The sequence below is a fragment of the Nycticebus coucang genome, chromosome X (genome assembly GCF_027406575.1).
Source record: "Nycticebus coucang isolate mNycCou1 chromosome X, mNycCou1.pri, whole genome shotgun sequence".
In the NCBI taxonomy this organism is placed as follows: Eukaryota; Metazoa; Chordata; class Mammalia; order Primates; family Lorisidae; genus Nycticebus; species Nycticebus coucang.
The window spans coordinates 99,050,397-99,194,575 of record NC_069804.1 but is presented as its reverse complement, the minus strand read 5'-3'; the positions used below and the strand labels follow the sequence as shown (position 1 = coordinate 99,194,575).

The 144,179-nt window shown below is 36.2% G+C and overlaps 1 non-coding gene across 1 annotated transcript; it reads right to left on the bottom strand.

Annotated features, from left to right (window-relative positions):
* Positions 1-79,015: 79,015 nt before the first annotated feature.
* On the bottom strand, positions 79,016-79,118 carry LOC128578790 (U6 spliceosomal RNA). Its single transcript, XR_008377908.1, has one exon. It is a non-coding gene; the product is annotated as a U6 spliceosomal RNA (small nuclear RNA).
* Between the last annotated feature and the right edge of the window lie 65,061 nt (positions 79,119-144,179).

The following is a 144,179-nucleotide window of genomic DNA, read 5'->3' as shown; positions in this document are numbered from 1 at the left end:
AGAGATTATCTCTTTATACTACAAAAAACTCTATGCCCCCAAATTTGACAATGTGAAGGAAATAGATCAATATTTGGAATCATGCCCTATCCCTAGACTTAGCCAGGAAGAAATAGATGTCCTGAACAGACCAATTTCAATCACTGAGATCAAAGAGACAATAAAAAATTGCCCTGGTCTATCTAGATGGCTTCACAGCAGAATTCTATCAAACTGTCAAAGAAGAGCTTCTATCCATGCTGCAGAAATCATTCCAAAAAATTGAGAAGGAAGGAATCTTCCCCAACATGATTTATGAAGCAAACATCACCCTGATACCAACACCAGGAAAAAATACAACTAAAGTCTAATTACAGTTCAATTTCACTAATAAATATAAATGCAAAAATTCTCAAAATATCCTAGCCAATAGATTATAGCTTATCATTAAAAAAGTCATGCATCATGATCCAAGAACCTGAGTTACCTATTAATTCTAGTTAAGAAAAATAGTAGGTGACTCATATTTACCCTTTTTTTAGTTTTCCCTATTTAGTCACTTAACTTTATATAACATATTTCAGTTTAACCAAAACATATTCAGAACATATTAAAGGCTAAAGTGATAGACATGAGGAGCAACTATTATTCCATACAGATGTAAAGAAGAACTTGTCACAGAATCCAAAACTATGTGGTATGGTGCACATGTTCTAAAACCATCTAGTAACAAGTATATATCCTATTGGGTCTTATAAATTCAATACAACAGGAATGAGAACCTAACATGTTTTTAGTTTAATAATGTTTTTAAATCCAAAAAAGAAATCTTTGCACAGCAATGTGCTTCTGATTAATAGGTTTAACCAAACACTGTAATCATTATATTAGCACCTACATTTTTGCAACACATGGATTTTTCACAAGTAAGGATTTGGTCATGGATATTTCAGTCCCTAGGTTCAAAAGAACTTAAAAGTGAGAGACATTAATCATTATTGGATGGGTAACTTTGTTTAGTTTTAACATTCCTGGATATCAACCAAATATCCCAATAAGCATTCATAAACATATGGACTATTACTTCTCTATCACAGTAGTTTCCATTAATTGATTTTATTTTTATTGTGGTAAAGATCCACTTATTTTTCACAGACTGTCAGAGCAGTAACAAATTATAGAAAATCATGTGCAGTTTTGAGATTTTGTGATATAGGCCATTCTCGCTGGGGTTAGATGATGTTTCAGGGTGGTTTTAATTTGCATTTTTCTAATAATTAGGGATGATGAGCATTTTTTCATGTGTTTGCCATCCATTTGTCTGCCTTCTTTAGAGAAAGTTCTGTTCATCTCTCTTTCCCATTGATGTATGGGATTTTTTTTTTTTTCTTGTGGATTAATTGAAGTTCTGTATAGATCCTAGTTACTAAGCTTTTGTCTGATTCAAAATATGCAAATATCCTTTCCCATTGGGTAGGTTGTCTATTTGCTTTGGTTGCTGTCTCCTTGGCTGTACAGAAGTTTTTTAATTTAATTAGATCCTATTTATTTATTTTTTCTGTTGTTTCTATTGCCAGGACAATCTTCATAAAGGCTTTCCCCAGGCTGATATTATCCAGTGTTTTTCCTATTCTTTCTTTGAGGTTTTTGCACAGATGTGGAGAGAAAGTAACACTTTTACACTGCTGCTGGGACTACAAACTAATAGAACCTTTTTGGAAGGAAGTATGGAGAAACTTCAAAGATCTCAACCTAAACCTTCTATTTGATCCTGCAATCCCATTATCGGGCATCAATCCAAAAGGAAAAACAAACAAACAAACAAACAAAAAAATATTTTATTATAAAGATACTTGTACTAGGCTGTTTATTGCAGCCCAATTTACAATCGCTAAAATGTGGAAACAATCTAAATGCCCTTCAACCCAGGAATGGATTGGCAAGCTGTGTTATATGTATACAATGGAATATTACTCAGTCATTAAAAAATTGGAGATTTTGCAGTATTTGTACTAACCTGGATGGAAGTGGCACACATTATCCTTAGTGAAGCATCACAGGAATGGAGAAGTATGAATCCTATGTATTCAACTTTGATATGAGGACAATTAATGACATGGTGAGACATGGGAAAAGGGGAGAGAAGACAGAGAAGGAGGGAGGGGGTGAGGGTAAGTAAAAGAAAAAAAAAGAAAAGAAAACAGTGACTAATTCTCACATAAATTTGATTTGATTTTGACTAAAGTACATTACTTAAACATTAATTTTTACTTCAACTTGTTAATATGTTGTATAGGATACAGGATATTGCATCCTCATTTATAAGTGAAGTATGCTTGTAATTTCCCCTTTATAATAACATATTTTTTCTAATTTTAATATCAGGTGTATCCAGATTAAGTAGAATAATTTTGAAGTATTTCTTCTCTTTCTATTGTCTATAATATTTGGCATGATATTTTTTTTGAAAATATTTTTTATTTTTCTTTATAATTATTAGTTGTCTATTTTTTGAGACTTTGGAAAAAATAATAAGAAAAAGTTAATTGATGACTTCATACTAAACCTCAAAATCAAAGCATTCTGTACTAGACATACTCTTATTTGACAATGTGTTACTTTCTTTGCATTACTATATGATTATTGCTTAATACTTCGTTGCATCAATCATCTGATTTCTTTTCTGAATGTATTAATCTTTGTTCGTTCTTTACAAGATTTTTGTTTCTAGTCCTTATCTTAAACATTGTTATTGTTGTTAAATTTAAAGCCTTTTTAATTTTGTGAAAGCAAAAAGTAGAAACCTAATAAACACATATATATGTAAAATTAAAACAAATAAAATAAAATTATAGGAAATCATGACATTGAAAGTTATAATATAAATCAAATATTTATCTAATTTGGAGTTTGTAATTTTGAGACTAAGTGAATACTACTGTACAAAAAAATAAAAAATAAATGAATAACTCATACTGTGTTCCAACTGAAGCACAGCTATCAGTCCAGCAATTTAATTTCCAGATAGGCAGCCACAATTTGGATATTCACCAGAAAATATGACTACTGAATGTGTCAGCAGAAAAGACAAAGGTACATGTTGTCATTTTTCATATTTGACAATGGCTCTGTTTATTGGGCTACTTCTTATACATGCTAATGTGGGTAAAAAGATAGATTTGAAACTTATAATGTTTCTCACAAACATAAAATATGTATGCTTATGTCATAGATATTCTCTTAGCATGATACTTGTAGCCTCTGTCTGCAGGCTTTTTCACATTTAATATTCAATTTGTTTGTGATCTTCCTGGCATTTTATTTCAAATAGCAAGCCCATTGAAGACTGCTGAATATCCAAATGTGATGAATGCTCCTTATTTCCTTCAAATATACAAATAAGTCACTTAGGAGACATTTATGACTCTCTGAAAATAAGCAGATAACAACTAACCATTAGCAGAAAAATTATGAATTTCTATAATGACTAGACAAAAATTAAATAATATTATGTTCAAGCAAAGCTGTTTTAAGATGCACTGAATTTATTATAGCTAAACATATTCCTGAAACTCTTTTTAGGATTAGAAAACTAAATTATTCTATATCACAATTTTTCATTCATTCACCCTTTTAATTAAATTAGTCACAATTATTTTTATTTATTTTTATTTTATTTTTAGAAGCAAGAGTTTTACTTCATTACCCTTGGTAGAGTGCTATGGCATCACAGATCACAGCAACCTCCAGCTGTGAGGGCTTAGGTGATTCTCTTGCCTCAGCCTCCTGAGTAGCTGGGACTACAGGCGCCCAGAACAATGCTGGTTATTTTTTGTTGCAGTTTGGCTGGGGCCAGGTTTGAATATATGGGGTTGGTGCCCCACTCACTGAGCTACAGGTGCCGCCCAGTCCCACAATGATTTTTAAACCTCCAAAATCAAATTGAAGATGGAGAAACTCTTTTTCAAATAGTTCAACTGTAATATGACATCTTCGTGTCATGGCTACATGACTTTAAGTAACATTTCTAAAATAATAATAGCAAAATAGCTGGGCATTATTGAATATTGATTATGCCAGACAACATACTATGTTATTTATATGCATAATCTTTTTTTTACTCTTACAATAAATTTATGAGGCTGACACTTATTAACTTCATTTTACAGAAGAGGAAATTTAGGCAGAGAAAGAAGTAACATGTTCAGGATTGTGTAGTTAGTTGTATAGTATCCTTTTGTGTCTTACATTCAAATGCATTTACTTAATTCTCAAAATAATAGTCTTTGATCCTTTTTCTATTTACTTAAAAGGATTAAATATGGAGTCAGAAGAATTATATTTTATTTTGATTCTATGGCTATTTAACTGTGTCCTCTTAAGCCAATCATTTAACATATCTAGATCTCAGTTTCTTCATCAGCAAAAAATGTTAAGATAAATACTTCATTCATTCTTCATCAAAGTATTTAATGTGGTAACATTCACCAATGTTCTTTAAAGTTGATAGAGTGCTATGCATACTTAAGAGAATAATTATAATTAATAGCAACAAAGTAAACAGTTTTAAGTTATTATAAAATGAAAATGAGAAGGTGACACTCTCAAGGTGTTCTTTCTGGAATTATCTTGAAAATGAGATGCATCTGCATTGAAGAGCTATATCTTTATTCTGAAAAGTATCTCATTAGCCTTTCCCTTTTGCGCTCATTATGCATATACTCTCAGAGATGTGCCCAAACTCTTGCGATGGTAAATTCCTTTATCTCACCACACCTTGGAAGATTTCCACCTTGTGATTATTTCTTCAGTCTGAGGAGTTTAAAGTCTCTTGTTGTATTCCGTCTTTCACATGCAGAGACTTACAAATATCTGATAACTCCTTACTTATTGGGACACTCTGTGCTATGGAATGAATGTGTCCTTTAAAAGGAATGTGATGAAAACTTAATTTCCAATGCAGCATTGTTCAGAGCTGAGGTCAAAAAGTAATGATGGTTGTCCCCTCATGAATGAATTAATGTTAATTTAAAAAAGCCTTGAGGCTACAAGTTTACCATCTTGCCCATTCTTCCTGTCTAGTCTTCTGCCACTTGATGATGCATTAAGAAGGCCTTCACAGATGTCATCCTCTTGATCTTGATCTTCCTAGCCACCAAAACTGTAATCTAAAATATTTATTTTCTATATAAATTACCCAGCCTGTGATAGTCTGACACAGCAGCAAAAGCTGAGAAATCTAGAAAATTATTACCAAGAAGGGCAGTGTAGGCATCTTTGGAACTGGATTGTTGATGGAAGCTGGAAGAATTTAAAGGAGCAGGCTAGAAAAAGCCTAGACTTCCATTAATAGAATGTTAAAGAAAATCATAGTAAAGCCTCAGAAAAAGAAGAAATGCAGAGAAAGTCTGAAACTTGTTGAAAATCACTTAACTGGTTATGATCAAGTTGTCGATAGAAATATGGATAGTAAAAACTATTCTGGTTAGGTCCCAGATGAGAATGGCTTTTAGAAATTGTAATAAAGCCAATAGTGCATAATACAAGGGTAAATTTTAGATCTACTAGTATAGAGTATAAATGTCTTAACACAATAACTAATTGACAACATGAGGCATATATTAACCAGTGTGATGTAAGCATTCCTAATTCTATATGTAATCAGCACATTGTACCCCATAAATACATTAATGTATACATGATCTATGTGTTTATGATTTAATAAACAAAAGGAAAAAATAAATATGATATAACGAGCATCTAAAAAAACAAATAAATTTTTTATCCAGTGTGAATCTATGTTTGTTAAAGGTGACAGGTGTGCATCCAGTTTCAGTCTTCCATAGGTCGCCAGCCAGTTCACGCAGCACTATTTGTTAAATAGGGAGTCTTTTTCACACTGAATCTTTTTGATAGGTTTATCAAAGATCAAATGACAATAAGTAGCTGGGTTCATCTCTTGGCTCTCTATTCTGTTCCATACATCTACCTCTATGTATTTGTGCTAGTACCATGTGGTTTTGATCACTATAGATTAAAATATAGTCTGAGGTCTGGTAGCATGATTACTTCTGATTTATTTTTATTTCTGAGTAATGTCTTGGGTAATTGAGGTTTTTTTTTCTGATTCTGTATAAAAGGAAGTATTATTTTTTGAGGTCTTTAAAGTATGAAAATGATGTTTAAACTAAAATAGTAAATTGCTCTGGGTATTATGGACTTTTTGACAATGATGATTCTTCCCAGCCATGAGCATAGTATGTTTTTACATGTATTAACATCCTCAGCTATTTCTTTTCTCAGGGTTTTGTGGTTTACTTTATAAAGGTCTTTCACATCCTTTGTTAGATAAACACTCAAATATTTCTTCTTCTTTGGCATTACTGTAAAAAGAATACAGTTCCTGGGCGGTGCCTGTGCCTCAAAGTGGTAGGGTGCTGGCCCCATATGCTGGAGGTGGTGGGTTCAAGCTTGGCCCTGGCCAAAATCTACAAAAAAAAAAAAAAAAGAATACAGTTCCTGACATTTTTTCAGCTTGACTATTGTTGGTATATATAAAGGTGAATTATTTGTGAGTATTGATTTTGTAACCTGAGATGCTACTGTATGCCTTGATCACTTCTAAGAGTTTTGTAGTTGAGTCCCTCAGGGTTTCCAAATGTACAATCATATCAGCAGTGAAGAGTGTTTGATCTCCTCTGACCCTATTTGGATACCCTTTAGTGCTTTCTCTTGCCTGATTGTGATGGCTAAAACGTTCATTAAAATGTTAAAAAGCAGTGGAGACAATGGGAAACCTTGCCTGGTTCCTGATCTCAGTGGAAATGTTTTCAATTTTACTCCATTCAATATGATATTGGCTGTGGGTTTGCTGTAGATAGCCTCTATCAGTTTAAGAAATGTTCCTTCTAAACCTGTTTTCTTAAGTGTTCTGATCATAAAAGATACTTTTTCTGCATCAATTGAGAGAATTATATGGTCTTTATTTTTTAATTTTTTGATTTTTGATTTTATATATTATATTTATATGTTTATGTATAATGAATCATCCTTGAGACACTGGGATAAAACCAACTTGGTCGTGTTGTATGATTTGTTTAATGTGTTGATGGATTCTGTTTGCTAGGATATTATTGAATATTTTTGCAGTGATCCTATGTCACTTTGGGCAAGAGATTTGAATAGAAGGAGACAGGCACATGGCCTGCAGATGCATGAAAAAATGGTCATCATCCTTAATCATCAGAGAAATGCAAATCAAAATCACTTTGAGACATTATCTAACTCCAGTAAGAGTAGCTCACATGACAAAATCCCAAAGCCAGAGATCTTGACGTGGATATGGAGAAAATGGAACACTTATTCACTGCTGGTAGGAATGCAAACTAATATGTTCCTTTTGGAAAAAAGTTTGCAGAACTTTAGGGATCTAAAAATAGACCTGCCATTTAATCCTGCAATTCCTCTACTAGGTATATATCTAGATGAACAAAAATCACTTTATAACAAAGAAATTTGCACCAGAATGTTTATTGCAGTCCAATTCATAATTTCTAATTCATGGAAGAAATCCAAGTGCCCATCGACCCATGAATGGATTAATAAATTGTGATATATGTATAACATGGAATATTATGCCACCTTAAAAAGATGGAAACTTTCCCTCTTTTATGTTTACATGGATGGAGCTGGAACATATTCTTCTTAGCAAAGTATCTTAGGAATGGAAGAAAAAGTACCCCATGTACTCAGCTCTACTATGAAACCAATATATAAGCACCCACACTTCCATATGAAAACTGTAACCCAAATACAACTCAGAATGAAGGGGAAAGACAAGGGAGAATATTGGAGAGGGGGAGGATGGGTGTAGGGAGCGAATTGTTTGGACCACACCTATGGTGCATTTTACAAAGGTAAACATCAAATCTACTAAGTGTAGAGTATAAATGTCTTCGCACAATTATTAAAAAAGTGAGGTGAAGGCTATGTTAACCAGTTTGATGTAAGCATTTTAAATTGTGTATAAAATCAGCACATTATTCCCCATAAATGCATTAATACACACAGTTATACTTTAATAAAAAAATAAATAAAAATAAATATGGATACAAATAGGATAATTTAAAAACCTTAAAAAAAACAAAAAATAATAAAAATCTCTATAAAAATATAAAAGGTAAAAACTGAAGCAGACAGCAAAGTGGACACACTAAGAGAAAACTGCTATGGGATGTCTAACAGTGTAGACAGTGTAGAATTATAATGATTAAAATATATATATATATATAATCATAAAGCCAAAAACACGCAAGCATTGAAAAAGAAAAAAACAGTCTAATAATGAATATCCATAAAATAAAATAAATAATTAAAAATAGAAAGCATTGAGGAGGGCCAAGATGGCCAACTGGAGCCAGCTTTCAACAGAAGCTCCTGTCCAGAGGGAAGTATAATGACCCCAAAGTACCCAGTAAAGCTGAAGATTGGGAGCCAAGCTGAGAAAGAAGAGTGATAACTGCACGTCACCTCTGGTGAGGAAAGCTGCGACTTCAAGAAAGCAAATTTCAGGAGAGAGTCGCTGGAAGTGGGGACTACTTTGCCAGAGGGACCCTACTGTGACCCTGAGCACTCTCTTGCCAGGCATGAAAGTTGAACTAATGTTTTCCCTGCCATTTTAAACTTCCAGTCCACTCTTCCCCCCTTGCCTGATGGTCCAGAAGCCTTACCCCTGCAGAGACATAAATGTCTGTGATTCATTGCCAGGACTGGGTACTGCAAGGCCCCTGGTAGAAAAGTTGCACTGTAACAGTAAGCCTTGCAGGAGTGAAAATAGACAAAGGAAGGGAGGCTGTCGGGCTTGGCTCTGCAAAAGTGCAAATCAGCTGCAGGAGGAGGCTTGCAAGCCCCACGCTCTGCCCCACTGGAGCTGTGGTACACCCCGCCCTGCCAGAGTCATTGTGCCTGCTCAACCAGAGCCCCTGTGCCCCACACCCATCCCTGAGGGAGCAGACGTGCACACCGTGCCCAACACTGCTGATCCTGCCAGAGTCTAATTTTGGAGAGACACCTCCCCAACTCTGAGGACTGCCAGAGGAAGCCAGACCTCATCGCATAGGGATACCAGTACTGCAGAGTGGCTGGGACAAAGGCACGGTGGCTGAGGAAGAAATATATTTGCTGACTTGTTATCCTCAGGTTCTGACTGAGCTCAGGAGAAACATTTCCCAGTTGCCATTGAGTACAAGAGGGAGGCAGGCTTCAGCTTACCCAGCTGACTGGTGGCAGAGGGTGGTGGCGGGGTCAAGGGAGCATTGATTTTCCTTTGAATCTGGCAGGCGCAAAGCCCTAGCACATTTGCTTATTGTAGGGAACAGGACCACAGTCCTGTGGGGTTGCCAGTGACTAGGTGTTAAAGAGGTGCAAGTTGGACCAGCCGCCCTGGTCCATCTCTGCTACTGGGCAGGCCTTTCTGACTCCACAGAGCACCAGAGGTAGCCACACTTGAGCAGCCAGTAGACCTCTGCTATCTAGTTGCTGGAGGCCTTTTGAACTCTCCCACTAGAGAGTTGGTACTGACTGGGATAATTAGTTTGGAACTCCTGACCTGGGCCAATCTCCTGAGGACCCTCCAAGGTGGTACCCTGGTTGTGTGGTAAAAATAGAAAGCATTTTGGTAAAATTATGGGACCACATGAATTAGAATTTTAAGTCCTTCTTACAAAGTGCAGCCATACAAAGGAAGAAGGATACTTTTGACTCTGGAAAAAAAAGATGAATGTAGTTTACTGTATGATTTAGCTCCAGTTGGATACAGTTTGACCAGTAGGGCTTGACTTCAAACTGTTGGGTCTCCAGTGTCTTTCTGTTTGATTGACATGGCAGACGTTAATAATAATAAAAAAAGACACAATATCCCTTTCAAATAATGCACCAACTCCTCATCTATTTGATGTCATCTTATTATATTCAACACAAGTTTTAAAATTCAGAAATAGGGGTGGCGCCTGTGGCTCAACGAGTAGGGCGCCGGCACCATGTGCCGAAGGTGGTGGGTTCAAACCCAGCCCCTGCCAAACTGCAACAAAAAAATAGCCAGGCGTTGTGGCGGGCGCCTGTAGTCCCAGCTGCTCAGGAGGCTGAGGCAAGAGACTCACATAAGCCCAAGAATTAGAGGTTGCTGTGAGCCGTGTGACGCCACGGCACTCTACCCGAGGGCGGTACAGTGAGACTCTGTCTCTACCAAAAAAAAAAAAAAAAATTCAGAAATAATTTTTCATCTTTCTAGTCTGTAAACAGAAACAATTCTCACAACCAACCTTTCATCCTAACTAGACAAACACAAGAAGGAAGTTAACTTCATCTTTCCTTTCCTGTAACTCCGTGCAACTGTAGGCATACCACAAAGCAGCTTGCACTTGAAGCACTTTCCTAGCCACCAACTTATATTTCTACTTGTATTGTAGCTCCTTCAACATAAGACATTGCAAGGATAACTAACAGAGGTTTCTAATTAATACATTAAAATAGAAAGTAATCAGGCTGTAGGGAATTTGTGAGCAGAAAAATCAATGTTCCAGAGCACTTTAGTAGTCTTAAGTTATCAGGCCATTTTTCTGGGTAGCAGATCATGTGTATTATTTCCTGAGAATCTGAGTGCCTTTTTCAAGTAATCAATTCAATGGAGATGTCATCCTAGAAGTACTTGTTTTGCATACATTTGACAAGCCATGAAAGTCACAAGAGATATAATTGGCTTTAACTGGCATACTTGATGCTGTCATTATGAAATCAGAACCATGAAATGGCATAAAATTAGTGACACTAAAGAACTTGGATGAGTAGAAAGTTTGATTGGTGCTTAATAATTATTGGTTATGACTCAGCACACATAGCACAGTGGTTACAGTGTCAGCCACATACACCTAAGCTGGTGGGTTCAAACCTGGCCTGGGCCAACTAAACAACAATAATATCTGCAACAGAATAGCCATGCGTTGTCCAGGAAACTGTAGTTCCAGCTACTTGGGAGGCTTAAGTACAAGAGTTTGAGGTTGCTGTGAGCTATGACACCACAGACTCTACCAAGGATGACATAGTGAAACTCTGTCTCAAAATAATCATAATAAAAATAAATATTAGTTATGTAATTTTGTAAAAAGAACTTGATAGTTTTAGTAAATTAACAAAAATGGCCAACTATTCAGTATTTTATTTTTAAATAGAATAACAGTAGTTACATATATTTAATATTCTGCTATAACAATTCAGAATTTATGCCAAAATTGATTCTAATTTAAAATTATAATCACTTTCACAGATAGTGCATTCCAGAGGAAAGAGCATGCACAAAGTTATGAAAACATGAGAAACCATGAAAAAGCATGCGGAGTCTGCAGAAAGAAAGTAGTTTCATGACTTTATACAGTGCATGGTATTTGAGGAAAAAGTAGTGGGAGATTACAATACAAAGCTGTGATAAGGAAGAAAAAATTTTCCTTTCCCATTTCCACTCACATATGAACCTAGACAAGGATACCCATTATAACCACTGCTATTCAACATAGTATTGGAAGTTCTAGCCCTCGCAATCAGGCAAGTGACAGAGATCAAGGGTATTCAAACAGTGACAGAAGAAGTAAAACTCTCTCTCATTTTTCACACTTGTTATGATCTTATACATGGAAAACTCCAGGGACTCAACTACAAAGCTACTAGAAGTGATCAAGGAATATAGCAGTGTCTCGGGATACAAAATAAGTATTTTAAAATCAGTAGTCTTTATATATACCAACAAATAGTCAAACTGAAAATATAGTCAAGAACTCTATTTCTTTTACAGTAGTGCCAAAGAAGATGAAATAACTGGGAATATAACTAATAGAGGATGTGAAAGATCTCTATAAAGAGAACTATGAAACCCTGAGAAAAGAAATATTTTAACATGTCAACAAATGGAAAAACATACCATGCTCATGGCTAGGAAGAATCAATATCATTAAAATGTCCATAGTACCCAGAGAAATCTACATGAAATCCCCATTAAAGCACCAATGTCATACTTTAAGAACTTGAAAAAATCTTTGTTTTATATAAAATCAGAAAAAAACCCTGAATTGCTAATACGATACTTAGAAATAAGAACAAATCTAGAGGCATCACACTACCAGACTTCAGATCAAAACAGCATAGTACTGTGATAAAAATAGAGTTGTAAATCTATGGGACAGAATATAGAACATAGAGATGGACCAAGCCACATACCATCAATTGATCTTCGACAAGTTTAACAAAAACGTTCACTGGGGGGAAAGAATCCCTATTTAACAAATGGTGCTGAGAAAACTGGCTAGTGACCTGTAGAAGACCGAAACTGGAGCTAAACTTATCACCAATAACAAAAATTGATTCTCATTGGATAACATATTTAAATTTCAGACATGAAACTAAAAAAATACTAGAAGAGAGTGCAGGGAAAACACTTGAAGATATTGGCATGGGAAAATATTTTATGAGGAAGATCCTCATGGCAATTGCAGAAACACTAAATAATAAATAAATGAGATTTGATGAAGCTTCTTCACAGCTCAGGGCTCTACAACTAAAGCAAACAGATGACTTTGGAATGGGAGAAGATTTTTGCATGGCATGATTCTGACAAACATGTGATAAATAAAATCTACAGAGAACTCAAATTAATGAAAAAGAAAAGAACATTTCTTTGTGGGTAAGAGACTTGAACAGAAACTTCTCAAAAGATGACAGGTAAATGGTCAACAAACACATGAAAAAAATGCTCATTGTCTTTAATTATCAGAGAAATGCAAATCAAAACTACTTTGGGTATCACCTAACTCCAGTGAGATTAGCCCACATCACAAAGTCCCTAAACTACATATGTTAGTTTGGGTGTGGAGAGAAGGAAACACATCCTCACTGCTGGTGGGACTTCAAACTAATACAGTCTTTTTGGAAAAAAGTATGGAGAATTCTCAAGGAACTAAATGTTGGACTTCCATTTGATCCCAAAATTTTATTACTAGATATCTACCCAGAAGAACAAAAATCATTTTACAACAAAGACACTGGAACCAGAATGTTTATTGCAGTCCAATTTGTAATTGCCAAGTCATGGAAGCAGCCCAAATAGTCATCAACCTATGAATGGATTAAAAAATTGTGGTATATGTATACCATAGAATACATTCAGCCATAAAAAGATGAAGACTTTGCATCTTTTATGTTCACCTGAATGGACTTGGAACACATTATTCTTACTAAAGTATCTCAAGAATGGAATAAAAAGTATCCAATTTACTCAATGCTATTATGAAACCAATATTTAAACACTTACACATTCATAGGAATGATAAAACACAAATATAGTCTAACGGGGGAAAGAGAAAGGAGGGAGAGAGGAGGGGATGGGGGAAGTTGATTGTTGGAAGGAGGTAGGGCATTTTGTTGGGATCTCACTTAATGTGCACAATGCAAGGGTACACTTCAAAATAACTAAGAGTAAATTATAAATATCTTACCCCCCAAAATGAGTAAGTGAGATGGTGGTTATGTTAATCAGTTTGATTTAAGCATTCTGCATTGTATATCAAATCATCATATTGTACCCCATACATGTATATAGTCATAATTTAATTAAAAATAAAATTTAAAAAAATTCCATTTCCATGTTCAGAATTTGGGCTTTATTTTACTGCCAATTAAATGGCACAGAAGAGTTTTATATACGGGACTGATAATAAGAAAAGTATGTTTCTGGAAGACCAAAATAGTGTTAGAGGAGATTCAATCTGTTGACTACATGCAGGATTAATATTAATGCATTGAACTGTTTATATTTTAACAAGAACACTATTCAGGCTGTATGTTTTATCTTCAGCTTATTTTATGATTATTTTGAAATTCTCATATTAGAAGAAGCTATCTGAAAATTTCAGGTTTTTATCAATTACTAACATAAAATTAAATATAGAATAAATTAGGACAATGCAAGTTACATGTATTAAAGGATTGTCCTTTCCTCGTCAAATGAACAAAACTAAGAAGTAAGCACATGTATGATTTTACTTAGAATTTCTCAAGAAATATACAAGAGGAAAAGAGTATGTTACTTTACGTAATTGTTTTAAATAATGTTGTTCTTTATAAATGCACAATGTAAGAAATTTCATCTGAAAGTAGATCTTTCTATATATATATATATTTTATCTAGTACAAAACCCAAAAACAATATGTGGGAAATTGGGATCATAAACTTCAACAGAAGTCATCTTCAGCAAGAAACAGACTTAACACGAATATTCTTAAAGTTATTTAAATCACTCCCTATAACTTTGTCTCAATACGTACCTCTAACAGAACTTGAATCAGACTATGATTGGAATGAACAAAAATTTAAACCAGAAAAATCAATATCCTTCTTTCTTTCAGCCTATACAAATTTTCAACTCTTACTGCTATTTCCTCCTCCCATCTTTGAGATATTTATTTCATATTCTTTAAACTAGTCTTTAATCATTCAATACATGTCATTAATGGGCTAATATAGTTAGACCATATTTCCTTTTAAGTTTTATGAATCTTTTCTAATGGGTGCTATTCATTTTTAGCTTGCTTCATATGCAAGCTTTTACATGTTGTTAGTCACCTTCGTTATCTTTCACCAAACAGTCGATAGATATTCTGGTCCTAAAAAAAAAAAAAATAATAAAGTCTATAGATACTGAACATCAGCCTGGGCCTTATTTTTTTTCAAGTACTAGGGATAGTAGTTAGACTCTGAATGTGAAAAGATTCACTTTTATAAATCACCTATTATTCATTAAAATACACACAAAATGTTTGACTTCAAATTTCAATTTTACTTTTATAGTGTGATGAAATACCATACACATTTAACAATTCTGGGATAATGTTATTTCCAATTTACTTAATCAATTATCTAATTACTTTAATTAAGTTTTGAATTAAATTCAAACTTTTACAATTAGGTGTAATATCTTGAGAATTTTTCCTGTGAAACTAAACACGGATCATTTATTCCTTGTGGCTAAAGAAATCTAACCCAAAGTTATGCTCTTTTCACAAACCTCTTCTGATGACTGTACATAAGGATAATCATTTTTCCTCAGTTAGCCTTGTAGAAAGTTGCTTCCACCCAAGAAATATCTTTTTTTAGCTTTCAAGTGTGATACTAATCAAAAATCCAATTGTTGGAACATAATATGAGTTCATTCAAAATAAATGAAATGTGTACATATATACATATATATATATATATATCCACAAAAAACGGGCACTAAGAAAGTTAGGGAGATGGACATCTTCATTATCTTAACTGTGGTGATCGTTTCAGGGTATGCAAAAACACCAAAAATTACCAAGTCATATTTTATGAACAGTTTATTTCATGCTAATTATACCTCAAAAAATCTTTCCAAATGGAATGCATTTTTTAACAAGGGCCTTCTTGGGCCAGGCACAGTAGCTCATGACTATATTCCTATCACTCTGGCAGGCTAAGGTGGGTGGATTGCCTGAACTCATAGGTTCGAGAACAGCCTGAGCCAGAGTGAGACTTTGTCTCTAATAATAGCCTGGCATTGTGGTGGGTGACTGTAGTCTCAGCTACTACAGAGGCTGAGGCAAGAGAATTTCTTAAGCCCAAGAGTTTGAGGTTGCTGTGAGCTGTGATGCCATGGAACTCTACCTACGGTGACAAAGTGAGAATCTATTTCAAAAGGAAGGAAGGAAGGAAGGAAGGAAGGAAGGAAGGAAGGAAGGAAGGAAGGAAGGAAGGAAGGAAGGAAGGAAGGAAAGGAAGGAAGGAAGGAAGGAAGGAAAGGAAGGAAGGAAGAAAGATAGAAAGAAAGAAAGAAAGAAAGAGAAAAGAAAAAAGGAGAAAACAAGGGCCTCCCTCAGCCTTTCTAAAATAAATACAGGTAGACATACATCTATCAAGGAATTATTAACAATTGCCCCTTTTCACCCAATGTTGGTGCTACACGATAAGCTCTCCCTCCTTTCTTACTCTGACTTAAATTTAATATACATTGTGATACAGTATGGACCATTTGGATACTCTTATTACAGCTGTTTAAGTAACTTGATGTAACTTCACACAGAATGCACAGGAAAAAGTGTAATTTTTATGATTAAAAGTTAAGTTCTTATTCTTTCTTTGAGTATTTTTATTGTTTCATGCCCTAAATTTAAGTCTTTATCCATCTTGAATCAATTTTTGTGAATGGAGAAAGGTGCGGGTCCAATTTCAATCTTTTACATGTGATATCTAATTCTTCCAGCATCATTTATTGAATATGGAATCTTTCCCCCAGTGGATGTTCTTGTTTGGTTTATTAAAGATTAGGTGGTTGTAAGTTGTTGGTTTCATTTCCTGGTTTTCTATTTGATTCAAAATGTCTATGTCTCTATATTTGCACCAGTACCATGCTGTCTTGACTACTATGGCCTTGTAGTACAGCCTAAAATCTGGTATGGTGATACCCATGGCTTTGTTTTTATTACTAAGAACTGCCTTAGCTATACTTTTTTTTTTTTTCTGGTTCCATACAAAAGACAGAATCATTTTTTCCAAGTCTTGAAAATAGGATATTGGTATTTTAATAGGGATGGCATTGAATCGGTAGATTGCTCTGGGAAGTATAGATATTTTAACGATGCTGATTCTTCCCAACCATGAGCATGGTATGTTCTTCCATTTGTTAAAGTCCTATGCTATTTCCTTTCTTAGGGTTTTGTAATTTTATTTATAGAGTTCCTTTACTTCTTCTTTTAGGTATATTCCTAAGTATTTCATTTTCTATGGGGCTATGGTGAAGGGAATTGAGTCCTTAATTAATCTCTCATCTTGGCTGTTGTTGGCATGTACAAAGGCAACTGACTTGTGGACATTGATTTTATAACCTGAGACATTACTGTATTTTTTGATGACTTCCAAGAGTCTTGTGGTTGAATCTTTAGGGTTCTCTAAGTATAAATCATGTCATCAGCAAAGAGGGAGTGTTAGACCTCCTCTGCTCCCATTTTATTTTCTTGTCTTGTCTAATTGTATTGCCTAGAAATTCCAGCACTATGTGGAATAGTAATAGTGGCAGAAAACAACCTTGTCTGGTTCCAGTTCTAAGAGGAAAAGCTTTCAGTTTTACTCCATTCAGTAAAATATTAGCTGTGGGTTTGTCATAGATAGCTTGGATCAGTTTAAGAAATGTTCCACCTATGCCTATACTCCTCAGTGTTCTAATTAGAAAAGGATGCTGGATTTTATTGAATGCTTTTTCTGCATCTATTGAGAGGATCATATAGTCTTTGATTTTGCTTCTGTTGATATGGTGAATAATGTTTATGGACTTGCATATCTTAAAGCAGCCTTGCATCCCTGGGATAAAACCTACTTAATCATGATGTATGACTTTTTTGATGATAAGCTGTAATCTATTGCCTAAGATTTATTGAGAATTTTTGCATCTATATTCATAAGTGAAATTGGACTGAAATTGTCCTTTATAGTTGGGTCTTTTCCTGGTTTTGTTATCAGGGTGATGTTTGCTTCAAAGAAGGTGTTGGGGAAGATTCCTTCCTCATCAATTTTTTGAAATAATTTCTACAGTATAAGAATAAGCTCTTCTTTGAAAATTTGATAGAATTCTGGTGTGAAGCCATCTGGACCAGGGCATTTTGTTGTTGTTGTTGGGAGATTTTTTATTTTTTATTTTATCTCAGTGCTTGAAATTGGTCTGTTCAGATCTATTTCATCTGGGCTAAGTCTAGGGAGAGGTGTGATTCCAAATATTGATCCATTTCCTTCACATTTTCAAATTTCTGGGCATAAAGTTTCTGGTAGTATTCAGAGATAATCTCTTATATCTCTGTGACATCAGTTGTTATTTTCCGTTTATAATTTCTGGTTGAGGTTACTAGAGATTTTACTTTTATATTTCTAGTTAGTCTGGTGAAGGGCTTATCTATTTTTTTTAAAAGAACATTCCTTGTTTCATTAATTTTCTGAATAATTATTTTGTTTTCAGTTTCATTAATCTCTAATTTGATTTTGGATATTCTTTTCTTCTGCTGGGTTTAGACTTAGATTGTTCTTCTTTTTCCTATTTGATAGTATGGGTTGTGAGTTTGTTGATGCACTCTCTTTCTGTTTTTCAAATATAGGCTTGTAAAGCAATAGATTTTCCTCTCAGGACTGCTTTTGCTATATCCCATAGGTTTTGGTAGCTTGTGTCATCATTGTTGTTATAGTCAAGGAACTTAATGATTTCCTTTTTTATTTATTCCAGGACCCAACTGTCATTTAGCATAAGGTGGTTTAACGTCCATGCCTTTGTGTGAGGTTGAGCATTATTGTTGGAGTTGAGTTCCACTTTTAGTGCCTTGTGGTCTGAGAAGATGCAAGGTAAAATTTCAATTCTTTTGATTCTATTGATTTTTTTTTGTGTGTCCTAGGATATGATGAATTTTGGAGAATGTTTCATGGGATGATGAGAAGAATGTATATTGCCAAAAAAAAGTCAGGCATTGTGGTGGGTGCCTGTAGTCCCAGCTACTCAGGAGGCTGAACCAAGAGAGTCACCTAAGCCCAATGAGTTGGAGGTTGCTGTGAGCTGTGACACGACATCACTCTAATGAGGGTTAATAAGTGAGACTCTGTCTCCCAAAAAAAAAAAAAAAAGAGAGAAGAATGTATATTCTTTATCTTTGGATGGAGTGTTCTATATAAGTCTATCAAGCACAGTTGTTCTAGGGTCTCATTTATTTAAATCTCTACTATCTTTGTTTAATTTCTGTTTAGAGTATCTGAAATCACTGGAAGATATAGGGCTGGGGATAGACTTTATGAAGACTGCCATGGCAATACCTACAACAGCAATAATAAACAAATGGGATTTAATTAAACTGTAAAGCTTCTGTACAGCCAAGGATACAACAACCAAAGCAAATAGACAACTTACCCAATGGGAAATGATGTTTGCATATTCTGAATCAGACAAAAGCTTAATAACTAGTATCTATACAGAACTTCAAGTAATCCACAAGAAAAAAAAAATCCCATACATGAACGGGGAAGACAGATGAACAAAACCTTCTCTAAAGAAAACAGATGAATGGTTAGCAAACACATGAGAAAATGCTCATCATCCGTAACTATTAGAGAAATGCAAATTAAAACCACCCTGAGATATCATCTAACCCCAGTGAGAATGGCCCATATCACAAAATCTTAAAACTGCAGATGCTGGCACAGATGTGGAGAGAAAGGAACACTTTTTCACTGCTGGTGGGATTGCAAACTAATCCAACCTTTTTGGAAGGAATTATGGAGAATCCCCAAAGAATTCAATCTAGACCTCCCATTTGATCCTCCAATCCCATTACTGGGCATCTATCCAGAAGGGGAAAAAAAAAAAAAAACTTTTATTATTAGACTATATATTGTAGCTCAATTTACAATTGCTAAAATGTGGAAACAGCCTAAATCCCCTTCAACCCAGGAATGGATTGGCAAGCTTTGGTATATATATATACCATGGAATACTATTCAGCCATTAAAAAAAAAATGGACATTTTGCAGCATTTTTATTAACCTGGATGGAGATAGAGCACATTATTCTTAGTGAAGCATCACAGGAATGGAGAAGTATGAATCCTATATATTCAACTTTGATATGAGGTCAATTAATGACAATTACTGACACGGTGGGGCATGGGAGAACAGGAGACCGACAGAGAAGAAGGGAGGGGGTGAAGGAAAAGAAAATAAGAAAAAAAAAAGAGAAAAGAAAATAGTGACTAATTCTCACATAAATTGGATTTAATTTTGACCAAAATGCATTACTTAAACATTAATTTGAAATTCAACTTGTTAATATGTTGTTTAGGATATTGCATCCTCATTTATAAGTAAAAAATGTTTGTAATTTTTCCTTTATAATACTATATTTTTTTCAATTTTAATATCAGGTGTATCCAGATTAAGTAGAAGGATTTTTTTTTTATTAAATCATAGCTGTGTACATTGATATGATCATGGGGCATCATTCACTAGCTTCACAGACCATTTACCAAGTGTCACGTGTACCCTTGTAAGATGCACTGCTGGTGTAATCCCAGAAGGATTCTGAAGTATTTCTTCTTTTTCTATTGTCTATAAGATTTGGCATGATCTTTTTTTTGAAATTATCTTTCATTTTTATTTATAAATGTTAGTTGTCTACTTTTTGAGACTTTGGGAAAAAATAATAAGTTAACTGATGACTCCGTACTGAACCTTAAGAGTCAAAGCATTCTATAATAGACATACTCTTATTTGACAATGTTAATGTTACTTTCTTTGCATTATTATTTTTGTTATTGCACAATATTTCATTGCAGCAATCATCTGATTTCTTTCGTGAATGTATTTGTCTTCGTTCTTTCTTTACGAGGTTTTTGTTTCTAGTCCTTATCTTAAACATTGTTATTGTTATTAAATGTTGAGCCTTTTTAATTTTGTGCAGGCAAAAAGTGGAAACCAAATAAACACATGTGTATTTAAAGAAAATAAATAAATAAATAATAGTAAAGTTATTCTTTGTTGTTCCTTGGATAATACAAGTAACACTATGGAAGAAGAAAACATCATTAATCCTGTCTATTCATAGAAAACAGAAAACTAAGTCAGAGTTTAACTGCCCCTTTTTATGTTGTAATTTAAAGTCAGGAAATTATAATCTTTATTTCTGGTCTTCATGCAAAAAATATGATTTGCTAACCCAGACTGCTCTTATAGAACCATTTAAAAATCACTGTTCCTTAGAACTTTCAGATATATATTTAAAAGATTAAAAAAGAGAACTCTGAGAGAAAAAATATGTTTTAATAAAATTTTTAAGCTCTGTGTTTTGTCATTGTTTACAATGACTCGGGCATATGTACAAATTTGTAATAAAAATATACCATTTTGAGGGCGGCGCCTGTGGCTCAGTTGGTAGGGCACCGGCCCCATATGCCGAGGGTGGCGGGTTCAAACCCGGCCCCGGCCAAACTGCAACCAAAAAATAGCCGGGCGTTGTGGCGGGCGCCTGTAGTCCCAGCTACTCGGGAGGCTGAGGCAAGAGAATCGCTTAAGTCCAGGAGTTGGAGGTTGCTGTTAGCTGCATGAGGCCACAGCACTCTACCGAGGGCCATAAAGTGAGACTCTGTCTCTAAAAAAATAATAATAATTATATATATATATATACCATTTTGAGAATTCTTGGGATTTTGCCTACATTGTATATACGCTGAAAATGAGTTCGAAACATGATACAAAGTTTACACATTGAAAGCAAAGGAGGAAAGAAATCACTCAAGATATTTTTATCATTACCATCATAGTAAACAATCCCTATCCCCCCAGATTGGTTGATTATAAAGGCAAGATATTTTATGGATTGTTGATTTTTAAAGGTGGGGGCAGAACAGTATTACGGAAGGGTCTTTATCTGACATAAGCAATGATGTAACTTGGTTCTTTGTATCCTCAATGAATCCCCAACAACTAAAAAAAAAGAAAATGCAGCTTGTGAAACCTAGATTCAGGTAATATAAAGAATGAAATTTTAGTTATAACACCCCTTCTCCTGAAACAGAACTCTCTCCTTTCAACCCCTGATGCCAACTTAAGTTCTCATCTGACTCATCTTACACCTGCTCTAGACAAAAATTGTTGAATGACTTAAAAAAAAAATACTCTTTCAACTTCCCTTTGGCATATCCACTGCTAGAGTCCACATGGACCTAGAATTTCCTTCCATATGCCCTTTGCTGATCTGGGTTCTGATCAAGTTAATGCTAATAGCAGAAGCAATAGAAGTCCAAGGCACTAAAATATGCAGCAAGCAACACTGGGAGAACAGAAGTATTCAAGTACAGTAATTTATACAATTTTACATTTACATTTATTTATCTAATACAATGAAAATACAAAGGAAAAAATTAAAGAGTCTCAATAAGTAAAGGACAGAGCTAGCTTTTTTTTTGGAACTTTTTAACGTTTCATATTTTACTCTTAAAACACAAAATATGAGATGAGCATATTAGGAGTTTATTTGCCTTTATATGAAGGCAAATGCAGCCAATCTTCATCATTTTTGGATATCTAGGGTAAGACTGAATAGAATTTGGGAATACTTTGACTCACAGATGAATTTTATTTCAGTGTTATAATGTTTTCTTATATAGCTTGGTGTAGAGTAGATGGTCAATAAATATATGATAAATAAAAGAATGACCATGTATCTATCTATATCTATTTAATACTTTACCCATCTATGGTTTCAGAGATATTATATATAAATAAGTATCTGACAATATTGTCAAGATTAGATCCTAAGGGACCAATCTTAGTTAATAAAGACCAATAACCAGTAATTAGTATGTTGATTACATCTAAAACACATCTTGGTAAAGTAATCTTAGGCAACTGAATACCATCTCTGAATATTTTAATGACCCTGCATCCATGCATACATTCATACATATACACACATACATAAAATACACATGTATTATTTTGCATTTTATTTACTAAATAAGATATTCTTAGTAATACCAGAGATTTCAGCATAACCCCTGTCTGAATTACAAGAATATCTGAACTAGTCAAGTTTGAATAAATTAGGTTTCATTGTGTAGGGAAAATATAACCAAGAGTAAAATAAACGTCTTTGTAATTAAAACAAAAATACAAATTACAAAAGGAAATAAAATTAGATAAATATGGAAAGAAAATATTTTACCTTTCTATTATGCAAATAAAATATATCATACCTAATATTATACTATATCTTTAAAGTTTTACATGACAAGCTACATAAATTGAAGGTCTTTAACTAAATAAATTTAAGAATCATGCCTTAATCATTGCTAACTCTTTTCACTGGTATTTTTTGCTTGCAACTGAGGAAGAAACTGAACAATTTAATGGCCAAAATAATAAACAAAATTATCACAATATCTAAAAAGAGACATGAGCATGTTAGAACCAGGACTCATACCACAATTTCTCTAATCTGCTTACACAGGCTTCCTCACCTCCCCAGACTGAGTAGGTCAATCCCATCCCATACCAGGAGGAGGTGCACCCACCCTGAGTATCCAACAGGATGCCCAAGTAAGCTCAATGTCTCACCACTTCAAGGCATGCCTGCCTCTGATGGAATCACCAGGCAAACAGTACCAGAGTAAGCTGGCCAGTCAGAGTCACAGTCTGAGCACACCTCAGTCCACTTCAGGACACAGTCAGGAAAGGCCTGGCTCCCAGACTCTATGGAATTATTCTTTCTGCTACCTTTAGACCTAATTTTCACATTTTAAATAAAAAAAAAAAAAACTAATAGATATAGAACAAATTCCACAGCTTAGGCAAACTTAGCCAGATTCAAATATGCTTTGTCATACATATGACATTGAAATAGTACGTAGCAGCAGACTCTTCAATAATTTGTCAGTTGTATCTAAAATTATGCATGATATACCACATCACCTGTTTAAAAAAAATACGTTGAGACAAAAGAACTTGAAGCAGACCTGTAGCTGGTGAGAGAAACAACAGAGCCACAACTCTGAGGTTGCCACAGAGTTTGGGAGTCAGATGTCGCCTGTCTAGAACCGTCACAACCTGAGGTGTGCTCAGACAGTGACACTGGCTGGCCAGCTTACTTTGGTGACATTTGCCTTTTGACTCCATCAGAGTCAGCCATGCCCTGAATTGGTGGGACACTGAGCCTGCTTGAGCAACCTTAGGATGACTCAGAATGGGTGCACCTCTCCCTGGAACATGATGGGATTGACCTTCTCAGTCTGGGGAGGTGAGGAAGCCTATGTGAGCAGATCTGTGGGAGAGAGTGGAAAGTGTGGTGTGGGTCCTGGCTTCAGCAGGCTTATGTGGAGCCCTTTCCCCCATGGGAGGGCTGCAGTCTTGGCTCATCCTGGAATCCTCATTGGTACTTTCCAAATCCTAGTTCAGTCACAAGGACACTTGGCCGGCCTGGAACTCAGGCTAAGAGCAGTCATGAGGTAGGGGCGACTGTGGAGCAGGAGATGATGAATGAGGCCCACTGAATGATTATACGTGTAGTCTATGAACTTCAAAAGGAACCAATTCTGTAAATAGACCCTCTGGCTGGGTGAGGCCACTTCAGCCTCTTTAGCAGGGCTCCACCCAGAAACTGGAAGCAGACATTTAATGCCCACCAAAACAGCTAATTTGTCAGTGTTTCTGGAGCCAGAAGGCAAGCATGCCCAGCCCAGCCCTGGCCAGCTGTAGTCTCCCACATTCCTCAGCTGGAGCAGAGATTAAGAAAATTTCAGGGCCCCACCCACCCCACCAGATGTAGCATTCAAGTTCTCCTGAGGGACTAGAGTCAGGCCAGGAACCAGAAATAGCACTGCAGCTTGTTCCTTTCCATAGCCACTACCTACTGACAGAAAAGCTCATACAACTTATGCATGAACTGTCTTGCCCCTTCAACCACTTTGGTGGTCATAGAGTCAAGAACCCCCCTGGAAGCTACAGTTCTCTCATGAAAGTTGGGACACTCAAATCCTCTATCAGGTGACCATAGTCTACCAGGGACAAAAAGTAACATCTCAGCAACAGGCTCACTCACACAAAATTCAAGAAATGACAGGGAGAACAACATAGCCCCTCAAAATGTCTTCCAACTGAAGCAAACAAGGTATTGCTGATTCACACTCACAAGTACAGCCACCATCACTGATAGGCCATTTCAAACTTGAAACCTAGGAGAAAAGAAGATCAAAGGGAAGAAGGAAGGACACAAGTATTGGAAGGTAATAAAGAGTAAGAAGTCACACCAACAAAAATTCAATGCCAATATAAATAATCAAAACAAATTAACTCCCCCAAAGGATAACAATGTAGCTACCCCAGAATATCCAAAGTATAAAGAAATTATAGAAATGACAGAAATGGATTTCAAAGTATGAATGGCAAAAGAAATGAAGGGAATTGATGGAAAAGTGGAAAACCAACAAAAGGAAAACCAAAAATTGACACAAGAACTTAACAAAAAAAAAAAAAAAAGACAAATTCTCCAAGGATCTGTACAAAATTAGAAAGGTTACAATTGAGATTAATGAAATGAAGAAGTGATTCAAGGAGTTTCAAAATATATTAGAAAATTTCAACAACAGATTAAACCATAGTGAAGAAAGAATCTCAGAGCTTGAAAATAAGACTTTTGAACTTACCCAGTCATTTAAAGAGTCAGGGGAAAAGAGAATAAAAGCAGAAAAAAATAACTTAGAGAATTGTGGGATCACATAAAGCATACAAATATAGGGATTATAGGTATGCTTGATGAGGAAGGATAGAATCCTAATGCCATGGAAGCTTTAATTAATGATATCATAACTGAAAACAAGGATTCAGACATTCATGTACTAGATGGATATTGTACCTCAGGTTAAATCGGTTTAAACAGAGCTCCAAAATACATAACAATTAACCTGGTCAATACTTGAAAATCCAGAAGAGAGTGGGCTCCCAACTTCAATCTTCCCAAAGAAAACAACTGTCAGCCTAGGATTCTGTATTTTACAAAATTAAGTCTCATATTTGATGGATAAATCAAATCTTTTACTGACAAGCACACACTGAGGAAATTTGGTACTACATGACCAGCTCTGCAGGAAGTACTCAGCTACAAAAGACAAACACAATGGACCACTACCAAAGTAAAGACACCAAAAAACTAAAGTAAAAAGTTTAGATTCAACAATGGCCCAAGTTATAAAATAAGGCAAGAAAACTTCAATAAAACAAATCAAACAGAAATTTGTCCTATGAATAAATTTTCTAAATGAATATGAATGAATGGCTCAAATTTCCCACAGAAGAAGCATACATCGGCTGTCTGACAGGTCAAAAAGTACAAGCTAACTTGTTCTCAGGAAATGCATCTATCCTTCAAGGAAAAAATAACAGAGTGAAGGGTTGAAAAACAATATTTCATTCAAATGGAAATCAAAATCACAACTGGCAGGTACAATTGGATTTAAAGCAACAAAAGTAAAGAAAGACAAAGATGAACACTATATACTGGTCAAGGGAACAAAACAACAAGAAGACATTTCAGTCTTACATTATTTATGCACCCTACTTGATCCAAACAGTTTGATAGCTCACAACACCATAAAAACCAGGGACTTCAACACCCCATTGACAGAACTGGACAGATACTCCATGTAGAAACTAAAAGACAACAACAATAATGACAACAAAATAATGATGTACTTAAACATGAATCTAGAACAAATGGGCTTAACAGACATAAAAAGAACTTTTTTCTCCACGACTACTGAGTATGCATTCATCTCACACGCTCATGGATCATTCTCCAAAATTAATCATATTCTAGGACAAAAATCAAATTTCAACAAATTTAAAAGAATAGAACTCAACTCCAGCAGAAATCTTTATCCCCACATTAAGTCAGGAAAACTAAACACCTTTTGCTGAATGACAGCTGGGTTGTAGATGAGATAGTGAAGCAAATCACAAGCTTCATTGAACAAAGGAACAATAAAGTCACAAACTATCAAACTTGTGAGACACTGCAAAAGCAGACCAAAGAGGAAAAAACATAATGAATTTGATGCCCATGTTCATGAAACAGAAATAGAAAAAATTAGCAATCTAATGAGAGATATCAAGTAACTGGGACAGAGAGAGAAATGGAATTCCAACCTAGCAGAACAAAAAATAAATAAATAAATAAATAAATAACCAAAATTAGATCAGAATAAATGAAATCAAGAACAAGATAATTATTCAGAACATTAATGAAACAAAAAGTTGCTTCTTAAAAATGATAAATAAAATGGATAAATCCTTAGCCAGATTAACTAGAAACAGAAAACCAAGAGCTCTAATGAACTCAATTAGAAACAAAAATGGGATATTAACAACAGATACCACAGAGATACAAAGACGTTCACTGAATACTATAAAAAACTCTATGCCAAGAAATTTTAAAACACTGAGGATATGAATCAATTCCTGGAATTATACCACCTCCCTACACTCAACCAATAAGAAATGAAATTCTTGAATATACACTTATTAAGCACTGATAATTGCAATAACAATAAACATGCTTCCAACAACAACAACACTCACAAAAAAAATAAATAAAACAAACAAACAAAAAATAAACCTCCTGGACCAGTTTCACACCAGAATTCTATAAACTCTTCAATGAAGAGCTCATGCCTATGTTACATAACCTAGTGCAAAGAATTTAGAAGAATGGAACCCTCCCCAACTCCTTCTATGAAGCAAATATCTCCCTTATGCCAAAACCAGGTAAGGTCACATAAAAAAAAAATATATATATATATATGAAATAAAAATATTACCTGAATTTTTGTTTGTTAATTCATCACAATCAAGTGAGCTTCATCCCTGCAAGGCTGGATCAACATAGATAAATCCATGAAGGTAATTAACCACATAAACAGGAGTATAACCAAAGACCACATGATCCTCTCAACACATGCAGAAAAAACATTTGGCAAAATTCAGCATTATTTTTTTTCTATACACAATTTTTTTTTTGGGGGGGGACAGAGTCTCAAGCTATTGCCCTGGCATCACAGCTCACAGCAACCTCAAACTCTTGGTCTTAAGTGACTCCCTTGCTTCAGCCTCCCAAGTGGATGGGACTACAGCCACCCACCACAATGCCTGGCTATTTATTTTTTATTAAATCATATCTGTGTACATTAATGAAATCATGGGGTACAATATGCTGACTTTATATACAATTTGAAATGTTTTTATAAAACTGGTTAACAGCCTTCACGGCATTTTCTTAGTTATGGTGTTAAGTCATTTATATTCTACACCTAATAAATTTCACACATACCCTTGTAAGATGCACCTTAGATGTGGTCCCAACAATTACTATCCCTCCACTCATCCTTCCCTTTCCCCTTCTTCTTGGGCTATAATTGGGTTATAGCTTTCAAAAGAAAGCTATAAATTGGTTTCATAGTAAGACTGAGTACATTGGATACATTTTATTTCATTCTTGAGATACTTTGCTAAGAAGAATATGTTCCAGGTCCATCCATGTAAACATGTAAGAAGTAAAGTCTCCATCTTTCTTTAAAGCTGCATTCTTATTTCATAAAATCACTTAAGAAATTGGCATAGATGGGACAATTTTTAAACTAATAGAAGCCATCTATGACAAACCCATAGCCAATATCATATTGAATGGAGAAAAGCTGAAATCATTTCTGCTTAGAACTGGAACTAGACAAGTATGCCTACTATAACCATTATTATTCAACATAGTTCTGGAAATCCTAGCCAATGCAATCAAGCAAGAGAATAGCATCAAGGGTACCCAATTTGGGGACAGTGGAGGTCAAAATATCACACTTTGCTGATGATATGATCTTATACTTAGAAAATCCCAATGGATAAATCACAAGACTCCTGGACATCATTAATAAATACATCAACATCTCAGGATATAAGATCAGTATTCACAAATCAGTAAGCTTCCTATATTCCAATATCATGCAAGCTCAAAATCAAATCAAAGTTATAATGCCCTTCACAGTAGCATCAAAGAAATTGTAAAAACTCAAAATATACTTAATGAAGGATGTGAAGAATCTTTACAAAAAGAACTATGAAAAACTGAGAAAATAAATAACAATATATTAACATGTGGAAGAACATACCATACTCATTTCTGGGAAGAATTAACTTTGTTGAAATGTGTGTACTATCCAAAGTAATCCACAGATGTAATGCAATCCACATTAATATTCCAACATCATACTTTGAAGATCTTGATAAAACAGTTCTGGATTTCTAAAAAAAAAAATGGGCAAATCTGGTTGCATCATGTTACCAGACCTCACATTATTTTACAACACTACAGTGATCAAAACAGCATGATCCTGGCACAAAAATTCAGATAAAGATCTGTGCAATGAAATAGAGAACCTAGAAATGAACCCAGTTCCAAATCACCATCTGATCTTTGATAAAGCAAACAAAAGCATACATTGGAGAAAATAATCACTATTTAATAAATGTTGCTGGTAGAAATGGTTAGCCATGCAGAAAAGACTGAAACTGGAGCCACACCTTTCACTACATATGAAAATTAACTCACAAGAGATAAAAGATTTAAATCTAACACAAAACTATAAAAACTCTAGAAGAAAGTATGGGAAAAACGATTAATGATATTGGCCATGGGAAAGACTAAGAAGAAGACCCACACACAATCACAGCAAAAGTAAAAGAAAAGTAAATGGGACCTGATACAGTTAAAATGTTTCTGAACAGCTAAAGACATGATCAACAAAGCAAAGAGACAACTTATAGAGTGGGAGAAGATATTATCAGGCTATGAATGTGATGAGGACTAACAACCAGGATCTACAAAGTACTCAATCAAATCAACCAAAAAGAACAAACAACCCTAATAAAAACTTGACAGGAGACATGAACAAAAACTTTCCTAATGCAGACAGATGAATGGCCAACAAACATATGAAGCAATGCTCATTTTTAAATCACTTTGAGTTGTATGAACATTTTAACAATGCTGATTCTTCCCATCTTCCCTGGGATGACCATGGTATGTTCTTCCATTTGTTAATATCTTTTGCTATTTCATTCCTCAGGATTTCATAGTTCTCTTTATAGAGATCCTTCATGTCCTTTGTTAGGTATATTCCTGATATTTAATTTTCTTTGAAGTGAAGGGTATTGTGTCTTATTTTGATTTTCACATTGCCTATTGATTTATATTTTGACATCCTCTGCTCCCACTTGAATACCCTTGATATCATTAACTTTCCTGATTGCATTGGCTAGAACTTCTATGCTATATAAAATAATAAAGGTATTATACCAGTGATGATAGTGGATATAATTGTCTGGTTCCAGTTCTAATTGGAAATGCTTTCAATTTTAATTCATTCAATAAGATGTAGGCTAGGGATTTGTTACGAATGACCTCTATTAGTTTACAAAATTACCATCAAAGCACTTAATGTCATACTTTGTAGAACTTGAAAAAAATCATACTTCATTTTATACAGAACCAGAAAAGAAAATCTAAATAGCAAATGCAATTTTAAGAAATATAAACAAATATGGATTCACCACATTACCAGACTTTAGGTTTTACTACAAGTCTACAGTGATCAGAACAGCATGGAACTGGCACAGAAATAGTGATAAAGATTTATGAAATAGAACAGAGAACCTGTAGATAAACTCAGCCTAGCACCATCTAATCTTTAATAAACCAAACAAAAGCATACACTGGGTAAAAGAATCCATATTTAATAAATTGTGCTGGAAAAACTGGTTAGCCACATGTAGAGTAAAAGTGGACTCAACCTCTCACCACTTGTAAAAATTGACTCTTGCTGTATAAAATATTTAAATGTAAGACAGGAAACAATACAAATCCTAGAGTAATTGTGGGAAAACCTAGAGTGATTTTGTGAAAAACTCATTACACAATCAGCTTTGAACAACATAATATGAAGAAGACCTCACTCACAATTGCAGCAAGACCAAAAATAAATAAATGGAACATGATCGAGTTTTCTGCACAGCTAAGGGTATAACAATGAAAACAAAAAGAAAATTTTCAAAAAGGGAGAAGATATTTGCATGCTATGAATCTGAAAAAGGGCTGATAATTATAATCTACAAACACCTGAAAATAATCAACAAGAAAATAACAAACAACCCCATTTATAAGTGGGCACTAAACTTAAACAGAAACTTCTCTGAAGATAGATGAATGGTCAAAAAATGCATGAAAAAATGTACATTATCTCTAATCATAAGAGTAATGCAAATCACAATCACTTTAATAGACCACCTAACACCAGTAAGAATAGATCACCACATCACAAAATCCCAAGGTGAAAATGCTGGCATGGATGTGAGAAGGGAACACTTTTGCACACTGGTAGAATTCAAAACAAAAGTCTCTATGGAAAGAAGTATGAAGAATCTCAAAGAGCTAAAAGTCAATCTTCCATTCCCATTACAAGGTATCTATCCACAAGAAAATAAAATCATTTTACCACAAGGACATATGCCCTAGAATGTTCATTGAAACTCAATGCTAAGACATGGAAGCAGTCCTGAAGGGTTCATGTGGAAAGACTTAAGGGATGAGTCATATCTTGATGTGCTTGTATTGCTACTAATGATTTTATAAGCTTAAAACTAATATTCAATTATTAATTGTTAGTATATTAGAAATATTATTAGGAATATGGAACAAAGTCTAGACAAAGGGAGACAGTTGTGGGAGTTTTGATTCAGGCTGATTTTCCGGGCTCTGAGCACAAAGTGCGAGATCCTGTCATTTTAATATTTCTGTAGCCTAGCATGTTGTATATTTCCCCTCCTCTTGTAGCTGCAGTACAGCAGGTGGCTAGAGGCTTTGAAGATGTTTTATGCCAGGGCAAGGCTGTGTCCTCTGAGGGAGTGGTTTTGGGGAGTTAAGAATATGAATTCTTTAAACTTTGTCCAACTCAGGAAGACTTGCTCCAGACCAGATAAGAAGAAGGATCTCCTTTCTTCTGCCACCTTGATTGGGTCAGAGAAGTCTATCAGTTTGGACACAAGGCTGTCAGCATATTAAAACATCACATCTATGGTGTGTGACTGTGGGTCAGCTAAGATTGGGTCCTTCAGTTGGCCTCTGATTGGCATCTTTATAAAGACTTTGTTTACCTTAAAACCATTATACTTTGAAGTAGTAAAAAGTAATAAATGAATTATTGCAATTAACATAATAAACTGTAGAGTTAGTCTAGTTAGTAGGAATGTAAGCACAGCAAGAACCTTGGCAGGATTGTTTTGTAGAGGAATGGACACCATGCTTGCAAAGAACAGTTACTGATTCTTATCACATTAAAAGGAAATTCTGAGAACAGAACAGTCTCCTGGCAAGCCAAGAGACGTTTTGTGACTTAGGGGCAATCCCCCAAGTAACTCAGTGTTCCAGAATGAGATAAGATCAGTCACTCCTTAGTAAGCATGTATTAAACATTGATGGTTGGTACTTCTTTGTGGGGGTTGTGGGGAAAGAACACGTGAAGAAAGAGCACATGGCAATCCTTATGCATGCAGCCCTCATATGTAATTACCTTAACTCTCTACACCTATTGTGTACAATGTTAATACATAGCCATTGCAGAGGGGGCTCAAGACTACCCTGTACTTAAGGTTAGCCCACCTCCCACAAGCTTGTAGTTCTAATCTGTGTCATGCCTGGCTCCTTTGTGTGGCAACCAGGACCAGGGCCATAGGGGTTGCTACACCTGGCACAGATGGCAGGATACTGCAGGTTACAACATGACACCAGTGATGTGGACAAAGGACACTTGGAAGTAAGTGAAGCCTTCAGTAGAAAGTGGGAGGAAGTCCCAAAGGGAAACTCCATTCAGAGAAAGCTGTACCTTTGGTCATACTAGAAACAAAGGAACTCCACTCAGAATAAGTAGAGCCTTTTGTAAATAATAGGCAAAAATATTTAGAGGAAATAATGGGTAACTTCTTGTTTGGGTAATCATGAGAATTAGAAACTGAGGAAGGAGGTGATGTTCAAGCAGAATTTAAAAGTGAGGAGTATATGGGGCTGCCAGTGCCTGTGGCTCAAAGGAGAATGGCACCAACCCCATATATCAGAGATGGTGGGTTCAAATCCAGACCCAGCAAAAAAAAAAAAAAAAAAAAGCTGCAATAAAAGAGAGTGAGGAGAATAGTGAGGTTCAGTGGGAACCTGGACCTGAGAATTTGGAACCAGGAGTACATGAAGGTTTTTTCTGGCCCTTTCTCAAGGAAGGAAGTATGTGATGCAGACATGAATAAGCAAGAAAAATACCCCAATGACCATTATGGCAGCTCAGATTAAACAGTTGGAAGACCAGTTGAATAGTCTCACAGTTAAAAATGCTAACATAGCCCTGGACACAAGAGTTTGTCCTGGCATGCACGGGGGCACATTCCTGGCTCCACGAGCACCCTCAGTGAGGTCCATCTGTTCGACCGACTGTCAGCTGTTCTCCCCTCTCCAGCTGGCAGGCAGCAAGAAGCATGGGTGGGGAATGGCAGTGGTGGTGGAGTGCAAACTGAACTGGGCTCAGGACCTGCCTCCTCCTCGTGCCCCTGCTGAGACCAGGGTCTCCGGCAAGCAGGAGTGTCTACTGAGTAGCTGGGCCCACAGTGGAGTGTCTACCGGGTAGCTGGGCCCACAGTTGCCCCTCATTCTGGAGATGGTGTGGTCACGGATGCAGTGGGCCATCCAGGCCAGTCCAGGAGTGCCAACTTCCATGTGCCCGACCCTGCTCTCCAAAGGAAAAATAAATAAATAAATAAATAAATAAAAATATAGTTAAAAATCTTAATATAGATCACTCAACATTGCCCTCAATGCCTTCCTATGTAGATGATCCACCTGTGACTTCTATTATGAAGGCTTTATTAGAAGGTAAAAAAAATGCTGACTTTATTTTTGAAGATACTATAGGGCTTTTCCCAGTCCCAGTTACTAATATCCCTCCTAGTCTGGAATACCCTCTGAAAAACTGGTGACTTTACTTTTGAAGATACTATAGGGGTTTTCCTAGTCCCAGTTAACTAATATCCCTCCTAGTCCAGAGTACCCTTAAGGGGGCCCACAGGCAAAGAATACGGGTCTAAAAACCTATCTACTCACCAGCAACTTAAGCTCATCCAATCCCTTTTACACACCACCCCAGGTAGTGCCACTTTAGATTTACTAGCATGTAATAATGTTCTTTTCCTTTCCAACATGGGAGTAAAGAAATTAAAAACAGGAATATGTGGTCCTACTCCCCCAGATACTATTGGAAAAAGTAGTTTAACATCTTATGGAGTGTTTGTCCACACAAGTGTTATTGTATGGCTTTAAATCTGTGACTTCTTAGGGGATATACAGATCATGACTTTGGTAAACCAACCAACTCAAATTTTAGCCATACAAAAGGTTGCTCAATTGGTACTCCTGCCTTACATTAAATTACAAAGTACTGTTAAAAAACGCACTGGTGGGAGTGGTGCCTGTGGTTCAGTCAGTGGGGTGCTGGTCCCATTTACTGAGAGTGGTGGGTTCGGACCTGGACCCGCCCATAATGCAACAAATAAATAGCTGGGCATTGTGGCAGGCGCCTTTAGTCCCAGCTACTTGAGAGGCTGAGGCAATTATCTTGCCTGGGTCCAAGAGTTGGAGGTTGCTATGAGCTGTGTAATGACACAGCACTCTACCGAGAGTGATAAAGTAAGACTTTTTCTCTATAAGAAAAAAAAATGCACAGGTGGTCTCCACAGTACAAACAATATTTTTTTGGCAAACATCTATTGATAAGTATAGGCTTCAATTAACATTCACTATGAAGGATAAGACCTTTACTTGCCTGTTAGATATTGGTGCAGATGTTTCCGTCACGGCTTTAAATCTGTGGCCCAAGGAGTGGCCGAAACAGTCAATATTACTTTTATAGGCATAGGAACTTTAAATTCAGTCTTTCAAAGTACTTTACCTTTACCTTGTTTGGGACCAGATAATCAAAATGCTCAAATTCAACTATACATAGCTGATATAGCTATCATCTTGTGAGGTCAAGATTTACTTCAGTAATGGAAAACTGTAGTAACTATACCTTCTTATAATAAGTCCTTTCAAATGTCAAATTTAGCATAGAGGCCACTGCTCCAAAATATGCTCTCAGACTATCTTGGAAGAGCAATAATTAAGTGTGGGTGGATCAATGGCCATTAACTAAAGAAAAACTGGATGCCTTACCATTTTTAATTCAGAAACAGTTAGAGCAAGAACATATTGAGCCCTCGTCTAGCCATTAGAATTCTCCTGTCTTTGTTGTAAAAAGGAAATCAGACAAATGGAGAATTCTCACTGATCTTTGCAAAGTTAATGAAACTATTGTTCCCATGGGTCACCTAGGACAAAGACTTCCTTTACCCTCCATGATTCTTTCCAATTGGTATTTATATGTCATTGACTTAAACAATTGTTTTTTCGGTATATACTTGCATCCTGAAGACTGACCACGTTTTGCCTTTTCTTTATCTTCCTATAATCAACAAAGACCTTAGGAATACCAATCTATGCTTTATATAACTTTATGCAACTTTAGGAATACCAATCTATGCTTTATATAATCTTTTTAAAATCCTAGAAGGACCTTCAGACTTAAATATTCCTTATTCACTTAATCCTGAGGCAAAGAAGGAACTGCAACTAATTGAAAAAGAGTTTGCCTCAAAAGAATTAGATTGGGTGGTACCTGTGGCTAAAGGAGTAGGGCGCTGGCCTCATGTACCAGAGGTGGCAGGTTCAAACCTGGCCCAAGCCAAAAAAACTGCAAAATAATAATAATAATAATTAGATCAAGTTGACATTAGATTACCAATTCGACTGATAATTATAGCCACTTCTCACTCTCCAACAGGAGTTATTTATCAAGAGAACACCCTTTTAGAGTGGCTCTTCCTTCCTAATAAAACTGCTCAAAAATTACAACAATATTTAGACAAAATTGGTGAACTAATTGTTAAAGGCAGAAACAGAATTCACCAACCTATAGGTTATGACCCTTCTTCTATCATTGTTCCTTTTATGAAAAAGCAAATTCAACTCAATTTTCAATCATCTTTGCATTGGCAAATTGCTCTTGCATCTTCAGTAGGCTTAATTACCAATGAATATCCTCATGATAAAAGATTTCAATTTCTAAAACTTACTTCCTGGATCCTTCCCCATATCGTCAGAGACTCACCAATTACAGATGCTATCTCTTTTTACACAGATGCCACCAAGCATGACAAGGCTGAACACACTGATGTTAATAACTCCAAAGTTGTTCAAAGTCCTTATAATTCTGTCTGAAAGAATTGTCCTATGAATGTTGTAATGGACTCTCAATATACATGCTTTGCTGTTAACCACCTAGAAACAACAACTATTACTTTTACTGATGAAATTTCTTCTCTTTTTTCATCTATCCAGAGACTCCTTAGACACCATATTCATCCTATATACATTACTAATATTAGAGCATACACAATTGTACCTGGTCCTATGATTTCACTAAATTCACAAATAGATCAGTCCCTATTGGTACTGTTTACTGTTTACATCTACTTTTCATTCCTATACACATGCTAATGAAAAGATGCTTCATGAGAAATTTCATCTTACAAAAACTCAGTCACAACAAATTCTTTTTAGTTGCCTTTCTTGCTCAAAAATACATGTTCCTTCCTTTCATGAAGGTACCGACTCTAGAGGAGAAATGGCAAACCAAATATGGCAAATGGATGTGCCTATCATCCCATCCTTTGGTAAATTAAAATATGTTCATCATTCCATAGATACTTTTCTCATTTTTCTTGGGCAATGGCCTTGCTTGGAGAAAGGGCTCACCAAATCATTTAAAATTTATTAGAATGTTTCAATGTCATGGGACTTCCTAAGTCTATTAAAACTGACAATGCACCTTCTTCTTCTGCTCAAAAATTAAGTACTTTTCTATCTTTTTTGAATATTCAACTGTCTCATGGTATTCCCTATAATTCTCAAGGCCAGGCCATTATTGAATGACACTACAAAACATTAAAAGATATGTTATTGAAACAGAAAGGAAGAGATGGTATACTCCTTTTGAATAACAGCCCTAGATATATTCTTACTAGAGCTCCGTTCGCTCTTAATTTTTTGAATATCAACAATGATGGAAACACAGCTGCTGAACATCACTGTACATATCTTACCCATTCACCACCTTCTCAAATACAGCAACCTATATTCTATAAGAAATGATATGTCTGAATGGGAACCTAGTTATGTGTTACATTGGGGTTGAGGCTTTGCTCATATCATTACGGAACAGCAAGAAAAATAGTGGTTACCCGCCCGCCGGATTAAGCTTCTATATTAGCAAAAGACCTCACCAGCATTTTGATGAATCTGCCCTCACTGATCTCTTCAATAACATGACCATGAAGCAGATGAACAGACGTCGTCCTCTCCCAAGAACCACTAACTCCACTTTTCTTTCTTGGGGTCACATCAAAAAGCTGTCATCAGCAGCTGAAGATTTAATGAAACATTGAAGTAAACCTCTAACAGCAGACTTCTTGTTCCTGGCAATGATTGCCCTAGTGTCGACAAAGGTAAATGCTGTGGCAAAGAATTTCACTTATTGAGCCTATATACCTAATCCTCCCCTTAAAAGTACACTATCTTAAATTAACCCTACCATTTCTATTTAAGTCCTGGAAGTTGTTACCTTCACCCCATTCCCACTGCATGATTTTGTCTCATATACAATAGTATTAAGAACAAAAACCATGCTGCTCCTCCAGACTTCAACTCGGAAAGGGCATGATACTACCCTTCCCCAGCCTAACATGCAATCCTTACGCATGCAGCTCTCAAATGTAATTACCTTAACTCTCCACATCTGTTGTGTATGTCATACCATAAGTCTCCACACCTGTTGTGTGCAACCTTAATAAATAGCCATTGTGGAGGACGCTCAGGGCTACCTTGCACTTAAGGTTAGCTCTCCTCCCACAAGCTTGTACTTCTAATCCGTGTCATGCCTGGATTCTTCGTGCATCAACCGAGACCAGGGCCATAGAGGTCATGACATTGTTTGCCTTGCTCTCATGAGATTTATGACTGTAATGCTAATACATAAAATAAATACAGAGATAGCCTGATACTCAGGGTGGCATACTGGAAGCCTCATGAAAAAATATGTGCTGCCTCTCGAGCCTTGCTACTCTTAAAACTATGTCTGTGTCTATTAGTTCTCTATATTCATATTCTATAACACCTACTAATAATTTTTTGGTCTCCTTGCACTACTAGTCCACAAGCAAGTAAACCAACTGTGTGTTGTGGCTGGTCCACTGCACAGCCCATGTGCATACCAACTCGGGAATGGCTTAATTAAAAGTGGTGTATGTATAGCCCGAAACACTATTTAGTCATAAAAAGATAGATACTTTAATTCTTTTATATTTACTTGGATGTAATTGAAACATATTATTCTTAGTAAAATATCACAAGAATGAAAAGCCAGTATCCCATGTACTCAATACTAATAAGAAACTAATAGGAAAACATCTGCACATTCACAGAAGTGGAAAAAACAATTATATTCTAAAGGGGGGAGAAAGGGAAGGAAGAAAAATGAAAATGCTAAGAGGGTGGGGGATTGGTAAGCTCTATCTAGTGTGCTCAATCTAAAGGTGTACAGCACACCTCCTGGGTGAAGGGCTTAACCAAAATTTGGACTTTACCTTAGAAACAAAAAAAATGTAACCTAATCATTTGGATCTTCATATTAATCTGAAAATTTTAAAAAATGTTAATTATTTCTAATTATCATAAAAATGGAAATAAAAACCACCTTGAGATATCGCCTAACCCCAGTGAGAATGACCCACACCCCACAGTCCCAAAGCAACAGATGCTGGTGTGGTGCTGAGTAAAGAGAACACTGATGCCATGTTGGTTGGACTGCAAATTATCATTTATGGAAATAAGTATGGAGATTCCACAAAGAACTAAAAGTTGATGTTCCATTTGATCTTGTAATCCCATTACTACATATCCACCCAGGAAAAAAAAAAAAAAAGATTATTTTACCATGAGGGCATTTGCAGTCCAATGTGTATAGTCTGCCAATTTACCACTGCAATGATGTGGAAACAATTCAAGTGCCATTCAACATATGAAGGAATCAATAAATGTGGTATATGTTTGCCATGGAATAATATTCATCTATAAAAATGATGGCAATTTTATATTATTTGTAACATTCTGAATGGATTTGTAGAACACTCTTCTAAGTAAAATATCACAGGAATGAAAGAACTAACATCACACATGCTCAATATTAAGCTGGAAACTAATAGATTAACAACTACATTCTTATTTGAGAGAAAAACCCAATTAAATTCAAGAAGGGGGAAGAGGGAGAGGGTTTGGTAAATTCCCACCCAAAGGGTATATGTGCATGGGTACATGGCATACCTTCTGGATGAAGGAAACAACAGCTTGAACTTTACCTTGCAAATGCAATGTAACCTAATCATGGGTATCCTCATGGTAATCTGAATATTTTTAAATAAAAATGGGAAGGAAAGAGAAAGATGGCCAACTAGAAACATCTTCTTACCAATTATTTGTGGTGAGACAAGGGAAAATTTTCTTTAGCCACCTCTAGCTGATGGAATGTACCCAGAAACATCACTCTGGGGGGGTTACAGTGAATCAGGGGGAGACTTCAGGAGCCAACAAGGAGGTATGGAGCTGAAGAAAACTAACACAGAAGGCAGGTGCTCTGTACAGGAAGAGGCAAGCCAGTCATCTGCCTCTTCCACAGAGGACTGGTGATGGGAAAGGGCAGTCAGGAAGGAAGTCTTTTGATTTACTTGCTGGAGTGTCAAGTAAACTCAAATAGCATCCAGCAGCCATGTTTAATAGGAGATGGGGTGGTTCTCCCATCAGCTGGCTGCTGGTGGGGTCCTGCCATTGTGTGAAGGCCATGTGAATGGGAGGAACAGTCCACAGGATCCTAGTGAACAGCACCACTGGAACACCTACTGAGCTTGAACAGTAATCTTGGGGTGAGCAGAGACATCCCTGTATCTCCCAGGAGGGCCACATTGTTGACAGGAGTACTGTTTTACAGGCGTCCTGAGAACTGTGGTGAGAGCTTTGGGATCCCAGTCCCACAGGGATTTCTTGCTAACAAAGTGAACAGGCCTGGATTGAGGCCAAAGAAGACAGAAAGACAAGACCTCATCTCCTTTGCAACTAAAGAGAGGCTTCCAAAGCCATCACATACAGCAAAGGTTCTCAACCTGTGGGTTGTGAACCCTTTGAGGGTCAAATGACCCTTTCATATGGGCTGCCTAAATGAATCCTGCATATCAGATATTTATATTACAATTCATAACAGTAGCAAAATTACAGTTATGAGCTAGCAATGAAATAATTTTATGGTTGGGGGTCACCACAACATGAGGAACTGTATTAAAGGGTTGTGGCATTACAAAGGTTGGGAATCACTGATATACAGTAAATTCAGCCTGTGTGTTCTCCATCTTCTAACACCGCAGAGCTACCTGGTGTCCAGGCAATATATACAGTGTGGCCATAAAGTTTGTGTGAAATTTAAATAGTAACTAATAAATAGTAATTAGATGGATTTGGAGAACACTCTCATAAGTAGTTACTATATAAATTACACACAAATTTTACAGCCACCCTGAAAACACACACACACACACACACATTGTTTTATGGTTTTTGCTTATTTTTAAAATATTTTCCTTAGATTTTTTTTTCTTTTGTTATATTTCCTCCTTGTTGTGGTTGGTGATTTTTGTTTAGTTTGTTTTTGTTGATCATATTCTTATTTTTTCATTTCTTTTACTTTTTTCGATAGCAAAGGCTCCTCCATTTTTGTTCCAGTATTTCCACCCCTTTTATTCTTTCTTTCCTTTTTATTTCTCTCATTTTTCTCTCTTTTGGTAGTGACTTTTTAACTATTCTTATCTTTCCCATGTATCTTTCTCATACAACAGCTAAGTGATTGTTCCTTAATTCTTATTTTTCCTCTCTATTTTATATAATTGTATTTTTATTTTTTTTTTCTTTTGTGAAGGCTTGGGGGTGATAGCATTTGTCTGCCTGAGGGGTCAGAACATTGGCCGAGCTCAAGGAGATCACGAGCTCATGGTTTATGTTGTCCTCCTAGCTTTGGCCTTTGGAAAGAAGGTTTGGGTAGGTCCACACTGTGACATACTGTTGTTGTTGTTTTTTTTTTTTTTTCTTCTATATTTGGTAGGAATGGGAATCTTGCTTTTTTCCAGGCTGCTAAGGAGCATCTGAACTCAAGGGACACAGCCCCGTCTGGTTCCCCAAAGTCCTATAGCTGTGCATGTGGTTAAAACACCCTGCTGAATGGTACTGATTCTCCTGTCACATTTTTTTCTGTCTTATTGTCCATTATATCTCATTTTATTTTTTATTTACCTATTTCTTATTAAGTCATTTCTACATAGATCATAAATATATTTATGTCATTATGGGATTCGATCTGTTGATTGTTTATACAAATTGGAGTGCTTACATCCTACTAATCAACAAAGCTTTCACCTCATTTACACAATTATAGTATTAAGACATTTGTGTTCTACAACAGATAGAACCAACTTGCACTTGCATTGTGCTCCACAGGTGTGGTCCTCCTACTAATCCTCCCTCTATCAACCCACACCCCTCCCCTTCCTTTCCTTCTCTCCTTTATCCTAGGCTATAGTTGTGTTATATTTTTCATATCCAAGTGTGAGTGATTATAAATTGGTTTCACAGTAGTACTGAGTATATTGGATAATGTTTTTCCATTCCTGAGATACTTTACTAAGAAGAATATTTTCCAGCTCCATCCATGTAAACATAAAAGAGGTAAAGTCTCCATTATTTAATGCTGCATAGTATTCCATGACATATATATAGCACAATGTATTAATCCATTCATGGGTCAATGGGCACTTGGCCTTCTTCCATGACTTGGCAATTATGAATTGAGCTGCAATTGAACAATCCGGTGCAAATATTTTCATTTCCAAATGATTTTTGGTCCTTCGGATACACACCTAGAAGAGGAATTGCAGTATCAAACGGCAGGTCTACATTTAAATCCCTGAGTGTTCTCCAAACTTCCTTCCAAATGGAACGTACTAGATTGCATTCCCACCAGCAGTGTAAAGTGTTCCTTTTCTCCACATCCACGCCAACATCTGTAGTTTTGGGATTTTGTGATGTGGGCTACTCTTACTGGAGTTAGATGGTATCTCAGAGTAGTTTTGGTTTGCATTTCTCTAATGATTAAAGATGATGAGCATTTTTTCATGTCTGTAGACCATGTGCCTGTCTTCTTCAGAGAAGTTTCTGTTCAGGTCTCTTGCCCACAATGAAATGAGATCACTTATTTTTTTCTTAGTAATAAGTTTGAGTTCTCTGTGGGTTCTGGTTATTAGTCCTTTGTTGGAAATATAACTTGGAAAAATCCTTTCCAATTCTGAGGGCTGTCTATTTGCTTTACTTAGTGTGTTATTGGCAAGGCAGAAGCTTTTTAATTTGATCAGATCCCAGTAATGTATTTTTGATGTTTCTTCAATTGCCCAGGGTGTCCTCTTCATAAAGTATTCTCCCAGGCCAATTTTTTCAAACACTTCTCCTCCACCCTCTCTAAGAATTTTTATAGTTTCATGTCTTAAGACCTTTAATCACTGAGAGTCAATTTTTGTTAGAGGAGAAAGGTGTGGGTCCAGTTTCACTCTTTTACAGGTTGGCAGCCAATTCATCCAGCACCATTTATTGAATAGGGAATCTTTCCCCCAATTTATATTTTTAATAGGCTTATCAAAAATCAAAAGACGATAAGTGTCTGGGTGCACCTTTTTTTCTTCAATTCTGTTCCATACATCTACCTCTCTATTTTTGTGCCAATACCATGCTGTTTTAATCACTATTGATTTATAGTATAGTCTGAAGTCTGGAAGCATGATTCCTCATGATTTACTTTTATTTCTGAGTAATGTATTGGCTATTCAAGGTTTTTTTAAGGTCTTTAAAGTATGACAAAGGTGCTTTCATAGGGATCACATTAAATCTGTAGATTGCTTTAGGTAGTGTAGGCATTTTAACAATGTTGATTCTTCTCAGCTATGACCATGGTATATTTTTCCATTTGTTAACATCTTCAGCTATTTCTTCTCTTATAGATTCATAGTTTTCTTTACGGAGATCTTTCATGTCCTTAGTTAGGTACACTCCCAGATATTTCATCTTCTTTGTCACTATTGTAAAGGGAATAGAGTCCTTGATTGTTTTTTTCCCTTGACTATTGTTGGTATATATAAAGGCTACAGATTTATGAGTGATAATTTTGTATCCGGACATGTTACTGTATTCCTTGATCACTGCTAGGAGTTTTGTAGTTGATTCCCTGGGGTTTTCCAGATATGTAATCATATCATCTGCAAAGAGTGACAGTTTGATCTCCTCTGGTTCTATTTGGATCCCCTTGATTGCCTTCTCTTGTCATATTGTGGTGGCTAAGACTTCCATTACAATGTTAAAAAGCAGTGGAGACAGTGGGCATCCTTTCCTGGTTCCTGATCTGAGTGGAAATAATTTCAATTTTACTCCATTCAATAGGATATTGGCTGTGGTTTTGCTGTAGATTGCCTCTATCATTTTAAGAAATGTTCCTTCTATACCTATTTTCTTAAGCGTTCTGATCAAGAAAGGATGGTGGATATTATCAAAAGCTTTTTCTCCATCAATTGAGAGAATCATATGGTCTTTTTAAAAATTTGTTTATGTGATTTATTATATTTATGGATTTATGTATATTGAACCATCCTTGGAACCCTGGGATGAAATCCACCTGGTCATGATGTATAATTTGTTTGATGTGCTGTTGGATTCTGTTTGCTAGAATCTTGTTGAGTATTTTTTCATCAATATTCATTAGAAATATTGGTCTATAATTTTTTTTCTTATTGGGTCTTTTCCTGGTTTTGGTATCAGGGTGATATTTGCTTCATAGAATGTGTTAGGACATATTCCTTCTTTTCCTATGTTTTGGAAAAGGTTGAGTGATATAGGTACTAGTTCCTCTTTAAGGTTTGGGAGAATTCTGTTGTGAAGCCATCTGGTCCTTGGCTTTTATCTTTGGAGAGATTTCTTATAGTTAATGCTATTTCAGAACTTGTTATAAGCTTGTTCAACATTTCCAACTCTTTCTTGCTATGTCTAAGAGGGTGGCATGTTTCGAAGTATTGATCTATTTCCTTAAGATTTTCATACTTCTGAGAATGGAGTTTTATGTAGTATTTATTAAGAATCTGTTGAATTTCTGAGCAGTCTGTTGTTATTTGGCCTTTATCACTTCTGATTGATGAAATTGTATTCTTCTACTTCTGGTTAGGTTAGGCAATGGTTTATCTAATTTATTGACCTTTCAAAATAACCAAATCTTTGATTGGTTGATCTGTTGTATAATTCTTTTGTTTTCAAATTCATTTAGTTCTGCTCTAATTTTAGTTATTTCTTTTCTTCTGCTGAGTTTAGGAATGCTCTTCCTTTTTTGGTTGCTTGAAATGTCCCTTTAAGTTGTTGACTTTCTCTCTTTCTGTTCTCTTCAGGAAGGCTTGCAATGCTATAATTTTTCCTCCTAGGACTGCCTTTGCAGTATCCCAGAGCTTCTGATAGTTTGTGTCTTCATTGCAGTTTTGTTCCCACAATTTGGTAATTTCCTTTTTGATCTCGTCTATGACCCAGCTATCTTTCAGCAGAAGGCTAGATGGTTTCTATGTCTTTGTCTGTGTATGCAGATTCCTGTTGTTACTGAGTTCACATATTATTCCGTGATGGTCCTAGAAAACAAAAGGAATGATTTCTATTCTTTTAAATGTGCTGAGGTTAGACTTGTGACCTAAGATGTGATCAGTTTTGGAGGATGATCTATGGTTTGATGAGAAGAATGTGTATTCAGTTTTTTTAGGATGAAATGTTCTGTTGATGTGTGTTAGAAGCAAATCTTGAATGGTTAAGTTTAATTCTAAAATTTATTTGCTTAGCTTCTTTTTGGAGGATCTATCCAACCCTGACAAAGGAGTATTAAAGTCTCCAAAACTTATGGTGCTGGAGGAAATCAAGTTGCTCGTATCAATTAGAGTTTCTCTTATAAATTGAGGTGCATTCTGGTTGGGTGCATAAATTTTGATAATTGAAATCTCATTATGTTCCGTGTTGTCCTTAACAAATAATAATTGACCATCATTATCTTCCTTATTTTATTGGTTTAAAGCCTATTGTATCTGCAAATAAAATTGAAACACCTGCTTTTTTCTGATTTCCATTTGCCTGAATCATAGATGACCATCCCTTTACCCCAAACCTATGTTTATCCTTTAAGGTAAGGTGAGATTCTTGAATGCATCAGATGTCTGGCCTGAGTTTTTGTATCCAGTCAGACAACCTGTGTCTCTTTAGAGGGCAATTTAAGCCATTCATATTAATTGAGAGTATTGATAAGCCAGATAGAGTTTTGGGTATTGAGGTTTTTGAAAGTCCAGTGGACATTTTTAATCCTTTCACCACTATGGAAGTTGAAATTTGATCAAAAGTTTCTGAGTGAGTTTACTTTGGTGGTGGAGGATTATGTTGTTCATTATGGGGGGTAGGTCTAAGAATATCCTGGAGACTTGGTTTAGTTATGGCAAATGTATTCATCATGTGCATGTCATGAAAGTATTTAATTTCTACATCATAGATGAAACTAAGCTTAGCTAGATACAGGATTCTGGGTTGTAAGTTATTTTGTTTAAGGAGATTAAAGGTCAATGACCACTTCTTCTAGTTTGAAAGTGTTTCAGCACAGAGATCTGCAGTCATTCTAATGTTCTTCCCATTGTAGGTTATGGTTCTCTTATGTCTTACAGCTTGCAGAATCTTCTCCTTCATATTAACTTTGGTGAAATTTATTATAATGTGTCTATGAGAATTTCTATTTGGGTTGAGCTGTATCGGTGTTCTGAACCTGTCTGCTATCTGAATTTCAGAATCTCTTGGCATGTCTGGAAAATTCTCTTTGATTATTTCATGAAGTAAAGCATCTGTATCCTTTGCAGCAACCTCATCACCTTCAGGTATTCCTATAAGGTGAACATTAGATCTCTTTAAATTATCCCAGAGCTCTCTGAAAGAATGATCCATTTTTGTTTTCCACTTTTGTATATCTTTGAGCATTTGGGAGAGTTCAAAAGCTTTCTCTTCAAAGTCAGAGATCCCTTCTTCTGCCTGCTCCATTCTGTTACTCAGGGATTCTACTGTATTTTTCAGATCTTTGAGGGCTGAAAATTCTTGCTTGCATGTGTCAAAATCTTTGGTCATTTTTGTCTTTGAATTCTTTGAATTCTTGAGACATCTTTTGAATTACTGCTTTAAAATATAATTCCATCTCTTCCTCCATTCTGTTGATCTTACTTGCTATCGAAATTCTGAACTAGATTTCCGACGTTTCATCCATTTGTTTATAAGTGGAATCTTGTTGTGTATCTGCTTTATTATTCCTTGGGAGAGTTGATCTCCTCTGATTATTCATGTTGGCAGAGTTTTTCCTCTGATTCCCCCTCATGATTGTTTTTCACTGCTGGCTAGATGGGCAGGTAAGGTGAAATTGAATTGGGAGTTCCTAGAGTTGTGGTTAACCAGCCCTTTGTTATGGATCTGGGACTGATTACTGCAGCTTTTTTCCCTTTAGCTTTGCAAAGGATCCCTATAGTATTACAGTCTGAGGCTGAGGAAACCTGCTTGGTGTGGTGGGGTAAGGTGGCTCTTTCTTGTATTTAGCTGATTTTTGTCCAATCCTAATGGATCAGTGACTCTGGTGAAGTCTTAGCTGTGGAGAAACACAAGCAACTAAGACACCCCACCCCCCCATGAATAAAAACTGGAGGAGGAAAAACAACCCTTCCCGTTACTATACAACCAGGGTACCACCAAAGAGTGTCCTCTGTTGATTCGTCCAGGTTAGGGGTCCCAAACCAATTGACCAAGTCAGTATGAACTCTCAAGTGGGAGAGTTCGAAAAGTCTCTAGCAACTAGATGGCAGAGGTCTACTGGCTGTTCAGATTTGGCTCACTCAGGTGCTCTATGGAGTCAGAAAGGTGCTCCCAGTAGCAGAGTTGGACCAGGGGGCTGAGTCTCTTTCTCCACTTTTCTCCTCTTTCACACTCAGTCACTGGTGACCACACAGGGCTGCAGTCCTGCTCCTTCCAATAAGTGGATGTGCAGGGCTTAGCACCTGTCAGAGTCAAAGGAAGGTCAATTCCCTGGTGGCCTGGCCACTACCCTCTGCTACCAGCCAGCTGAAGGAGCTGAGGCCTTCCTGCTTTGGGTACTCAATAGCCACTGGTGAGTGTTCCACTTGGACTCAGTCTAATCCTGAGGATAACAAGTCAGAAAATGTTTTTCTCCCTCAGACACTGCACCTTTGTCCCTGACACTCTGCAGCACCAGTATCCCTATAGAGTGTGTTCTTGTTTCCTCTGGCAGTCCTCAGAGTTGGAGAGGTGTCTCTCCATGATTAGACCCCAGTGGGATCACTCTATAGTTGCTGAATCTTTGTGGGAAGTGACCCTGCACAACTCCTCTGTCAGGGAGTTCTTGTTGTAGGATCTGCTCTGGGAGCGTGGGGCACATGGATCCAGCAGCAGGGTAGCAGATTCTGCACATGATTCTGGCAGTGCCTGGCACCCAGTGACTTTGGCAAGGAGAGTGCTGGGCTTACAGTTCTGGCTGGGCAGAGGTGTGGCACAGAGGAAGAGCGGGTGCAGTGGGCAATGCATGGGATGCGCAGCTCAGGCTGGGCAGGGTGTGGGTGCTTATTCTGGCAGATGGGGAGGGGGTGGCACTTCTATTGAGCCTCTTCACACAGTCTATGAAGGGGTTAGGCTTTAGGTTCATCAGATGAGAGAGGAAGGGTCATCTGAAAGTTCAGAATGGCAGGGAAAACATTAGTTCAATTTTTCTGACTGGCAAGAGAGTTTTCAGAGCCACAACAGGGTCCCTCTGGGAAAGTAGTCCCCACATCCTACAGCTCTAGCCTGTGGGGTGAGACAAGAGGTCATCAGTTCACTGGTGGCCTGTAGAAAACCTATAGGTGAAAACGAAGAGAAAAAGGAAAAAAAAAAGAAAAAAACAGCTTTTGGGGAGTAGCGTATGAGCACTTTTCCTTTCAGATGAATTTTGTATGTGAAGTTTGCTTTCTTGGAGTTGCAGCTTGCCTCGGCAGAGGTGATCTGCATTTACCACTCTTCTCTTTTGGCTCAGCTCCCAGTCTTCAGTTTAACTGGGTACTTTCTAGACGTTATTCTTCCCTCTTCGACAGGAGCTTCTGTCAGAGGCTGCCTCCAGAAGGCCATCTTGCCCCTTCCTATATGTATATCTCATTTTATTCAATTATTTTCTTCTAATCCCCTTATTTTTCTTTTTCTTCCTCTTTACATTTTTATTTTCTTTCTCCCTTCTCTCTCTTTACTCATATATTTCTTTTAGCCTTACACCAAAAGGCCAGTTGAAAACCTAAGCTCTGAGAGAAGCTAATTTAAGGTAAATAAGGTAGTAGGAAGGAAAAAGAAGGAGAAGAAAGTGAATAACAAGAAAACACATGAGGGTTAACCAACAGAAAAATTCTGGTAACACAAAACCCCAGAACAGAGCAAACTCCCCAAGGGATCATGAGGTAGCTACTGCAGAGGATTCTATCTATAAAAAATAAATGGAAAATATATCAAAGGGATTTAAAATATGGATGGAAGAACAATAAAGGGAATTGATGAGAACCAGAAAAAGTGCAAAAGATATGAAGAATACAGAAAGCATAAAGATTTAAAGTAGTCAATCATAGAATTGACTCTAACCAACAATAGGCTATATTACAAATTCACAGTAATAAAAGCAACATGGTATTGACACAAAAATAGAGAAACATCTGGAACCAAATATAAGACCAAGAGATAAAAACAGTCTTTTATAACCATCTGATCATTCATAAGCCAAATAAAAGCATATACTATAGAAAAGAACCCCTATTCAATAAATGGTGCTGGAAGAACGGGATAACCGCATATAAAAGATTAATATTGAACCCTCATATTTCACCACTTACAAAAATTGACTCAAGATGGATAAATATCTAATTCTAAAACATGGAAGGATACAAATCCTAGAAGAAATTATGGGAACAACTTTTGAGTATATCAGCCTAAGGAAAGATATTATGAAGATGATTTCAGAGGCAATTGCATCAACTATAAAGTTAAAGAAATGACACTTAATTAAACTGAAAAACTTCTGCACATCTAAGAACACAACAATTAAAGCAAATAGACAACCTTCAGAATGGGAAAAGACATTTGCTTGTTATGAATATGTCAAAGGCTTGATAACTAGGATCTATACGAAACTCAAATTAATCAACAACAACCAAAAAATGCAGGCAATCACATCTATCAATGAGCAAGAAAAGAACATTTATGAGGGAGGAGACAAGATGGCTGACTGAAGCCAGCTTTCCACAGAGTCTCCCATCCAGAAGGAGAGTTAAAGGACAAAAATTCAGCAAGTACCCTGGTAGATTTGAGCTACACTAAGAGAGAAGGTTGTAGAACGCACATTAACCCCACTGAGGCGAGCTGTGAACACAAGGATACAAACAAAAGGTACAAAATCCATCACCAAGTGCACGGGAGTCCCCTCCCCTATGAGAACGGCGCAGAGGGCCCCACAAACAATCAGGCAGAGTTCAAAGGTCCTCCTACTACACTCCATGGGAGAGACCCTCTAAAAACTGGACCTACCTCTCCTACTAGGGTGCCACAGCGTCCTCCTGCCAGGCATAAAACTGTATAAACTGTACATAGTCTCTACCTGGAATTCTGAGCTCCCAGCGCTCCCCTTCACTCATTGAGGTCTGGAGGCCAGAAGGGAGCTACACTGGAGCAGCGGTTGCCTGAGCCATAAAACAGCAGCCCTCTTTTGCTAGCAAAACGGCTCACTACCGAATATTCTGAAGCCACACCCCCTGTCTCCCTGGGCAACCAGAGACTCTGCGTTTGCCTGAGGCAACTCCAACTTGTAAACCAGGGAAACTCCCAGGGTGGGGCTGACCCAGAGGTCCGCTTTACTAAACCTAAGCTGCACCTGGCCCTCAGGGGATCGTCAGCCTATAGACAATACAAGAGCAAAGACAAGCTGATTTGGAACTCAATTCAGCTTCTCTTCTGCAGGGGAACCACAGAGTTGTTCTGTTCTGTTCTGTCAGTAACATTAATCAGGGGCAAGACTGAACCTGAGTGAAAACCCCCAACCTTCATCAAGTGACTGAGGTTGTCAGTCCTCACCTCCTCCTGCTGGAGAGAGGCAGAGTGCAGCAGCCTGGCAAACTTCCTGGTGATTCAGGCAGGTGCAAACTCTTCGCATACCCATTCACTACAGGCAACTGGGTCAATCAAGTGCAGGGCTATCAGTGACTGGGTATGACAGTGGTGCTAGGTGGGGAAGTAGGCGGCAACCTTCCCAGACTGATGTATTGGCCGGGTGGCTCCTCCTGACTCCATGCAGAACTGGAGCAAGCCACACCAGAGTAGTCACCAGACCCCTGTGATCCAGTTCCCAGAGACATATTAAACTTTTGCACCCGACACAGCTGCAGACTGAGACAATTGATTTAGACCTTTTGAACTGAACCAAACGCCTGAGGATAAATCAGGTGGTGCCCTGGGTGCACGGTGATAGGAAGGTTTGATTTTTCTTTTCCACTTGTTTGCCGGTGGTGGACGGGGTGACTTAATTGCTGATATTCCTCCACAGCTGAGACTTCAATCCAAAGTATCTGTTTCACTAGGGTGGAACAGAAACCAGCTGAAAACAAGATAGAACCACTTAGCCCCACCACACCAGACAGGGCCCCAGTTTCTCAGGCCATAACACTGTACAGGCCCTCGACAAAGCCCCAGGGGAAAAAAATCAAAGGGAGTAAAACAAACATGAGGTGGAATCAGCAGAAAATCTCTGGTAACATGAATAAACAAAATAGATCAACCCCCCCCCCCCAAGGGAAGAATTGGCAGATGTAATTGAAGATCCCATTCATAAACAACTGGCTAAGATGTCAGAAATCAAATTCAGAATTTAGATTGCAGACAAGATTAACAAAGTGGAATTAGGAATTCCTGGAGAAATTCAAAAGTTGTCTCAAGAATTTAACGAATTTAAAGACAAAACCACGAAAGACTTAGACCCACTGAAGCAAGAATTTGCAGACCTAAAAGATATGAAAAATACAGTAGAATCCCTCAGCAACAGAATGGAGCAAGCAGAAGAAAGGATTTCTGACATCAAAGCTAAAGCCTTTGAATGCTCCCAAACTCTCAAAGAGGAAGAGAAATGGAGAGCAAAACCGGATCATTCTCTCAGAGAGCTCTGGGATAATTCGAAGAAGGCGAATATCCAAATCATTGGAGTTTCAGAAACAGATGAAGTGGCCTTGCTGGGCACAAAGGCCCTTCTGCATGAAATTATGAAAGAGAATTTTCCAGACATGTCTAGAGATTCTGAAATTCAGATAGTGGACAGATTCAGAACTCCAGCACGACTCAATCCCAATAAGACATCCCCCAGGCATATCATAATTAACTTCACTAAAGTTAATATGAAGGAGAAAATTCTCAAAGCGGTCAGGAGAAAGAAAACCATTACCTTCAAAAGGAAGAATATTAGAATGACTGCAGATACTTCTGCTGAAAATTTTCAAGCCAGAAGAGGGTGATCACCAAATTTTAATCTCCTAAAGCAAAATAACTTTCAACCCCGGATCTTGTATCCAGCTAAACTGAGTTTCATTTATGATGGAGAAATTAAATACTTTAATTACATTCATATATTGAAAAAATTTACCATAACCAAACCAGTTCTTCAGGATATTCTCAGAACTATCCTCCATAATGACTAACACAATCCTATACCACAAAAGTAAACTCACTTAGAAACGTCGGACCAAACTCCAATTTCCACACTGGTGAAAGGATTAAAAATGCCCAGAAGACTTTTGAAAAACTCGATACCCAAAATTTCACCAGAATTATCAATATTCTCCATTAACGGGAATGGCTTAAACTGTCCTCTAAAGAGGCATAGGTTAGCTGATTGGATACAAAAACTCAGGCCAGATATTTGTGGCATTCAAGAGTCACATCTTAACTTAAAAGACAAATACAGACTCAGGGTGAAAGGATGGTCATCCATATTTCAGGCAAATGGTAATCAGAAAAAAGCAGGTGTTGCAATTTTATTTGCAGATACAATAGGCTTTAAACTAACCAAAGTAAGGAGGGACAAAAATGGTCAGTTCATATTTGTTAAGGGTAATACTCAATATGATGAGATCTCAATTACTAATATCTATGCAGACAAAAAGAATGCACCTCAATTTATAAGAGAAACTCTAACAGACATGAGCAACTTGATTTCCTCCAGCTCGATAATAGTTGGAGATTTCAACACCCCTTTGGCTGTGTTGGATTGATCCTCCAACAAGAAGCTGAGCAAAGAAATCTTAGATTTAAACGTAACCATTACACATTTGGATTTAGCAGACATCTACAGAACATTTCATCCCAACAAAACTGAATATACATACTTCTCATAAGCCCATGGAACTTACTCCAAAATCGATCAGATCTTAGGTCACAAGTCTAAACTCAGTAAATTAAAAGGAATAGAAATTATTCCATGCATCTTCTCGGACCATCATGGAATGAAAGTTGAGCTGAGTAACAACAGGAATCTGCATACTCATACAAAAACTTGGAAGTTAAATAACCTTATGCTGAATGACAGCTGGGTCAGAGATGAGATTAAGAAAGAAATTGCCAATTTTTTGGAACAAAACAACAATGAAGACCCGAACTATAGAACCTCTGGGACAACGCAAAGGCTGTTCTAAGAGGGAAATTTATAGCACTGCAAGACTTCCTCAAGAGAATGGAAAGAGAGGAAGTTAACAACTTAATGGGACATATCAAGCAACTGGAAATGGAAGAAAATTCCAACCCCAAACCCAGTAGAAGAAAAGAAATGACAAAAATTATAGCAGAAATAAATGAAATTGAAAACAAAAGAATAATGCAACAGATCAATAAATAAAAAAGCTAGTTTTTCGAAAAGGTCAATAAAATGGATAAACCTTTGGCCAACCTAATCAGGAAAAAAAGAGTAAAATCTCTAATCTCATCAATCAGAAACAACAAGGGTGAAATAACAACAGACTCCTAAGAAATCCAAAAAATCCTTAATGAATATTACAAGAAACTTTTTCTCAAAAATATGAAAATCTGAAGGAAATTGACCGATACTTGGAAGCACGTCACCTTCCAAGACTTAGCCAGAATAAAGTCGAAATGTCGAACAGGCCCATATCAAGTTTGGAAATTACATCAACCATACAAAACCTCCCTAAAAAGAAAAGCCCGGGACCAGATGGTTTCACATCAGAATTTTACCAAATCTTTAAAGAGGAATTAGTACCTATATAAGGAAGACTACCTAACACGTTCTATGAAGCAAACATTACCCTGATCCCCAAACGAGGAAAAGACTCAACAAGAAAAGAAAATTATAGACCTATATCACTAATGAATATAGATGCAAAAATATTCAACAAAATCCTAACAAACAGAATCCAGCAACACATCAAACAAATTGTACATCATGACCAAGTCTGTTTTTTCCCCAGGGTCTCAAGGCTGGTTCAATATACGTAAATCTATAAATGTAATCCAGCGCATAAACAAATTAAAAAACAAAGACCATATGATTCTCTCAATCGATGCAGAAAAAGATTTTCACAATATCCAGCATCCCTTCATGATCAGAACACTTAAGAAAATTGGTATAGAAGGGACATTTCTTAAACTGATAGAGACTATCTACAGCAAACCCACAGCCAATATCATATTGAATGGAGTTAAATTGGAATCATTTCCACTCAGATCAGGAACCAGACAAGGCTGCCCATTGTCTCCATTGCTTTTGAACATTGTAATGGAAGTTTTAGCCACTGCAATTAGGGAAGAAAAGGCGATCAAGGGTGTCCATATAGGGTCAGAAGAGATCAAACTTTCGCTCCTTGCGGATGATATTATAGTATATCTGGAAAACACTACGGACTCTACTACAAAACTCTTACAAGTGATCAAGGAATATAGCAGCGTCTCAGGTTACAAAATCAACATTCATAAATTGGTAGCCTTTATATATACCAACAACAGTCAAGTTGAAAAAGCAGTTAAGGACTCTATCCCATTCACAGTAGTGCCAAGGAAGATGAAATATTTGGGAATTTATCTAACAAAGGACGTGAAAGATCTCTATAAAGAGAACTATGCAACTCTAAGAAAAGAAATAGCTGAAAATATTAACAAATGGAAAAACATACCATGCTCATGGCTGGGAAGAATCAACATTGTTAAAATGTTTATACTACCCAAAGCAATATATAATTTCAATGCAATCCCTATTAAAGCTCCACTGTCATACTTTAAAGATCTTCAAAAAACAATACTTCGTTTTATATGGAATCAGAAAAAAACCTCGAATTGCCAAGATATTACTCAGAAAGAAAAACAAAGCAGGAGGAATTACGCTACCCGACCTCAGACTATACTACAAATCAATAGTGATCAAAACAGCATGGTATTGGCACAAAAACATAGAAGTAGATGCCTGGAACAGAATAGAGAACCAGGAGATGAATCCAGCTACTTACTGTTATTTAATCTTTGACAAGCCAATTAAAAACATTCAGTGGGGAAAAGATTCCCTATTTAACAAATGGTGCTGGGTGAACTGGCTGGCAACCTGCAGAAGACTGAAAGTGGACCCAAACCTTTCACCATTAACTTAGATAGACTCTCACTGGATCAAAGATTTAAAATTAAGACATGAAACTATAAAAATACTAGAAGAGACTGCAGGGAAAACCCTTGAAGAAATCGGTCTGGGCGAGTATTTTATGAGGAGGACCCCGGGAGCAATTGAAGCAGCTTCAAAAATACACTACTGGGACTTGATTAAACTAAAAAGCTTCTGCACAGCCAAGAACGCAGTAAGTAAAGCAAGTACACAGCCCTCAGAATGGGAGAACATATTTGTAGGTTATGTCTCTGACAAAGGTTTAATAACCAGAATCCACAGAGTACTCAAACACATTAGCAAGAACAGAACAAAGGATCCCATCGCAGGCTGGGCAAGAGATTTGAAGAGAAACTTCTCTGAAGAAGACAGGCACGTGGCCTTCAGACATATGAAAAAATGCTCATCATCTTTAATCATCAGAGAAATGCAAATCAAAACTACTTTGAGATACCATCTAACTCCAATGAGACTAGCCTATATCACAAAATCCCAAGACCAGAGATGTTGGCGCAGATGTGGAGAAAAGGGAACACTTTCGCACTGCTGGTGGGAATGCAAATTAATACATTCCCTTTGGAAAAAGATATGGAGAACACTTAGAGATCTAAAAATAGATCTGCCCTTCAATCCCGTAATCCCTCTACTGGGCATATACCCCGAAGTCCAAAAATCACATCATAACAAAGATATTTGTACCAGAATGTTTATTGCAGCTCAATTCATAATTGCTAAGTCCTGGAAGAAGCCCAAGTGCCCATCAATCCACGAATGGATTAATAAATTGTGGCATATGTACACCATGGAATATTATGCAACCTTAAAGAAAGAGGGAGACTTTACCTCTTTCATGTTTACATGGATGGAGCTGGAACATATTCTTCTTAGTAAAGTATCTCAAGAATGGAAGAAATAGTGCCCAATGTACTCAGCCCTACTATGAAACTAATTTAGGGTTTTCAGATGAAAGCTATAACCCAGTTACAACCTAAGAATAGGGGGAAGGGGGACGTTAGCGGAGGGAGGGGGGAGGTGGGTAGATGGAAGGGGATTGTTGGGATTACACCAGCAGTGCATCTTACAAGGGTATATGTGAAACTTGGTAAATGGTCTGTGAAGCTAGTTAATGAAGTCCCATGATCATATCAATTTACACAGCTATTATTTAATAAAAAAATAAAATAAAATAAATCTTTTAAAAAAAAGAAAAAAACATTTGCTGGAGAAGACCTAAAAATGGCTAAAAATATTTGAAAAAATTCTTGTCATCCCTTATCATCAGAGAAATATAAATCAAAACCACCTAACCCCCTTGAGAATAGCCCACACTACAAAGTCCAAGGTTGCAGATGTGGAGAGAATGGAACACTTTTACACTGCTGGTGGGACTGCAAACTGATATGACTTCTTTGAAAGAAGTATTTAGAGTCCTCAAAGAACTCAAATTAGACCTCTCAGTTGACACTTCAATGCCACTACAAGGCATCTACCCAAAAAAAAACAAAAATCATTTTATCATAAAGATGTTTGCACTAGATTGTTTATCACAGCTCAATTTACCATTTGCAAGATGTGGAAACAGACTAAATGCCCATCAACTCAGGCATCAATTAAGAAACTGTGATGTATGTATGGCATGGAGCACTATTCATGTAGTGCTGAACATAACAGCTTAACATAAGATGGTGACTTTACATCTTTTGTATTAACCTGGATGGAGTTGCGACATCTTTTTCTTGGTAAAGTATCACAAGAAGGCAAAAGCAGATAATGAATGTACTCAATTTTATTATGAAGCCAGTAGACAATGTAACACATACCCACATTAGAGAACATCTTAATTAAATTCAAATTGGGAGAAGGGAAATGAGGGAGTGTGGGGTATTGGTGTGCTCCTGATTAAAGGCACAAGGTAGGAGGCTATATGACACACATTTTGGGTATGGAACACAACTACAGGAGGTAATCTACCTAACAAATTCAAATATTGTAACCTTGTTGTTGGCACCCTTACAATAACCTGAAGTAAAAAATAAATTAATTTTTAAAACAACTTGAGGTCCAGAAGGAGAGTTAAATAACATAAGTTTATTAAGTAAGCTGGTGCTTTGGAGCTGAGCCAAGAAATAAGATTGAAGAGTGCACATCACTTCTACAGAGGTGAGCTGCGACCCCAGAGAAAAAGACAATAGGTACAAAACCCATTGCAAAGTGGACTGGAGTCCTCACTCTCATGAGAACAGCTTGCAGCGTACTTTTACAAACAAGCGAGGATAGTTCAGATTTCTTCTGTTTGTATTCCATGGGAGAGAGGCACTAAAAACTAGACCTCCTTCCCCAGAAAGGACCCACTAGTGTGTCATGGCACTATCCTGCCAGGCATAAAACTGAACATATATTCTACCCACAATTCTGAACTCCCAGCACTGCTCTTCACTCCCACCTTGAGGCCTAGAAGATCGTCCCCAGCAGAGTCCAGACTCTTGGGAGGTATGGACAAGTCGTAGGCTGTTACAATTCTGTGATGAATTAGCGGCACAGGTGTAAGACAGGAAATGTGGTGTGAGGGAGCCATACAGGAGAGGGAGAAATGGTGCCCCACAACACAGCACAGCAACAGTGGCTGTGGCAGCAATGATAACAATAGGGCTTACATTTTTGGTGATATTTTGGAGAAACACTTCCAGTCTCTCTTACCAACCAGAGGGATCCTGGCCTCTACTCCAGTGGCATCCATGGAAATGCAGGCCCCATGAGTAAAGGGTATACCTGAGGCAGTACCTTCCTGGGCAGGGCATACAGGGGAGAGAGACCAAAATACACATGTGCAGAGGCAGCATACTACCACGGAGGGGCTGAATCAGAATTGCTGCTTTTGTGAGCACAAGATGCACCCAGCCCCCAGCAGAGCATAGGTGGGACAAAAGAAGGCATGGCAGCTGCAACAGCTCAGGGAAGTGAGCTCTAGGTGCACCAGCCCCAACACAGAGTTCGGCAGTGACAGAAATGCCAGCTCCATGAGAATTGGTGCAGCAGCATCAGCAAAGGGTGGGGCTGCATCATAGTTTCTATGAACTCAACAGCACCTGGCCTGCAGTGGAATATAGCCAGACAGAAAAGCAAATTCCACAAGAATTTAAGTGGCAGCAACATCAATCTGAGGCAGGGCTGGAACTAGGTGACATTCCCCAGCTTTCATTAAGCACCTGAGCTAGTCAGGCTTCAGCTCCCCCAGCCGGCTGGTGTCAGAGTGCAGTGGGATGGCCAAGGAGACATAGATTTCCCTGTAACTCAGGCAGGTGCAAAACTCTGGCACATCTGCTCATTGGAGGGAACTGGGCCACAGCCCTGTAGGGTTACCAGTGACTGGGTGTAAAAGAGGTGTAAGATGGGGAAGAAGGCATCAACCTCCCCGGACTAATTCATATGCTGGGTGGGTCCTTCTGACTCCACAGAGCACTGGAGAGAGCCATACTTGAGCTTCCAGCAGACCCCTGCTATCTAGTTGCTGGAAAACTTTTGAACTTTCCCTCGTGAGACTTGGTTCTGAGTGGGACAATTGATTTGGAACTCTTGACCTCAAGCAATTACCCGAGGACCATCCTACGTGGTACTCTGGTTGTGTTGTCGTGTGAAGGTTTGATTTTCCTTTTCCAGTTTATTACCCATGAGGGGTGGGGTGTCTTAGTGGCTTGTATTTCTCCACAGATAAGACTTCAATCCAGAGTTATTGATTCACCAGGATTAGACAGAGACCAGCTAAATACAAGACAGAGTCACCAAGCCCCACCAAACCAAGCAGGTCCTAAGTGTCTCAGGTGGTAGTACTGTACAGGTCCTTTGCAAAGCTGTAGGGGAAAAGCTGGAGTCACCAGTCCCAACTCTCTGGCAAAGAGCTGGCTAATCACTATTCTAGGGGACGCCAATCCAATTTCACCTTACCTGCTCATCAAGCCAAATGGTGAAAAATAATCATGGGATGGAATCAGCAGAAAAACTATTGCAACATGAATAATCAGAGTAGATCAACTCCCCCAGGGAATGACAAGGCAGACACAGCAGAAGATCCCATTCATAAACAAATGGTTGACTTGTCAAAAATCGAGTTTAGAATTTGGATGGCAAATACAATTAACAGATGGAAGCAAAGTTGGAATTAGAAATAATTAAAAAGTTGGCTCAATAATTAATTGCATTCAAAGACAAAATCACCAAAGATTTTAACAGATTGAGGTAAGAATTTGCAACCCTCCAAGATATGAGAAATATAGTAGAATCCCTCAATAACAGAATGGAGCAGGCAGGAGAAAGGATTTCTGACATTGAGGACAAAGCTTTTGAACACTCCCAAAAGAAGAGAAGTGGAGAGAAAGAAACAGATCATTCTCTCAGAGAGCTCTGGGGTAATTTGAAAAAAACTAATATTCACCTTATAGAAATTCCTGAAGGTGACAAGGTTGCTTCGAAAGGCCCAGATGCTCTACTCCAAGAGATACTTGACGATAACTTCCCAAACATGGCAGAGAGTCTGAAATTCAGATAGCAGACAGTTTCAGAACCCTAGCATGACTTAATCCAAATAAAGCATCTCCCAGACACATAATTAACTTCACCAAAGTTAATATGAAGGAGAAAATTCTGCAAGCAGCCAGATATAAGAAAACAATAACCTACAAGGGGAAGAATATTAGAATGACTGCCAATCTCTCTGCTGAAAATTTTCAAGCTAGAATAGGATGGTAATCAACATTTAACCTCTTAAAACAAAATAACTTTCAATCCAGGATCCTTTATCCAGTGAAACTGAGTTTCATTTATGATGGAGAAATTAGATACCTTAATGACATTCATATGTTGAGGAAATTTGCTATAACTAAACCAGCTCTCCAGGACATTCTCAGACCCATCCTCCACAATGACCAGCACAATGCTCTACCACCAAATTAAACTCACACAGAAACTTTTGATCAAATTCCAACTTCCACAGTGGCAAAAGAATTACAAATGTCCACTGTACTTTTGAAAAACTCGATACCCAAAATACTACCAGGCTTATCAATACTCTCAATTAATGTGAGTGAATTAAATTGTCCTCTAAAGAGGCACAGGTTGGCTGACTGGATACAAAAACTCAGGCCAGATATCTGCTGCATACAAGAATCTCATCTTACCTCAAAAGAGAAATATAAACTCAGGGTGAAGGGATGGTCATCTATAATTCAGGCAAATGGAAATCAGAATAAAGCAGGTGTTGCAATTTTATTTACAGATACAATTGTCTTTAAACCAAAAAATTAAGGAAAGGTAAGGACGGTCACTTCATATTCGTTAAGTGTAACACTCATATGATGAGATTTCATACATTAACATTTATGCTAATGTGCCTCAATTTATAAAAGAGACTAACAGACATGAGCAACTTGATTTTCTCTAGCACCTCAACAGTTGGAGATTTAAACACCCCTTTGGCAGTGTTGTACAGATTCTCCAATAAGAAACTAAGGAAAGAAATTTTAGACTTAAACTTCACCATGCAACAATTGGATTTAACTGACATCTACAAAATTTTTCATACTAACAAAACTGAATACACTTTCTTCTCATCAGCCCACGGAACATCTCTAAAACTGATCACATCTAAGGTGAAAAGTCTAACCTCAGGAAATTATAAGAACAGAAATTATTCCTTGCATCTTCTCAGATCATCATGGAATGAAAGTTGAACTCAGTAACAACAGGAATCTGCATACTCATACAAAAACATTGAAACTAAATAACCTCTTGCTGAATGATAACTGAGTCATAGATGAGATTAAGAAGGAAATTTTCAAATTTGTGGATTAAAATGATAATGAAGACACAAATCACTAGAAGCTCTGGGATACTGCAAAGGCAGTCCTAAGAGGGAACTTTATAGCACTGCAAGCCTTCCTCAAGAGGATGGTAAGAAAACAAGTAAACAACTTAATGGGACATCTCAAGTAACTGTAAAAGGAAGAACTCTCCAATTCCAAACCCAGCAGAAGAAAAGAAATAACTGGAATTAGAGCAGAATTAAATGAAAGTGAAAATCAAGGGATTATACAACAGATCAATAAATCAAAAAGTTGGTTTTCTGAAAAGATCAATAAAATGGATAAAATTTTAGCAAATCTAACCAGAAATAAAAGAGTAAAATCTCTAATTTCATCAATCAGAAATTACAAAGATGAAATAACAACAGACTTTCAGAAGTTCAAAAAATTCTTAATGAATATTACAAGAAGCTCTATTCTCAGAAATATGAAAATCTGAAGGAAATAGACCAATACTTGGAAGCACACCACCTTCCTAGACTTGGTCAGAATGAAGTGGAAATTTTGAATAGGCCTATATCAAGTTCTGAAATAGCATCAACTATACAAAAATCTCCCCAAAATGAAAGTCCAGAACCAGGCTGCTTCACATTAGAATTCTACCAAACCTTTAAAGAGGAACTAGTCCTTAAATTACTTAACCTTTTACAAAATATTAAAAAAGAAGAAATACTACCCAACACGTTCTATGAAGCAAACATCACCTTGATCCCCAAACCAGGAAAAACCCAACAAGAAAAGAAAATTATAGACAAATATCTCTAATGAATATTGATGCAAAAATATTCAATAAGATCCTAGCAAACAGAACCCAGCAACACATCAAACAAATTATATACCACAAACAAGTGGGTTTTATTCCAGTGTCTCAAGACTGGTTCAATATATGTAAATCTATAAATATAATTCATCACATAAATAAAATAAAAGCAAAGACTATATGATTCTCTCAATTGATGCAGAAAAAGCTTCTGATAATATCCAGCATCTTTTCATGATCAGAACACTTAATAAAATAGGTATAGTTATAGAAGGGACATTTCTTAAACTGATAGAGGACATCTACAGCAAACCCATAGCCAATATTGTATTGAATGGCATTAAATTGAAATCATTTCCACTTAGATCAGAAACCAGGCAAGGTTGCCCATTGTCTCCACTGCTTTTTAACATTGTAATGGAAGTCTTAGCCATTGCAATGAGGAAAGAAAAGGTGATCAAGGGTATCCATATAGGGTTAGAGGATGTCAAACTTTCACTCTTCGAAGATGATATAATTATATATCTGGAAAACCCTAGGAATCCAATTACAAAACTCTTAGAAGTGATCAAGGAATACAACACTGTCTCAGGTAACAAAATCAATACTCACAAATCTGCAGCTTTTATATATACCAACAATAATCAAGCTTGAAAAAGAGTCAAGGACACTATTTCTTTTATAGTCGTGCCAAAGAAGATGAAATATTTGGGCGTTTACCTAACAAAGGATGTAAAAGATCTCTAATAAATGAAACTCTAAGAAAAGAAATAGCTGAAGATAGTAACAAATGGAAAAACACATCATGCTCATGGCTGGGAAAAATTAACATTGTTAAAATGTCCATACCACTCAAATCAATGTGTAATTTATTTTTATTTTTAATGATATATATATAGATATATTTATTAAATCATAGCTGTGTACATTAATGAGATCATGGGGCACCATACACTGGTTTTATAGACTGTTTGACACATTTTCATCACACTAGTTAACATAGCCTTCTTGGCATTTTTTTAGTTATTGTGTTAAGACATTTACATTCTACATTTACTAAGTTTCACATATACCCTTGTAAGATGCAATTAAAGCACCACTGTCATACTTCAAAGTCCTTGAAAAAATAATACTTCATTTTATATGGAATCAGAAAAACTTCAAAAAAATGAGTCAGAAATAAAAACAAATCAGGAGGAATCACGCTGTCAGACCTCAGACTACACTATAAATTTATTGCGATCAAAACCACATGGTACTGGCACAAAAACAGAGAGGTAGATGTATGGAACAAAATAAAGAACCAAGAGATGAACCCCACTTCTTACCATCATTTGATCTTTGATAAGCCAATCAAAAACATTCAGTGGGGAAAGATTCCATATTTAACAAATAGTGCTGAGTGAACTGGCTGGCAACCTGTAGAAGACTAAAACTAGACCCACACCTTTCACCATTAAGAAAGATAGACTCTCACTGGATACAAGATTTAAACTTAAGACATGATACTATAAAAAAATAGTAGAAGAAAATGCAGAGAAAACACTTGAACAAATCAGCCTGGGAGAATATTTTATGAGGAGGACCCCCAGGCAATTGAAGGAACACCAAAAATACATTACTGGAATCTGATCAAACTCAAAAGCTTCTGCACAGCTAAGAACAGAACACAGTATGTAAAGGAAGCAGACAGCCCTCAGAATGTGGGAAGATATTTGCAGGTTATATAACTGACAAAGGTTTAATAACCAGAATCCATAGAGAACATGAGCCAAAAGATAAAAATTTTATTTTGTTTCAATGACTCTTTTGTGGCAAAGCCAAGTTGTAGGAAGTAGTACCAAGTTTTAAATTCAAGGAGGAACCACCATTATCTTGAAGGAAGTGAAGCTATATGCTAAGTAAATTAGGAGATGATGAAAGCCTCAAACTGTCTTTTCATAGGTACTATAGACATCATAAGAAGAAGTAAAGAGCTCTGGAGCTAAAAGGATCTGAGTTGTCAATTTTGCTGTGCCACTTACTTACTTTGTGACTTTAAGAAATTCATATAAACTCACTAAACCAAAAATTATTTACTTAATAAAGCAACATCCATATGGCTACTATGAATATTAAATGAAATATATGTAAAAAATTAGTAATTAATGCCTAGTGCATAATAGGAACTTTATAAATATATAATAGAGCCTTTCCTTAACAGATATGCTACTAATCTTTACTCTAGAGTGGGTTAGCTTCATTTTTTTCTTTTTTTCATATGTATATTCCCTCAACATCCAGACAGAGATTTTATTAATTACATGGTGCTATTTCTAGGCTACTACAATGTATTTTAGAAACCAAAAAATATATTATCACTGATTGACCAGTATGATATACTTCCAATACTGTTATCCCCTCCATATTTATTGATACACACATTCTTCTCATATAAGAATTAGTTTATGAATACTTTAAGCCACAAATTTATTTTCTTCCCATCAACGTCTGATCTAATATATACCCACAAAAGAGAAAAACTCAAATTAATTCAAGATGGGGAGTAGGGGAATGAGGGAGGGAGAGAGGATAGGAGAAAGGGGGTTGGGGTTTATGGAATATGGCATACCTCTTGGGGGCAGGACATAACTATAAGAGGGACTTTACCTAACAAATGCAAACAGTGTAACCTAATTCTTTGTACCCTTGATGAACATGAACCAATTAATAAAAAAAATGTCTGAGTCTCTTCCTAAATTCTCAATATTAGATAATGATATTATCATTTGGCCTATTACCCAACTTAGACATAAATTACTTTAGATTCTAACCTGTCACTGTCTACATTTAATCAATCATCATGTGATTAATTCTAATTTCTGAAGCTAATTACCGATTAATTCTAATTACTAATTCTCAATTACTTTTCCATTCTATTTAAATTTTCCATCATTCAGGCTCATAGTATTTCTTCTTGAAATGTAGCAACTGTCATTTTTTGTTCGCCTTCATTGCTATCTACCCTCCACAGCAATTTATTTTAGAACATTTGCTCAGTTTTTTAGCACTAGTTCCTTTTACCTATAAACAGTTTTAAAACAAAACCAAAAAGAATCCTATGTGAACAAAAATGTAAAATTCTAACTGAGGAAGAAGTGTGGAGCACCAATTCCATGTCAGCCAGTAGGAAAAGTCCTGAAAGACACTTTGGAAACCATTGATCTGTATGGAAAAACAAAGTCTTTAACATGGTAAGTCAAAAACTAGTATCATAAGCTCACTTTTTTCCCTCTCCTTTTTATTCTAACAGAATCATCTATCAGTTTTCCACCTCAAATCTTTGCTTCATTCTCTTCAACTTAATTGCTACCCCCCACTATACTAGGCTCGTTCTCATCAGCATATGTATCTATCTGTACTCTTCTATCTGCCTGAAATCCTGTTATCCTGATTCTCTATCTGTCCCATGCTCAGCCTACAAGACATAGCTGCAAAGTTTCCATCTCTTTCAGCATTTCCCAGCTTACAGAACTGATGTAGTTGCTTCTGTCTCTGTGATCTCATAGCACATTGTCTGTTCTTGTATTTTAGCCTCTATCACACTTTAATGCAATTGTAGGTTTATATTCCTTTCTCCCTAATTCTACTGTGATAAGGACTACTATTTAGTATATTTTTGCTTTAAATAAGAATTAATATTCAAAACACAGTGAGTGATTTATAAATTTTTGTTTAACAGAAGGTTCATACAATATGAAGAGTTCACTGTCATTAAATTCATTTTTATCATATAATAGCTTTTATTATTTTTAAAGATTTAATTAGAGAAATATTAAGTGTATTTTTAAGTGTTTCGTGTACCTTTAGGTACATTTTTATGGAATTAAAAGGGTTCATTGCTAATTTATTAGACTTATATTTTTACCAATTTTTACAGTGTTCAATGAAAAACACTCAAACATTATTCAGGTCAATGACCAGCTGCACCTTTTTCTTTTTTATCATAAGGCTCATCTAAAAGAGATACATTTTATTTCTACTTTTTAACCTAGAGTAGTAACTTGGAAAACATAACATGGATTCTCAGAACCCCATAAAACAAAAAGAATATCACTAAGACATATAAGTAATTAGGTGTGCCTAAAATGGACAGAGATTTTGAGAAGATGCTATTTTAGTCAGTACCCCCTCTCTGTACCCAAGACAAAACATATATATATATATATATATATATATATATATACAGACATACATAAAATAGGCCTTGAAAGGAATTTTCTGAAAGGGTATGATATTTTTGTTTTAAATCATGCCCATTTGATTTGAGTCACTGGAGTAACAAATGTTGTTTTCATGAATACTGATAATTTTTTTTATTTTTTTATTAAATCATAAAGAGGTATATCATGCATACATTAGTGCATTTATGGGGTACAATGTGCTGATTTCATATATAATTTGGAATGGTTACATCATACTGGTTAATATATCCCTCACCTCATTTACTTAATTATTGTGTTAAGACATTTATACTAATAGAGCTTGAAACGCACTAAAGGGCAAGGCAGTTAGAACCATATTAGTTTATTTCAAATGCTTGGCAGTATAAAGAGTCAAGGCTCATCACAGGACAGATTTTATTACCTGTTGGAGTGATAAGTCCTGGCGATAAGAGGCTTGGGACTACATGGGGCAGAAGACGAGCATTGTCCTGCAACACTCCCAACGAATTCCTAGGGGGTCTGCCAGGCCTTGAACTGTTAAAAACCAGACAAACATATATCAGGTTAAAATGCACTCTTTGTGGGAATATCATCACTTCCTACATTCACCTTTTAAATCTGCCCAAAGTGATAGAATTTTACATTAAATACTTATTTTCAGCGATTACTGAGAAAAAAACTCTTTCCAAACATAGTTTAGGCAAATATTGAAGCCACAAAGGATCAGTTTCTAGATTACATTTATAGGCCAGCACTCTGAAATACCACTAGCTTGTTGTAAGAAACCCTAAGTTACTCTTAAAGTTACACTTGAGCCCTAGTATTAATACTGTATATGGGACTGTGACTGTATATGCACTGACATATGGGACTGTGACTGTATATGCACTGACATATGGGACTGTGACTGTATATGCACTGACATATGGGACTGTGACTCACAAAATTAAGATTGTAGAGAATGTGAAGTGATTAAGTCTTTGTCCAGCCATAGGTGAATGTTAAACAGTTGAGAGATGTAGAGTAAAAGCTGACGTTTATTAGCATTTCCACAGATGCTAGGAGCCTATAAGAAAAAAAGACCCCTACTGTCAGTAGTTTTTTTCTTCCTACCTATTTTTTTTTAATAAGTTGCATAACCAATGGCACACGCTCTTGGAGTGGCTGTACTTATAAAACCTACCCTCTTTGTGATATGATCTAGGCTGCCTTTTGTCCAAGATGTATTGATGTTTTTAACTGATAAGATAATGCTAAATTTGCAAATGTTAACCTAACCCATTGGATATGCACATTTTTGACCTTACTGTGAGAAGTTCAGAAATTGCTATTGCAAATGCTAATCCAAAAATTAATGAAATAAATAGTATCAGCTGTCTCCATCTTGAACTCTAATACAATTAGTGTACAGAAAACATCATTTGAAAGTTTTCACCATGCGGAGACTTGTAAGTCATAAAACATTAGGATCAAGTTTTTCCTAAGTCACCCAATATATTTCTAATACCTTTCTAATGTTGCCTAAGATATTGCTCTTGTATTTAGTAGAAATACACCTTACAAAGCTAAATAGTAGGGTTTTTGAGAAAATACTGTGAAATAGTATATTAAATAACCTAAGCTGCAAGAAACATATAAAGTTCAGATAGAGAACATTTACAACAATGACTTTTGGTTCACAGATAAATTTAAGTTAAACCTCACTCTATCAACTTTGCAGTAGCAAAGTGCTCCATCAATATAAAACAAAGTATGCTTTTAAATGAAGACATCTATCAACCTTACACAGAGATATCGAGTTCATTTTTCATACACTGTACTAGTATTTTTTTCTTCAATTGAACATCAATATTATATATCAATTTAGCAAAATGTTTTGTTTTTCTCATTTAATGTTTCAAATTATAAACTGACTCTTCTTCTTTTCTAGTTGATTCTGATCTATGGTTTATTATTATTTTTTTTAGTTCAGTGTTGTTACCCTGTTTACTGTTGCCCTATTTTACAGATTTTCTAAAAAAAAGATTTTCTAAATCTTTTAAAGAATGCTGATACAAGAAATATACTCTTCAATACCATAAAGGATCCCAAGATCACTTTCTGAGTTCTTTGTGTCCTTCCATTATTCAGAACTCAAGCCTGCTAATTTATTTTTTTTATTTTTATTTTATTTTTTTTAATTTTTTATTGTTAGGGATTCATTGAGGGTACAATAAGCCAATTTAAATTTTATTTAAACTCATTTGATTACACTTTGTACTTCCCACTGTAAACATTTCAGTGCTATCTCTATTCTCACAATCACCTTTGGATTGTCTGCCTCCAGAATTAAGCAGCCTGATGTTCCCTCCACTTCCATATGATGAGTCACATGACTGCCAGCTATTAACAGTACGCTGTGAAAGATGTAAGTTTTAACTAGTCGTGTCCCAAATTTCTTGGTCAATACTCACTACTTGAAGCAACTCTTTTCTTTCTTTTTTTTTCTTTGTAGAGACAGAGTCTCACTTTATTGCTCTTGGTAGAGTACCATGTTGTCACACAGCAACCTCCAATCCTGGGCTTAGGCGATTCTCTTGCCTCAGCCTCCTGAGTAGCTGGGACTACAGGTGCCACAATGCCCAGCTATTTTTTGTTGCAGTTTGGCCAGGGCCAGGTTTGATCCTGCCACCTCTGGTATATGGGGCCAGTGCCCTACTCCTTGAGCCACAGGTGCCACCCAACATATATAGTTTTGTTTGGAATTTTATCTTAAGCAATTCTTATGGTTTATATCAGACAGTAGGGTCTATTAAATTTTGAACTGAATCAATTAATTAATATAAATAGGAAATATTCTTTCATTGTTTCCGCAGTTTTCAAATATTTCTTTGATTGCCCTGCTCTTATCATATGAAGAAAGACTTAACTGCATCAGGTAATATTTTTTGAAATCTTGGATTCCACAACATTTATAGAAGCTTGAAAATATGATCCACTCAAATCTGACTATATATAAGAGTAAAAAAGGTTATAGGTAGATGATAATAGCTCATTCTCTTAGAGCCATTACAGGCTCCAAGATCAACTTGAAGACTATGGGCTTTTGCGGTCACAAATGTATAGTAACAATGACATTTTTTTCAGGCATCTAATAGACAAACATGCACTAGATAGCTGCTCAGTTTGTATCTGACAAAATGCTAGCTATCAGCAACACAGAGGGTAGAATGAAAATTTGACAAGGGCAAGAGTTTTGCACTTTTTTTCAGTGATTTATTGTGAAAACCAAGAATGGGTTTTGTCTTTGAGGACTTTGTGGTTTAGTTATTAGAGATGTGTGTTACCCTGTTACTTAAAATTTCTGATTGACTCTAGTAAATATGGTTTTGTGATACCTGATTCTAAACTTGTTTAAATTTATCAGTGAGCAAAAATTACATTCAGATGCCTTTGTTTTTCATTTTGGAACACTTGGGGCTATAGATTAAATTAATGAGTATTAAGTTTATGGAAGTTCTTTATAATCAATGTAGCTCCATACAAATATAAGATAGTGTTATTATTCTTATTAGACTGAATGATATTCTACACTAAATCATTATTAACAATGAAGTTCCATGTACTCAGTACTATTATGAAACCAATTTACAATCACTCACACTTTCATATGAAGACTAGATCACAACTATGGCCCAAGATGAAGGAAGGAGGATGGGGGATGGGAAGGGAGGGGAGAGGTCAGATCGAGGAAGGGTGAATGGTTGGATCATACCAATGATGCATAATGCAAGGGTACATGTCGGAACTAATAGTTTAGAGTATAAATATCTTAACACAATAAGTAAAGGAGAAGATATATATATATATATATATATATATATATAAACCAGTGTGATGTAAGCATTCCTAATTCTATATGTAATCAGCACATTGTACCTCATAAATGCATTAATGTACACATGATGTATGTGTTTATGATTTAATAAAAAAAAGAACATGGATCCATAAGCAGCCTAATAGTCATAAACCACAAATGATAGTAAACTAATATAATCAAGGAGTGGAGTGGTGGTTTCCAGGGACTCCTGTGGCTCAAGGAGTAGGGTGCCAGTCCCATATGCTGGAGGTGGTGAGTTCAAACCCAGCCCTGGCCAAAAAAAAAAAAAAAAAATTGGGAGTAGCTCAATAGACATAAAGTTTCAGTTATACAAGATAACTAAATTTGAGGTATCTGCTATATAACAATGTACCTACAGTTAACAATACTGCATTAAACACTTAAAATGTTCTTAAAAGGGGATATCTCATATCATGTATTCTTACTACAATAAAGTAAAATTTAAAAAAATATGTATATATAGAGAGGACATTTTGACATTAAAAAACATATGGCCCAGTGCTGTGGCTCACACCTGCAATCCCAACATTTTGGGAGGCAAAGGCTAGGGGATCCTGGCTTGAGACTCGGTGTTTGAGAACAGCCTGGAAAACATAGCAATAACTTGTCTCTACAAAACATTTTAAAGAAATGGTGCTGTGTGCCTACAGTCCTAGTTATTTAGGAGGCTGGGGTGGGAGAATCACTGAGACCAGGACTTTGAGGTTATATGAACAATGATCACACCACTGCACTACTACCTGGGCAATATAGACCCTGTCTCTTAAAGAAAACAATGAAAGAAAAACACATATAATCATTAAAAGTATAACTTTTATGGAAATGAAATGCAAAATGTATATTAGATAACATTTAGCACAATTCCTTCTTTTTTTTTTTTTTTCTTTTTAAGAGACAGTCTCACTTTATTGCCCTCAGTTGAGTGCTCTGGCATCACAGCTCACAGCAACCTCCAGCTCCTAGGTTTAGGTGATTATCTTGCCTCAGCCTCCCAAGTAGCTGGGACTACAGGTGCCCACCACAACACCCACCTATTATTTTGTTGCAGTGTGGCTGGGGCCGGGTTCGAACCCACCACCTTCAGTATATGGGGCCAGAGCCCTACCCACTGAGCCAGAGGCACCACTCAACAATTCCTTCTTGCTGATTAACAAATTAAAAGCCAGGAAAGGTGAGTGATCAGTTAAAGGTTACTCAGCAAATAAGGAAGAGTCAAAGGTTAAACCTAGTTCTGTTGTTTCTAGTATTCTTTCAACGGTACCATGCTATCATTTTGTTTTCTCTTAAACTTTGAGAGCATCCTTTTAACACTTATAAAGGCAACATTCTCAAAATATTTTTGTTGTTTTCATGGTCAAAATGCATTCTGAAAATATTTTCATAGGGTGATAGATGAGAAGGACAGATATTCTCTCTGTGAAAATAAAGGGTGGGAAAGGGTGGGAACATTTAAAAAATGCTATGAAAACATTTGGCTGCCTTAACAACCTAAAAGAAAATATTTATTTTGGTGACAGTGACCAAAACATTTGTTTCCTTTGGAAAAGCTTGTTGCCAAATCAAAGGGTTGTCTTTTTTTTCATACACAAACAAGCATTTTGTGGAAGAAAATATTGTTTTTTTTGTATAAATGGTAATTTTAATATTAATTATAGCCACTCTTACAGACATTGTTGTACATAAAAGTTGTTTTGTAAACAATTTGTATTTTAAAAGTCCCCTTCCTACACAGATTGAACATTCTGAGGTAGCAATTGTGTTGCCAGAAAATACATATATTAGCAATGATAAATATAGCCATTCTGTTCAGAAGTGTGTCCTGTACAATAGTTATGTCCAGGCAATTGAACATTTGGGATAGAAGGCATTGTGTACAGAAAATAGCAAGAAGATACAATAACTGATTAAATTGTTCACGTTTTAGGCCACCATTTTATTCTCATGTAGAATTATTCTAAGAATTTCAATTTACTAAGTGTATAATATATAGTAAGAAATTCAGTTTACTTCTACATGAAGTTTATTTCTCATCTAGGACTGTATTAATTAATATGTTTGATTCTGTCACTTGGCTAATTGTTCCCAATTCCTGTCTTGCATATCAAGTCACATATAATTATACTTATGAATCCACACATATATCCATTGAAAGAACTTGCCTCCTTGTTTGACAGATGGGCTATAACTCTTTACTCAAAAAAAACTACCAATGTTAATTTTCTATTGTGTATACAACATTCCATTGTTCACTAAGTCAAATCAGATTCTTCCTGAAGAAAATGGGCCTTACTCCAGACCTACTGGAAAAAGGAAGGTTGAATTTTTAGCCACAGGGAATCATTATAAGGTCTGATCAGTACATAGCCATCTCAGACCCAGGTAATTCAAAGGGCAGGAAATTTCAATGTTTGGACCAATTCTACTAGAATTCAACACATTTGACCAAAAGCAATTGCTATTTTTTGGCATTGTTATTCAGATACAGCCAGACCATCTAACTGTCCATTTCTATGTCTAAGAGCTGTGTACTGTATTGCCTCCAGAATACGACACCAGTGATTACACATACTCAAGATAAAAATTATTTTATTAGGTTAGAAAAGTCACAATGAGAGCAGTTTACCCTAAAATGTAAGTTATGAAGCACAACAAATGTTATGATATATGTACACATTCTGGAATGGTTAAATCAAGTCAATTTATATATATTATATATATAAATGTACATATAATCTTTTCTAATTTTTAGTGGTGAGAACTCTTAAGATCTTTTTTAGTAATTTTCACATATAAAATATATTGTTATTAACTATAGTCACTATACTGTATAACAGAGATCATCTATAATCTTTATCATTCTATATTGTCTGATGCTGTTACCTGATCATCATAATTAGGACTTAATTCTTTCACAAATAGGTATCTGAAGACTTATTAAACTTAAAAATGACAAATCTGGAGATTTTTTAAAATTAAAATATATCATCGCTCAATTATTAATATTTATGAGAAGGAACTACTTGCAAGATCCAATGTCAGGTGATCTGAAAGAGGGACGACAGGAAGTATAAAACATGAATTCTATCCTCAAATACTTTGAAAATTAAGATACAAATTCACAAACAGATACAGAAAAATACATGGAAATACAACATCAATCTAAACACAGATTAGTTCTATGAGTATTCAAAATAAGAAGATTTCAACATAAGAAAAGATGAATAAAGTTACCATGCTGGATTACTGACAATAGCCACTGACTGCCTTATAGATATGTGCTTACATCATAAGGATTTGAAATAAGAGGGGCATATGTCATTGGCCACACCTCTGCAATTTTGGTAATAATATAATATATAGTGTATACTTGTTATGTACAAGGCATTCTTCTAAGTGCTTTATATATAATGGATTATTTAGTACTGTTAACAACACCATGAACTACGTACTATTATTACTCTGATCATTTTTGTGTTATTTGAATATTTTAAAAATTGTTTTAAAAGTTTTATTTTCATCTGACAAATGATAATTGTATATATTTATGAGGTAAAATGTGATGTTTTGATACATGTATACATTGTGGTATAATCAAATTTTCACTTCAAATATTTATTATTGTCATGAAAACATTCCAAATCTTCACTTTTAGCTATTTTTACTTTGTTCATTTTAAAGAATGAGCTGAAGGGGGTATAAATAACTTGCCAAAATCATAATGCTATGACACTGGGGAAACGATATTAGAGCTCAGGCACTCTAAATCTAGATCCAGCATGCTGACTTGCTATGTTATGTTATCTCAAGAGTCAAAGAATTTGAGGAGTCCTAGAATGTTAAAGCAGTAAGGTACCTTAGAAAACAAATAAAGAAATTACTTCTTTGTACAGATAGAGAACCAAGAGCCCAAAGAGGTGAAATTACTTACTTATCTATGATCACACACCTTGTTGGGGAAAAAAACATGACTGTAACCCACAGGTACTGACTCATAGTTTTTCCATAGCAATTACAATAATACTTTTAAATATTTCTCTGTATCCTTTATTCATCTAAGCTGAATTGTTAAAAAGGATGAAAGTCAGTAATTATCTGAGTTTAATTTATTTGTGTAGAAGCAAAAGGAAATGGAAACACTGAGATACAAGATATAAAATGTGATAGAGAGATAGATAAGTGACGGGGATACAAATATAATGTGGAAGATATCCACTCAAACTTTGCAAGTAGACATTATTATCCTCAATTTACAGATTAGGAACCTAAGGTATACAGAGACTAGATTACAAGGCTGTGTTAGACACCTATTAAAACAATTCAAAATCAGATCTGCTTGACTCAAAACTCCTGCATACAGACTAGTGGTTAAGTGTTTATATTAGGTAACTTCTATGTTCTGATTTGAAAATCCTAAAATAGATGCATCCTGATTTCAATCCTTTTCATTTTACCCTCAATTAATCCCCAACAATAAAAAAAAAAGTAATAGCATGTGCTAAAATTAGGTATATATACATTCTGGTACCTTCTGAGAAGAAATTAGAAAACTTAGTCTCATATTGCTCCTTGGAAAACTCCTTGCAGTTCCTTCCATTCAATATCTCAGTTAAGAAAGGCTTTGATTCCACTGAATAGCCTGTTATTTTGACTTTCATTACTGCTGGATGATTAATGGAAAGAAAAAGTACTGCTAAATTAATACCCACTATGTGTCTGGCACTATGACAAAGTTCACATAAACTCTATCTAATTTTCTGAATAGTTCCATGAAGTAGGTACTACTATTTCTATTTTAAGATGATAAACTAAGCCTTAGAGACATTAATTAGCTGAAAGCCAGCCAGCACAGCTAGAACTATAGTTCCATCTCTCTAACTGTATCCACTATATTATATGCATTATATCTTCATCTGATACAAATGACTTTCTTCTTTAATTTCTAATAAATAGAAAAACACCTCCTCAGTGTGGAAGAAACAATTCCAACTATAACAGAACCAGAATAAGCAGGTAGCAGCCGGGAACAATTGTATATGAGCATCATACTTGGGGACTGAAACATGCTGTATCTGCGATATACCAAGCCTAAATAAAGGCAAGTTAGATAAAGGAAACTGAGGCATAACACTGAAAGTAATTTTAAGTCAACATTCATGACAGAAACCAAATAAGTGGACTATAATCTGAACAACTGTAAGCTTGGTTCATATAAAATAAAAATAAAGAAATGATTAAAAACCAAACTCTGTGATAGGAAAAAAAAAAAAAAACTAAGGAAAATGTAGCTGATTCATAGGAAGGAATCAGTGAATACTTAATGGAAAAAAGGGGGCTTTTAACCAGGTCTCAAGATTGGATAAAATCTGGACAGGAAGAAGATGCATTTTGGTCACATTCCAGACAAAATCGTGGAGATGGGAATGAAGCAGTCTTTCCTATAAGAGAAATCTGGTCTGTCATGTAAAGATGAGGATATGATGGTGTTAGAGTAGGGCATGAGGTTGATCCCAGACACAGAGGCTTAAAGAGTGGGTACAGGTATTAAATTAAACAGTCCTCAGGCAGAACCTAACTAGGAGGGCTGATAACCACAGAAAAGAACCATCTTCAGCTGGCTTGTTATCTCTTTGTCATGTTGCATGAACTTTGGCTAATTACAGTATAATGTACATTGCAGTTTTAAAATTTATCTTACCTTGTTCTCTTAAACAATCATATAAAGTATGAAAAGGTGAGGTAATCCAATTCTAGGAATTACTACTTAAATTCCTAGTAAAAGCCAACCCGTAGCCTTCAATGTTCCTTCCCTCAACCAGTAAGACTTAAAAAGACCAAAAACCATACTTCCTCTTGAGGGAGTTGCTCCTTTCTGTCAGGGAGATATCTCTCTCTCTCTCTCTCTCTCTCTCTCTCTCTCTCTCTCTCTCCTCTGTCTTTATCTCAATCTCCATCTCATCTATCTCTCTCTATCTTTATTTCTATCTCTATCTCATCTCTCTGTCACTTTTACAAAGCTATTGCTTGCTTGATTTATGATGCATCCTGAAATTCTTTACTCCTAATAATCAATAACCTGGAAAAATTTCCATTCAGAGACAGCTAACAAATAAAAATAGTGGAAATGAATAATAACAACTGACTGCATGGGGTTGACCAAGTGTCAGGACTCTTCTAAGTGCTTTATGTTAAGGCATCGAGTTCCAATAACAATCCAGAAACTTAGGCTGAGTTAAATTTTTTGCCCAAGGTCACAGAGCAGTAAGGAGCTAAGAAGTATAATTCCAAAGTTTGTGCAATTAACAACTACAATGATACATCATAGGAAAAACATATTTAAGTAAAGAGTTACAGGTAGCCATTTTTCTGTAGTCAAAAATTAAGCTCCTGAATGTAGAGTAGAGAAAAGCAAATATGTATTTAAAAAAACAGGTAAAAATAGGCATAACCCATTACTTGTCAAGAGTTTTATAATATTCATAATTTATGGGCAATATGATTTACTATAAACTGGAAATAGATTGAAAGACATTTTTATTTACTTATGGTTGTCACATACTGTTTGTGTACGTTTATTGGGTACAATGTGATATTTCCATACATTTATACATTTTATAATGATCAAATCAGGGAAATTAGGTTATCTATCATCTTAAACATTTATAATTTCTTTTTGATGACAACATTCAAAAACCTATTATTTCTAGCTATTATGAAATATTACTGTTAAAGCTAGTTATCCTACAATGCAATAGAACAGAAGAATTTAGTCTTCCTATCTAACTATAGCTTTGTACCTGTTGACTAATCTGTCTTCATTTCCTTCTCCATTCTTTCCTCAACCTCTGGTAACCATTATATTATTTCTTTCCTTCTATGAAATCAATTTTTTTTGATTCCACATATAAGTGACAATGCAATGTTTGTCTTAAAGACTATTTTTTAAATAATTAATAACATTTATAACACACTTTAAGTGGATCTATTAAACTCATATCACTTTAATTCATTATATGATAACATAGAATAAGATGAAAAAAGTACTTGTAAATTTCAAGGAGCTTTAATTAACCTTATTTTATCCTAATATACACATTATGTAAGGTTTGAAATATTATTATCAAACATAGGATAAAGCTATACACACACAGAACTATACCTACACACACTGCTTATCTAAGAACAAAGGTGGGGGACAACTCTATTTTAGTTATTTTTAAGGTAATTATAATTTGAAAGTCATATGCAGTATTTTATTTTTTGAGACAGAGTCTTACTTTGTCACCCTCGGTAGAGTCCCGTGGCATCTTAGCTCACAGTAACCTCAAACTCTTGGGCTCGAGTGATTCTCTTGCCTCAGCCTCCTGAGTAGCTGGGAATACAGGCGCCTGCTACAATGCCCAGATATTTTTAGTGATGTGGTCTTGCTCTTGCTCAGGCAGGTCTGGAACCCATTAGCTCAGGCATTCTACCCACCTTAGCCTCCCAAGTGCTAGGATTACACTCTCGAGCCACTGTGCCCACCCAGTCATATGTAGTATTAGCATCACAATATCTGTACTAAGAAATTTCATTTGCAATTGCTATTATTTAACTTTCCATATTAAAATATACAATAGCATCTGAAATATACTTAAGAATTGCATTTGAAGTTTAGGACACTAATTTTCAAATCACATATATTTTCCTATATATATCATATATGACAAACTGCAACTATTGTAAAACAACAACAGCATTTCCATAATTAAATATGAATGTTTTTCTTCGTTAAATACCCTTATTTTTTATGAACAATGATGACTTAGCAGAAAAATGTGAATAATTTGTGTGAAACAATGATTTAGACCTTCTTCTATTTATTTCTAAAGATAGCAGCCAAAAAACTGAATAAGTCAGGGTGCCTTTGAGAATATTTAATTAAAATCTAATCCCACGTTCTTAAAAGCACACATAAATTAAGCTGTCATTCAGGATATTTATGCATTCACATTTGCATATTACATACAATTCATCAATTGCTCATGCTTGAAAGGCTTTCCCAGGGTGATAAACTGCCAACAGTGTCAACAGGCACACTGCAACACACAAAAACATACCCACTGGTATCTTGGAGAAAGCCACTTCCATATGTTCTTTCTTGCCCATCCCCAGAGCTCCAAGCACCCTAAGAAAACTATGACTAAACTTTGATAGATTACATTCAGATAAATCTGTTTGACAGAGATAAACATTTTGCTTAATATTAATGCAACTACAGAGTGGTGCCAGTTCAACAATCCTTCTCCCATTCATAATAATTTTTAAATTATCATAAAGATTTAGAATAATTTCTGATCTTTTTAGCATAGCTAGACAAGGTGGTTAAACTAAAAATACCCTCTCCTACCCAATAGGTGGCAACTATTTATTTAGCATAACATTTGTGAGTAAATTACACACACACACACACACACATATACATATATGTATATGTGTACATATATATATATATATATATATGGAGAGAGAGAGAGAGAGAGAGAGAGAGAGAGAGAAAGGTGAAAATACTGGCATCTACAGTGGCTTATTCAGAACACTTGGAAAGCTTTGGATGTGGCCAAAATAAGATGCCACATTTTTTTCCCCAAAAGACACTTTTAGGAAAGAATTGGCAGATGTTTAATAGCACCATTTCTTTTTTTTTTTTTTTTTATTTTTTTGTAGAGACAGAGTTTCACTTTATTGCCCTCGGTAGAGTGCCGTGGCGTCACACAGCTCACAGCAACCTCCAACTCCTGGGCTTAGGCGATTCTCCTGCCTCAGCCTCCCGAGTAGCTGGGACCACAGGCGCCCGCCACAACGCCCGGCTATTTTTTTGTTGCAGTTTGGCCGGGGCCGGGTTTGAACCCGCCACCCTCGGTATATGGGGCCGGCGCCCTGCTCACTGAGCCACAGGCGCTGCCCAAGAATTTTTTTTTTTTTTTTTTTTTTTGTAGAGACAGAGTCTCACTGTACCGCCCTCGGGTAGAGTGCCGTGACATCACACGGCTCACAGCAACCTCTAACTCTTGGGCTTACGCGATTCTCTTGCCTCAGCCTCCCGAGCAGCTGGGACTACAGGCGCCCTCCACAACGCCCGGCTAGTTTCTTGTTGCAGTTTGGCCGGGGCTGGGTTTGAACCCGCCACCCTCGGCATATGGGGCCGGCACCCTACTCACTGAGCCACAGGCGCCGCCCGAATAGCACCATTTCTACAAGCAAAAAAATGCAAACACATATTTTCCTCATGAGCTATAAACTGTTGCAAAATAGTTTTATCCCTTTATATGTACTGAGAAGAAAGGAATAACATATAACCCTATATATTTGTGAGATTGTGTACTGCTGTTAATGTTCAGCAAATGACTCATAGAAATGCAACTCCATAAAAATGTGCTCACTGCAATGGTTTAGATACTGTGAAGAATATTATGATATATTTATAAAACATAACCACCACACACAGTCTAATGAGAAAGATAAATATTTATACAAATGACTATAAAACTGAAATAGATCATGTATTGTGGAGCAAAAAAGAGAGAAATATTCAACCTGGGGAGACCAAAGGAGGTGGCATTTGAGCCAGGTTTTAAAGATCACTAGGATAAAAATGAAGACTTTCATAAATGTACATGTCTTGTACAAGAGCTATGCTAATCTTTCTCTGTATTGCTATAACATTAGTATGTATGCTCCTGAACAAGCCCAAAATCAAAACTCATTTGAAAATATGGCAGGTCTTCAAATCAAAAAACAAAAGACCAATAAGAATACCTCCATGGGCTGATGAGAAAAATGTGTATTCAGTTTTATTAGGTTGAAATATTCTATAGATGTCTAATAAGTCCATTTGTTGTAGGGTCAACTTTAAGTCCAGTATTTCCTTGTTTATTTTTTTCATGTAGGATCTATCCAGCACTGCCAAAGGGGTGTTAAAATATCTAACTATTGTAGTGCAGGAAGATATCAAATTGTTCATATCTATTAGGGTTTTCTTTACAAATTGAGCATTCTGGTAGGGTGCATAAATGTTAATAATTGAAATCTCTTCATATTGAGTGTTTCCCTTGACAAATATGAAGTGACCATCCTTATCTTTCCTTACCTTTGTTGGTTTAAAGCCTGTTGTATCTACAAATAAAATTGCAACCCCTGCTTTTTTTCTGATTTCTATTTGCCTGAATTGTAGATGTTCATCCTTTTACCCTCAGTCTATTTTTATCTTTTAAGGCAGCAGTTCTCAACCTGTGGGTCACAACTACAGGAACTGTATTAAAGGGCCACAGCATTAGGAAGGTTGAGAATCACTGCTTTAAGCTAAGATGAGATTATTGTATGCAACAGATGCCTGGCCTGAGTTTTTGTATTTAGTCAGCCAATCTGTGCCTCATTAGAGGACAATTTAAGCCATTCACATTAATTGAGAGTATTGATATGCATGGCAATGTTTTGGTTGTCATGTTATTCAAGTGTCCACTGGATATTTTTAATCCTTTCACCATTATGCATGCTAGGTTTTGCTCAAGGCTTTCTGGGTGACTTTATTTTGGTGGTAGATCATTAAGCTGATCATTGAGGAGAATGGGTCTGAGAATGTCCTGAAGAGCTGGTTTAGTTATGGCAAATTTCTTCAGGAGAGAAGAAAACACTTCTGCACTGCTGATGGGAATGAAAGTTAATACATTTCTTTTGGAAAGAAGTCTGGGGGAATACTGAAAGAAATAAAAGTAGATCTGACCTTTGATCCTACAATTCTCCTATTAGGTATATATCCAGATGACAAAAAAAAAATCATTTTACAATAAAGATATTTGCACCAGAATGTTTATTGCAGTCCAATTCATAATTGCCAAGTGCCGGTCGACCCCTGAATGGATTAACAAACTGTAGTATATGTATACTATGGAATGTTATGCAGCCATAAAAAAGATAGAGACTTTACCTCTTTTATGTTTACATGGGTGGAGCTGGAACATATTCTTCTTACCCTGTTTCCCCCAAAATAAGACAGTGTCTTATTTTAAGGTGTGCTCCCAAAGATGCGCCAGGTCTTATTTTCAGGGGACGCCTTATCTTTCCTGTAAGTAGGTCTTATTTTCGGAGGATGTCTTATTTTTTGGGAAACAGGGTAGTACAGTATCTCAAGAATGGAAGAAAAAGTATACAATGTACTCAGTACTAATATGAAACCAATATATAATCACCCACACTTTCATACAAATGATAAAACACAACTGTATCCCAGAATGAAGGAGGAAGGGGGGGGAGGCAGGGTGGAGAGAGGGTAATTGGTGGGACCTCATCTATAGTGCATATCACAAGGGTATATGTCAAATCTATTAAGAGTAGAATAGAAATGTCTTAACATAATAATTATGTAAGTGGGGTGAAGGCTTTGTTAATAAGTTTTATGTGAGCACTCCAAATTGCATATAAAATCAGCACACTGTACCCCATAAATGCATTAATGTACACAGTTCTGATTTAATTAAAAAAAATTTTAAAGGTTCAACAAAAAAATAATTAATTAATTTAAAAAATGCCTCCCATTTTAATGTAAAAATACCATTGTTCTTGTAATCTTCTACTATTTTCCATTGTTTATCCAACTGGTTTAGTATAAATTGTGCTTTTACATAACCAAGCATTAACCACTAGCCAATCTTGTAGACTATTGCCAGTGGGTATTAGCTGGAGCTTATCATTATATAGTATATAACCAGAGCAATATTAGTGGTTTAATTTTATCAGAAAAGAAGATTATCTGGATTTATTTCTATCATCCTTCTTACTTTTAAAAATACTGATTTCTTTGAAACACATATTGGGCTGATATCACGTTAAATATTTTTCATATAAATTTAATGTAAAACATTCAAGTGGAAATATTTCCTATTATTTAGAATGTGGGTAAATAATACTGTAAAAAATATAGTAAATGTGCATGCAGGGAAAATTAATTTCACTCTCCTCAGCTATAATTTTAACCCTGAGGCTCACTCAGCTCCCATAGCACAGTGGTTATGGTGTTGGCCACATACACCAAGGCTGACAGATTCTAATCCAGCCCAGGCCAGCTAAACAACAATGGCAACTGCAACAACAACAACAACAACAACAGCAAAACCCCTTCCAGGGTTCTGGAGGGCTCCTGTAGTCCCAACTTCTTGGGAGGCTGAGGCAAGAAAATTGCTTAAGCTCAAGTGTTGGAAGTTGCTGTGAGCTGTGACACCACAGCACTCTACTGAAGGCAGCATAGTGAGACTCTGTCTCAAAAAAAAAAAAAAAGGACCCCGAGGGGGAAAAAAATTGAATTTTGTTTTGAAAGAAAATAATCTTTTATGTATTATCAGATTCAGTTAAGATTGCTGGCCAACCAATCAATGTTCAATCAAACCCACATGAAATTTAATTATTACCAAAAAAACGCTGCAATTGTGTCATAGTTAAAAAATCTATATGGACAGATTTTTTTTGGAATAATTATTATTGACACCTATTCAACTAATTAAGTTATATCAGGAATATTTTATTTTATTTATTTTTTTTTTTTTTGTAGAGACAGAGTCTCACTGTACCACCCTTGGGTAGAGTGCCGTGGCGTCACACGGCTCGCAGCAACCTCTAACTCCTGGGCTTAAGCGATTCTCTTGCCTCAGCCTCCCGAGCAGCTGGGACTACAGGCGCCCGCCACAACGCCCAGCTATTTTTTGTTGCAGTTTGGCCGGGGCTGGGCTTGAACCCGCCACCCTCGGCATATGGGGCCGGCGCCCTACTCACTGAGCCACAGGTGCCGCCCAAGGAATATTTTATTTTAAATAATTCATGTAGTGATCATATGTTCAAAAGAAGATTACTGTATTTTGACATCAGTGATCATTTATCACTATAATGCTTTTGCCTTACAGGACATAAGTCTGGGTTCTTTTAGTGGCCTATAAAGCCACAAATTTATGATTGTATAGTGTAAGAAGTCTGAAATGGGCTTTAGTGGGTTAAATTCAAGGTGTCAAAGGATTGAATTCCTTTGGGGGCTCTAGAGGAAAATTGATTTCCTTGTCTTTTCCACCTTCTAGAGGCTGCCTGTATTCTTTGGCTCATGGCCCTTCTTCCATTTTCAAAGCCAACAATTACATCACTACTTCCCATTGTTACAACTTCTTCTCTGACTCTCCTCCCTCCCTCTTTCTCTTATAATAACATTTGTGATTACACGACACCTGCATTTATAACTGCAATTCAAACAGACCTTTTTCCAGTGTTCCCTTTCTCTTAAGAACAGTGAGTAATGTAATAACCCATATTCTTTTGAGGTTTATTTTTCATTCTTTTTAAATGAATTAATCAATTAATTAAATATTTAAATTAACAAGTAGCTGGGCATAGTGGCTCATACCTGTAATACTAGCACTCTGGGAGTCTGAGGAGAGTGGATAGCCTGAGATCAAGAGTTTGAGAGCAGCCTGAGCAGGAGTGAGGACATCCCATTTCTAGAAAAAATAGCCAGGCATTTTGGTGGGTGCCTATAGTCCCATCTATTCAGGAGGCTGGGCAAAATAACCTCTTAAGCCCAAGAGTATGACTTTGCTGTGAGCTATGACACTATGGCGCTCTGCCCAGGGTGACAAAGTGATACTCTGCCTCAAAAAGATTGACAAAAATTGAATATATTTATCTTGTGTAACATGATATTAAAATTATCAGGGTTTCTTACCCTTTAAATAAAAAACTGGTGTTAAAGTAAGTGGGACATGGTATGTTAAAAAGTGGAATAAGGACAAATTGCAGATGGTGCATCAAGAAAAAATAATAATAATGGAATCATAAGAATAAAAAAGATAATATTTCTCTAAACTACAAATATAATCAAAGAAAAATTTAGGCTCCCCAGGGGTACCCAAGTATTTAAAATATTAGTGCAGCCAGTATTGTTTGTAACACCAAATTTAATTTGTAATTTTTTATAATTTATAACACTAAATTTAAATCAGTGGTTTTAGATATTTCATGGCATTTCATTTATGTTCTATTCTGTTTTATTATTTAAGAAGTGCTGAACTTGACTCAAACCAGTCAACGTTTACTGTCCGTTTATACATTAAAATAAGTAAGAATGTAATAACCAAGGATTACTGCGGCAATTCTTTCAAATACGTCATTATTAAGCAAACTGAAAATTTTCTCATTATTTCTAGCTGCTGATAGCTTAAAACAGTAGGTGAGATAGGAAAAAAGAATAGTTTCAGTATCATTTATGTTGACAACATGATTTTACCCTTAAAACATTTTCTAAATTTCCATTAGGTATTTGAAACCACGTAAACAGTAACATGTGATAACAGCTGTATGAATTTGAGGAAGGCTTGTCAAATATATTCTATCACTGTAAAAGTACATACCCCACTTCTGTAATATCATCAAACAATTCATCCTTGTAGCCTATTACTCATTTTATCTACAATGTCAGATTTGCATATACATTGTATAGCTATGGGGAATCATATAGGAAGACATTGAACCCTTCCAACCTTTCAACCTAATCTTTGGATCAAAAAAAGATGGTGGCTGAGTAACAGCTTCTGTGCAGCCAGGCTCAGTGAGAGTGGCGAGAGAAGACTCCAGGCATCTCTGGCCGGTGAGTTTTGCTCAGAGGCTTCCCTTTGGTGACACATGAAGCCGGTAAGAGACTTCTGGACCCCATGAGGAGGACAGATGTGGTGGAAAACTGGCTAGTGGTAGGTGCCATTTGTTAGGTGGGAGGCTGCCTGCAGCTTTACCCATAGCAACAGGGAGACTGAAAGCAGGAAAAGCCTTACCTGTGGGCTGTTTTGGTTTTCCTGGATGGACTTGGGCACTTGATTGGACTGCCTTGGGAGATCTTGGGCATGTGTGTGCAGATGACTTTGGGCATTGTCTGGGGCCCTGGTCTGATCTGCTGAGCCAGAAAGGAGCTAATATTGTTCATCTGTGGGCTGTCCATACAGCTGCTGTGGGAGACCTGACCTTGTGTGTTGCAGTGCAGAGATCAGCCAGGAGACCTTGGGTGAGCAATCTAGTGACTGAGCTGCCCTAAGGCAGAGACTGAGATGCTGGGGAAGTGCTGAGATCCAAGTGTGGCAGATTAACAGCTTTGGCCTTCAGAGGCATATTGGGAGTCTGCACTTGGCGCATTGGATAAGCAGGCAGCCACACCAGGAGAGATCCCAGGGATAAGTGCTTTCCTTGGAAAGCTTCTCCTTGGCCAATCTTTCAAAGTCTTTATGGTTACATTCAAGGATCTCAGTACAGGAAATCAATGACATACAGGTAAAACAAATACATAGTCCTATATTTTTAATCTACTCTACAGTAGCCTCAAATGCAAGGCCCTTCAGGTCATACAATCTAAAAAAGCATGAGAAAGAACATATCAAAGCAATCCCTATATTTGAGATTAAAAAGAGGGAACTCTTTCTGAGATAACAGTCTGAACCATCTTTTAAAACCTATTATGACTTAAGTTAGGGCACAGAAATGTAAGTCATTAACTTTCTATCCCACAATAGCATCTTTTCTTTTCTTTTTTTTTTTTTTTTGCAGTTTTTGGCGGAGGCTGGGCTTGAGCTCACCACCTCTGGCATATGGGGCCGGCACCCCACCCCTTTGAGCCACAGGCGCCACCCGCATCTTTTCTACATTTCAAAATTCTGGTCAATTTACTTGTGTTTGGCATCCTTTGGCCTCAGCGAGCCTCCAAGTCTCTGTCATAAGCTATGCTATCTGAATGTGAACTCCCCTACTTAGGAATAATACAAGTTCAAAGCCCTACTCATGGCTGCTCCAAGTGTCTGAACAAGATGAGATGAGCGCCTCAAGATCTTTTCAAATCTAAGATGCTGGAAATGTGCGAAGATACCTGACAGTACCAACACAGGAAATTTGCAAAGGAAATGAATGTAGCTCACCTATTCTGTGAAATCAACAATAAATTCATTGTGATGTTTAATAAGCAAACTGTCTATTTGAAACACTATATATAGATGAATTTTACTAACATTGAGACATATTTTATTTTTTAATTCTTTATTAAATCATAACTGTTGCTTGACCAGAGACGCAAACGAACAGCAGCTTTGTCGTGGGTATAAACTCACTCCTGTAATTATTAAGTCAAGAAACATACTACATGGAATGGGATGGCGTGTAGCAAAGTTCTTTATTTAGGGGTTTGATTTTATACCTTTCTACTCATGTACACACTTAATCTATTATCTGTTAGTTTCACCATTACCTCAATTTACCTATCTGAAATCAACTTGAAAGGAAATATCCTGTTACCACATCAACACAATTTCTTTTGTAGTAAACATCTTCTAGACACTGACTAATCTCTGGGCAAGTGTCTAAACAAAATCATAAAGAAGAAAGTAGCCACAGGGGAACAGAGTTAATGGAAGAATATCTTCAAGCATTCACTCAGTTTAGTCAGTCTGTGTCTTTCCCTCAGGGCAGAGTATCTATAGACCTCTGACAATATGTTGTTAACATACATCAACCCTCTGGCCCTTATCTCTGAGGAAGGGCAGCATGCCCTTTGATCTCAGGCTTCACAGGGTGCACAGCTTTAGAAAAATGGCTTATGGAATTTTTAACTCTAGGCAAGCCAACAACTCTGTGTGTGTCCCAGGGGGGGGCCAAGTCCCTTAAGCCTCTGGAAGAAAAAGTCATTTTAAACTCATACTGGGTTCACTTTGTGTACTTGATGTAGGATATGTTTGTTTCTAAATATTATCCTACACTTTCTTTGTGGGGAAAGACAAGGCTTTGACCCTTGCAATTAACACCATTACATACATAAAAGCACCGAAAGAAAGTTGTGTTGGATAAAAATAAATTGAATAAGAAACAAAACTTGATTACACTCACAGAAACAATACCATTCAATAATTAGTAGTCATGTATTTAAAATTCTAAAAAATAATTGGCAGCACCTGTGGCTTGTGAATAGGGCACTAGCACCATTTACCAAGGGTGGTGTGTTCAAACCTGGCCCCGGCCAAATTGCAACCAAAAATAGCCAGGTGTTGTGGCAGGCACCTGTAGTCCCAGCTACTTGGGAGGCTGAGGCAAGAGAATCACCTAAGCCCAGGATTCGGAAGTTGCTGTGAGCTGTGACATCACAGAACTCTACCCAGGGACAACATAGTGAGACTCTGTCTCAAAAAAAAAAAAAATAATAATAAATAAAAATAAATTTTAAAATATCTAAAAAAAAAATCAATAAAAACGGCTCCTGTTCTTTGAAATGATAGTTAGCTGTTAATTGGATGTATGCAGTCATATTTGGGAGACCACTGAATTAGGCTTTAGCCCTTCCTTACACAGATGACATATTTCAGTCATGTAATTTGTTTCTCCAGCCAATACAATAATCAAAATGTTGATTTGGAAACCAATGTAATACATAAATGGAGGGTAAGTGAAACAGTGCCTCCCCACCCACATCAGACATCATCAGATGGGGATAAATTGCCGACAGATATGTGTGGGTAAAACTCCTATAAGTTATCATTGGAGACATGACCAAATCATGTTAACTGTTTCATTTCCATTGTTGAAGGTTTTAGGGTGCTTGCCTCATTTTAAGTTGATAACTTTATTCATCTTATATGACAAGCCTTGCTCCATAGCAGCTGGCATAAAGCTATTTAATCTATTTGTGAATCCTCAAAATTCTTTGGCAACCATGTATTTTAAAAGAAGAAACTAAAATTATCTTTCATTTCAAAATGTGGAATGTATGTGTCTTGGCACGGTAACTGAGAGAATGCCAGGAAGGCTCTGTTAAGCGGTGTGATGAAAGTGTGTCAAATGGTCTGTGAAGCTAATGAATGATACCCCATGATCATATCAATGTACACAGCTGTGATTTAATAATAAAAAGAATAAAAATAATAGCATGAAACATTTCAGGCCTATTTAAGTTTTTAGAAAGTATCCAAACAAACTGTTTGTCACTTAAGTTTCCACACACGATTTTCAAGATCCCAACAAGAACACTAACCATTTTCCTTTCTTCAGAATCTATTGTTTTGGTTTAAATTTATTTTACTAATTAATATCAAATAAGAATACATTTATTTTACTAATTATGCTTTACTGAATACATTTTAAAAGGTGACATTTATTATAACATTATGTAGTTATTAGTATAAAATCAAAATTCAGTAAAATAAAATTTAATCAATTATTTATCAAATACTAATAATTTTCTTTTTTATCAAATCATAGCTGTGTACAACAATGCAATCATGAGGTACAATGTGCTGGTTCCTATACAGTCTGAAATATTTTCACCGAACTGGTTAACATAGCCTTCATGGCATTTTCTTAATTATTGTATTCAAACCCTTATACTCTACACTTAGAAAACTTCACCTGCACCCTTCCAAGATGCACCCTAGGTATGGATCCACCAATCATCCTCCCTCCTTGCTTGTTCCCCTTTCCTTCCCCTCCCTTGCCCCCTTCCCCATATTCCTGTACTGAGATTGGGTTATAGCTTTTGTATGAAAGCTATAAATTAGTTTCATATTAGGTCTGAGTACATTGGGTACTTTTGCTTCCATTCTTGGGATACCTTGCTAAGAAGAATATTTTCCAGCTCCTGGCGGCGCCTGTGGCTCAAGGAGTAGGGTGCCGGTCCCATATGCCGGAGGTGGCAGGTTCAAACCTAGCCCTGGCCAAAAAACAAAAAAACAAAAAAAAAAAATATTTTCCAGCTCCATCCATGTAAACATGAAAGAGGTATAGTCTCCATCTTTCTTTACGGCTGCATACTATTCCATGGTGTACAAATACCACAATTTATTAATCCATTCATGAGTCCATGTGCACTTGGGTTTTTTCTATGACTTAGCAATTATGAATTGGGCTGCAATAAACATTCTGGTACAAGTATCTTTGTTATAATCTGATTGGACGTCTGGATATATACCTAGTAGAGGAATTATAGGATCAAATGGCAGATCTATTTTTAGATCTCTAAGTCGTCTCCAAACATCATTCCAAAAAAAACTGTATGAGTTTGCATTCTCAGTGTAGAAGTGTTCCTATTTGTCCACATCCGCCCCAACATCTCTGGTTTTAGGATTTTGTGATGTGGGCTTATCTCACTGGAGTTAGATGATATCTCAAAGTAGTTTTGATTTGCATTTCTCTGATGGTTAAGGATGATAAGCATTTTTTTATGTATCTGTAGGCCGTGCTCCTGTCTTCTTCAGAGAAGTTTCTCTTTAAGTCCCTTGCCCAGCCTGAGATGGGATCACTTGTTATTTTCTTGCTAATACATTTGAGTTCACTGTGGATTCTGCTTATTAAACCTTTGTCAGAGACATACCCTACAAATATATTCTGAGGGCTGTCCACTTGCTCTACTTACTGTGTTCTTGGCTGTGCAGAAGCTTTTTAGTTTCGTCAGGTCCCAGTATTGTATTTTTTTCCCAAAATGTATTTATATTTATACATTTTTTATTAAGTCTTTTGCACATAGATAATAAGTACATTTATGCCAATTTCAGTGTGTTGATTATTTGTACAAAATGGAGTGTTTACAGCATACTAATCAATATAGCTTTCACCTCATTTACCCAATTAAAACATTAGGACATTTGTGCTCTACACATGTAGATCCAACTTGTACTTGCAATGTGCTCCATAGTTGTGGACCTCCTACTATCCCCTACTATCCCTTCCACCCCCTCCGCATCCCTCTCCCTCCCCTTCCCTTCTTCATCTTAGGCTAAAATTGTGTTTTATTTTTCATATGCAAGTGTGAATTATTATAAATTGGTTTCACAGTAGTACTGAGTACATTGGATGCTTTTTTTCCATTCCTGAGATACTTTACTAAGAAGAATATTTTCCAGTTCCATCCATGTAAACATAAAAGAGGTAAAATCTCCATTTTTTTTTACTGCTGCATAGTATTCCATGGTATATATATATAACACAATTTATTAATGCATTCATGGGTCTTTGTGCACCTGGGCTTCTTCCATGACTTGGCTATTATGAATTGAGCTGCAATGAACAATCTGGTGCAAATATCTTTATTGTCAAATGATTTTTGGTCCTTTGGATATACACCTAGAAGAGGAACTGCAGGATCAAACGGCGGGTCTACATTTAGATTCCTAAGAGTTCTCCAAACATCCTTACAAAAGGAACGTACTAGCTTGCATTCCCACCAGCAGTGCAGAAGTATTCCCTTTTCTCCACATCTATGCCAATATCTGTTGTTTTGGGATTTTGTGATGTGGGCTACTCTTACTGGAGTGTATTTTTGATGCAGCTTCAATTGCCTGAGGGGTCCTCTTCATAAAAGATTCACCCAGGCCTGGGTGGCACCTGTGGCTCAAAGGAGTAGGGCGCTGGCCCCATATGCTGGAGATGGCAGGTTCAAACCCAACCCCGGCCAAAAATAGCAAAAAAAAAAAAAAAAAAGATTTGCCCAGGCCGATTTCCTCAAGACTTTCCCCTGCACTTTCTTCTAGTATTTTCATAGTTTCATGTCTTAAGTTTAAATCTTTAATCCAGTCAGAGTCCATCTTAGTTAAAGTTGAAAGATGTGGATCTAGTTTCAGTCTTCTACAGGTCGCCAGCCAGTTCACCCAGCACCATTTGTTAAATAGTGAATCTTTTCCCCATTGAATGTTTTTAATTGACTTGTAAATATCAAATAACAGTAAGTAGCTGGATTCATCCCTTGGTTCTCTATTCTGTTCTGTACATCTACCTCTCCGTTTTTGTTCCATTACCATGCTGTTTTGATCACTATTGATTTATAGTATAGTGTGAGGTCTGGTAGCATAATTCCTCCTGTTTTGTTTTTATTTCTGAGAAATATCTTGGCTATTCGAGGTTTTTTCTGACTCCATATAAAACAAAGTATTATTTTTTCAAGATCTTTAAAGTATGACAATGGAGCTTTAATAGAGATTGCATTAAAATTGTATATTGCATTGAGTAGTACAGACATTTTGACAATATTGATTTTTCACAGCCATGAACATGGTATCTTTTTCCATTTGTTAACATCTTCAGCTATTTCTTTTCTTAGAGTTTCATAGTTTTATTTATAGAGATTTTTCACGTTCTTTGTCAGATAAACTCCCAAATATTTCATCTTCTTTGACGTTATTGTAAATGGACTAGAATCCTTGATTGTTTTTTCAGCTTGGCTATTGTTGGTATATATAAAGACTACAGGTTTATGTGTGTTGATTTTGTAGCCTGAGACATTGCTCTATTCCTTGATCACTTCTAAGAGTTTTGTAGTAGAATCCCTGGTGTTTTCCAGGTATACAATCATATCATCTGCGAAGAATGAAAGTTTTATCTCTTCTGACCCTATATGGATTCACTTGATTGCTTTTTCTTCCTTAGTTGCGATGGGTAACACTTCCATTACAATGTTAAAGAGCAGTGGATACAATGGGCAACCTTGCCTGGTTCCTGATCTGAGTTGAAATGGTTTCAATTTAACTCCATTTAATACAACATTTACTGTAGATTTGTTGTAGATGGTCTCTATTAGTTTAAGAAATGTCCCTTTTATACCAATTTTCTTAAGTGTTCTGATCATAAAGGGATGCTGGATATTATCAAAAGCTTTTTCTGCATCAATTGAGAGAATCATATGGTCTTTGTTTTTTAATTTGTTTATGTGCTGAATTATATTTATAGATTTATGTATATTTAACCAGCCTTGAGATCCTGGGATAAAACCCACTTGTTCATGGTGTATAATTTGTTTGATATTTTGCAGGATTCTGTTTGTTAGGATCTTGTTGAATATTTGTGCATCAATATTCATTAGTGATATTGGTGTATAATTTACTTTTCTTGTTGGGTCTTTCCCTGGTTTGGGGATCAAGGTGATGTTTGCTTCATAGAATGTGTTGAGTAGTATTCCTTCTTTTTCTAGATTTTGGAAAAGTTTGAGTAATATAGGGACTAGTTGCTCTTTAAAAGTTTGGTAGAATTCTGATGTGAAGCCATATGGTTCTGTGCTCTTCTTTTTAGATAGATTTTGTATAGTTGATGCTATTTCAGAAATTGATATAGATCGGGTCAACATTTCCACCTCGTTCTGGTAAGTCTTAGGAGGTGGCGTGCTTCCAAGTATTCATCAATTTCCTTCAGATATTTGTATTTCTGAGAATAAAGTTTCTTGTAGTATTCACTAAGGATTTTTTTGATTTTCTGAAGAGTCTGTTATTTTGTCTTTACCATTTCTAATCGATGAAATTAAAGATTTTACTCTTTTTTTTTTTCCTGGTTAGGATACTAAAAGTTTATCTATTTTATTGACATTTTCAAAAACCAACTTTTTAATTTATTGATCTGTTGTATAATTATTTTCTTTTCAATTGCATTTAATTCTGCTCTAATTTTGGTTATTTCTTCTCTTCTTCTTGGTTTGGGATTGGAATGTTCTTCCTTTTCCAATTGCTTTAGAAACCCCATTAAGTTGTTAACTTCCTCCTTTTCTGTACTCTTGAGGAAGGCTTACAGTGCTATAAATTTACCTCTTAGGACTGCCTTTGCAGTATCCCAGAGGTTCTGATAATTTGTGTCTTAATTTTCTTGTTCCAAAAATTTGTTTATTTCCTTCTTAATCTTGTCTATGACCCAGCTATCATTCAGCATGTAGTTATTCATGTTTTTGTATGAGTACGCAGGTTCTGGTTGTTACTGAGTTCCACTTTTATTCCATAATGGTCTGAGATGATGCAATGAATATTTTCTATTCTTTTAAATTTGCTGAGGCCAGATTTGTGACCTAAGATGTGATTGATTTTGGAGTATGTTCCATGAGCCGATGAGAAGAATGTGTATTCAATTTTGTTAGGATGAAATGTTCTGTAAATGTCTGTTAAATTCAATTGTTGGATGGTTGAGTTTAAATCTAAAATTGGTTTGCTTAGCTTCTTCTTGGAGGATCAATCCAACACCTCTAAAGGGGTGTTAAAATCTCCAACTACCACGGACCTGGAGAAAATCAAGTTGCTCTTGTGCATTAGAATTTCTTTTATAAATTGCGGTGCATTTTGGTTGGGTGCATAAATATTAATAATTGAGATCTCATCATATTGAGTCTTGCCCTTAAGAAATACGTAGTGACCATCCTTGTCTTTCCTTAATTGTGTTGGTTTAAAGCATATTGTATCAGCAAATAAAATTGCATCAATTTCTTTTCCCTGTTTTCCATTTGCCTGGAATATAGATGACCATCCCTTCACCCTGAGTCTATATTTATCTCTAAGGAAAGATGAGATTCTTGTATGCAGCACATAGCAGGCCTGAGTTTTTGTATCCAGTAAGCCAGCCTGTGCCTTTTTAGAGGACAATTTCATCCATTCACATTAATTGAGAATATTGATAGGCCTGCTATAATTTTGGGTATCAAGTTTTTGGAAAGACCAGTGGACACTTTCATCCAACCACTGTAGAAGTTGGAATTTGATAAAAAGTTTCAGAATGAGTTTACTTTTGTGGTGGAGAGTTGCTTTGGCCGTTATGGAGGTTAGGTCTGAGGATATCCTGGAGAGCTGGTTTAGTTATGGCACATTTCTTCAACATATGAATGTCATTAAAGTATTTATTTTCTCCATAATAAATGAAACTCAGTTTAGCTGGATACAGGATCCTGGGTTAAAAGTTTGTTTTTGTTTTATTTTAGCAGATTAAAAGTTAATGACCACCCTCTTCTAGCTTGAAAAGTTTCATCAGAGAGATGTGTAGTCATTCTAATATCCTTCCCCTTGTAGGTTATGGGTTTTTTTATGTCTGGGTGCTTTCAGGATTTTCTCCTTCATATTAACTTTAGTAAAGTTAATTATGATGTGCCTGTGGGATGTCTTATTTGGGTTGAGTCATGCTAGGGTTCTAAAACTATCTCCTATCTGGATTTAAGCATCTCTTGGCATGTCTTGAAAGTTCTCTTTCATAATCTCATGAAGAAGGGCCTCTGTGCCTTGTGAAGCTACTTCATCACCTTCAGGGATCCCTATAAGGCAAATATTGATTTTCTTCGAATTATCCCAGAGCTCTGAGAGAATGATCTGTTTTTACTCTCCATTCCTCTTCCTCTTTGAACATTTGGGATAGTTCAACAGCTCTGTCTTCGATGTCAGAAATTCTTTCTTCTGCCTGTTCCATTCTGTTACTGAGGGATTCTACTGTATTTCTCATATCACATAAGGCTGCAACTTCTTTTCTCAATGTGTCTAAATCTTTGGTGATTTTGTCTTTGAATTCATTGAATTCTTGAGACATCTTCTGAATTAATCCTACAATTTCTACCTCCATCTTTACTTCCATTCTGTTGATTATGTTTACAATCCAAATTCTAAATCTGATTTCAGACATCTGAGCTATCTGCTTGTGAATGGGATCCTCTGGATTGGCTGGTTTGTCATTCCTTGGGGGAGTTGAACTGTTCTGTTTATTCATGTTGCCAGAGTTTTTCCGCTGATTCAGCCCCATGATTGTTTTTTAGTGTTTAGCTAGATGAGCAGGTAAGGTGAAATTGGAGTGGAAACTTCTCCAGTTGTGGTTGACCAGCCTTTCACCTAGGAACTGCGACTGGTGACAGCAGCTTTTCCTCTACAATTTTATAAAGGACTTGTACAGTACTACAGTCTGTGACTCTAAAGGCCTGCTTGGTGTAGTGGGGGTAGGTGGCTTTGTCTTATATTTAGCTGATCTCTGTCCAGTCCTAGTGAATCAGTGACTCTGGGTTTCAGTTTCAGCTTTGGTGAAATACAAGCAATTAGAACATCCCTTCCCCAACCAGTAATATCTGGAAGAGGAAAATAGAACCTTCCCACTACAGTAAAACTTGGGTCCCACCTTGGAGGGTCTTTGGGTAATTTGTCCATTTGAAGAGTTCCAGACCAATTGTCCAAGACAGCACCCACTGTATAGCTGGAAAGTTCAAGAGGATTCTAGCAACTAGATGTTAGATGTCTATTTGCAGCTCATGTGTGATTTGAGCACCTCTGGTGCTCTGAGGGGTCAGAGAGGCCTGTCCAGTAGGAGGTTTAAAGCCAGGGGGTTGATGCCTCTTATCCCACCTTTGTTGTCTTTCACCACCTGACTCTGGTCACCCCAGTCTCTGGTAGTCCCACTGGCAGTCTCTGTTAAACCAGTCTCTATGGCCTTGTTCTGTTCAGTAAGCAAATGTGCCAGGGGTATGTGCCTGCCAGAGTCAAAGTGAGGTCATTGCCTCCTCCTCATGGTTACCAATCTGCCACCATCCAGTAGGGGAAGCTGAGGTCTGCCTGCCTCAGGCACTCAATGGCAGCTGAAGAAAGTTCCACCTGAGCTCAGTCCAAACCTGAGGATATCCAGACAGCAAAAGAATTTCTCCCTTAGCCACTGCAACTTTGTTGCCATTATTCTTCAGCTCTGGAATCCCTATAGGGCGAGATCTGGTTCCCTCTGGCAAGCCACAGAGTTGGGACAATGACTCTCCAGAGTTAGACTCCAGCAGGATCACTCTACTAATGGTGAAGTTGAGTGGGAGGTGCCTCCTCTTGGGTTCGTGCACCTCAGCAGTTTCCGAGCCTCCACCCGCAGTGCAGGAACCCAAGCCTCTGTGTGCTGCTAAGATACTCTTTGTTGGGGGCCTGGTCAGTCACCTTTCCCTCTATGTCTTTCTGTACAGTTACTGGATTCACAGGTACAGCACAGCTGTACTGCCACCATCTATGCAATGTCCAGTCTTAGCCAAGAAATGCAGACATTCTGGATTTTGGAGGAGTTGGATTTCTAGACTGCCAGGTCGGGTGGGGTGGGGGCGGGTTGGCTGAAGGATCAAGGTGGCAAGGAAAATATTTGTTAAAATATCCTGCCAGACAAGGGAAGTCCTTAACTCACAGCAGGAACTCTCTTGAGAAGGAGTCCCAACTTCCAGTGATTCCTTCTAGTGAGGGTGAGGAAGGAGAGCCTCAGTTTATCGCTCACCAGTAGAGATCACACAGTAAGCAAGCAACTCTCTTAGGGGAGTGGACAGCCACATAACATCTTTGGGATTAGATCTGTACCTGAAAATAGTTTCTTTGGAGTTGAAGCTTGCCTCAGCAGGGAAGACGAACAGTTATCTACCTCATCTCTCAGCTTGGGTCCCCTACTTCAGCTTTGTTGGGTTCTTCCTGGCCGTTATCTCTCCCTCCAGACTGGAGCTTCTGTTGAGAACTGGCTCCAATCAACCATCATCCCCCATTCCCCCTTGTTCTTGTTGAATGTGAAAATTGGAGTTAGGGAAAATAGGCAACCCAAGAATTTAGCAAAACACCAAACACATTGAGCCAAATGAGCAAATAAACAGAAAGGCTACCAGACACACAAGCTCATAGATGCATGAACAATCAGAAACACATAGACATACATGTAAAAAAAACAACTACAATGAAAATACTAATAATCATAAAATAATTGAAAAAAAAAAAACCTCCAAAAATCTGATGTAAGCATTCTCATAAACCATATGAAGGGAATGAGAGGAAGAGAGACAGAAAAAAAAATTGTTCATAAAAACGTTACAAAAGAAGAAAGAAAAAAATTAAAAATTAAAAATATTACAAAATTAACAATAGATCCTCCAAGAAAAGGATTAAAAAAAGAGAGAAAAAAAGACACCAACAACAAAAATATTATTGTTGTGTATATATATATATATATAGAGAGAGAGAGAGAGAGAGAGAAATATACATCTATACGTATGATGTATGGTTCAACTTTAGTAGGAATACATCCATTCCATCTGCCAGCATACTCCTGGAATTTTTGTTTTTATAATTATTTGGGAATGATGAAAACTTTGGTTATATTGAATATCTGCTTCTTCTGAAAAATTTTAGTGTATAAGCTTAAGTCTTTAAAAGTCAGTGAGCTTGAAAGGCAGGGTCTAGAGCAGTGATTTTCAACTGGTGTGCTGTGGCACACTGAGAGGATCTTAGGTACAATGAAAAAAATTTTAAAGATAATTTATTTTTGGAAGACGTTCAAAGCACAGTAAGTATATACCTTTTTTTACTCTTTTTGATCAACATAATTTAAATGTGCTGCAGATGTTTAACTATAGGTTCAAATGTGCTGTGAGATAAAAAATGTTGAAAAACACTGGTCAACAGGAACAGAAGGAAAACTGAATGATGGAATGTTAGGTAATTGCCCCAGAAAAGCCCCTTCCCCAGAAAGCCCCTTCGTGCTTTCAAAGATCAAGACTAGCTGTCTCACTCTTAAAATTACAGCCCCTTTCCAAGCACAGGAAGTTGCCCTCTGAACAACGGGGAGTTGCCTACTAGACATCTCCTTATCTCCCAGTCAGAAAACTTACCTCATCTCCCTGTCCCTATTACCCACAGAAAATTTCAAACTTATGGCCTGGCCCAAAGGGCTCTTCCCGCCAGAGCAGTAATTCCTTATTGGCTATTCTACCATCCTGTTAGCATTCTGAGTCTTCCCCTAGCTGAACCTATATAAAGGTGCACTTTTCTTTTGGTGTTTCTCTCTTTTTTCTCCTCCTTGGTGCTGCTCTGCAGCATCCTTGGCCAAAAAAGAACTTTTATACAAGCCTTAGTGGTCTGTGCGATCTCTGCCAGTCGAGTGCTGCCCTTTCATGGAATAATATTGAAGATTAATGAGCCTATGGTGTTTTTTATTTTTTATTTTTGTTTGTAGGAGATGGAGTTACATATCTATGTATATAAAAATTATTGTGTTAACATAGGCTGCAAATACATGTATAGTTCAAAGAATGTAAGACCCTATGTCAGCTGTTTTTGACAGATGATCCTTTATACAAACCATACTTTGTTTGTCCAGTCTGAGAAGTCTCAGCCATTTCAATGATATTTCTTATGTTGATACATGGCTCTCCCCAGGCATGGACAGGATTTTCTAAGCCAGAGCAAACTGGCCCTCTCCGGACTACACTGTGTGGATGCAAACAGGATCAGAGAAAAGCAACCTGATGTGTATCTCATCTGGATGCCTGACATGAAAAACATACACCCTATTTCTTTGCCTGGGACGGAAAATCTGAAGATCATACTCATTTGCTAATAGATTCATTTGCTAATCAACATGCGCAGGATGTTTTCTGTCTGCCAGCTAGTGGATAAGTGGACTATCTACTAGTGGACAACCTCCCAGAGAAGCCTCTGCTCATAGGCAGTATATAAACCGCTAGACAAAGACCCATATTGGTTTTCACACATGGGAATACCTCTCTCTGGCTTTGTTACCTATTTTTGTTATCTTTATTTCTATATATTTCTCTGTAAATAAACTCTGTCTTTTCAATTATTTGCATGGTCTAGGATTTCATTCTTGAATCTCCAAACTGTGGATCTACCACAGACAGAAAAATGCTGATAACAATATGTTCCACAATAACAAAGAATTTTAGAAATACGATGATAGTTCAGAGCATCAGATTCCTTTTTTCAAGGATATGTTAATAAAAAATTAGAATAATTTGTTCTTCTCATGCTACAACATGATTATTTCAGTACGTGGACAATACAAGTATATGCCCATTAAGGATGAAAGAACTTAAATATCTTTAGTGGTACTCCAATTGCATCCCAAATAGTATTTTTAATAATACTTCATATAGTAAAATTCAGTAAATATCAGTCACATAAATGAACTTTAGTTATTAGATAACCTACCTTACATCATTTATAAAGCTTTAAATATTAAAATTCTTCAAAATTTTCACAAATTTTAAATCACTTAATGGTGTAACATCTTTGTCCACAAAGTTTCTGTGGAAAATTTCTTTTCTTTTACATGTTTGTTATCTACATTTGCAGGTTTGGCTAAAGATACCACAGTGACACTTCGAATCTTATCTTTTGGTCTGTATGGGGATTCAAACCAGCCTCTTTTAAGGAATTATTTTCAACATAATTATTCTACTCAGATCTTCCAGTTTGCAGTCATGTGTTGCTATTTTGAGCTCAGAATGACTCACAGAATATGCTAAGGAAATACTTTAAAATTCAAACAAAACAATTGTGATAGACACACATTATAGGCCTTGACATATTGAACACAATTGCTGTTCTTTCGAGTTTTAGTTAGCTTTGTGTTTAATGGTTTGATATCACACTAAGATACTAGTAAATTGGTCTACTTCCTAAATATTATGATGCCTGTGTGGAGAATTTAGTGTAACCTACAACTCCTAATCGCAATTATCACAATGTGCAACTATTTTGTCTATGTATTTGTTTGAAGTCTGTCTTCCCTATGAAAATACAATCTTCATGAAAGAATAGGTTAGATTTTATATTCATTGTTTCATTCCAACAATGTTTTATATTCATTGTTTCATTCTAACATAGATGGTGGCATGTGGTAGTTATTAATAAGTATTTGTTAAGTGAAAAAACTATTGTCCTTATTAAAGGGACATTTTACTTTTACTTAAAATCATCGCTATAGAGTCTTTTTTTTTTTTTTTTTGGTATAGAGTCTTTATGCTTATTTCCATGAAAAACATTTTAAAAATCTGTTTCCACTATGAAGAGCTAATTTGCATCATCAACTATGGTTCATGATTTATATAAGGATAGCCATGGTCCTTATGAACAAACTCTGATTATCCCAAGTTGACTGAAAATTTTATGAGCTCAAACTTATTTAATGGCATCAGAAGAACTGAATTATCAATAGGCAAAAATATATAGATTCATTTTAAAGTTATTAATGGAGATAAAGCTTTAAAATGTAATTATGCATTAATTATTTCTAACATTTTGTGTGTCTAATGAAGCTTAAATTAGATACGAAAAGAACTCTGTAAGAACTCAGCTAATATGTTTCTCAGAAAATTATTATTTCTGGTTTGTTCATTCTGGTAGTTCTAACTTGTTTAATGTAGCTGTAGAATATGATAAGCAGGGTCAGAGCAAAGGAATCTTGGCCTGAACATGGTCTCAATGTATTACTATGGGTTAAGAATGAGAATAAAAAGAATTACTGAAATGAAAGTCTGTTAAAACCTTTTTACTTAATCCCCAACAAAGATCATTGTACTATATAAAATAAAATAGGGGAAAATAATCCCTATGTAATAAGCGATGATGGGAGAACTGTTTAGCCATGTGTAAAAGACTGAAACTGGACCCGCACCTCTCACCACTTAGAAAAAATGACTCACAGTGGATAAAAGATTTCAATACACCACATGAAATGTTAAAAGCTCTAGAAGAAACTGTTGCAAAAACTCTTAGTGATATTGACCTGGGAAAGACTTTATGAGGAAGATCCCAATGACAATTGTATCAACAACAAACATAAATAAATTAAACCTAATCAAGCTAAGAAGCTTCTGAAAAGCTAAGGACCCAACAACTAAAGCAAGCAGAGAACCTTCACAGTGGAATAATATATTTGCATGTTATGTATCTGACAAAGGGCTAATGACCAGAATCTACAGAGAACTGAAAACTATTCAAGAAGAAGAGATCAAATTATCCTTTTATTACTGGGAAAGAGACATAATGGAATCTTCTTCCAAGAAGATAGATGAGTGGCCAACAAACACATGAAAAATGTTCATTGTCTCTAATCATCAGAAGAATGCAAATCAAAACCACCTTGAGATTCACCTAACCCCAGTGAGAGTAGCCACATCACAAAATCTCAAAGCTGAAGATGCTGGTGTGGATGCAGAAAAATGGCAATACTTATACATTGTTAGTGGAATTGCAAACTAATACAACCTTTTTGGAAAGAAGTATGGATAATCCCCCCAAAGCTAAAAGTAGACCTTCCATTTGATCCCACCACCCCATCACTAGGTATCTACCCAGAAGAAAAAAAAAATCATTTTACCATAAGGGCATTTGCTCTAGAATATTTATTTAGCTCAATTCATAATCGCCAAAATGTGAAAACAATGCAAGTGCCCATCGACTCATGAACGGATAAATAAAATACAGCATATGTATGCCATGGAATACTATTCAGCCATAAAGAAATGTGTATACTTTATATTATTTGTATTTACCTGGAAGGATTTGGAGAACATCTCCTATGTAAAGTATCACAAGAATGGAAAAGAAGCCATCCAGTGCTTCAATACTAATATGAAACTACTAGATGAACAATCACACATTCACATGAGAGAAAAACACAATTAGCTTCAAGAAGGGGAACAGGGGAAAGGAGGCAGTGAGAAGGGGGTGGTTTGGTAAGCTCTCACCTAATGGGCATAGTGTAGGGGTATACAGCACACCTTCAAGGAGAAAGGCTCAACTACAACTTGGACTTTACCTAACCAATGCAAACAATGTAATCTAATTGAATGTACTCTTATGTTAATATTACCTAAAAATAAAATAAAATAAAACATATTACTTACCAATTAAAAGATCAGAAGGATATACTTAAAATTAAACATTAATATTTTAAACAATATATATGTGCCATGTTTACAGGTTCAGAATTTCATATTTAAATAATAATACCACCTTGCTTTCATATTTCTGCAGTTAGGATTATCTTCTATTTATTAAAAAATTTAATGCAACTATTTTGTGCAAAAGTAGGTTTGTTTCTTTGTCCCACTTTTATACATGCAGAAACTGAGACTGAAGAGATTTTAATCTGACCTGGTGTTCTATTTCTTGTTGCAGACAATATTTACCTGAACATGACTGAATTACCATTTTATTTTTGATATGTTATTTTTTTTGATCAGCTTTGTTACTTTTACGTTATGCAATGAATCAACTAAAGCAAACAATGATCAATTTTTATTGCATTTATCTGATGTGTACATGTGTTTTTCCATTACAGAGATATTATGAGACAAGATGAATCAGGAAATATCCAAAATACATACAGTAATTGACTTATTTATTTAAAAAAAGAAGAAAGCTTGTCAAACATGCTTTTAATTGATATCTAATAGTTTGAATGCTGGTGCTACAGAGGCCAAATTTATCTCCTCTCTTAATTCAATTTTTTTTTTTTTTTTTTTTTACAAATGCTTACTGGTCATCAACTATTACAAAAGGCTCTTTGCTATAAGTTATGTAGAACATAAAGATCCTAACCATAGTCCCTGATAGCAAGAATATTATAATGTAAAAGAGGAAAATCATGACCACAAATGTTACAATGAAAATCTGGGTGATGAGCACCATATAATTTCCTGGCATATGGTATGCATATATCTGATTGATGAAGATTGGATCCATGGGTGTTATAAACTTAGTGCTATGAGAATTTGGAGGCTAGAGGTATCACCTTTACCTAGAGTTGTCAGTGAAGTCATTATGCAGGAGGAAAAATTTAGTTTTGATCTTGAAAGACAGTTTTTGAAGAACAAAGACTGAAAAAAATAACACTTATGTTATAGGTAGACAGGTCTTAAAGTCTTCACATACAATTATAGAAAATGTAGGGAATGGGAGGGGAAGATCAAAGGTATTCAAAGCCTTGATTTTCTTTTAATAGTACCATTTTCTTTAAGGGCTTTTAGTGGAGGGAAGTGGAGCAAGATGGTGATACAGAAGGATCATTCAGCTGAGCTCTCCTGGAATGACTGAAGAAAAAGAGATAACTCAGCCAAACCTGGTGCAAAGATCTTACCTAGATTCATAGCTCAGGAAGCACAGCAAAAAGGTGGTGAGCTGGATACAGTATATGATCCAGAGCAGTGGAAATCTGATGAATTAGGCAAGTGATTGTGACTGGCTTGGATCAGCTGGCTACCCACAGAGCCCCAGAATGGGAGAAGGCATTTCCAGAGTTTTTAGTTGTGGGGGAAGCTGTGCATGGAATGAAAAGCTTAGAAGAGTGGGTGGACTCAAACAGTATACTGCAACCAGGTTTGAATGCTGGTTGGAGTGAATTTGCCATAGGTTTGCTAGCTGGTGAGGCAGCCATGACAAGGTCTCAATGACCAGGGGGCTGCTGTTGTGGGAAAGTCCTGAGAAGGTTGTAGCAGGATCCTAAACCACGGCCATCTTAATTCCACCCATTGGGATCAGAACTCCACTCTTGAGACTGGCTGAGGAACTCATGCACCCCACGTGAACTGAAGTCAGGGGGCACTTGCCCCTGAAAAATTCTTGGAGAACTTAAAACTTCCAACCAACCAGGATCTGAAAACTGAGGAAAGAATCAGGTCATCACCTAAGGCAACTAAGTTTGTAATAAGGACCACAGAAATTTCTGGCTGTGTTCTCTGTCTTTAAAAGAAAAAGAAAACAATACCACCTGGTAGCCCAGTGAAACATTGAAACATACTGCCATCAAGAGCAAGGACTTATCTTTGAAACAAAGGAGGCAATGAGAAGGGAAATAAAGGACAAGGAGGTAAATAAGAATAAAGAACACATGAGGAGGAACCAACAGAAAAATTCAGGCAACATGAAAAACCAAAAGAAAGGACCTCTCACAAGTAACCATGAGGCAGTTACTGAGGAAGATTCCACCTATAAAGAGTTAGTAAACTTGACAGAAAGGGAATTTAAAATATGAATGACAAAGCCAAAAAAAAGGAATCAAAGAGAAAATGGAAAGAGAACCAAAAGTCAGATGAGAGATAAGTAGAATGCAGAAAAGATATGGTGGAGCTTAAGGAAATGAAGGAGACAAACAGGGAATATAAAAATGCAGTAGAACACTTCAAAAAAAAAAAAAAGGTTAGACCATGGGGAAAAATGAACCTCAGAGATAGAGGATAAAGTTTTTGAGTTAACCCAGGTAGTTAAAGAGGCAGAAACCCAGAGAGAAAAATCAGGACAGGTGCTTAAAGAACTATGAGACTCCATGAAGCATTCAAATATATGTATAATAGGGATTCCTGAAGGGGAAGAAGATTGTCCCAAAGAAATGGAAGCCCAACTGGAGACCATGATAAAGGAAAACCTCCCAAGTTATACTACAAACTTAGACACACTCTTTTCAGATGGATATGAAACCCCGTGTCATCTCACCTCAAACAGAGTCTCTCCAATACACATTGTAGTGAACATATTCAAAGTCAATATGAAAGTAAAAGTCCTACAAGCAGCCAGGTATAAGCACCAAGTGACCTACAGAGGCAAAGACATTATGATGACAGCATCCTTTTCAAATGAAACCTTCCAAAGCAAAATAGAATGACCATACACCTTCAACATTCTTAAACAAAAGGATTTTCAAACCCAGAATATTGAATCCTGCTAAACTAAGCTTCAAAATTAATGGAAAAATCAAATGTTTTGTGGATATAAAAGCACTGAGCAAATTCATTACAAGACTAGCTCTAAAAGAAATACTTAGGTCTATTCTCAACACTGACTGCCACAATGGATCACCAGCAAAGTAAACACCCAGAAGCTAAAGGTAAAAACTTACCTTTCACAATGGTGCAAAGGATAAAACTACACAATGGACTTTCACAAAATAAGATAAATAGAACTCCACTACACTTATAAATTCTATAAATAAGTGTCAATGGACTGAACTCACTACTGAAGAGGCACAGTATGGCCGATTGGATTAAAAAAAAGTACATGCCATCCACATTCTATCTCCAGGAGACACACCTACCCTTGAAGGACAAAGCAAGACTTAGGGTTAAAGGATGGAAAACAGTACTTAAAGCACATAAAAATGAGAATAAGCGAAGGGTTGCAATCTTATTCCCAGATATAAGTGGATTTAAAACAACTAAAGTTAAGAAAGACAAAAAGGGGTACTTTACACTAGTCAAAGGAACAATTCAACAAAGAGACATTTCAATTTAAATATTTATGCACCCAATTAAAATGCTCCCAGATTTATGAAACAGATCTTTGTGGGTCTGAGTAATATGATATCCCATAACATAATAATAGTTAGGGACTTTAACACCCCTTTGACAGAACTACACAGATCCATTAAACAGAAACTAAACAGATGCAATGGACTTAAATGTGACCTAGAATAAATGTGATTAGTAGACATATGCAGAACACAGTATCCCAAAGCTAAGGAATATACATTTTTCTCATCAGCCAGAGTACACACTCCAAAATCTATCACATAAAAAGATACAAAGAAAACCATAGAAAAATTAAAAGAATAGAAATTATTCCATGTATCTTCTTAGACCACAGGCAATACAGGTGGAACTCAACTCTAACAAAAATGTTAATCCCCACACATAGGCCTCAAAATTAAACAAGCTTATGCTGAATCATAGTTGGGTTCAGGAAGAGATAAAAGCAGAAATTGTTAAATTCCTCAAACATAATAACAATGAAGACTCAAATTACCAAAACCTGTGACAAGCTGAAAAAGCAGTACTAAGAGAGAAATTTATTGTATTAGATGCCTAAAGTTGACAACCAGAAAGAGATCACATCAATAAACTCACAAATCATATTATGAAATTAGAAAAATTAGAAAATGCAGTACTAAGAGAGAAATTTATTGTATTAGATGCCTAAAGTTGACAACCAGAAAGAGATCACATCAATAAACTCACAAATCATATTATGAAATTAGAAAATGGAGAGAAAACCCAGCATAAGAAAACAAGTAACCAAAACTAAATCACAGATTAATGAAATTGAAAACAAAGAATCATTCAGAAAATTAACAACAACCAAAAAAAGTTGGGTTTTTAAAAAATAAATACAAATTGGCCAGATTAAACAGAAACAGAAAAGTAAAATGTCTAATAACCTTAACCAGAATCAATAAAGGGGAAATAACAGATGCCCCAGAAATATAAAAGATCATCTCTGAATACTTCAATACTTCAAGAAAATTTATGCCCAGAAATTTGACAATGTGGAGGAAATAGATCAATACTTGAAATGACACCCTCTCCCTAGAATTAACCAAGCAGAAATAGATCTCCTGAGTGGACCAAGTTCAAGCACTGACATCAAAGAAACCATAAATAAAACTCCCAAGAAAAAATGCCCTAGTCCAGATGACTACACACCAGAAGTCTATCAAAACTTCAAAGAAGAGCTTATACCCATACTGCAGAAATTATTCCAAAATATTGAGAAGACTGAATCTTCCTCAACATGCCTATGAAGCAAACATCACCCTGATACAAAGACCAGAAAAAGACCTAACTAAAAAGGAGAATTTCAGACCAATTTCAATAATGAATATAGACGCAAAATTTTTCAATAAAATTCTAGCCAATAGACTACAGATACACATTAAAAAAAAAGACCAGTCATCATGATCAAGTAGGTTTCATCCCAAGGACGTGAAGCTGCTTTAACATATGCAAGTCCACAAACATAATTAACTATTTCAACAGAAGCAAAAAACAAAGACCATATGATTCTCTCAATAGATGAAAAAAAAGAATTCCATAAAATTCTGCATCCTTTCCTAATTAAAACATTTAAGAATATAGGCATAGGTGGCACATTTCTTAAAATTTTAAATCAGAGCCATCTTCAACAAAGCCACAGTGAATATTTTATAGAATGGAGTAAAATGCTCATGCCTGGGAAGAATCAACAATGTTAAAATGTCTATATATCCCAAAGGAATCTAGATTCAAGGTAATTCTCACTAAAATACCAACATAATACTTTTAAGACTTAGAAAAAAATAATTTTTCATTGTATATGGATCCAGAAAAAAACCTGTATAAACAAATCAATTCTTAATAATAAAAACAAAGCTGAGTACATTAGCCTACCAGAATTTAGACTGTACTACAAGGTCATACTGATCAAAACAGCATGGTATTGGCACAAAAATAAAGACACAGACATTTGGAACAAAATAACAAACAATGAGTTGAACCTAACATCTTACAGGCACCTGATCTTTCATAAATCAAACAAGAAAATACTACAGGAAAACTAGCCAATAAATGGCCCTGGGAGAACTGGATAACCACATGTAAAAGACTGAAACTGGACCTACACCTTTCCCCACTCACAAAAAGTGATTGAAGTTGTATAAAAGTTTTAAATCTAAGGCACGAAACAATAAAAATCTTTGAAAAAAGTGTGGAGGAAACACTTGAAGATATCACCTGGGGGAAAGATTTTTATGAAGAAAACTTCTATGGCAATGGCAACATCAAAAATAAACAAATGAGACTTAATTAAACTGAATAGCTTCTATACAACTAACTAGACAACAACCAAAGTAAACAGACACAGTTAAGAATGAGAAAGGATATTGGCATATTATGAATCAAAGTTTTGATAACTAGGATTTACAAAGAACTCAAATTAACCAAAAAAAAAAAAAAATCCAACAATCCCTTATATCACTGGGCAAGAGACATGAATAGAATCTTCTCTTAAGAAGCAGACTAATAGCTAACAAATGTTGGAAAAAATGCTCATCATCCCTAATCATCAGAAAAATGCAAAAATCCACTCTGAGATATCACCTAACCCCAGTGAGTATGTACCACATCACAAAGTCTCAAAGCTGCAATTGCTGGCATGGATGTGGAGAGAAGGGAACACTTTACACTGCTGGTAGGACTGACAACTAATACAACCTTTTTGGAGGGAAATATGGACAATCCTCAGAGAACTCAAACGAGACCTCTCATTTGATCCTGTAATCCCATTACTAGGCATCTAAGCAGAAGGGGGAAAAAAAGTCATTTTATTGTAAGGACATTTGGACTAGACTGTTTATCACACCTCAATTCATAATCACCAAAATGTGGAAATGGCCTAAATGTCAACCAATACAGGAATGGATTAATAAGCTGTGCTATATGTATATAATGGAACATTATTCAGCCATTTAAAGAGATGGAGAGGACTGGGTTGTAAGATGGCAGCCGAGTAATAGCTTTTACAACCAGGTGCAGTGAGATTGAAGAGAGAAGACTCCAGGCACCTCTGGCTTGCAGGCTTAGCCCAGAAATATCCCTTTGGGGATGCAGGGAGACAGAGAAAGACTTCTGGACTACAGGAGGAAGACAAAAGCAGTGGAGAAGTGGCAAGTGGTTGGGTTCATTGGGTCTGAGGCCATGGCAGCTGCCACAGATGTACCTACAATAGCAGCAAGATTGTAGACAGGGAAGGCCTTCACTGTGATTTGTTTTGGTTTTTTGGACTTTGGAACTCAGTTGAATTACCCTGGGAGAACTTGGCTGATATTTCAGGTGAATTTGAGCATTGTCTAGGGTCAGGGACTGAGCTTCTGGGATGGAATAGAGCTATCATTGTTAGGCTGTGGGCTGCACAGTGCAGCCATTGTGGGAGTGCTGCCCTGTAAGCTCCACCCTCAGGGTCACAGAGTGAGGGCTGGTCTGAGAGAACTTGGCCAAGTGATCTAGTGACTGTGAACACCACCAAAAGTCAGGCACTGTTGAAACTAAAGGGAAGAGTGAAGCTTTCAGTATTTTTTTTCAGAAGGAGAGCTGCTTTTCAATTTCAGCCTTCAAGGGTATAGACTGGGGCCAATTTGAGCACACCTGATGAATGGACAGCCACTTCATGAGGGATCCCAGCAGCACATGCTTTCCTGGGAAAGCCTCTGCTTAGCCAAGGTTAATGGTTTAAAGTGTCTTTTAAGCAGGCTGAGGAGAGATTCAGACTCTCAATCCCATGTGGTTTGAGGACAAAGAAGTCAGTAGAGACCTCCAGTCTCCATCTTGTACAGCTGTATCAGCATTGTGATAAGCATCTCATACCCCAGAAGATCACCGGTTGCCCAGACAATATTCAGCAAGATATATATATATATATACTATTTGGTTTTTGGATTTTTTTTCTTTTTCTTTTTATTTCAACTTCCCCCCACTTAATTTTTCTTTTTTATTTTCTTTCTTCATTGTTCTCGTGTTAATATAATTTTCCATTGTTGACTTCTTAATAATAACTTCATTTTTGTTAGTGTTTCTGCCCTTGTTATTTGTTTTTCCCCCAATTATATCCTGTAAGGTTTTCTGTTTATTTTGGTTTGATTTCAAATATTTTTTTCCTCCCTATTTGGTTGAAGTGGGGCACTGTGTCTTCTCTCAGCTGGCAAAGAGCAGCTGACCTCAAGGGAACCACCCAAACCAGCAACCTCAGAAGTAGGGGGTTTTTAAGGTGTGGGTCAAAGCATCCTACTTGACACCTTTATTACTCCTGTCTCCCTCTTTCTGTGTATCTCTTTTGATTGTCAGTATTCCCTTTTATTCAGACCCTTTCCTTTCACTTTTTTTTCTTTTTAAAATCTTTCTTCTCTTCTTGTTCTTCAATCTTCTCATCCTTTTAGTCCTGCAACAAAAGGACTCATGGGAACATTTGTTCAGAGACATGATAACTTAAAGAGCAAGAGGAAGTGAAAGGAAAATCAGGGCAAGGAAACAGATAAAAGAAAACACTCATGTGGAAGAAACAGCAAGAAAAATCATAGCAACATGAAAAATCAGTCCAGAGCAACTCCCCCAAGGGACCCATGAGGTAGTTACTGCAGAGAATTCCACCTATAAAGAAATGCTAGAAATGACAGGGATTTTAAAGTACAGGTGCTAAAAAATGAAAGAAATTGCTGAGAAACTGGAAAATAACTCAAAAAATCAAAAAAAATAAGAGGTGAATGATATCACGAATATAGAAAGGACATAGAAGAGCTGAAGGAATTGAAGCAGTCAATTAGGGAACTTAAAGATGCAATAGAAAGTATCAATAACAGATTAGACCATGCAGAAGAAAGCATCTCAGAGGTAGAGGACAAAGATCTTGAGATAACTCAGCTAGTAAAAGAGGCAGAAAAAAGAGAGAGAAAGCAGAATGTTCACTGACAGAATTATGGGACGTCATGAAGTATTCAAACATATAATTTATAGGTATCCCAGAGGGGAAGAAGAATGCCCCAGAGGAATAGATGCCATACTAGAGAATATTATAAAAGAAAATTCCCCAAATATCACCAAAGTTCCTGAAACAATCCTTTCAGAGGATTTTGGACCCCAGTAGCCTCAACTATAATACAGTTTCTCTAAGACAATCGTGATGAACCTATTCAAAGTCAAGACAAAAGAAAAGATTCCGCAGGTTTCCAGGAGTAAGCAAAAAAATTATAGGAGAAAATTCATCAGGATGACTGAAGATTTCTTGAATAAAACTTTTGAAGCCAGAAGACAATGGTCGTCTACCTTTAATCTGCTTAAACAGAACAATTCCCAGCCCAGAAGTCTATATCCCACTAAGCTAAGCTTTAAAATTGACAAAGAAATCAAATACTTTACAGATATGTGAACATTGAGGAAATTTTCCACCACAAGACCGGATCTATAGGAAATACTTTAACCTGTTTTCCACACTGATCATCATAATGGACCACCAGCAAAGTAAGCATCCAGCAATTAAAGGACAGAAACTAGCTTCCACAAGACACAAAAGACAAAACTAAGCAATGGGATTTCACAAAATAAAATGAACAGACAGTTGGGTGGAGAAAGAGGTAAAAGAGGAAAGCAGTAACTTTCTTGAGCATTAAAACAATGAAGGCACAAACTGCCAAAACCTGTGTGATACAGCAAAAGCAGCCCTGAGAGGAAAATTTACCACTTTAGATGCTGACATTTGAAAAACAGAAAGAAAGCACATCAACAAACTCACAAGCCATCTTGTAAAGTCTGAAAGAACAATCTAAGCCTAAACCCCGCAGAAGAAAATAAATATTCAAAATTGGGTCAGAGATTAGTGAAATTGAAAACAAAAGAATCATTCAGAAAATTAATGAAACAAGGAGTTGCTTTTTGGAAAAAAAAATAAACGAAATAAAATAGATGTAACTTTGGCCGGATTAACTAGAAATAGAAAAGTAAATTCTCTAGTAACCTCAATCAGAAATGACAAAGAGGAAATAACAACAGATGTCACAAAAATACAAGAGATTATCTCTGAACACTACGAGAAACTTTATGCCCAGAAATTTGACAATGTGAAGGAAATGGATCACACCAGCCATTACAATATTTGGAATCACACCATCTCCTTAGACTTAGCCAGGAATAACTAGACCTCCTGAACAGAACAATTTCAAGCACTGAGATCAAAGAAATAATAAAACAGCTCCCCCCCCAAAAAAAATGCCCTTGTCCAGATGGCTTCACACCAGAACTCTATCAAACCTTTAAAGAAGAGCTTATTCCCGTACTTCAGAAATTATTACAAAAAATTGAGGAGAAAGGAGTCTTCCCCAACAAGTTCTATGAAGCAAACATCACAGTGATACCAAAATGAGGAAAATACACAACTAAAAAGGAGAACTTAAGACCAATTTCATTAATGAATATAGATGCAAAAATTCTCAAAAAATCCTAGACAGTAGATTACAGCTTATCATCAAAAAAGTCATACATCATGATCAAGTAGATGTCATCCCAGGGATGCAAGGCTGGTTTAACATATACAAGTCCATAAACTTTATTCACCATATCGATAGAAGCAAAAACAAAGACCATATGATCCTCTCAGTAGATGCAGAGAAAGTATTTGATAAAACCCAGCATCCTTTTCTAATGAGAACACTGAAGAACATAGACATAGGTGGCACATTTCTTAAACTGATCCAAGCTATTTATAACAAACTCAAAGTTAATATTTTACTTAATTGAGTAAAACTGAAATCTTTTCCACTTAGAACTGGAACCACGAAAGCTATGTTAACTAGTGTGATGAAAATGTGTCAAACGGTCTATGAACCAAGTGTATGGTGCCCCATGATCATACTAATGTACACAGCTATGATTTAATAAAAAACTAAATAAATAAATAAATACTGTCCTCTATCTCCACTACTATTCAACATAGTGCTGGAATTCGTAGCCATTACAATTAGACAAGAGAAGGAAATAAAGGTCATTCAAATAGGAGCAGAGGAGATCAAAGTTACTCTCTTTGCTGAAGATATGATCTTATACATAGAGATCCCCAAAGATTCAACCACAAGACTCCAGGAAGTAATCAAAAAATGCAGCAATGTCTCAGGATATAAAATCATTCTCCACAAGTCAGTAGCCTCTGTATATGCCAATAACAGCCAAGATGAGAGGCTAATTAAGGACAGATCTCCATTCTCCATAGCTGCAAAGAAAATGAAATACCCAGGAATATACCTAATAAAAGAGGTGAAGGAACTCTATAAAGAAAATTATGAAACTGTATGGAAAGAAATAGCAGAAGACATTAACAAAAGGGAGAACATACCATGGTCTTGGATAGAAAGAGCCAACATTTTTAAAATGTCTACACTTTCCAAAGCATTCTACTGATTCAATGCCATCCCTATTAAAATGCCAACATCATACTTTCAAGACTTGAAAAAATATTATTCTTCCTTTTGTATGGAACCAGAAAAAAAAAAAACACAAAACGTATAACCAAGGCAGTTCCTAGTAGTAAAAACAAAGCTGGGAGCATTAGCACACCAGACTTTAGGTTGTACTACAAGGCCATAGTGGTGAAAACAGCATATCACTGGCACAAAAATAGAGACATACATTTGGAATGAATCGAAAACCAAGAAATGAAACTAATATCTTACAGCCATCTAAGCATTGATAAACCAAACAAGAACATATACTGGGGGAAATAATCCCTATACAGTAAATAATGCTTGGATATCTGGATATTCACATGTAAAAGACTGAAACTGGACCAGCACTTTTCTCCACTCACAAAAATTTATTCAAGGTGAATAAAAGATCTAAATTTAAGGCATGAAACGATAAAAATCCTCAAATAAATCATAGGAATAACACTTGAAGTTATCAGCCTGGGGAAAGACTTTATGAAGAAAAGTTCTGTGGCAATTGCAACAACATCAAAAATAAACAAGTGGGAATTAAACTGAAAAGCTTTTGTACAGCTAAAGAGACAACAATCAAAGCAAATAGACAACCTACACAATGGGAAAGGATATTTGCATATTTTGAATCAGACCAAAGCTTCATAACTAGGATCTATAGAGAAATTAAATTAATCCACATCAAAAAAGTCAACAATCCCATATATCAGTGGACAAGAGAGATGAATAGAACCTTCTCTAAAGAAGACAGATGAATGGCTGATAAACATGAAGAAATGCTCATTGTCCCTAATTATTAGAGAAATGAAAATAAAAACCACCCTGAGATATCATCTAAGCCCAGTGAGAATGGTCCACATCACAAAATCTCAAAACTACAGATGCTGGCATGGATGTGGAGACAAAGAAATTCTTTTACACTGCAGGTGGAACTGAAAACTAATTCAACCTTTCTGGAAGGAAGTATGGAGAACCCACAAAGAACTCAATGTAGACCTCCCATTTGATCCTGCAATCCCATTACTGGGCATCTATCCAAAAGGGAAAATTTCCTTTTACCATAGGACACGTGTACTAGACAATTTATTGCAGCTCAATTTACAATTTCCAAAATGTGGAAACAGCCTAAATGCTCACTAACCCAGGAATGGGTTAACAAGCTCTGGTATAAGTATACCATGGAATACTATTCAGCCATTAAAATGATGGAGACACATCCTTTGTATTAACCTCAATGGAAGTGGAACACATTATTCTTAGTAAAGCAACACAAGAATGGAGAAGCAATAATCGTATGTACTAAATTCTCATATGAGTTCAGTTGACGACCTAGTACATGATGGGGGGTGTGAGAAGAGGAGAACAGAAAGAGCGAAGGAAGGAGGGAGGTGGGAGAAGGGGAGACCAGAGAGAGGGAAGAACAAACAGGGTGAAAATGAAAGAGCAGAGAGATGGAAGAAGGGAGTGGGTGGAGGATGGGAAGAGCAGAAATAAGGAAGGAGGGAGGGGGCTAAGAAAGGGAAGAACAAAAAGAAGGAAGGAAGTAGGGGTGGGGGTGATGGTGTAACACACCTTTTGGGAGTGGTACACAATTATAAGAGGAACTTTACCTCACAAATGCAATCAATGTAACCTGTTTCTTTGTACCCTCAATGAATCCCCAACAATAAAATATTAAAAAAAACAAAGGGAGATGGAGACTTTACATCTTTCTTATTTACCTGGATTGAGGTGGAATGCATTCTTCTTAGTAAAGCATCACAAGAATTAGAGGTAAATTAAGAGAAATCAGTGGAATCAGTGCAATCAGTGGAACAATATTCTTTGTACCCTCAATGAATCTCAAACAATAAAAAAAATACAAAAGTGGACTGAATGGAGTAAAACTGAAAGCTTTTCCACTTAGAATCAGAACCAGATAAGGTTGTCCTCTAACACCACTACTACTCAACATGGTGCTCAAAGTTCTAACCAATACAATCAGGCAAGAGATGGAAATAAAGGGCATCCACATGGGAGGAGAGGAGGTCGTACTATCTCTCTTTGCTGACAATAAGATATTATACTTAGAGAATCCCAGAGACTCAACCACAAGACTGCTGGAAGTCATCAAAAAATATAGTAACAAATCAGGGTACAAAATCAATGTCAACAAATCAGTAGCCTTTGTATACACCTATGACAGCCAAGATGAGAAGCTAATTAAGAACACAATCCCTTTCATAGTAGCTTCAAATAAAATGAAATACCTAGGAATATACCTAACAAAAGAGGTGAAGGAACCCTATAAAGAAAATTATGAAACTCTAAGAAAAGAAATGACAGAAAATATTAACAAATGGAAGAAGATACCATGTTCATGGCTGGGAAGAATCAACATTGTTAAAATGTCTATTTTTTCCCAAAGCAACCTACAGATTCAATGCAGTAGATGAATGAACACCATGCTTAAAAGAACAGTCACTGGTTCTTGAAGGAAATACTGAGAACAAGATAGTCTTCTGGAAGACCCAAAAATGTTTTGCAGCCACAGGACAAGCCCTCAAGTAACTCATCACTCTAGGAATGAGATGAGATGGGTCACTTATTAGTGAGCAGGGGTTGGACCTCGAACTTTTGTGGTACTTCAGTATGGGAGTTGAGCCTGTGGGGAAAGAGCATGTAGCAATCCTTAAGCACATAGCCCTCGTCTGTGGTTTTCTCTACACCTGTTGTGTATGATCTCAATAAATAGCCACTGTGGAGGTTTAGGGCTCTCCTGCACCTCTGGTCAGCCTCACCTCTTGCAAGCTTGTACTTTCAATCTGCATACTGGCTGTTTCCTGTGTGTGGCACCAATAATATAGCAGCTCCACCAAGTGGTGTAGTCAGCAGGATACTGGTTGCAGACCAAAGTGGAACATCACTCAGGGTAAGTGAGACCTTTGGCAAATAACAAGAGGGAGACTATGGGGAAACAGTAGGTAACCCCCATCCATCCTACAAAGTGGATGGCACTCACTCTGAATAAGTGAGACCTTTGGAAAATAATAGCTAACTCCCCATCCATCCTACCAAAGGGGAATGATGCTTGGAGTAAGTGAGACCTTTGGCAAATAATAAGAGGGAGATTACAGGATATCAGTGGGTAACTCCCGTACATAGAGTCGCAACAATTCAAAACTGATGAGGAAGGTGATGATATAGTACAGAAGGTTCAATCAGAAAAAAATAAACATAAGAGACAAAAGAAAGATGTAAGGGGATATGAGTCTATAGAGCCTGTGTCCTCTTGTCTATTGCCACCTTCACCTATCAGTAAAAAACAGGCTAATAAACTGAACAAAATTCCAAAAAATAAAAAGCACAAAACTTATGAGAGTTTTTCAGTTCTTCCTCAGAAAAGGAAGTATATGATACAAATACTCATAAACAAGGGGATATCTTAATGACTATCATGGAAATTCAGATTAAACAGTTAGAAGACCGGTTGAATAGTCTAACAGTTAAAACTACTAATATAGAAAATAGTTCTCCCATAACTTTGGTTATGAAAGCCCTGCTAGAGGGTGGCAAAACTGGAGACTTTACTTTTGAAGATACTTTAGGGCTTTTCCCTTCAAGTCTGCAATATCCTCAAGGTGGTCAACACTTTAATCACCATATGATTACTTTTAAGATTCTAAAAGATTTAAAACAGGCTGTAACACCGTGTGGCATGCAGTCCCCATTTACTAGAGGCATATTTTAGGGACTTGTGCAAGAGCAATGACTTATTCCTTATGATTGGGACATGATCGCCAAAACTATTCCCAAACCTGAACAATAGTTACAATTTAAAACTTGGTGGAAGGAAGAGGCTGACTCGATGAGTCACCAGAACCAGCAGAGGAATGTTCCTATAACTTCGGAACACAACAGGGAAGCCCAATTTCCTGGGCCTGGGTAAATTTCATGAAAAGAATACCTTAACATTTTACTCCAAACTGTCAACCTGGATTTCCATTTACAGTGAACCCTAGATCAACCTCCTTGGATGAATCTCTAATTGTCCTCCTGCCATATTGCCATCCATCTTTAGCAGGAAGAGGGTTTGGAGTGTTCATTACCCCTTTTCCCTAATGGCAGTTAGAGTTTCTGTTTGGAGAGGGAGGGTTGATACAGGGTTCCACCACTCAGGGAACCCCCCATTCTCCAGGCCTGGGTGAGCTCAGTATGCACCCTCTGGGCTCTAACAAGGTCAAGAACAAAGCAATCGGTTTTTGTGGTGGTTCACATGTGGTGATTTGGTGACACAAGGTAAACCTCTAACAGCAGACTTCTTATTCCTGGCAATAATTGCACTGGTATCAGCAAAGGTGAGAGAATTTTACTTATTGGACCTATATTCCTAAGCCTCCCCTTGCTGCTCCTCTAGACTTCAGCTTGGTAAGGGTATGAGCTCATTGACACTACTCTTCCCTCACTTGACATTCCAATCTGTGCTATATCTGTCGCTGCTCATTTATCTGAATGGGTGCAATAGACAATGTGAAGAAGCAAGAAACCTTGGACATTGGTTAATACTTCCTATGGAAGTGTCATTGATTAAGGACCCCATGGGTCAGCCCAAAACAGGTGATGAAATGTGTAAGAACAATGTTATTACTGCCATGGTCAACCATTTCCATATTGTTTGACATGAAGGAGGCATGTCTCCCCTTATGCCTGGCTGGAGCAACATACCATCATCTTTGAAAGTGATCCCCAGCCCTCTCATTCCTAAGAGTGCAATTTGTCACAAAAATTGGCATTCTAAACATTTTCAACAGTATGGCTAATCCTTCTCCCTTTGCTTCTGTGAAGACACTCAGTGGCTCCACTGGTGTAATTTTGTTAATTATTCTGTGCTTTCTTTTTACTTCACCTATTTGAAGGAGACCTGCTTGATGAGAAGAACAAATGAAACAAACTACTGCATGTTTCTCCCTTACCCTGAACAGGAATGTCTCAAACAGAAAGGGGGATTAGTAGAAGAATTAACACCATGCTTATAAGAACAATCACTGGTTCGTGAGGGAAACATTAAGAGGAGGATGGTCTCCCGGCAGGCACAAAGATGTTTTGCAGCTGGGGGACAAGGCCTCAAGTAAGTCAGTGCTCTAGGAATGAGATGAGATTGGACACTCATTAGTAAGCAGGTGTTGGACCTTGAACATTTGTGGTGCTTCAGTATGGGAGTTGAGCCCCTGGGGAAAGAGCACATATCGATCCTCAATCATGTAGCCCTTTTCTGTGGTATTCTCCACACCTGTCGTGTATCATCTCAATAAATGGCCACTTTGGAGGTTGTTCAGGGCTCTCCTGCACCTTTGGTGAGCCTCACCTCTTGAAAGCTTGCACTTTCAATCCGTGTACTGGCTGTTTCTTGTGTGTGGCACAAATGACATAATGGCTCCAACACAATGGCACCCCCATTAAAATACCAATATCATACTTTCAAGATATGGAAAAAATAATTATTCATTTTGTATGGAACCAGAGAAAAAATAATAATAACAGTACAGCCAAAGAAATTCTTAGCAATAAAACAAAGCCAAGGACATCAACCTACCAGAATTTAGGCTGCACTACAAGGCCATAGTGATCAAAACAGCAAGGGATTAGCACAAAAATAGAGACATGGACATTTGGAATAGAAAATAAAACCAGGAGATGAAATTAACATCTTACAGCCACCTAATCTTTGATAAACCAAACAAAAACATACACCGGAGGAAAGAATCACTATTCCATAAATGGTGCTGAGATAACTAGAGAACCACGTGTAAAAGACTGAAACAGTACAATAACTAAGAAAATGCCAGGAAGGCTATGTTAACCAGTGTGATAAAAATCTGTCAAACTGTTTATAAAACCAGTGTATGGTGCCCCATGATCGCATTAATGTACACAGCTATGATTTAATATTAATAATAAAAAAAGACTGAAACAGGACTGAAACCTTTCTGCACTCATGAAAATTGACTTGAGATGGGTAAAAGATTTAAATCTAAGAACTGAAATGATAAAAATACTCAAAGAATGTATGTGAAAAACACTTGAAGATATTGGCCTGGAGAAGACTTTATGAAGAAGACTTACCTGGCAATACCAACAACAACAACAAAAAAAAATTGCACTCAATTAAACTGAAAAGTTTCTGTACAGCTAAGGAGACAACAACAAAAGTAAATAGACAACCTACACAATGGGAAAGGGTATTTGCATATTTTGAATCAGAGAAAAACTTAATAACTAGGATCTACAGAGAACTCAAATTAATCAGCATAAAAAGAGCCACCAACCCCTTACACCACTGAGTGAGAGAGATTAATAGAATCTTCTCCAAAGAAGAAGAATGGACAACAAGCATATGATAAAATGCTCATCATCCATAATTATTATAGAAATGCAAATCAAAACCACCCTGAAATATCACCTAACACCAGTAAGAATGTCCCACATCACAAAATCTCAAAACTGCAAATGCTGGCCTGGGTGTGGAGAGAAGGAACACTTTTACACTGCTGCTGGGACTGCAAACTAATACAACATTTTTGGAAGAAAGTTTGGAGAACACTCAAAGAACTCAAGCTAAACCTCCCATTTTATGATGCAGTCCCATTACTGGGCATCTTCCCAGAAGTAAATCCTTTTACCATAAGGACATCACAGTTCAATTTACAATCCCCAAAATGTGGAAACAGCCTAAATGCTCACCAACCCAGAAATGGATTAACAAGCTTTGGTATATGTTTACTGTGGAATACTATTCAGCCATTAAAAAGATGGAAACTTTACATTGTTTTTATTAAGCTGGATGGAATTGGAATACATTGTTCTTACTAAAGCATTACAATAATGGAGAAGCAAGAATCCTAAGTATTCAATTCTAATATGAGGAGAATTAATGACCTAGTACACAGTGGGGGAAGTGGAAGAAGGGGCGATAGAGAGAGGGAAGGCAGGAAGGGGGTTGTGGGGTCGTGCTGTGTGACACACTTTGGGGGACGGGACACAATTATAAGAGGGGCTTCACCTAACAAATGCAATCTATGTAACTTGGGTCTTTGTACCCTCAATGATTCCCCAACAATAAAAAAAAATAAAGAAATAAGAAAAACAGGTATTCTTGACACACACACAAAAAAAAGAAAAAAGAAAAAGTAGCAGGTTAATCTCATTCTTTGTATCCTCAATGAATCTAAAACAATTAAAATAATAAAAATTAAAAAGTAGAATATGGTACTAAATATCATCTATTTAGCAACTGGTATATTTCAATATTTTAGAGACACTGTGCTTTCAAAGTTCAAAAACTTGGTAACATGCTAAAGTAACAAGCAGTTCTGTTGCACTGGCTCTAGAAAAGGGAGAGATGAAGGTTGTAAGAAAATATTTGACTGCATTTATTTCTTTCAGTTAAGATAATTATTAGTATGAATTGATAGAATGTCATAGAATTAGAATTTTTGTGTCATTTGCAAACCAATTACCCAAGTGATCTATTTTTTTTTGTTTGTTTGTTTTTTTTGTGGTTTTTGGCCGGGGCTAGGTTTGAACCCGCCACCTCCGGCATTGAGACCAGCGCTCTACTCCTTGAGCCACAGGCACTGCCCAGTGTTTTAATTTTGTCTCCTGTGAATACCTTTTCAAAACAACCTCCTAAAATAACAACAACAACAAAAATAAAAACTTTTCTATTTTATTTAGTTTATAATCATAAATATACTTTAATTTCTTTTAATTATTTTAGATAAAATTCACCTTTATACTTCAACCAATATTTTTCAGTTTATTTTCTGGCTATGTACTTTTTCTGTGAGTTTTGTTATATATGTGTGCATGTATATAAATTGAACATTTTTTTATCATTAAAATTAATGCCATAAAGAGGTTCCTGCTATTTCTGTGAATTTATGCCTTCTAGTTGAACTGAAATCCTGGGATCTAAATTCTAAATCTGTCTTTGCACTAGTCCATAACTTCTATGCAATACTCTCAACTGGCTTATTGTAATATTTGATTATTTAAGCCTTAACAGTATCTATCATTGTTCTAAACCCTAAAATTTATTTGAAATGCAATAAGTATTTTCTAAGTGAAAAAAAAAAAAGAGTGATTCAAGCATTTCTGTGACATAATCTCAGATTGCTGTGGTAGAGGTATAATCATTTGAACGTATTAGAGATTTACTAACATGAATCAGATGTTTGTTTTCTCTTTCATAATGATTAAAATTGTAACTGTCAAGATAACATCTGGTAAGTTTTCTTATTTCTGAATTTAAAATAAGTATAGAGGTCCCTAATATATTATATTGTAAATGTTCAAAAAAAAAAAAAAATCCTCTTGAAGAAGTATCAGGGTGGGCCAGAATCAGCCTGCACTCATTGCATTCAAGGAGAGGATCAAAGGTTGCAGACAGAGATTCACCAATGGAGCGACATTCTTGGAGAGAGAATTTTGTATTATCAGAGAGGCCAATGTACATTCCCAAAGCTAGAGAGAGAGAAGAAGACTGGCCTACTGGGAAAAATCAGAAAGTACCTGGGGGAAGCATCCACAAATAAGGAAGGGTTACAGGAGAGATACCCAGGGGCTCTGTACTCCCCCAGTAAACACTGAAACTCCAGCTTTGAGGGGGCTCCCCTATCAGAGCAGGCCTCCCAACTGATTAGGAAGCTGCTTAGAGACTATGCAGTAGCACTGCACTGGAGAGAAAGCACAGCAGGGTCCTACCAGTTTCTGGTCTCTGGTCACTGCAACAGATTCCACTCTGTGCTCTTAGCTCCAAAGCCTGTTCTGCAGAAAAATGGGTTCCATAGACCCCTCTCAATTATCCCTGCCAGGCCATAGAACTAGTAAATAGGGCAGGCTTTCTCATTCTCGCTGTTTCTTGGTGCCATGCAACACCTTATCACTCCCTCACTGGCCTACACCCAGACATCTGAGCAGAACAGGTGTTCACTACTCCTCAGTATCTGCCACTGAAAACTCTCCATATCAATTAGAGCCCTACTTCCAGCGGAGTAGCAACGAAGAAGCTATCACAGTCAGACTGAGACAAAGGGAGAGTGCCAGCCACAGCAACTCCCCAGCAGGGAACCTCACATATCCCTGGCCCTGAGAGATGCTGGTAACATTGAGGCCTGAAAAGCCACTCTGCCACTAGCCATGATCCCACAACCCACTGAGGCAATGACCAAGGACCCCCAACATTTTGAGGCACCCACCGAGATCCTGCAGCCGTACCCATGAAGACCACCCGACCAGGCTGTGTCTGGCTATGGTCCCACAATGGGCTGAAGCATCAGTAAAGGTCCCACAACATGCCCAAGTGCCCAGCAAGGTCCTTGTATCCCAGGACCTTTAAAGGCCCCAGGACACATTCAATTGTCTGCTAAAGCATTATAGCTTGCTCCACTTCTGGATACAGTCTTGCAATATGACCAAGTGACTGCCAAGATCCCATGACCTATCCAGGAAATAGTCAAAGTCCCATGATCCACCCAGATGCCAGCCTAAATCCTGTGACCTGCCCAGTCACTTGTCTAGGCCCATCAACACATCCAGGTGCCTTCCAAAAACCCCAGACCCATCTGATCATCTTCCAATGAAAAAGTGTACCACAACCTAGGAAGTCAAGGTCCTACGACCCACATATGTGCATGCCAATGTCCAGTGACAGATCTAGGCCTTTGTCAAGTTCTTGTGACTTTTCCAGTCACATACCCAGATCTCATGACCCACCCTGCTATTGGCTAAATTTCCAAGATAAGTCCAGGTACATATCAAGGTTTAGCAACATGCCACATCACCAACTAAAGTCTTTATGACATTTCCAGGTGACTGCCAAGTTCTATGACCTGCACAGGCACAGACAAAGGTCATGGCATCTATTTTCATGGAGTAGGAATTGCCCAGCTCCTGGCATTCCTCTGAGCAGAGATTTTACAAGCCAGAAGGGATTAGGATCTCATTTTTAGTCTTCTTAAACAAAACAACTGTCAGTCAAAACTTTTGTTCTGCAAAACTAAGTTTCACAAATAACGGAGAAATGAGAGTTTCCCAGACAAGCAAACTGACAGAATTTGTTACTAATAGATGTACCATATAGGAAATACTCAGTAATGCATTATAAATAGAACACCATGGTAGATAGTCACCATGGCATGATAAAAACACCTAAAGATGAAGATCCACAGCTCTTATGAAACAATAGTACAGAAAGAAAAAAAAAAAAAGCAAAGTGTTAACTAACATGATGAACAGAACAGCAATATTTACACTGAGCATGAAGAGTCTGAATGCCCAACATAAAAGACATAGACTGGCTGGATGCATGAAAAAAAACACAACCAAAGTATTTTCTGACTCCAAGAACCATGTTTAAACCACAGGATTTGTGCAGCCTCAATATAAATGGTTTACAAAAAAAAAAAAAAAATACACAGAGATAGAAACCAAAAGTGAACTGGTATAGCTATTCTTCTATCAGATAAAATGAACTTTAACAAAGCAATGGTACAAAAAGACAAAGATTGCCATTGCATTATATGTAAGTAAGAGGATTTATTCAGCAAGAAGACCTAACAATTCTAAATATGTATGAACCAAGTGCAGGAGCTCACAGATTTATAAAACAAATTGTACTAGATCTAAAACTAGAACATAGCATGTCATACTAGAACAGTAGCATGTCAATTCCCAGGGACTTCAACACCCCACTGACAGAAATGGACAGACCTTTGAGACAGAAAATAAAGAAAGAAATACTGTACTTAAATGGGACCCCCCCAGAACAAATAGACTTAAGATATATTTATGGAACATTCTATGCAAAAATTTCTGAATATATATTTTTCTCATCACTTCATGAAATATTTTCCAAGATTGATCTTAGCTCACAAAAGAAGTCTCAGAATATGGAAAAAAATCAACATCATACCATGTGTCTTCTCAGATCACTGTAGAATAAAACTAGAAATAAAAATAAAACTGCAAATAAAACTAAATTGCAAGAGAAGCAAATATAAACAAAGTCATGGAAATTAAACAGCATTCTGCTGTACAATCCTTGGGTTAATGATGAAACTAAAATGGAAACTAAAAGATTTCTTAAACTGAATGACAACAGGTAAGCAAACTTCTAATGGCCATGGAATATAGTAAAATCACTCCTAAAGGGAAAGTTTATAGACTTAAATGTATACATCAGAAAGAAAGAAAGATCCTCAATTAACACCTTAATGTCACATCTCAGGGAATTAATAAAGGTAGAGCCGACTAAACTCAATGTCACCAAAGAAAAGAAATAATAAAGCTCAGGTAGAACTAAACAAAATAGAAAATATATATATACAATAGACCAATGAAACAAAAAAATGTGTTCTTTGAAAAGATAAACATAATCAATAGACAACTAGAAATATTAATAAGAAATAGAAGAGAAAGGACTCAAATAAGTTTAGTCAGAAATCAAAAAGGAGACATTGCAACTGATACAATAAAAATACAAAATACAATTCATGTATATAATAAAACCTCTATACAAACTAGGAAATTAAAAATAAATGTATATATTACTGGAAACATACACTACCAAGATTGAATTAAAATGAAGTAGAAATTATGAACAGATTAATAACAAGTGGCAAGACTGAATAATAAAAAAATCTCCCCTACAAAAAGGCTGCAGACTCACAAGTGAATTCTACCAGAATTACAAAGAATAACTGTTACCTATCTTACAGAAATTATTCCATAACATAAACAGAGAAGGAAGGAATCCTCCCCACCACATTCTATGAAGCCAGTATCACCTTGATACAAAAGGCAGGAAAGGACATAACCAAAAAGGAAAATTATAGACCAATATCCCTTGTGAACATAGATGTAAAAATCTTGGATAAAATACTAGCAACTCGAATTCAACAACATATCAAAAAGATAATTCACCATTATAAAGTGGGTTGCATCTCACCCATACAAGGATGTTTCAACGTATGCAAATCAATAAACATGATTCACCACATAAACAGAAAAAAAGGTGATACAATCATCCTAATAGATGTAAGAGAAGCATTTGATAAAACCCAAAGCCTTCTTGATAAAAACTGCCAACAAACCAAGCATAGAAGGAACATACCACAAAATTACAGAAGCCATGTATGACAAACCCACAGCCGAAAGCATACTGAATGGGGAAAAGTTAAAATCATTCCCCTTATAATCTGGAAGGGTGGCCACTGTCACCACTTTTATTCATCATAGTACCAGAAGTCCTAGTCAGAGTAATCTGAAGAGAGAAAGTAATAAAAGATATCCAAATCAATAATGAGTAGGTTAAACTATCTGTGTTTGCTCACCATATGATTTTGTATCTAGAAAACCCTAAAGACTCCACACCCAAACTCCTGGATTTGATAAATAAATTCATCATTGTCTAAGGTTACAAATGCAATGTACATAAATCGGTAGCTTTTGTATATACTTGCAGCAGTCAACAGTTAAATGAAGTACTACATACAATTACAAAGAACATATATACTACAAAGAAAATAAAATACCTAGTCATATACTCAACTAAGAAAGGAGCTGAAAGATCTCTACATGGGGAACTACAACAAACTGCTGAAAGTAATCAGAAAGGACAAAAACAAATGAAAAATATCCTTTGATCATGGATTGACAAAATCAGCATTGTTAAAACGTCTACAATTCTCAAAGTGATTTACAGATTTAATGCAATCCCTATTAAAATACAAATGCCATATTTCACGGATCTGGAAAAAACAATCCTAACCTTTTTTTTGAAACCAAAGAAGATCCTGAATAGCCCAAGCGATATAAGCAAAAAGAACAAATCTAGAGGTACCACATTACCTGATGTCCAGTTACAAAACAAGGCTATAAAATAAGCAAAATAGCATGGTACTGGTACAAAAGTAGAGACAAAACAATGGAATAGAATAAAGAACTCCCAAATAAAACTTTATACTTGCAACCATTTGATCTTCAACAAAGCAGAGAGTAATATACACCAGGGAAAAGAAGTTCTATTCAAGAGTGCTGGGAAAATTGGATCGCCACATGCAGAAGAATGAAACATAACCCCTATCTCTCACAAAATACAAACATTAATTCAGGATAGATAAAACCTGTACATGCAAGGCATGAAACTATGGAAATTCTAGAAGAAAATCTAGAAAAACTCTTTTAGACAGCATTCTAGGCAGAGAATTTATTTCTAAGATTCTCAAAGACAAATATATCAACAGTAAAAATAAATTAATTGGACTCAATTAAATTTAAAACCTTCTGTACAGAAAAATAAATAATCAACAGAGTGAATAGACAGCTACACCATGGAAGAATATATTAACAAACTATACATCCACCAAAGCACTATCACACAAAATCTTCAAAGAATTCAAACAAATCAGTAAGAAAACAAACAACCCAATCAAAAAGTAGGTATAAGACCTGAAAAGAAGTTTTTCAAAAGAAGGTATACAAATAGCCAACAAACATGAAAAAGAAAATCCTCAACACCATCAATATCAGGAAAATACAAATTAAAACCACAATGAGATACCACATTACCCTATCAGAATGGCCATTATTAAATAAGGTAAAAAAAAAATAGATGCTGCTGTGGATGCAATGAAAAAGGAAGGATAATACCCTGTTGGTAGGAATGCAGATTAGTATAACCTGTAAGGGTAAGCAGTATGAAGATTATTAAGATTCTTCAATGAAATAAATGTAGACCTACGATTTGATCTAGCAATTCCAGTGCTGGGTACTCACTGAAAAGAAAAGAAGTCCTTTTATCAAAACACTTGAACTCAAATACTGACCACAGCAAAATTCACAATTACTAAGATGTGGAATCAAGTTAAGTTGTCATTAGTTTATCAGTGGATAAAGAAAATGTATACCATGGAGTACTACTCAGCCATAAAATGTAGTGAAATAATGTCATTTGTGGCAAGTTGAATAGAACTGGAGAGCATTATCTTAAATGAAGTATCTCAGGAATGGAAAACCAACCACCATATGTTCTCACTAATACATGGGAACTAAACAATGGGTACACATGGGCACAAAGAGATATAAAGGACATTGGAAACCAGGAAACAGGGAGGATGGGAGGGGGCAAATGGATACAAATCTTTCCTATTTGGTACAATGAACAACATTCTAGTGACAAGAACATCAAAAGCCTGATTTAACCATTATACAAAGTATCACATAACAAAAATATTTGTACTGCCTTAACACATTGAAATAAAATAAATAAGTAAATCCTTTTGCATTTTCCACATTTAATTCAATATCCAGAGGAGAAAAATGGATATACTTTATTCTGTTTCCTCTTGTTCAACTGAATTTTCATTTTAAAATATTTTTAATTCTATCTAATAAGTTGAAAACAAATTACATTCTATGTTAACATATACAAAAGAGGAGGGTTAAGTGTCTATTTTATGTAATAATGCAAATATGCTTATTTCTTTTGAATAAAAATTATTACAGAGTTGTAGTAGCATCAATTAAATTTACCATATTTTTTCATCTTGCTAATAAATCCCCTAAACACTGTACTTAATTATGAAATTGCCTTATTTGACAGTGAGGTAAAGTATTATAAAATGAATGATAATCTTACTATTATTAGATGTATGCAAACAGTAGTGAATCTTTTGATGAGATCATGTCACAAGATATTAATAAAAATATGGGATTACCTTTTGAAACACTGGAATCAAATAACAAAATAAATAAAATAGCAGAAGACATTAACAAATGGAAGAAAATATCATGCTCTTGGGTAGGAAGAATCAACATTGTTAAAATGTCTATACTACCCAAAGAAGTCTACATATTTAACGCAATCCCCATTAAAATACTAACATTATATTTTAAAGAACTGTAAACAGTAGTACTTCATTTTGCATGCAGCCATGAAAACACTTGCATAGCCAAGGCAAATTTTAGTAATAAAAACAAAGTCAGAGGCATCACTCTACCAGACTTCAGGTTATAGTAAAAGTCCACAGTGATCAAAATGATAGGTTGTTGGCACAAAAATAGAGACATAGACATAGAATAGAACAGACAACCACAGATGAAACAGGTATCTTATTGCCATCTGATCTTTGATAAACCAAACAAAAGCATACTTTGGGGAAAAGAATTCCTGTTCAATAAATGGTGCGGGGGAACTGGATAACCACATACAAAAGACTGAAACTGGACCCACATCATTCACCACTTAAAAAAATGGATAAAAAATGGATGAAATACTTAAATCTAAGACATGAAATGATAAAAATCCCTGAAGAAAGCATGGGAAAATCTCTTGATATCAGTCTGGGGAAAGATTTTATGAAGAAAACTTACGTGGCAATTACAACAGCAATAAAAATAAACAAATGGGACTTTTTTAAGCTGAAAAGCTTCTGCACGGCTAAGGAGACAATAAATAAACCAAATAGACAACCTTTAGAGTGGGAAAAAAATTTGCATGTTATTAATCTGACAAAATATTGATAACTAGAATCTACAGAGAACTCAAATTAATCAAAAAGAAAAGAGCACGCACTGGGCAAGAGACATGAACAGAACCTTCTCTGAAGACAGACTAATGGCTAACATCTGAAAAATGTCCATCATCCCTAATCATCAGAAAACTGCACATCAAAACTACCCTAATATAGAACCTAACCCCAGTGGAAAAGTTCACATTGCAAAGTCCCAAAGCTGCAAATTCTGGCACAGATGTGGAGAGAAGGGAAGACTTTTACATTATTGGTGGGACTGCAAACTAAAACAGCCTCTTTGGAAAGAAGTACGGAAAATCCTCAAAGAGCTCAAAATAGGCCTTCCATTTGATCTTGCAATTCAATTACTAAGCAGCTACCCAGAAGTTAAAAAATCATTTTATCATAAAAACATTTACACTACATTGTTTATTGCAGCTCAATTTACAGTTGTCAGTATGTGGAAACAACCTAAACCCATCAACCCAGGAATGGATTAATAAACTGTGGTACACGTATACCATGTAATACTATTCAGCCCTAAAAAGATGGAGATTTTACCACTTTTGTATTAACCTGGATGGAGCTGAAACACATACATCTTAGTAAAGTATCACAAGAATGGAACAGCCAATGTTCCAGCCAATGTTGGAGTACAACATCCAATGTACTCAATACTAATAAGAAGCCAGTATATGAACTAATGTATGCCCATACAAAAGAAAAACTCAATTCAAGAAGGGAGGATGGAGGAGGAGAGAGTAAGGAGATAATAGAAGGGAGGGAGATTGTTGTGCTCCCACTTAATGAGCACAATTTAAGGGTATATGGCTCACCTCCTGGGGGTGGAACACAACTACAACAGAGACTTTATCTAACAAATTCAAACATTGAAACTTATTTATACCCTCATATTAATATGAAATTTAAAAAATGAAATAAAAGCTATCAATAGCATTTTTTAATTTTTATTGTATGTAAATTTAAAAATGTATCATTCAACCTTATTCAAATAACTACCCTCCCTTCGATAAAAATCACAGTTTTAAACCTTATGATATTAAATAATGTTCAAAACTTGCCTCCAGCAACTCTAAACATTCCAATTAAAAAAGAAAGAAAAACAGTAGATATCCCCACAAAATAATAAAACTATGTTCAATATTCAATTTATATACATTGTTTGCTCAAAAATGCTTAAAGAACAGGTACACTTTGTTATACTTTTTTAATTTTTTAATTTTTTTATTGTTAAATCATAGCTGTGTACATTAATGCAATCAAGGGGTACAATGTGCTGGTTTCATATACAATCTGAAATGTTCTCATCAAACTGTTCAACGTAGCCTTCATGGCATTTTCTTAGTTACTGTGTGTAGACATTTGTATTCTGCCTTTAGTAAGTTTCGCCTGTACCCATTCTAAGATGCACCATAGGTATGGCCCCACCCATTACCCTCCCTCCACCCTAACCTCCCCCCCTTCCCCTTCCTCAGCCCTTTCCTCATAGTCTTGTGCTATAGTTGGGTTGTAGCCCTCATGTGAAAGCTATAATTTAGCTTCATAGTAGGGCTGAGTACATTGGATACTTTTTCTTCCATTCCTGAGATACTTTGCTAAGAAGAATATGTTCCAGCTCCATCCATGTAAACATGAAAGAGGTAAAGTCTCCATCTTTCTTTAAGGCTGCATAATATTCGATGGTATACATGTACCACAATTTGCTAGTCCATTCGTGGGTCGATGGGCACTTGGGCTTCTTCCATGACTTAGCAATTATGAATTGGGCTGCAATTAACATTCTGGTACAGATGTCTTTGTTATATTGTGATTTTTGGTCTTCTGGGAATAAACCTAGTAAAGGAATTATAGGATCAAATTGAAGGTCTATTTTTAGGTCTCTAAGTATTCTCCAAACATCCTTCCAGAAGGAACGTATTAGTGTGCATTCCCACCAGCCATATAGAAGTGTGCCCTTTTCTCCACATCCATGCCAACATCTCTGGTTTGGGGATTTTGTTATGTGGTCTGCAGCAGGAGGAATCACGCTACCAGACCTGACACTGTACTATAAATTGATAGTGATCAAAACAGCATGGTATTGGCACAAAAACAGAGATGTAGATGGCTGGAACAGAATAGAGAACCAAGAGATGAACCCAGCTAATTACCGTTATTTGATCTTTGACAAGCCAATTAAAAACATTCAGTGGGGCAAAGATTCCCTATTTAACAAGTGGTGCTGGGTGAACTGGCTGGCAACCTGTACAAGATTGAAACTGGACCCACATCTTTCACCATTAACTAAGATAGACTCTCACTGGATAAAAGATTTAAACTTAAGACATGAAATTATAAAAATACTTGAAGAAAGTGCAGGGGAAACTCTTGAAGGAATTGGCCTGGGTGAATATTTTATGAGGAGGACCCCCCCGGGCAATTGAAGCAGTATCAAAAATACAGTACTGGGACCTGATCAAACTGAAAAGCTTCTGCACAGCCAAGAACGTAGTAAGTAAAGCAAGCAGACAGCCCTTAGAATGGGAGAAAATATTTGCAGGTTATACCTCCGATAAAGGTCTAATAACCAGAATCCACAGAGAACTCAAACGTATTAGCAAGAAAAGAACAAGTGATCCCATCTCAGGTTGGGCAAGGGACTTGAAGAGAAACTTCTCTAAAGAAGACAGACGCACGATCTACATACACATGAAAAAAAGCTCATCATCCTTAATCATCAGAGAAATGTAAATCAAAACTACTTTGAGAGAACAGGTACACTGTAAAGAGTACTTGTTTGTTATTTTTTTCAAATTTTAGCAGATTACCAGACGGGGCAGAAAAAAGACAAGCTGTTATTTCATTTATTAGCGTTTAATCCAGGTTTTATATGTGTTTCAACTCAATACTGTTCGGGTTAATGATGAGTTTTTTAAAGATACCTCAGAATGAAAGAAGCATATATCATAATTCAAAATATTATCTAAACCAAAAATATACAGTTTAGATTATAACTCAGAGATAAATATTAAAGTTTCACTTATTTTCTTAAGTGCTCTGATCATGAAAGGATGCTAGATATTATCAAAACCTTTTCTGAATCAATTGAGAGAATCATATGGTCTTTGTTTTTTAATTTGTTTATGTGATGTATTATATTTATAGATTTATGTATATTGAACCAGCCTTGAGACTCTGGGATAAAGCCCATTTGGTCATGGTGTATTAAAAAAAAAAAAAATGGAGACTTTACCTCTTTTACGTTTACATGAATGGACCTGGAACATATTCTCCTAAGTAAAGTATCTCAAGAATCGAAGAAAAAGTATCCAATGTACTCAGTACTTCTAGGAAGCCAATTTATATTTACTCACACTGTGTTATGAAAGATAGATCACAACTATAGCCCAGAATGAAGGAGAGAAATGGAATGGGAAGGGAGAGGAAGGGAGAGGTTTGATAGAGGAAGGGTAAATGGTGGGACCACACTTATGGAGCATATTGCAAGGGTGCAAGTCAAATCTATCAAGTAGAAAGCATAAATGTCTTAACACAATAATCAAGTAAATGAAGCAAAAGCTAAATTAATTATTTTGATGTAAGCACTCCAAATTGTATAAAAAATCAACACATTTTACCCCACATATGCATAAATTTATTCATGATCTACATGTATATGACTTAATAAAAATATTTCACTTAAATAATATTTAATTTTAAGTTTTGGTTGTCTTAATGCCACTAAGGTAAAAGTGTTTTTTTAATAAGTCATTTATTCGTTATATATATGAATTTGAAATTTCTGTATGGGAAATCATTTATCTTTGGCTTATGAAAACTTTTCATTACCAAAGAGATAAAGAAAGATTCAATTCAATCTCTTATCAGAAAAGTATGAGAGATACATTCAGATCAAATAATAAAATGTACATTAGCTGCAGGCCTCTAGAAGAATTATCATACAATCACATAAATATAAACAATAGGGTGAATGCTTGTACTGTATTGATACAAAATGTAAAGGCGGGCTTTTCACTTAAATTTTTATAGGTTCCTTAAACAATGAAGAATGCAATGATCTTATTTTCTTGTGGAAGAGAGAAAAAGGTATTAATAAAAAATGTTCACTTTAATCCATGTGCTTGGATATGGGTGTATATGTACAATATTTCTCCCATTTGTGTTCCATTTGTCACTCCCACTGTGCTTTATAGAAAGATTCCTAACAGAATGAAAGTGTGTGGCATAGGAGGACATTATTGGTAAAGAGATCATTCTGCAGAGTGGCAGTGATGATGATATAGAAATACCTGACTCTACATTATTGTCATACAAAGGCGTATAATTCCTGAAGAAACAAATGACACATGAATGTATAAAACATTGTTCTTTATGCCATATAAATTATGAATATTTAATTAGAAGAAAACTATGTTAGAGAAAACACACATCTAAAATGAGCAGAAGAATCAAATGTGTTCAGTGGACAGACAGAAGAATCATTCTGGTCAGCTAAAATCTGATTTAAACATTTTGTTAAGCTTCCTCTTAGCCTTCTGTGTGACTATGCATGCTTTCTTTCCCTAGTATAATGATATTAGACAAATATTAGGCTAACACAAAATGTCAAGGATTGTGGAGGGTTGACTTTTTTTTTTTTTTTTTGCAGTTTTTGGCCATGGCTGAGTTTGAACCCATCACCTCCAGTATGTGGGGCTGGCGCCCTACTTCCTTTGAACCACAAGCACCGCCCTGGAAGGTTAATATTTTCAATGTATAGTGTTGAAATGTAGTTCAGATCACAGGCGACATTTTGTATGAAACTAGTATTGCAATATATTTTCATTTAAACTTTTAACTGCCCTGATATTGTACATCAATAATAGCATTTATATTCGACAATAAAAATCAGTGTAAATTAATCTTAATTACAACAAAATTACCTAGAGGAAACTAAAAATACCCCTTTTAATTAAACACGTACTCATACAAGATAGTCCTATTTCTCCCTTTCTCTGATGGCACATTTTTGAGAAATATATTATATCCATTAACGTGTCTCACTTCTCACTTGCTATGCCAACCTACCTCTCTGACTCTAGCTCATTATTTTCAAATATGATCTGAAAATATTAAAAACAAAAACTTCAGTGATATCCTGCAGATTTAGTTTCTTATCCAAAAGGCTCAATGTTTCCTCCAACCTATACTAACCAAAATATTGCTAGCATATGTCAGATATAAGCTAGTGAAAACTGGTCTTCTGTAAAAAGTGCATCAAGTTTTAGTATTAAACAGCACATTCTTAGCATCCCTTCAACAATCACTTCCAAAACTAATACTAGATTTTTTTTTCTTTTATCAATCAGAGATGAGCTTCTAAAAGGATCTTTTTCACCATCTATTCTTGCGATTTTGCCACTGGGCATTCTTTCTGACCAAGATTCTCATGTTCAGTGTGTTAAAAACATTTGCATGTAGCCCAATGATAAGAGAGTAGAAAAAAGAGGATTATTAGTTTGCAGGAGGGCAAAGGTACCTTAGCACAACTCCATAATTGCTTCCCATCTCTGGTGTGTGTGTGTGTGTGTGTGTGTGTGTGTGTTTTGGGGGGGCTGGAAAGGTGTAATTTGGAAAACACATTTCTGTCTCAACTAAATCTACTTTGAATAGTACTTTAAACTAAATGACAAACCAATTTAATTAATCGAAATCATGACTGAAAAAACACATATACTCAGAAAACCCTAGATAGGGTACAGATCTTCTATACTGAATTTTTTCTGTCTCTTATATTTTGGCCAAAAGATAGAATTATTTCTAATAAAATGTTTTTCTAGAAATACTGATATTCAGCAAATAATAAATAATAGACTGCTCTTGAGTTTGGTCAAATTGTGATATGTAACAAAATCTTGCAGAGAAAGACAGGAGTGAAATACGAGAGGTGGTGACAAGGAGGAAAGCAATCCATAAATCTAGTGTCCCTACTGCCTGTAATTCTCCACACCTACACACCCACCTTGTCTTCCCAGCAAACTTCTAATTGTCCTTTAAAACTCAGCTCAAATGCCACCAGCTTTATCCTCATATGACTTATTTATGTCCTTTATTGTGGAGTGAAAGGAAAAAGGTTGCAGCCAACACTATTCCTGACAGGTATGCAGAAAAAAACATGGAAATACACAAATAAGATACCACAAACAAGATAAGTAGCAGTAGTCTTTAATCATTTAACTCCATTTAGTGAAGCATACATATGTTTACCAATTTCATTTCATCCTTTGGTTTGCAGATAAAAGCAAAAGTGAGTTGAAAAGCACAAATCTAATATTAAAACATCTCCATATTATAGATATATGTTTTGAAAAATCCACAAAAATGCTTCATAAAATGGTATTAGTCTGTTCTAATTTATTAAAATATATGAGAACATCTCATAATAGAATTTCACTCAAAGAATGAAAACACTACCTTTGTTACTTGATCCTGTAAGTTATACTAACTTCTATAAAGGGTACTTATCTGTATGTTCTATATGTTTCCTTGTAGAGAGTTCAGGAAGTGAGCTTCCACATATGAAAAATACTGTGTGCTCAGCAATTTAAAGCTCTAAAGTTGTGGCCACAGGGACAGAATCAGGCTGCATGGCATGAGGTGAGTGGCGGGTTCATCTGTATATTATAGCCGCTGTCCATAACTTGCATTACTGCTAGAGCTCCACCTCCTGTCAGATAAGTGGCAGGATTACATTTTCAGAGGAGCACAAATCGTATTGTAAACTGCTACATGTGAGGGATCTAAGTCAAGCATTTCTTATGAGATTCTAATGCCTTATGATCTGATGGGGAGAAGTAATGTATGCGAATCATCCCAAAGCCATTCCTTGCCCCAGTGCATGGCAAAAATTGTCTTTCATGAAACTAGTCCCTGGTGCCAAAAAGTTGGGGACTTTTGCTTTAAAAGACAGGGAATATTTTTCTTTGCCTATTCCCTAAAACTTAAACATAGAACCAAGTGCCAAATTTGTAATCATCTGTTTCGTATATGCTACATGTAATAAATCCAGGAGTTATATAAATATGGATTTATTTATTAAACATAACTAAGAGAAGTTAATATCACTAGGAAAAGGCACAGAGAAAACCCACTCAGAGGTTCCTGTTTAAGTAAGCTTGCATAATTCGTTAGATTTTGCTTATCTTTCTAATAATGATTATAAGGCATTGGGTACATGAGAACTACAAGAAGAATCCCAGGAAAAAAAAAAAAAAACTACTGTAAAAATGCAGCTTCCCAGTCAGAATGAAATGGAAATGCAGTGTCTTTATCACAGCTTACTGCAGCCTCCAACTCCTGTGTTCAAGTGATCCTCTGCCTTGGCTCTCCAAAGTGCTAATACTACAGGTATGCATCACCAGGCCCATGTGTTAAGAGTATTTAACCAGATGCCTTGGAAAAGTTGACTTGCTCTAGTCCTCTCTAAGAATGAATGGGGGTTGGGCGTGCTGGTTCATGTCAGTAACTCCAGTGTTTTGGCAGGACAAGGTGGGAGGATCCCTTGAGACTAGTAGTTAGAGACCAGCCTGAGCACCAGCCAGACCTTGTTTCTGATTTTTAAAAAGTCAGGCATGGTGGCATGCACCTATAGTTCCAGCTACTTGAGAGCCTGAAGCAGGAAGATCACTTGAGCCCAGGATTTCAAGATTAAAGTGAGCTATATGCTTGCACAATTGCACTCTGGCTTTTGTGGCACAGCAAGACCTCATCTCTAAATATGTTCTATACATAAATGTATTTAAATTTAAAAGATAATTGACTAGAGCTATGTTTATAATGACAAAAATATTAAATAAGGGTATACTTTGTTGATCAACTTCCAAATTCTCAGGTCACAGAAGCTAACATAAGTTATGTTCACTTTAACAAGAAAATTTTCCTTTTATTCCATTTTGTAGAAAGTGGTTTTATTAGATTTCACAAAAAATGGAAATGTTAAATTCACCTTAAAATTCGAAATATAGTACAATTTCTCTCAAAAAAATTAGCAAACAGAAGTTTTGCATATGATATGCAGGGCTTAATAAATGTGATTGTGTCACAAAATAAAATACATTGATAATAGTAAAAATGTGGCATAAAATGAACTACACTTCTTCACCCTCTGACTCTAATGTTATAGGTCAAATCCAGAGGGTAAACTGATAAACAAGCATTCTAAAAAAACATTATTAAGCAGTTAAAAAAATCATTGAAATGTTTAAGTCTAATCAGAGCTTTAAAGAAGAGTTCATACTAAAGTTGCATCTATCTTCATATCTGAATTAACGCTGGTGATACCATGCACAATAATGGTTTTATGTCTTTTGCTTATCACCCAACAAATGCACTTGTAGTATTCAAGGTCAAAAACCACACATCCTGAATCAATCTCACAAAGTGTAGGTCTATTGTGCTAAGTAAAGAAAAAAAAAATAGCATCACTCAGAAGCCTAATAGCAAAGCATATTAATTTTAGCAATATTCCAAGAGGATAAGGATTTGAGCCAAAGGTTGATTTTCTGATTCTATCTGTACATGAGCTAGAAATCAACTAAGAAAAAGACAGATGGTGGGGCAGCACCTGTGGTTCAAAGGTGTAGGGCACCAGCCCCATATGCTGGAGGTGGCGGGTTTAAACCCAGCCCCTGCCAAAAACTGAAAAAAAAAAAAAAAAAAAGACAAATGGTGGGAGGAGAACTTGTAAACAGTGCTGCCACAGTGAATGCCATAGTGAATGCCATGAGCTTGATTATCTCTGGAAATACATCTGCGTTTATTAATGCATCCAGCTGAAGTGTCTTCCTAAATATATTTATAAAAAAAGGAGCTGTCAACAGTCAATACTTCTTTTTTTTTTTTTTTTTGTAGAGACAGAGTCTCACTTTATGGCCCTTGGTAGAGTGCCGTGGCATCACACAGCTCACAGCAACCTCCAGCTCCTGGGCTTAAGCAATTCTCTTGCCTCAGCCTCCCGAGTAGCTGGGACTACAGGCGCCCGCCACAGCACCCGGCTATTTTTTTTGTTGTTGTTGCAGTTTGGCCGGGGCTGGGTTTGAACCCGCCACCCTTGGCATATGGGGCCGGCGCCCTACTCACTGAGCCACAGGCGCCGCCCGACAGTCAATACTTCTTAAGTATTAATACTTAAGAACCATAAGCAAAGGATGAGGTTGGGAAATAAGATCTGCAACAGAAAGCTTAAGTTGTAAATTTTAAGGAACATTTCCCCTTAGCATAAACTGTAAAGCACAAAGTACTAGTGTTCAAAAGTGTTTGATACTAATTAATATAATGAAACCTGTTTCTATATTTTAATACAGAATGTTGATATCTCAGCTGTAATAGCAACATTTATTTTTTTTTGAAATAGAACGGTTAGTCTTTAATTATTAAACTACTCATATTTATCAGATGGTCAAAGAAAAGTACTTTTTAAAAGTTGCCCAAAGGGTTATATAAATGAAGAAACTAAAACATCTGGCAGCTGAAGCATGAAATCAATAATCAGAAAAATGAGTTCTACAGTATTTATGTGTTCATTATCTGGTTGAAGATGGTGAAGGCAAGAGAAAACAAAAAAGAGATAGAGGAAGTTAACTTGTGAACTTCATAAACAGGCTGAATGTATTATGTGCATCTAATTTGAAAGAGACAAACCTCCCTGAGTGAGCCAGCAACTAAAGAAATGTGGTATAATACATGCACTTATGCATATACGTGTGTACTTATGCATATGTGTGTTCAAGTGTACCCATGTACTGAGGAGGAAAGAACTATGGAGATGAAATTGTCCTTTCTGACTATTTCAACTATTCTGTTTCAGGTGGTTCAATGCTTAATTTGTGGCCTGGTTAAATAAAAATTACAATTAGAGCAAAATACTTTGAGAGACAGAATAAACAATATTAATGAAATAATGATAATTTGAAAATTGATGAGTTTCCTTGCTTGTTATTCTTTTAAACAATTTCAATATGAATAAATTTTAAAATTTTATGAATAAAAATATTCCCACTGAGCATCATAGAATTCTGACAATGACTATTAAGTACTACCAGGAGAATCGCTATCCAAAATTTTCTATTTTAATTTTTATACTGATAATTCTCTATTATGTAAGGGAAATTGCAAATATAGCTTTGTGATTAACATTACAAACAAGTTCTCCATGGGAATATGGAGAGCACAAAAACTTTAGGACATAAAATTAAAAAATAAAATAAACAAAAGTATAATAATTTTCCTAACCTTATGTTATTATTATAATGAAAAACTATTATAATGATTATCTGTAAGGCACAGAAAGTATATCTAACTCTAAAGTGAAATAGTCTATGCTCCCAGTGATTATTATGTGGCCAATTTTTTTCCATAAGGTCTCAGCCCATAAAACCATCACAAAAATATAAGGGAATTTAAATTTTAATTCATCTTTATCAGAAAAATATTTTATTTAAATGTGGAAAAAAGGAGAAGCACTTTAAAAACTTTATGAACTGATGTTTTAAGTATATAGGTAGAAAATAAAAACGGACTTGTAATATAGAGACAGTACATGCCATTCTACCTCAAGTCACTTGTTTTATTTTATTGGATTTTATCTTAAAATGAAAGTGGTACATACTGCTCCAGCCTACACTGACTGCTTTATTTTGTAGGACTTTATCTTCAGATGCAAATGATAATATTGGCTGTAAGTTACAGCAGTGTTTTTTTATGGCATGGAATGAATAATGTTCTATGAAAAACAAAGCCTGAGTTTGCCCTAAGTTATGGAAGGGACACTCCTGTGGGCATTAAGAGTAGGGCAATGCAATTAACATTAGATTATTTGTTTGTTTTCTAAGGAATTAAAGCCATAACAAAAAAAATTCTGGCCTTAAGCCTGCAAAGACAGAGGGATGGCATCAGCATGAACTTATGCCCTGAGTAGAGGTTGGGCAAATTATTACGCACTGTGTACATAGTACTCAAGTTAGTACATATGTTTTACCGTAATAGCAATTTTGACATATATTAAATTGAAAGAGGAATGTCTTTGTTGTTGCTAGTACTTGATTTTCTAAGTTTTCACTATCTGGCTTAAAGTTTTTAAAATGTAAACAAGATTTCTCCTTTAAGCAACCCAAATTACTTTCTGTTAGTCACACAGATTCTATGCAAGAAAAGCACACCCATATTTTAATTATTTTTCTGCTGTCCAGCAATACATATAATCATGCAATATATCAAATGTAGATTGCTAGCACTGAAGATTATTTTTTTCCTATTGATTTGTTTTGGCATCTTGAAATAAGCATCTGAAATGCTGCTTACAACAAAACTATAAGCTAAAATGCTCTATAATAATAAGGATAAGGCTCTCTCAGTTCATAAAGGAAATGTCTGCATTCTTGGGCAAATGGGAGACTTGCATATATCTAGCCTTGCCTTTTCAGGTGATCCATATGACCTGAGGATGCATGGTCCATTGATTAATTTCTTGAATAATGCTAAATAAAACTTGAATAATGCTGAAGAATAGTTTCCACCTCTAAAAAGGGACAACTTTGACTCAAAATAGTATTCATTTTGGTGAGCATAGCTATTTTCAAAAATAGTTTTCATTTCTACTTTCTTTATTTCATTGCTTTTTTTCTTTCAATTCCTTCTTTCCTTCTTTCCTTCCTAATAACACATTTTGCTATGTATAACGCCCGCCATTGCATAATGTGCACGTTTTTAGCCCAAACCACCAGGAAAAAAAAAAAAAAAAGAAAGAAAGAAAAAAAAACTTTTATTTTAAATTTTTAAAGAAGGGTAGAAGTATCTGCATAGTGGCACCTCCTTCTCTCACAAGAGGCCTGAGACATGGAGCCAGTCACTGCAGAGATGCCAGGAGTGAGCCTAGGTAGCAGGTGAAAGTGGTCTAGGTGACCTGAGTGCCTGACCTCCCCCATTTGAGCCCTCCCGGCCCATGCTCATCCCCACATCCTCTAATTTTCTATTCCTACTCATGTCCATTGATGGGAAGAAGGCCATGGAATGTTTGTAATGTTAATCACAAAGCCCATGCCTTCAGTGTACTTATTTGCCAGAAAGCTGGTATGATGGCCAGGGCTGGCCATGCCTGCCATGGGCTCCGGACTGTAGATCCTTGTCCTTTTCAGGCTGCCTCATGTCTTGCACAGCTAGCCTCATTCTGAGGCTCCAGGGACACTGAGCTAAGGAGAAAGGCTTCCATGATTATAACCTAGTGATGTATTGTACATTTACATTTCTTTTTAGTGATTAGATGAGGACCTTGAGCCATTCAGACCTTGGGTACTTAGTAATGTCAGAATGAATTATATTAGTCTTTACCAAATTTACAAATCCTAAAAATCACCAGGGGCTAAAATCAGCTTCTTCCAAATTTCTGTTATTGTTGCTATTCTGACCTCTTCCCATGAATCTCAGATGTCCTTAATAGCATCTAAAATGGTGAAGTCTTTCTGGAAAGTTTTCCAGATCCATTAGAAGAAGCACTATCTAAGTCAGCTATAGCCTTAACAAAACATATTTCTTAAATAATAAGACTTGAAAGTTGAAATTATTTTTTGATTCATAGGCTGAAGAACGGATGTTGTATTAGAAGCCATGATAATAACATTAATATCCTCATACACCTTCATCACAGCTCTTGGGTGACCAGGTGCATTGTCAGTGTGATATTTGAAAAGAATATTTTCATCTGGGCAGTAAGTTCAACAGGGGGCTTAAAATATTCAGAAAACCAAGCTATAAACAGATGTGCTATCATCTAGGCTATATTATTCTATTTATAGAGCACAGGCCAAGTAGATTTAGCATAATTCTTAAGGACTTTAGGATTTTCAGAATGGTAAATCAATGTTGGCTTCAACTTAAAGTCACCATCTATATTAGTGCCTAACAAGAGAGTTAGACTATCCCTTGCAGCTTTGAGGTCAGGCATTGATTTCTACTCTCTAGCTATGCAAGTCTTAGATGACGTCTTCCCATAGAAGGTTCTTTGTCTACATTGAAAATCTGGGGGGGGTTGTAGTGTAGCCATATTCCTCAATTATCTTAGCTAGTTCTTCTGGTTAACTTGCTGCAGTTTTTACATCAGCATTTGCTGCTTCACCTTACACATTTATATTATGGAGAGAACTGTCCTTAAACCTCATGAAGCAACCTCTGCTAGCTTTCAATATTCTTCTGCAGCTTCCTCACCTCTCTCAGGCTTAATGTTAATAGAATGGAAGATAGATAGAGACTTTCTCTGGATTAAGTTTTGGCTTAAGGGAATGCTGTGGTTTATTTGATCTTCTATCCAGACCACTAAAACTTTCTCCATATCAGCAATCAAGCTTTTTTGCTTTTCTATCATTCATTTGTTCAGTGGAGTAGTATTTTTAAATTCCTTCAAGAACTTTTCATTTACATTCACAACTTGGCTAACTGGTATAAGATGCATAGCCTTCTGGCTGTGTCAGCTTTCAGCTTTTGATATGCCTTCCACACAAAACAATCACTTCTAGGTTTAGATCTGAAGTGAGTGACATGGGATTATTACTCTCATTTGAACATTTATGAGGCCATTGTAGAACGGTTAAGTGGCCTAACTTTAATATTGTTGCATCTTAGGAAATGTGAAGGTCCAAGGAGATGGAGAGAGACAGGGGAATGGTTGGTCAGTAGAACAGTCATAAAACACAGACATTTATCTATTAAGTTTGCCATTTGATATGAGCATGGTTCACATTGCCTCAAAAAATTACATAGTAAAATCAAATATCATTGGTCACAGATCATCATAACAGATATAATAATAACAAAAAATGTGTGAAATATTGTATGAACTATGAAAATGTGACACAGAGACACCAAGTGAGCATGCTGTTGGATAAATGGCACTGAAAAACTTCCTCAATGCAGGGTTGCCACAATTTGTAAAAAAGCAACATCTGTGAAGCCCAATAAAGCAAAATAGCAACATCTGTAAAGCACAATAAAGCACAAAATGCAGTAAGATAAGGTATGTGTGTATACCATAAAACTTTTACTACGATTTTTGAAGCTGATATTGAATCATATTAAAAATAAAAAAAAGAACATAGATATAAAATGGTAGCTTGAAGATTCATACATTAAATCACTTAATTCTAACAATAACTCTAGGAGCAGGGTCTCTTATCACCCCCAGTTTATAAATGAAGAAAGTGATATTTGAAATGTTTAAATTACTACCCGCATTCCATAGGAAGTAGTGGTAGGATGTGTATTCAAGTTGAGTTGATATTTTCTCTAGAGGCTCTATTTATAGCCACTAGTTGTTTGGAATGGGAGAATGATGAAGAAAATAATAGTGGAGCATGGTTTATCCTAAATAGCAACCTTTATTTGGTTTCATATACTGAGAATATGCTCCACTGGAAAATATATGTTTAGTAAGTATCTGATGTTAAGCCATAAATCCATGATCTTCCTAAAAAAAAAATACAATGTAACTTGTCTGATTTTAAAGTAATATTGCATATTATGTTTCAGTTTATTTAGAACTAAACCCTCTAGAAGTTCTTGTAAGAAGTTTAAAATTTGTTTATGATTGACACATAATAATTGCATATATTTATGGGGTACAATGTGATATTTTAATACATGTATACATTATACAATGATCAAATCAAGGAACTTAGCTTATTCATAACTCCAAACAGTTATCATTTTTTGAGGTGATACCTTTTCAAGATTTCCTCTTCTAGCTATCTTGAGATACAAATTACATTATTATTAACTATAGTCACTCTACTATGCAATAGAACACTAGAATTGTGTGTCCTATCTAGCTATATCTTTGCAGAAATTGTCCAATCTATCCTCATTCCTCATGCCGTATTCCCTTCCCAGTCTCTGGTAATCACTATTCTACTCTGTGTTTCTATGAGATCAACTTTTTTAGATTTTACATGAATGAGATGATGCACAATTGGTCTTTCCATGCCTGACTTATTTCACATAAAATAGCAATCCTCACTCTTTTTGGCACCAGAGATCAGTTTCATGGAGGATAATTTTTACATGGGCCAAGTAGCGGGAAGATGATTTTGAGATGATTCAACTGCATGACAACTCCACCAAAGATCATTAGGCATTAAATTTTCATAAGGAGTGCACAAGCTAGATCTCTTGCATGATGTGCAGGTCATACTAGGATTAACACTCCTAAGAATCTAATGCCACCACTAATCTGACAGGAGGCAGATCTCAGGCAGTAATGTGAGCAATGGGGAGCAGCTGTAATGCCCACTGATCACTTCCTGCTATGCTGCCCAATTCTGAAAAGGCCACAGATGAGTGCCGGTCCATGGTCTGGGGGGTGGGGACCACATACCTAGCATAATGCCTTCCCGTTCATCCATGCTTCTGAAAATGACATAATTTCATTCATTTTTATAGCATCATAATATTCCATTGTGTAGATATGCCACAATTTATTTAACTATTTATACTTTGATGAACATTTAGTTGATTCCATACCTTGGCTTTTGTGACTAGCACTGCAATAAACATGGGAGTAGAGATATATATTCAAAATACTGATTTCAATTCATTTGGATATATACTCAGTAGTATGGCTGTTGGATGGTATGGTAGTTCTATTTTTAGCTTTTTGAGGAAATTCTATACTATTTTCCACATGGCTATGCTAATTTACATTCCCACTAGTGATGTATAAGGGTTCCCTTACATCTACATTCTCTCACTTGAAGAGTTAGAGTCCATTGGAGAGCTGTTAATTGGCCTAACTTTAATATTGTTGCATCTTAGGGAATATGTAGGTCCTGCTATTTTTTTTTTTTTGTCTTTTTATGATAGCCATTCTAACTGGGGTTAGGTGATATCTCATTGTGGTATTGATTTTCATTTCCTTGATGATTAGTGATGTTGAGCATTTTGACATACACCAGCTGGTCATTTGTATGTCTTCTTTTAGAAATGCCTATTTGCTCATTTTAATCAGACCATTTATGTGTTTTTTTATTGAGTTGTTCTCCTTCCTTATACATTCCTAATATTGACTTCTTGCATAGTTTGTAAATATTTTCTGTCATTATGTAGGTTGTCTTTTCACTTTGTTGATTGTTTCCCTTACTGTGCAGAAACATTTTCATTTCCTGTAGTGCCATCTGTCTATTTTTGCTTTTGTTACCTATGCTTTTGATGTATTATCAAAAAAAAAAAAAAGAAACCTTGATTAACCACTGTCATGAAGAATTTCCTCTATGTTTTCTTCTAGTAGCTTTATAATTTCAAGCCTTACATTTGAGTCTGTAATCCATTTTGAGTTGATTTTTACATATGGTTAAAGTTAGGGGTCTAGTTTCATTCTTCTGTATATCTATGTTCAATTTCTTTAATACTGTTTTTGAAGAGACTGTCCTTTACCTTAGTGTGTGTTCTTGACACCTTCATCAAAAATAAGTTGACTATAAATGTGTAGATTTCTTTATGTGTTCTCCATTATGTTCCATTAATTTATGTGTCTGTTTTTATGCCAGAATTATGTTGTTTGAGTTTCTATACCTTTGCAGTATATTTTGAAGTCAGGTAGCAGGATCCCTCCAGCTTTGTTGTTTTTACTCAAGATCGTTTTGGGAATTCTGGGTACTCTGTGATTCTTTACAAATATCAGGAATGCTTCTTTCAATTTCTTTTTTTTTTATTAGATCATAACTGTGTACATTACTACATTTATGGGATACAATGTGCTTATTTTAGATATAATTTGAAATGTTTACATCAAACTGATTAACCTAGCATTTGATATAATTCTTTTTTCAATTTCTATGAAGAATTATATTGATATTTTGAAAGGGATGTGTTGAA